Genomic DNA, 138,336 nt, shown 5'->3' on the forward strand with positions numbered 1-138,336 from the left:
GATGGGGAGTGGTCGGCTTGAATTTACGAAGGGGAAATGGTGCTTGACCGACCTCCGTGTCTTCTACGTTGAAGTGACTAGCTTTGTGGACGAGGAGAGAGCCGTGGCTGGTGTTTACCTGGACTTTTTAGTAAAGCCTTTGACGCTTTCTCCCCTTGCGTGCTCCTAGAGAAGCCGAGAAAGGACGGGGTGTGTAAGTGGCCAGTGAGGTGGACTGCAAAGTGGTGGAAGGGCTGGGCCCAGAGGCTTGTGATGAGTGTCCCAAAGCCCAGGTGGAGGCAAGCCTTAAGTGGTGTAGCCTTAAGTGGACTCGGCTCCACGGGGCCAACAGTGTTGCACATCCTCGTCAGTGAGGTGGGCAGTGGGAGGGAGTGCCCCCTCAGCAAGTTGGCAGATGCTGCAAAGCCTGGAGGAGAGTCTGAGGCACCGGCTGGTTGTGCCAGCATTCAGAGGGAGCTGGAGAGGCTGGCGAAGGGGGCAGAGAGGAGTCTCGTGAAGTTCAACAGGGGGAAATGCCAAGTCCTGCCTCTGGGCAGGAATAGCGCTGGTCCCCAGGATGCGCTGGGGGCCGAGAGGCTGGAAAGCAGCTTTGCTGAGCATGCCATTGCGGTGGGGGTGCGCTACAGGCCACCTGAGCAGGAAGACGGAGCGGATGAGGCCCTCTCTAGAGAGATAGGAGCAGCCCCACGTTCCCAAGCCCTGGTCCTCATGGGGGACTTCAACCAGCCCGATATGTGTTGGAGGGACAACACGGCAGGGCGTAAGCAGTGCGGGAGGTTCCTGGAATGCGTGGCTGATAACTTCCTTCTCCAAGTGGTAGAGGAGCCAACGAGGAGAGGTGCTATGCTGGAGCCTGTTCTCACCAACAAGGAGGGGCTGGTGGGGAATGTGAAGGTCAAGGGCAGCCTTGGCTGCAGTGACCCTGAAACGGTGGAGTTCAAGATCCCCAGGGCAGCGAGGAGGGCGCACAGCAAGCTCACTACCCTGGACTTCAGGAGAGCAGACTTTGGCCTCTTCAGGGATGTGCTTGGTGGAGTGGCACGGGATAAAGTCCTGGAGGGAAGAGGGGCCCAAGAAAGCCGGTTAATATTCAGGGATCACCTCCTCCAAGCTGAGGAGCGATGCATCTCAACAAAGAGGAAGTCAGGCAAAAACGCCGGGAGGCCTGCATGGATGAAGAAGGAGCTCCCGCACACACTCAAACAGAAAAAGGAAGCCTACAGAGGGTGGGAGCAAGGACAGGTAGCCTGGGAGGAATACAGAGGAATTGTCCGGCGGCCAGGGATCAGGTTAGGAAAGATAAAGCCCTGATGGAATTACATCTGGCCAGGGACGTCAAGGGCAACAAGAAAAGCTTCTATAGGTTCGTTGGGGATAAAAGGAAGACGAGGGAAAATGTGGGCCCACTCCGGAACGAATCGGGAGACGTGGTTACCCGGGATATGGAGAAGACTGAGGTACTCAATGACTTTTTTGTCTCGGTCTTCACCAGCAAGTGCTCGAGCCTCACCGCCTAAGCCGCAGAAGGCAAAGGCAGGGACTGGGAGAATGAAGAGCCACCCACTGTAGGAGGTGGTCAGGTTTGATATCACCTAAGGAGCCTGAAGGTGCACGAGTCCATGAGACCTGATGAGATCCATCTGCGGGTCCTGAGGGAAGTGGCGGCTGAAGCTGATAAGCCACTATCCATGGTATTTGAGAAGTCGTGGCAGTCCGGTGAAGTTCCCGCTGAGTGGAAAAGGGGAAATAGAAGCCCCATTTTTGAAAAGGGAAAAAAAGGAAGAGCCGGGGAACTACAGGTCAGTCAGTCCACCCCTGTGTGTGGGAAGATCATGGAACAGCTCCTCCTGGAAGCTCTGCTAAGGCACATGGAGGAGAGGGAGGTGATTGGAGACAGCCAGCAAGGCAAGTCCTTCAGCAAGGACTTCACCAAGGGCAAGTCCTGCCTGACCAACCTCGCGGCCTTCTCTGATGGAGTGACTACATCAGTGGACGTGGGATCCATATCGGGACCAGTACTGTTTAATATCTTCATCAGTGACATAGACAGTGGGATCGCATGCACCCTCAGCAAGTTTGCAGACACCACCAAGCTAAGTGGTGCGGTCGACACGCCTGAGGGACGGGATGCCCTCCAGAGGGACCTGGACAAGGTTGAGAAGTGGGCCCGTGTGAACCTCATGAGGTTCAACCAGGCCAAGGGCAATGTCCTGCATCTGGGTCGGGGCAACTCCCAGTCTCAATAGAGGCTGGGGGTTGAAGGGATTGAGAGCAGCCCTGCTGCTCAAGGCCTTGGGGGTACTGGTGGATGAAAAGCTGGACATGGGCCGGCAATGTGCGCTCGCAGTCCAGGAGGCCAACCGTATCCTGGGCAGCGTGGGCAGCAGGTCGAGGGAGGTGATTCTGCCCCTCTGCTCTGCTCTGGTGAGACCCCCCTGGAGCACTGCGTCCAGCTCTGGAACACTCAGCACCAGACGGACATGGACCTGTTGGAGCAGGTCCAGAGGAGGCCATGAAAATGATGAGGGGGGTGGAACGCCTCTCTCAGGAAGAAAGGCTGAGAGAGTTGGGGTTGTTCAGCCTGGAGAAGAGAAGGCTTCGGGGAGACCTTATTGCGGCCTTTCAGTACTTAAAGGGGGCTTCTAAGAAAGATGGAGACAGACTTTTTAGCAGGGCCTGTTGCGACAGGACAAGGGGGAATGGGTTTTAACTGAAAGAGGGGAGATTTAGACTAGATACGAGGAAGAAATTTTTTCCAGTGAGGGTGGTGAAACCCTGGCACAGGTTGCCCAGAGAGGTGGTAGATGCCCCATCCCTGGGAACATTCAAGGTCAGGTTGGATGGGGCTCTGAGCAACCTGATCTAGTGAAAGATGTCCTTGTCCATGTCAGGGGGGTTGGAGTAGATGACCTTTAAAGGCCCCTTCCACCTCAAACCATTCTATGATTCTCTGACTCTGTGGTGCTGGCGGAGGACAAGCTGCCTATGAGGCAGCAATGCACCCTTGAGGCAAAAGAGGCCAAGAGTCTGCAGGGCGGCATTGGGAAGAGCGTTTCCAGCAGGTCGGGGGAGGTGATGTTGCTCTCTCTTCAGCACTGGTGAGGCCCCATGTGGAGACCTGTGTCCGGTTGAGGGCTCCCCAGCGGAAGAAGGACGTGGACTTAGTGGAGCGAGTGGAGTGCAGCTTGGAGTCCCGCCAAGACACTGCCGGGACTGGAGCATCCTTCCAGTGAGGAGAAGGTGAGAGAGTTGGGAGTTTTTTCAGCCAGGAGGCAAGGCCGTGCAGGGGAGATGTCATCAGTGCGTCTAAATGCTGGATGGGAGGGAATGAGGCCAGGGGAGTGAGACGCTTCTCATGGGTGCTCACGGCCAGGGCAAGAGCGAGTGGAGAAAGCTGAAAAGAGGTGCCATTCCCTTGGAAGAGAAGGCAAGCCTTCTTCCATGTGAGGGTGGTCAAGCAGTGGAAGCGGTTGCACAGCGAGGTGTTGGAGTCTCCATCCTCGGAGATACTGAAACCCTGACTGGAGGTGGTCCTGGAGAGCCTGCTCGAGCTGGCCCTGCTTGGGTTGAAGTAGATGATCTGCAGAGGATCCTTGCGCACTCAATGATTCCGTTTGCTGTGATTGTGCTTGCTGTGATGGCCAGAGAGTCGTGCTGGGGAAGAGGGTTGGTCAAGCGCGTGCTGCCATGGGGAGCTTGTGACAGAGGCCTGAGTAGAAGTGCATTAGCATGTGCAAGCCTTTGTTGGGTCAAGTGAAGGGCTTGTGTCAGGGGCTGGAAGCCCCCCTGTGCTGCTCTGTGTTTGAGGTGGTGGTGTTGTTGCTGGGGACGTACTTCCTAAGAGAGGTCTTGTAGGCCTTCTGCACCCACCCCGATGGCCTGTAGAGCCCTGGCTTTGTGCTGGGTGAGTTTGGAGGAGCCTTGGAAGAATAAAAGGAAGAGGAGGCGTGTCAGGCTGTGATGCAGGAGAACTTTATTGAGGGGAAGAAAACAGTGAAAAGGCAGGAGCGCCAATTGGAAGGGAGCCGGTGTGAGGTGCAAGTAGGGCGACCATGAGCCGAGGTCCCTTGTGTGCAGTCGATTTATCCAGAGCACTGAGGTCTTCCTGCCCCGCGGTGGGAGTGGAACACCAGAAGGCCCTGGTGGTCTTCAGCTTGTGAGAAGGAATTTGCAGCGGAGGGTAATGAACATAGCAGAAGGGACGATGCAGAGAAGGAAGTGGGAGGAGAGGAGGAGGACCATGGGCCGTGTTTCCAGGCAGCCTGGGCTGGCCCCTTCCCTCCTTCCTTGCTTGGTGCCTTTAGAGGAGGAGCTGTGGACGGCAGGTCCACGTGCCAAGAAGGACCCAGAGGTGCGTCCTCAATCCATGCGGTGGCTTCCAGGGTGTGGGTGGTTGCTGTCAGGGGTGGTGGCGAGGGCCCTTAGCAGGGGTAGCAGCCTCTTGCGCCGCCGAAGCAGCCCAGGCCTCCGAAGCCGTAGCCGAGGCCGAATCCACCAGAGGAGACGGGCACTCCCTGGGAGCTGAGGGCGCTGCCCACGGCAGCCGATGTGGTGGATCCAACGGTGGTGTTCTGGGGGAAGGAGCTGAGGATGGGTCCTGGCAGGGTGACCTGCACGGTGGAGGGCTGGATGATGACGTGGGAGGCCTCGCACTGCCTGACACAGGGCTCGTTGCAGCTGTTAGCCAGTGGGGTGGGTCCGCAGGGGTGGCAGAGGTCGTAGCAGGCCATGTGTGTGGTGTGGAGGGGCCCTGGAAGAGAGGGCGTTGAGAAAGCGGAGGGCGTGGGGGTGCGAGGGGCGGTGTTGCAGGAGGGCGAGGGAGTGAGGAGGTCTGGTGTGGGGCTGTGGGGAGCGTGGCAGAGGGGAGGCGTGAGGGGTGCTGAGGCTGGGGACAAGGCGTGCTGGAAGAGAGGGGCCAGGCTGGGCAGGAGAAGGAGGGGAAGGGGGTTCAGGCTCACCTTGTTGACGGTGGAGGAGAAGGCGTCAGGAGAAGTGTGTGAAGGAGAGAGGCGCTGGGCCGGCTTTTATGCTGGTCCCCGAGGGGCGGGACAGCCTTTGCGCATGACGGCATTTTGCAGCAAGCAGTTGTTGCACGCCACAGCCTCGCGAGTAATGAGGTGGGGTGTGTTTTCCTTCCCGCAATTCTCCAATTTCATGTCCTCCTGGTGAGGACGTGTCCACTTGGCCCTGGCGGCAGCTTTTAAGTGAGAGTATTAGAGGCCAAGGGCTTGGTGTTGATGGTGCGTGTCAGGGCGGGCAGAAGACGTGGCCAAAGCATAGGAGAGGTGGGGTGTCACCAGTGAGGTCATCCCGTGGCACTCGTGTGGTGTGGTTTGCCGGTGCGTGGTGAAGAGGGGGCCCCATTTCCTCGCAGGCCTGGAAGGCTTGTGTGGTGTTTGGAGGTGTGCCGGGGGTGAGGCGCTGCCCCTTCCAATGCATTGGGTCCCTCCCTGCCTTGGTGCCAGCTGGCTAAGCCTGTCTTTAGGCCTGGCCTTGCAGAGTTGGCTGTGCTGGGTGGGTGTCCTGGTGCCCCTCTTGCTGGTAAGGTTGTAGGTGGGAGAAAGGCGGCTGCCTGTTTGGGCTTGTGCCCCGTTGGTGGCGTCCCTGGGGGTGGCAGTGCAAGCAGGCAGAGGAGGGCTGTTTGCGAGAGCAGGCCGTTGTCCTGGCAGCCCTGGTTCAGAGCTCGGGAGCCCTGTGATGTGGGGAGCCCTGCCACACTCCCCAAAGGCTTGTGCTGGCCCCTCCGTAGCGCTCGCCTTAGCGGGGGCTGGCACATTGGCAGCCGGGGCTCTGGCGTGACACAGTGCTTGATGTGGATCACCTCGCAAGGGCAGGTGAGTTTCTGGAGAGCCCGTGAGTGTGGCGAGAGGCAGAGGGGGAGCGGGAGCGGCAGGCAGGGGAGGCTGGTGAGACAGGGCCTTTGGGGTCTTGACTTGGGGTGAGTGCCGAGGGGTGAGGCCACATCTCTCCATGGTGTTTGAGGAGCAGAAAGAGGATTTGGTGATCGCCCAGGGGAGTTGGAGGCGAGCATGGTGCATGGGGCCGCAGAGTCGAGGCCCTGGTGGTGGTGGCTGCGTTCCGAAGGCTTGATGAGTGGCAAGGCCTGCCCCGATTGAGCCAAGGTGAGTGTTTTGCAGGCTGTTTGTCAGGCGAGCAGTGCTTGTTGCTGAGGAAGATGAAGGGAGGTAGGAAGGAGTGTGTGTGTCTGGATGGCAGGAAGTCTGTGGGGCCTTATGGGTCGTAGCCATGAACGCGTAGGGAGCTGGCTGATGCCCTTGTAAGGCCCCTCTGAATTATCTTGGAAAGGTCTTAGTGCCTGGGTGCGGTTCCTGATGGCTGGAAGAGAGCTCAGAGTTCTCCTATCTTGAAGCAGATCAGGAAGGAGGACCTGGGAAACTAGTGGCTGCCTACCCTGATCTCTTTTCCGGGAAAGGTGATGGAGGAAATGGTCCAGGAAAGCACTGCCAAGCCCAGGAAGGACAAGAATGTGATGGGGAGTGGTCGGCTTGAATTTACGAAGGGGAAATGGTGCTTGACCGACCTCCGTGTCTTCTACGTTGAAGTGACTAGCTTTGTGGACGAGGAGAGAGCCGTGGCTGGTGTTTACCTGGACTTTTTAGTAAAGCCTTTGACGCTTTCTCCCCTTGCGTGCTCCTAGAGAAGCCGAGAAAGGACGGGGTGTGTAAGTGGCCAGTGAGGTGGACTGCAAAGTGGTGGAAGGGCTGGGCCCAGAGGCTTGTGATGAGTGTCCCAAAGCCCAGGTGGAGGCAAGCCTTAAGTGGTGTAGCCTTAAGTGGACTCGGCTCCACGGGGCCAACAGTGTTGCACATCCTCGTCAGTGAGGTGGGCAGTGGGAGGGAGTGCCCCCTCAGCAAGTTGGCAGATGCTGCAAAGCCTGGAGGAGAGTCTGAGGCACCGGCTGGTTGTGCCAGCATTCAGAGGGAGCTGGAGAGGCTGGCGAAGGGGGCAGAGAGGAGTCTCGTGAAGTTCAACAGGGGGAAATGCCAAGTCCTGCCTCTGGGCAGGAATAGCGCTGGTCCCCAGGATGCGCTGGGGGCCGAGAGGCTGGAAAGCAGCTTTGCTGAGCATGCCATTGCGGTGGGGGTGCGCTACAGGCCACCTGAGCAGGAAGACGGAGCGGATGAGGCCCTCTCTAGAGAGATAGGAGCAGCCCCACGTTCCCAAGCCCTGGTCCTCATGGGGGACTTCAACCAGCCCGATATGTGTTGGAGGGACAACACGGCAGGGCGTAAGCAGTGCGGGAGGTTCCTGGAATGCGTGGCTGATAACTTCCTTCTCCAAGTGGTAGAGGAGCCAACGAGGAGAGGTGCTATGCTGGAGCCTGTTCTCACCAACAAGGAGGGGCTGGTGGGGAATGTGAAGGTCAAGGGCAGCCTTGGCTGCAGTGACCCTGAAACGGTGGAGTTCAAGATCCCCAGGGCAGCGAGGAGGGCGCACAGCAAGCTCACTACCCTGGACTTCAGGAGAGCAGACTTTGGCCTCTTCAGGGATGTGCTTGGTGGAGTGGCACGGGATAAAGTCCTGGAGGGAAGAGGGGCCCAAGAAAGCCGGTTAATATTCAGGGATCACCTCCTCCAAGCTGAGGAGCGATGCATCTCAACAAAGAGGAAGTCAGGCAAAAACGCCGGGAGGCCTGCATGGATGAAGAAGGAGCTCCCGCACACACTCAAACAGAAAAAGGAAGCCTACAGAGGGTGGGAGCAAGGACAGGTAGCCTGGGAGGAATACAGAGGAATTGTCCGGCGGCCAGGGATCAGGTTAGGAAAGATAAAGCCCTGATGGAATTACATCTGGCCAGGGACGTCAAGGGCAACAAGAAAAGCTTCTATAGGTTCGTTGGGGATAAAAGGAAGACGAGGGAAAATGTGGGCCCACTCCGGAACGAATCGGGAGACGTGGTTACCCGGGATATGGAGAAGACTGAGGTACTCAATGACTTTTTTGTCTCGGTCTTCACCAGCAAGTGCTCGAGCCTCACCGCCTAAGCCGCAGAAGGCAAAGGCAGGGACTGGGAGAATGAAGAGCCACCCACTGTAGGAGAAGGTCAGGTTTGAGATCACCTAAGGAGCCTGAAGGTGCACGAGTCCATGAGACCCGATGAGATCCATCTGCGGGTCCTGAGGGAAGTGGCGGCTGAAGCTGATAAGCCACTATCCATGGTATTTGAGAAGTCGTGGCAGTCCGGTGAAGTTCCCGCTGAGTGGAAAAGGGGAAATAGAAGCCCCATTTTTGAAAAGGGAAAAAAAGGAAGAGCCGGGGAACTACAGGCCAGTCAGTCCACCCCTGTGTGTGGGAAGATCATGGAACAGCTCCTCCTGGAAGCTCTGCTAAGGCGCATGGAGGACAGGGAGGTGATTGGAGACAGCCAGCAAGGCAAGTCCTTCAGCAAGGACTTCACCAAGGGCAAGTCCTGCCTGACCAACCTCGCGGCCTTCTCTGATGGAGTGACTACATCAGTGGACGTGGGATCCATATCGGGACCAGTACTGTTTAATATCTTCATCAATGACATAGGCAGTGGGATCGAGTGCACCCTCAGCAAGTTTGCAGACACCACCAAGCTGAGTGGTGCAGTTGACACGCCTGAGGGACGGGATGCCCTCCAGAGGGACCTGGACAAGGTTGAGAAGTGGGCCCGTGTGAACCTCATGAGGTTCAACCAGGCCAAGGGCAATGTCCTGCACCTGGGTCGGGGCAACCCCCAGTCTCAATAGAGGCTGGGGGTTGAAGGGATGGGGAGCAGCCCTGCTGCTCAAGGCCTTGGGGGTACTGGTGGATGAAAAGCTGGACATGGGCCGGCAATGTGCGCTCGCAGTCCAGGAGGCCAACCGTATCCTGGGCAGCGTGGGCAGCAGGTCGAGGGAGGGGATTCTGCCCCTCTGCTCTGCTCTGGTGAGACCCCCCTGGAGCACTGCGTCCAGCTCTGGAACACTCAGCACCAGACAGACATGGACCTGTTGGAGCAGGTCCAGAGGAGGCCATGAAAATGATGAGGGGGGTGGAACGCCTCTCTCAGGAAGAAAGGCTGAGAGAGTTGGGGTTGTTCAGCCTGGAGAAGAGAAGGCTTCGGGGAGACCTTATTGCGGCCTTTCAGTACTTAAAGGGGTTTATAAGAAGGGTGGGGACAGACTTTTTAGCAGGGCCTGTTGCGACAGGACAAGGGGAAATGGTTTTAAACTGAAAGAGGGGAGATTTAGACTAGATACGAGGAAGAAATTTTTTCCAGTGAGGGTGGTAAAACCCTGGCACAGGTTGCCCAGAGAGGTGGTGGATGCCCCATCCCTGGGAACATTCAAGGTCAGGTTGGATGGGGCTCTGAGCAACCTGATCTAGTGAAAGATGTCCTTGTCCACGTCAGGGGGGTTGGAGTAGATGACCTTTAGAGGCCCCTTCCACCCCAAACCATTCTATGATTCTCTGACTCTGTGGTGCTGGCGGAGGACAAGCTGACTATGAGGCAGCAATGCACCCTTGAGGCAAACGAGGCCAAGAGTCTGCAGGGCGGCACTGGGAAGAGCGTTTCCAGCAGGTCGGGGGAGGTGATGTTGCTCTCTCTTCAGCACTGGTGAGGCCCCATGTGGAGACCTGTGTCCGGTTGAGGGCTCCCCAGCGGAAGAAGGACGTGGACTTAGTGGAGCGAGTGGAGTGCAGCTTGGAGTCCCACCAAGACACTGCCGGGACTGGAGCATCCTTCCAGTGAGGAGAAGGTGAGAGAGTTGGGAGTTTTTTCAGCCAGGAGGACATCTCCGTGCAGGGGAGATGTCATCAGTGCGTCTAAATGCTGGATGGGAGGGAATGAGGCCAGGGGAGTGAGACGCTTCTCATGGGTGCCCACGGCCAGGGCAAGAGCGAGTGGAGAAAGCTGAAAAGAGGTGCCATTCCCTTGGAAGAGAAGGCAAGCCTTTTTCCGTGTGAGGGTGGTCAAGCAGTGGAAGCGGTTGCACAGAGAGGTGTTGGAGTCTCCATCCTTGGAGATACTGAAACCCTGACTGGAGGTGGTCCTGGAGAGCCTGCTCGAGCTGGCCCTGCTTGGGTTGAAGTAGATGATCTGCAGAGGATCCTTGCGCACTCAATGATTCCGTTTGCTGTGATTCTGCCTGCTGTGATGGCCAGAGAGTCGTGCTGGGGAAGAGGGTTGGTCAAGCGCGTGCTGCCATGGGGAGCTTGCGACAGAGGCCTGAGTAGAAGTGCATTAGCACGTGCAAGCCTTTGTTGGGTCAAGTGAAGGGCTTGTGTCAGGGGCTGGAAGCCCCCCTGTGCTGCTCTGTGTTTGTGGTGGTGGTGGTGTTGCTGGGGACGTACTTCCTATTTGTGGTGGTGGTGGTGTTGCTGGGGACGTACTTCCTAAGAGAGGTCTTGTAGCCCTTCTGCACCCACCCCGATGGCCTGTAGAGCCCTGGCTTTGTGCTGGGTGAGTTTGGAAGAGCCTTAGAAGAACAAAAGGAAGAGGAGGCGTGTCAGGCTGGGATGCAGGAGAACTTTATTGAGGGGAAGAAAACAGTGAAAAGGCAGGAGCGCCAATTGGAAGGGAGCCGGTGTGAGGTGCAAGTAGGGCGACCATGAGCCGAGGTCCCTTGTGTGCAGTCGATTTATCCAGAGCACCGAGGTCTTCCTGCCCTGCGGTGGGAGCGGCACACCAGAAGGCCCTGGTGGTCTTCAGCTTGTGAGAAGGAATTTGCAGCGGAGGGTAATGAACATAGCAGAAGGGACGATGCAGAGAAGGAAGTGGGAGGAGAGGAGGAGGTCCATGGGCCATGTTTCCAGGCAGCCCAGGCTGGCCCCTTCCCTCCTTCCTTGCTTGGTGCCTTGAGAGGAGGAGCTGTGGACGGCAGGTCCACGTGCCAAGAAGGGCCCAGAGGTGCGTCCTCAATCCATGCGGTGGCTTGCAGGGTGTGGGTGGTTGGTGTCAGGGGTGGTGGCGAGGGCCCTTAGCAGGGGTAGCAACCTCTTGCGCCGAAGCAGCCCAGGCCTCCGAAGCCGTAGCCGTAGCCGAAGCCACCAGAGGAGACGGGCACTCCCTGGGAGCTGAGGGCACTGCCCACGGCAGCCGATGTGGTGGATCCGACGGTGGTGTTCTGGGGGAAGGAGCTGAGGATGGGTCCTGGCAGGGTGACCTGCACAGTGGAAGGCTGGATGATGACGTGGGAGGCCTCGCACTGCCTGACACAGGGCTCGTTGCAGCTGTTAGCCAGCGGGGCGGGTCCGCAGGGGCGGCAGAGGTCGTAGCAGGCCATGTGTGTGGTGTGGAGGGGCCCTGGAAGAGAGGGCGTTGAGAAAGCGGAGGGCGTGGGGGTGCGAGGGGCAGTGTTGCAGGAGGGCGAGGGAGTGAGGAGGTCTGGTGTGGGGCTGTGGGGAGCGTGGCAGAGGGGAGGCGTGAGGGGTGCTGAGGCTGGGGACAAGGCGTGCTGGAAGAGAGGGGCCAGGCTGGGCAGGAGAAGGAGGGGAAGGGGGTTCAGGCTCACCTTGTTGACGGCAGAGGAGAAGGCGTCAGGAGAAGTGTGTGAAGGAGAGAGGCGCTGGGCCGGCTTTTATGCTGGTCCCCGAGGGGCGGGACAGCCTTTGCGCATGACGGCATTTTGCAGCAAGCAGTTGTTGCACGCCACAGCCTCGCGAGTAATGAGGTGGGGTGTGTTTTCCTTCCCGCAATTCTCCAATTTCATGTCCTCCTGGTGAGGACGTGTCCACTTGGCCCTGGCGGCAGCTTTTAAGTGAGAGTATTAGAGGCCAAGGGCTTGGTGTTGATGGTGCGTGTCAGGGCGGGCAGAAGACGTGGCCAAAGCATAGGAGAGGTGGGGTGTCACCAGTGAGGTCATCCCGTGGCACTCGTGTGGTGTGGTTTGCCGGTGCGTGGTGAAGAGGGGGCCCCATTTCCTCGCAGGCCTGGAAGGCTTGTGTGGTGTTTGGAGGTGTGCCGGGGGTGAGGCGCTGCCCCTTCCAATGCATTGGGTCCCTCCCTGCCTTGGTGCCAGCTGGCTAAGCCTGTCTTTAGGCCTGGCCTTGCAGAGTTGGCTGTGCTGGGTGGGTGTCCTGGTGCCCCTCTTGCTGGTAAGGTTGTAGGTGGGAGAAAGGCGGCTGCCTGTTTGGGCTTGTGCCCCGTTGGTGGCGTCCCTGGGGGTGGCAGTGCAAGCAGGCAGAGGAGGGCTGTTTGCGAGAGCAGGCCGTTGTCCTGGCAGCCCTGGTTCAGAGCTCGGGAGCCCTGTGATGTGGGGAGCCCTGCCACACTCCCCAAAGGCTTGTGCTGGCCCCTCCGTAGCGCTCGCCTTAGCGGGGGCTGGCACATTGGCAGCCGGGGCTCTGGCGTGACACAGTGCTTGATGTGGATCACCTCGCAAGGGCAGGTGAGTTTCTGGAGAGCCCGTGAGTGTGGCGAGAGGCAGAGGGGGAGCGGGAGCGGCAGGCAGGGGAGGCTGGTGAGGCAGGGCCTTTGGGGTCTTGACTTGGGGTGAGTGCCGAGGGGTGAGGCCACATCTCTCCATGGTGTTTGAGGAGCAGAAAGAGGATTTGGTGATCGCCCAGGGGAGTTGGAGGCGAGCATGGTGCATGGGGCCGCAGAGTCGAGGCCCTGGTGGTGGTGGCTGCGTTCCGAAGGCTTGATGAGTGGCAAGGCCTGCCCCGATTGAGCCAAGGTGAGTGTTTTGCAGGCTGTTTGTCAGGCGAGCAGTGCTTGTTGCTGAGGAAGATGAAGGGAGGTAGGAAGGAGTGTGTGTGTCTGGATGGCAGGAAGTCTGTGGGGCCTTATGGGTCGTAGCCATGAACGCGTAGGGAGCTGGCTGATGCCCTTGTAAGGCCCCTCTGAATTATCTTGGAAAGGTCTTAGTGCCTGGGTGCGGTTCCTGATGGCTGGAAGAGAGCTCAGAGTTCTCCTATCTTGAAGCAGATCAGGAAGGAGGACCTGGGAAACTAGTGGCTGCCTACCCTGATCTCTTTTCCGGGAAAGGTGATGGAGGAAATGGTCCAGGAAAGCACTGCCAAGCCCAGGAAGGACAAGAATGTGATGGGGAGTGGTCGGCTTGAATTTACGAAGGGGAAATGGTGCTTGACCGACCTCCGTGTCTTCTACGTTGAAGTGACTAGCTTTGTGGACGAGGAGAGAGCCGTGGCTGGTGTTTACCTGGACTTTTTAGTAAAGCCTTTGACGCTTTCTCCCCTTGCGTGCTCCTAGAGAAGCCGAGAAAGGACGGGGTGTGTAAGTGGCCAGTGAGGTGGACTGCAAAGTGGTGGAAGGGCTGGGCCCAGAGGCTTGTGATGAGTGTCCCAAAGCCCAGGTGGAGGCAAGCCTTAAGTGGTGTAGCCTTAAGTGGACTCGGCTCCACGGGGCCAACAGTGTTGCACATGCTCGTCAGTGAGGTGGGCAGTGGGAGGGAGTGCCCCCTCAGCAAGTTGGCAGATGCTGCAAAGCCTGGAGGAGTGTCTGAGGCACCGGCTGGTTGTGCCAGCATTCAGAGGGAGCTGGAGAGGCTGGCGAAGGGGGCAGAGAGGAGTCTCGTGAAGTTCAACAGGGGGAAATGCCAAGTCCTGCCTCTGGGCAGGAATAGCGCTGGTCCCCAGGATGCGCTGGGGGCCGAGAGGCTGGAAAGCAGCTTTGCTGAGCATGCCATTGCGGTGGGGGTGCGCTACAGGCCACCTGAGCAGGAAGACGGATCGGATGAGGCCCTCTCTAGAGAGATAGGAGCAGCCCCACGTTCCCAAGCCCTGGTCCTCATGGGGGACTTCAACCAGCCCGATATGTGTTGGAGGGACAACACGGCAGGGCGTAAGCAGTGCGGGAGGTTCCTGGAATGCGTGGCTGATAACTTCCTTCTCCAAGTGGTAGAGGAGCCAACGAGGAGAGGTGCTATGCTGGAGCCTGTTCTCACCAACAAGGAGGGGCTGGTGGGGAATGTGAAGGTCAAGGGCAGCCTTGGCTGCAGTGACCCTGAAACGGTGGAGTTCAAGATCCCCAGGGCAGCGAGGAGGGCGCACAGCAAGCTCACTACCCTGGACTTCAGGAGAGCAGACTTTGGCCTCTTCAGGGATGTGCTTGGTGGAGTGGCACGGGATAAAGTCCTGGAGGGAAGAGGGGCCCAAGAAAGCCTGTTAATATTCCGGGATCACCTCCTCCAAGCTGAGGAGCGATGCATCCCAACAAAGAGGAAGTCAGGCAAAAACGCCGGGAGGCCTGCATGGATGAAGAAGGAGCTCCCGCACACACTCAAACAGAAAAAGGAAGCCTACAGAGGGTGGGAGCAAGGACAGGTAGCCTGGGAGGAATACAGAGGAATTGTCCGGTGGCCAGGGATCAGGTTAGGAAAGCTAAAGCCCTGATGGAATTACATCTGGCCAGGGACGTCAAGGGCAACAAGAAAAGCTTCTATAGGTTCGTTGGGGATAAAAGGAAGACGAGGGAAAATGTGGGCCCACTCCAGAACGAATCGGGAGACGTGGTTACCCGGGATATGGAGAAGACTGAGGTACTCAATGACTTTTTTGTCTCGGTCTTCACCAGCAAGTGCTCGAGCCTCACCGCCTAAGCCGCAGAAGGCAAAGGCAGGGACTGGGAGAATGAAGAGCCACCCACTGTAGGAGAAGGTCAGGTTTGAGATGACCTAAGGAACCTGAAGGTGCACGAGTCCATGAGACCCGATGAGATCCATCTGCGGGTCCTGAGGGAAGTGGCGGATGAAGCTGATAAGCCACTCTCCATGGTATTTGAGAAGTCGTGGCAGTCCGGTGAAGTTCCCGCTGAGTGGAAAAGGGGAAATAGAAGCCCCATTTTTGAAAAGGGAAAAAAAGGAAGAGCCGGGGAACTACAGGCCAGTCAGTCCACCCCTGTGTGTGGGAAGATCATGGAACAGCTCCTCCTGGAAGCTCTGCTAAGGCGCATGGAGGACAGGGAGGTGATTGGAGACAGCCAGCAAGGCAAGTCCTTCAGCAAGGACTTCACCAAGGGTAAGTCCTGCCTGACCAACCTCGCGGCCTTCTCTGATGGAGTGACTACATCAGTGGACGTGGGATCCATATCGGGACCAGTACTGTTTAATATCTTCATCAATGACATAGGCAGTGGGATCGAGTGCACCCTCAGCAAGTTTGCAGACACCACCAAGCTGAGTGGTGCAGTTGACACGCCTGAGGGACGGGATGCCCTCCAGAGGGACCTGGACAAGCTTGAGAAGTGGGCCCGTGTGAACCTCATGAGGTTCAACCAGGCCAAGGGCAATGTCCTGCACCTGGGTCGGGGCAACCCCCAGTCTCAATAGAGGCTGGGGGTTGAAGGGATGGGGAGCAGCCCTGCTGCTCAAGGCCTTGGGGGTACTGGTGGATGAAAAGCTGGACATGAGCCGGCAATGTGCGCTCGCAGTCCAGGAGGCCAACCGTATCCTGGGCAGCGTGGGCAGCAGGTCGAGGGAGGGGATTCTGCCCCTCTGCTCTGCTCTGGTGAGACCCCCCTGGAGCACTGCGGCCCGCTCTGGAACACTCAGCACCAGACAGAAATGGACGTGCTGGAGCAGGTCCAGAGGAGGCCACAAAAATGATGAGGGGGATGGAACGCCTCTCTTAGGAAGAAAGGCTGAGAGAGTTGGGGTTGTTCAGCCTGGAGAAGAGAAGGCTTCGGGGAGACCTTATTGCGGCCTTTCAGTACTTAAAGGGGTTTATAAGAAGGGTGGGGACAGACTTTTTAGCAGGGCCTGTTGCGACAGGACAAGGGGAAATGGTTTTAAACTGAAAGAGGGGAGATTTAGACTAGATACGAGGAAGAAATTTTTTCCAGTGAGGGTGGTAAAACCCTGGCACAGGTTGCCCAGAGAGGTGGTAGATGCCCCATCCCTGGGAACATTCAAGGTCAGGTTGGATGGGGCTCTGAGCAACCTGATCTAGTGAAAGATGTCCTTGTCCACGTCAGGGGGGTTGGAGTAGATGACCTTTAAAGGCCCCTTCCACCCCAAACCATTCTATGATTCTCTGACTCTGTGGTGCTGGCGGAGGACAAGCTGACTATGAGGCAGCAATGCACCCTTGAGGCAAACGAGGCCAAGAGTCTGCAGGGCGGCACTGGGAAGAGCGTTTCCAGCAGGTCGGGGGAGGTGATGTTGCTCTCTCTTCAGCACTGGTGAGGCCCCATGTGGAGACCTGTGTCCGGTTGAGGGCTCCCCAGCGGAAGAAGGACGTGGACTTAGTGGAGCGAGTGGAGTGCAGCTTGGAGTCCCAGCAAGACACTGCCGGGACTGGAGCATCCTTCCAGTGAGGAGAAGGTGAGAGAGTTGGGAGTTTTTTCAGCCGGGAGGCAAGGCCGTGCAGGGGAGATGTCATCCGTGCGTCTAAATGCTGGATGGGAGGGAATGAGGCCAGGGGAGTGAGACGCTTCTCATGGGTGCCCACGGCCAGGGCAAGAGCGAGTGGCGAAAGCTGAAAAGAGGTGCCATTCCCTTGGAAGAGAAGGCAAGCCTTTTTCCGTGTGAGGGTGGTCAAGCAGTGGAAGTGGTTGCACAGCGAGGTGTTGGAGTCTCCATCCTCGGAGATACTGAAACCCTGACTGGAGATGGTCCTGGAGAGCCTGCTCGAGCTGGCCCTGCTTGGGTTGAAGTAGATGATCTGCAGAGGATCCTTGCGCACTCAATGATTCCGTTTGCTGTGATTCTGCTTGCTGTGATGGCCAGAGAGTCGTGCTGGGGAAGAGGGTTGGTCAAGCGCGTGCTGCCATGGGGAGCTTGCGACAGAGGCCTGAGTAGAAGTGCATTAGCATGTGCAAGCCTTTGTTGGGTCAAGTGAAGGGCTTGTGTCAGGAGCTGGAAGCCCCCCTGTGCTGCTTTGTGTTTGTGGTGGTGGTGGTGTTGCTGGGGACGTACTTCCTAAGAGAGGTCTTGTAGCCCTTCTGCACCCACCCCGACGGCCTGTAGAGCCCTGGCTTTGTGCTGGGTGAGTTTGGAAGAGCCTTAGAAGAACAAAAGGAAGAGGAGGCGTGTCAGGCTGGGATGCAGGAGAACTTTATTGAGGGAAAGAAACCAGTGAAAAGGCAGGAGCGCCAGTTGGAAGGGACCGGTGTGAGGTGCAGGTAGGGCGACCATGAGCCGAGGTCCCTTGCCTGCAGTCGATTTATTCAGAGCACTGAGGTCTTCCTGCTCTGCGGTGGGAGCGGCACACCAGAAGGCCCTGGTGGTCTTAAGCTTGTGAGAAGGAATTTGCAGGGGACAAAAATGAACATAGCAGAAGGGACGATGCAGAGAAAGAAGTGGGAGGAGAGTAGGAGGTCTATGGGCCATGTTTCCAGGCAGCCCAGGCTGGCCCCTTCCCTCCTTCCTTGCTTAGTGCCTTTAGAGGGAGGAGCTGTGGACGGCAGGTCCACGTGCCAAGAAGGGCCCAGAGGTGCATCCTTAATCCATGCGGTGGCTTGCAGGGTGTGGGTGGTTGGTGTCAGGGGTGGTGGCGAGGGCCCTTAGCAGGGGTAGCAGCCTCTTCTGCCGCCGAAGCAGCCCAGGCCTCCGAAGCCGTAGCCATAGCCGAAGGCGCCGGAGGAGACGGGCACTCCCTGGGAGCTGAGGGCGCTGCCCACGGCAGCCGATGTGGTGGATCCGACGGTAGTGTTCTGGGGGAAGGAGCTGAGGATGGGTCCTGGCAGGGTGACCTGCACGGTGGAGGGCTGGATGATGACATGGGAGTCCTCGCACTGCCTGACACAGGGCTCGTTGCAGCTGTTAGCCAGCGGGGCGGGTCCGCAGGGGCGGCAGAGGTCGTAGCAGGCCATGTGTGTGGTGTGGAGGGGCCCTGGAAGAGAGGGCGTTGAGAAAGCGGAGGGGCGTGGGGGTGCGAGGGGCGGTGTTGCAGGAGGGCGAGGGAGTGGGGAGGCCTGGTGTGGGGCTGTGGGGAGCGTGGCGAAGGGGAGGCGTGAGGGGTGCTGAGGCTGAGGACAAGGCGTGCTGGAATAGTGGGGCCAGGCTGGGCGGGAGAAGGCGGGGAAGGGGGTTCATGCTCACCTTGTTGACGGTGGAGGAGAAGGCGTCAGGAGAAGTGTGTGAGGGAGAGAGGCGCTGGGCCGGCTTTTATGCTGGTCCCCGAGGGGCGGGACAGCCTTTGCGCATGACGGCATTTTGCAGCAAGCAGCTGTTGCACGCCACAGCCTCGCGAGTAATGAGGTGGGGTGTGTTTTCCTTCCCGCAATTCTCCTTTTCATGTCCTCCTGGTGAGGACGTGTCCATCTGGTCCTGGCGGCATCTTTTAAGGGAGAGTAGGTATTTGGGAGGTTTTGCATGAAAGGTGCATGTGAGGGCATTCTGCAGCTGCAGCGAAAACTTAGTAGAGGTGGGGTGTGGCCAGTGAGGTCATCCCGTGGCAGTCGTGTGGTGCCGACATGGCACCGGGCCTGCTGGCGACGGACGGAGTTCAGCTGTCTCGCAGGGGGAAAAGGATTCTCGCGTATGAGTTGGCCGGGCTCATCGAGAGGGCTTTAAACTAGATTCGAAGGGGGACGGGGATAAAACCAGGCTCTCTAGAGAAGAGCCTAGGGTCCGCACGCCATTGTCGGGGGAGAAATCGGCAGCCCAGCTCAAGTGCATCTATACCAATGCACGCAGCATGGGCGGCAAACAGGAGGAGCTGGAGGCCATTGTGCAGCGGGGTAGCTATGACTTAGTCGCCATCACGGAAACGTGGTGGGATGAGTCGCACGATTGGAGTGCTGCAATGGACGGCTATAAGCTTTTCAGAAGGAACAGGCGAGGAAGGAGAGGCGGTGGAGTAGCCCTGTATGTTAGGGAATGCTTCGACTGTCTAGAGCTCAATGATAGTGATGGCGAGGTCGAGTGCTTGTGGGTAAGGATGAGGGGGAAGGCCAACAAGGCAGATATCCTGCTGGGGGTCTGTTATAGACCACCTGGCCAGGAAGAGGAGGCAGACGAAATATTCTACCAGAGGCTGGCAGAAGTCTCCCAGTCGCTAGCCCTTGTTCTCGTAGGGGACTTCAACTTTCCGGATGTCTGCTGGAAATACCACACGGCAGAGAGGAAACAGTCGAGGAGGTTCCTGGAGTGTGTGGAGGATAACTTCCTGACGCAGCTGGTAAGCGAGCCCACCAGGGGAGATGCCTCGCTTGACCTGCTGTTCACGAACAGAGAAGGGCTGGTGGGAGATGTGGTGGTCGGAGGCCAGCTTGGGCTTAGCGACCATGAAATGGTAGAATTTTCGATACTTGGTGAAGTAAAGAGGGGGGCCAGCAAAACCGCTACCATGGACTTCCGGCGGGCGGACTTTGGCCTGCTCAGGACACTGGTCGAGAGGATCCCTTGGGAGACGGTCCTGAAGGGCAAAGGGGTCCAGGAAGGCTGGACGTTCTTCAAGAAGGAAGTCTTAAAGGCGCAGGAGCGGGCTGTCCCCATGTGCCGCAAGAAGAACGGGCGGGGAAGGCGACCGGCCTGGCTGAACGGGGAGCTCTGGCTGGGACTCAGGGAAAAAAGGAGAGTTTATCACTTGTGGAGGAAGGGTCAGGCAACTCAGGAAGAGTACAGGGATCGCGTTAGGTCGTGCAGAGAGGAAATTAGAAAGGCAAAAGCCCGGCTAGAACTCAACCTGGCCACTGTCGTGAGAGACAACAAAAAATGCTTTTATAAGTATGTTAATGACAAAAGGAGAGCCAAGGAGAATCTCCATCCTCTATTGGATGCGGGGGGGAACGTTGCCACCAAGGATGAGGAAAAGGCTGAGGTACTCAACGCCTTCTTTGCCTCAGTCTTTAGTAGTCAGAATGGTTATCCTCAGGGTACTCAGCCCCCTGAGCTGGAAGACAGGGACGACAAGCAGGATAAACCCCCCATAATTCAAGAGGATGAAGTTCATGACCTGCTATGCCACCAGGATGTTCACAAGTCTATGGGGCCGGATGGGATCCACCCGAGGGTTCTGAGGGAGCTGGCGGAGGAGCTTGCCGAGCCGCTCTCCATCATTTACCAGCAGTCCTGGTTAACTGGGGAAGTCCCGGACGACTGGAGGCTCGCCAATGTGACTCCCATCTACAAGAAGGGCCGGAAGGAGGATCCGGGGAACTACAGGCCGGTCAGCCTGACCTCGGTGCCGGGGAAGATCATGGAGCGGTTGGTTTTGAGGGTGCTCACGAGCCATCTCCGGGACAACCAGGGGATCAGGCCCAGCCAGCACGGGTTCATGGAAGGCAGGTCCTGCTTGACCAACCTCATCTCCTTCTATGACCAGGTGACCCGCCTAGTGGATGAGGGAAAGGCAGTGGATGTGGTCTACTTGGACTTCAGTAAGGCCTTTGACACTGTCTCCCACAGCATTCTCCTAGAGAAGCTGGCGGCTCACGGCCTAGACAGGTACACTCTTCGCTGGGTAAAAAACTGGCTGGACGGCCGAGCCCAGAGGGTTGTGGTGAACGGAGTTCAATCCAGTTGGCGGCCGGTCACGAGCGGTGTTCCCCAGGGCTCAGTTTTGGGGCCGGTCCTGTTCAATATCTTCCTCAATGATCTGGACGAGGGGATCGAGTGCTCCCTCAGAAAGTTTGCAGACGACACCAAGTTGGGTGGGAGTGTTGATCTGCTGGAGGGTAGGAAGGCTCTGCAGAGGGACCTGGACAGGCTGGATCGATGGGCCGAGGCCAACTGTATGAGATTCAACAAGGCCAAGTGCCGGGTCCTGCACTTCGGCCACAACAACCCCAGGCAACGCTACAGGCTTGGGGAAGAGTGGCTGGAAAGCTGCCCAGAGGAAAAGGACCTGGGGGTACTGGTTGACAGCCGGCTGAACATGAGCCGGCAGTGTGCTCAGGTGGCCAAGAAGGCCAACGGCATCCTGGCCTGTATCAGAAATAGTGTGGCCAGCAGGAATAGGGAGGTGATCGTGCCCCTGTACTCGGCACTGGTGAGGCCGCACCTCGAATACTGTGTTCAGTTTTGGGCCCCTCACTACAAGAAGGACATGGAGGTGCTGGAGCGCGTCCAGAGGAGGGCAACGAAGCTGGTGAAGGGCCTGGAGCACAAGTCTTATGAGGAGCGGCTGAGGGAACTGGGGTTGTTTAGCCTGGAGAAGAGGAGGCTGAGGGGAGACCTCATCGCGCTCTACAACTACCTGAAAGGAGGTTGTAGTGAGGTGGGGGTTGGTCTCTTCTCCCAAGTAACTAGCGATAGGACGAGAGGAAATGGCCTCAAGTTGCGCCAAGGGAGGTTTCGATTGAACATTAGGAAAAATTTCTTTACTGAAAGAGTGGTCAGGCCTTGGAACAGGCTGCCCAGGGAAGTGGTGGAGTCACCATCCCTGGAGGTATTTAAAAGACGTGTAGATGAGGCCCTTAGGGACATGGTGTAGTGGGCATGGTGGTGTTGGGTTGACGGTTGGACACGATGATCTTAGAGGTCTTTTCCAACCTGTATGATTCTATGATTCTATGATTCTATGATTCTATGTGTGGTTTGCAGGTGCGTGGTGAAGAGGGGGCCCCATTTCCTCGCAGGCCTGGAAGGCTTGTGTGGTGTTTGGAGGTGTGCCGGGGGTGAGGCGCTGCCCCTTCCAATGCATTGGGTCCTTCCCTGCCTTGGTGCCAGCTGGCTAAGCCTGTCTTTAGGGCTGGCCTTGCAAAGTTGGCTGTGCTGGGTGGATGTCCTGGTGCCCCTCTTGCTGGTAAGGCTGTAGGTGGGAGAAAGGCGGCTGCCTGTTTGGGCTTGTGCCCCGTTGGTGGCGTCCCTGGGGGTGGCAGTGCAAGCAGGCAGAGGAGGGCTGTTTGCGAGAGCAGGCCGTTGTCCTGGCAGCCCTGGTTCAGAGCTCGGGAGCCCTGTGATGTGGGGAGCCCTGCCACGCTCCCCAAAGGCTTGTGCTGGCCCCTCCGTAGCGCTCCCCTTGGCAGGGGCTGGCACATTTGCAGCCGGGGCTCTGGCGTGTCCAAAGAAGAGCAATGAAGCTGGTGAAGGGAGTAGAGGACAAGACTCATGAGGAGCTGTTGAGGAAACTGGGGTGTTTAGTTTGCAGAAAAAGACGGCTGAGGGGAGACCTTATCGCTCCCTCCAACTACGTGAAAGGAGGTTGTAATGAGGTGGATGTCAGTCTCTTATCCCTAGTAAGAAGGGATAGGACAAGAGGAAACAACGTCAAGTTGCAGCGGGGGAGGTTTAGATTGGATCTTAGGAAAAATGTCATCACCAAAAGGGTTATCAAGCACTGGAGCAGGCTGCCCCAGGAAGTGCCCGAGTCACCATCCTAGGAGGTCTTTAAAGACGTGTAGACATGGTGCTTAGGGACGCGGGTTAGTGGTGGACTTGGTAGGGGTTAGGTTATCATTTGGACTCGATACTGTTAAGGGTCTCTTCCAACCTAAATGACTCTGTGATTGTATATGGGGCACCCTGCAAGGGTAGGTGAGTTTCTGGAGAGCCGGTGAGTGAGGCAGGGCCTTTGGGGTCTTGACTTGGGGTGAGTGCCGAGGGGTGAGGCCGCTTCTCTGCACGGTGTTGGATGAGCAGAAAGAGGATTTGGAGATTGGCAAGGGGAGTTGGAGGTGAGCATGGTGCATGGGGCCGCAGAGCCGAGGCCCTGGTGGTGGTGGATCATGCCGAAGGGTTGATGAGTGGCAAGGCCTGCCCCAGTTGAGCCAAGGTGAGTGTTTTGCAGGCTGTTTGTCGAGCAGTGCTTGTTGCTGAGGAAGATGAAGGGAGTTAATAAGGAGTGCTGTGCGACTGGGTGTACGTCAGTCCACGGGGCCTGAGGGTCTGCATCCACGAATGTGGAGAGAGCTGGCTGATGTCCTTGGGAGGCCACTCTCCATCAGCTTGGCAAGGTCATGGTGGCTGGGGGCAGTTCCTGAAGACTGGAAGAAGCTCATACCCGTTGTATCTTGAAGATGAAGAGGGAGGATCTGGGAAAGTAGAGGCTGGTGAGCCTGACCTTGTTTGTGGATGAAATGGTCCTGGAAAGCACTGCCAAGCCCAGGAGGGCCAAGAAGGTGATGGGGAGTGTTCGGCGTGGAGTAATGAAGGGGAAATCATAGAATCACAGAATCATAGAATCATGAAGGTTGGAAAAGACCTCTAAGATCATCGAGTCCAACCGTGAACCCAACCACACCATGCCCACTACACCATGTCCCTACGCGCTTCATCTACACATCTTTTCAATACTTCTAGTGATGGGGACTCAACCACTTCCCTGGGCAGCCTGTTCCAAGGCCTGAACCACTCTTTCAGTAAAGAAATTTCTCCTAATGTCCAATCTAAACCTCCCTCGACGCAACTTGAGGCCATTTACTCTTGTCTTGTTGGTTGTTACTTGGGAGAAGAGACCAACACCCACCTCGCTACAACCTCCTTTCAGGTAGTTGTAGAGCGCGATGAGGTCTCCCCTCAGCCTCCTCTTCTCCAGACTAAACAGTCCCAGTTCCCTCAGCCGCTCCTCATCAGAGTTGTGCTCCAGGCCCTTCACCAGCTTCGTTGCCCTTCTCTGGACACGCTCCAGCACCTCAATGCCCTTCTCGTAGTGAGGGGCCCAAAACTGAACACAGGATTCGAGGTGCGGCCTCTCCAGTGCCGAGTACAGGAGCAGGATCACTTCCCTACTCCTGCTGGCCACACTATTTCTGATACAGGCCAGGATGCCATTGGCCCTCTTGGCTACCTGGGCACACTGCCGGCTCATGTTCAGCCAGCTGTCAACCAGCACCCCCAGGTCCTTTTCTGCCAGGCGCCTTTACAGCCACTCTTCCCCAAGCCTGTAGCGTTGCCTGGGGTTGTTGTGGCCGAAGTGCAGGACCCGGCACTCGGCCTTCTTGAACCTCATGCAGCTGGCCTCAGCCCATCGATCCAGCCTGTCCAGATCCCTCTGCAGAGCCTTCCTACCCTCCAGCAGATCAACACTCCCGCCCAACTTGGTGTCGTCTGCAAACTTTCTGAGGGAGCACTCGATCCCCTCGTCCAGATCGTTGATAAAGATATTGAACGGGACCGGCCCCAGTACTGAGCCCTGGGGAACACCGCTCGTGACCGGCCGCCAACTGGATTGAACTCTGTTGACCACAACTCTCTGGGCTCGGCCGTCCAGCCAGTTTTTTACCCAGCGAAGAGTGTACCTGTCTAGGCCGTGAGCTGCCAGCTTCTCTAGGAGAATGCTGTGAGAGACAGTGTCAAAGGCTTTACTGAAGTCCAGGTAGACCTCATTCACAGCCTTTCCCTCATCCACTAGGCGGGTCACCTGGTCATAGAAGGAGATGAGGTTGGTCAAGCAAGACCTGCCTTCCATGAACCCATGCTGGCTGGGTCTGATCCCCTGGTAGTCCCGGACATGGCTTGTGAGCGCACTCTAAACGAACGCTCCATAATCTTCCCCGGCACCGAGGGCAGGCTGACCGGCCTGTAGTTCCCCGGATCCTCCTTCTGCCCTTCCTATTGATGGGCGTCACATTGGCAAGCCTCCAGTTATCTGGGACCTCCCCTGTTAACCAGGACTGCTGGTAAATGATGGAGAGGTGCTTGACCGACCTCTGCATCTTCCGGGTTGAAGCGACTGGGTGTTGGAGGAGGGGGGAGCAGTGGCTGTTGCTGAGCTGTACTTGAATGAAGCCTTTGTCGCTGTCTGCCATTAGCTGCTCCTAGACAAGCTGAGAAGGTATGGGCTGTGTGAGTGGCCAGTGAGGTGGACTGCAAAGTGGCTGAAGGGCTGGGCCCAGAGGCTTGTGGTCAGTGTCAGAACAAGAGGCCATGGGCACAAGTGAAAACAGATGGAATTCCATGGGCAAAGGCGGCAAGCCTTTTTCAGTGTGAGGGTGGTCAAAGAGTGGAAGAGGCGGTGGAGCCTCCATCCTTGGAGATACTGAAAACCCGACTGGCCATGGTCCCGGACAACCTGCTGTAGCTGGCCCTGCTTGAGCACGGGGTGTTGAAGCACCGGCTGTGCAGAGGTTCCTGCCAAACTAACAGATCCTGTGATTGTGTTTGGTGGGAGGGCCGGAGAGTCATGCTGGGGAAGAGAGTGAGTCAGGTGTGTGCTGGCACGGGGAGACGTCATGAGAGGCGTGCGCATGGGAGCGTTGTCATGTCGAAGCCTTTGTTTGGTCAAGTGATGGGCTTGTGTCATGTTCTGGAAGGCCCTCAGGTGCCAGTCTGTGGAGGTGTTGGTTGTGGTGGCCTCTTTGTTAGGAGAGGTCTTGTGTCTGTTTTCCACCCAGCCCGATGGCCTGTTGAGCCCTGGCTTTGTGCTGGGTGAAGTTGGAGGAGTCTTGAGAGAAGAAAGGAAGTGGAGGCGTGTCAGGTTGGGATGCAGGAGAACTTTATTGAGGGGAAGAAAACCAGTGAGGAGGCAGGAGTGCCAATTGGAAGGGAGCCGGTGTGAGGTGCAGGTAGGGTGACCATGAGCCGAGGTCCCTTGCGTGCAGTCGATTTATCCAGAGCACTGAGGTCTTCCTGCTCTGCGGTGGGAGCGGCACACCAGAAGTCCCTGGTGGTCTTCGGCTTGTGAGAAGGTGTTTGGAGCGGAGAGCACTGGTCATAGCAGAAGGGGCGATGCAAAGAAGAAGTGGGAGGAGAGGAGGAGGTCCATGGGCCATGTTTCCAGGCAGCCCTGGCTGGCCCCTTCCCTCCTTCCTTGCTTGGTGCCTTGAGAGGAGGAGCTGTGGACGGCAGGTCCACGTGCCAAGAAGGGCCCAGAGGTGCGTCCTCAATCCATGCGGTGGCTTGCAGGGTGTGGGTGGTTGGTGTCAGGGGTGGTGGCGAGGGCCCTTAGCAGGGGTAGCAGCCTCTTGCGCCGCCGAAGCAGCCCAGGCCTCCGAGGCCGTAGCCGTAGCCGAAGCCACCAGAGGAGACGGGCACTCCCTGGGAGCTGAGGGCGCTGCCCACGGCAGCCGATGTGGTGGATCCGACGGTGGTGTTCTGGGGGAAGGAGCTGAGGATGGGTCCTGGCAGGGTGACCTGCACGGGGGGAGGCTGGATGATGACGTGGGAGGCCTCGCACTGCCTGACACAGGGCTCGTTGCAGCTGTTAGCCAGCGGGGCGGGTCCGCAGGGGCGGCAGAGGTCGTAGCAGGCCATGTGTGTGGTGTGGAGGGGCCCTGGAAGAGAGGGCGTTGAGAAAACGGAGGGCCGTGGGGATGCGAGGGGCGGTATTGCAGGACGGCGAGGGAGTGGGGAGGCCTGGTGTGGGGCTGTGGGGAGCGTGGCGGTGGGGAGGCGTGAGGGCTGCTGAGGCTGGGGACAAGGCGTGCTGGAAGAGAGGGGCCAGGCTGTGCAGGAGAAGGAGGGGAAGGGGGTTCAGGCTCACCTTGTTGACGGCGGAGGAGAAGGCGTCAGGAGAAGTGTGTGAGGGAGAGAGGCGCTGGGCCGGCTTTTATGCTGGTCCCCGAGGGGCGGGACAGGCTTTGCGCATGACGGCATTTTGCAGCAAGCAGCTGTTGCACGCCACAGCCTCGCGAGTAATGAGGTGGGGTGTGTTTTCCTTCCCGCAATTCTCCAATTTCATGTCCTCCTGGTGAGGACGTGTCCACTTGGCCCTGGCGGCAGCTTTTAAGTGAGAGTATTAGAGGCTTGGTGTTGATGGCGCGTGTCAGGGCGGGCAGAAGACGTGGCCAAAGCATAGGAGAGGTGGGGTGTCACCAGTGAGGCCATCCCGTGGCACTGTTGTGGTGTGGTTTGCCGGTGCGTGGTGAAGAGGGGGCCCCATTTCCTCGCAGGCCTGGAAGGCTTGTGTGGTGTTTGGAGGTGTGCCGGGGGTGAGGCGCTGCCCCTTCCAATGCATTGGGTCCCTCCCTGCCTTGGTGCCAGCTGGCTAAGCCTGTCTTTAGGCCTGGCCTTGCAAAGTTGGCTGTGCTGGGTGGTGTCCTGGTGCCCCTCTTGCTGGTAAGGTTGTAGGTGGGAGAAAGGCGGCTGCCTGTTTGGGCTTGTGCCCGTTGGTGGCGTCCCTGGGGGTGGCAGTGCAAGCAGGCAGAGGAGGGCTGTTTGCGAGAGCAGGCCGTTGTCCTGGCAGCCCTGGTTCAGAGCTCGGGAGCCCTGTGATGTGGGGAGCCCTGCCACGCTCGACAAAGGCTTGTGCTGGCCCCTCCGTAGCGCTCCCCTTAGCGGGGGCTGGCACATTGGCAGCCGGGGCTCTGGCGTGACACAGTGCTTGATGTGGATCACCTCGCAAGGGCAGGTGAGTTTCTGGAGAGCCCGTGAGTGTGGCGAGAGGCAGAGGGGGAGCGGGAGCGGCAGGCAGGGGAGGCTGTTGAGGCAGGGCCTTTGGGGTCTTGACTTGGGATGAGTGCCGAGGTGTGAGGCCACATCTCTCCATGGTGTTTGAGGAGCAGAAAGAGGATTTGGAGATTGCCCAGGGCAGTTGGAGGTGAGCATGGTGCACGTGGCCGCAGAGTCAAGGCCCTGGTGGTGGTGGATCATGCCGAAGGGTTGATGTGGCGAGGCCTGCCCCAATTGAGCCAAGGTGAGTGTTTTGCAGGCTGTTTGTCAGGCGAGCAGTGCTTGTTGCTGAGGAAGCTGAAGGGAGGTAGGAAGGAGTGTGTGTGTCTGGAGGTAAGGAAGTCCATGGGGCCTGAGGGGCCGAGGCCACGAGTGCTGAGGTAGCTGGCTCATGTCCTTGGGAGGCCAGTGTCCATCATCTTGGAAAGGTGGTCGTGCCTGGGAGCAGTTTGTGATGGCTGGTGCGCCAGTTTTGGCTTCGACAGAGTTAATCTTCTGCATAGTAGCTGGTATGGGCCTTTGTTTTGGATTTGTGCTGAAAACAGCATTGATAATCCAGAGATGTTTTAGCTATTGCTGAGCAGTGCTTACACAGAGTCAAGGGGTTTTCTGCTGCTCGCCCCAGCCCACCAGCGAGTAGACTGGGGTTGCACAAGAAGTTGTGAGGGGACACAGCTGGGACAGCTGACCCCAACTGCCCAAAGGGATATTCCATACCATATGACATCATGCTCAGCATATAAAGCTGGTGGCAGAAGAAGTAAGGGGGGGACGTTCAGAGTTACGGCGTTTCTCTTCCCAAGTCACCGTTAGCGTGATGGAGCCCTGCTTTCCTGGAGATGGCTGAACACCTGCCTGCAGATGGGAAGTAGTGAATGAATTCCTTGTTTTGCTTTGCTTGCGTGTGCGGCTTTTGCTTTCCCTGTTAAACTGTCTTTATCCCAACCGACGAGTTTTCTCACTTTTATCCTTCCGATTCTCTCCCCCATCCCATCGGGGAGGGGGAGTGAGCGAGCGTCTGCGTGGTGCTTAGTTGTCAGCTGAGATTAAACCACGACAACTGGAAGAGAGCTCATATGCCTCCTGTCTTTGAGAAGATCTGGAAGGAAGATCTGGGAAAGTAGAGGCTGGTGAGCCTGACCTCGTCCGTGGGGAAGGTGATGGAGGAAATGGTCCCGGAAAGCACTGCCAAGCCCAGGAGGGCCAAGAAGGTGATGGGGAGTGGTTGGCGTGAATTTACAAAGGGGAAATCATGCTTGACTGACCTCCGTGTCTTCTGCATTGAAGCGACTAGCTTTGTGGACGAGGAGAGAGCCGTGGCTGGTGTGTACCTGAACGTTTTAGAAAAGCCTTTGATGCTTTCTCCCCTTGTGTACTTAGAATCATACAGGTTGGAAGAGACCTCTAAGATCATCGTGTCCAACCGTCAACCCAACACACCATGTCCACTAAACCGTGTCCCTAAGGGCCTCATCTACACGTCTTTTAAATACCTCCTGGGATGGTAACTCCACCACTTCCCTGGGCAGCCTGTTCCAAGGCCTGACCACTCTTTCAGTAAAGAAATTTCTCCTAATGTTCAATCTAAACCTCCCTTGGCGCAACTTGAGGCCATTTCCTCTCTCCTATCGCTAGTTACTTGGGAGAAGAGACCAACCCCCACCTCATTACAACCTCCTTTCAGGTAGTTGTAGAGCGCAATGAGGTCTCCCCTCAGCCTCCTCTTCTCCAGACTAAACAGTCCCAGTTCCCTCAGCTGCTCCCCATCAGACTTGTGCTCCAGGCCCTCCACCAGCTTCGTTGCCCTCCTCTGGACACGCTCCAGCACCTCCATGTCCTTCTTGTAGTGAGGGACCCAAAACTGAACACAGGATTCGAGGTGTGGCCTCACCAGTGCCGAGTACAGGGGCACGATCACCTCCCTGCTCCTGCTGGCCACACTATTTCTGATACAGACCAGGATGCCGTTGGCCTTCTTGGCCACCTGGGCACACTGCCGGCTCATGTTCAGCCGGCTGTCAATCAGCACCCCCAGGTCCTTTTCCTCTGGGCAGCTTTCCAGCCACTCTGCCCCAAGCCTGCAGCGTTGCCTGGGGTTGTTGTGACCCAAGTGCAGGACCCGGCACTTGGCCTTCTTGAACGTCATACAATTAGCCTCAGCCCATCGATCCAGCCTGTCCAGGTCCCTCTGCAGAGCCTTCCTACCCTCCAGCAGATCAACACTCCCACCCAACTTGGTGTCGTCTGCAAACTTACTGAGGGAGCACTCGATCCCCTCGTCCAGATCGTTGATAAAGATATTGAACGGGACCGGCCCCAAAACTGAGCCCTGGGGAACACGGCTCGTGACCGGCCGCCAACTGGCTTGAACTCCGTTGACCACAACTCTCTAGGCTCGGTCGTCCAGCCAGTTTTTTACCCAGCGAAGAGTGTACCTGTCTAGGCCGTGAGCCGCCAGCTTCTCTAGGAGAATGCTGTGGGAGACAGTGTCAAAGGCTTTATTGAAGTCCAGGTAGACCGCATCCACAGCCTTTCCCTCATCCACTAGGCGGGTCACCTGGTCATAGAAGGAGATGAGGTTGGTCAAGCAGGACCTGCCTTCCATGAACCTGTGCTGGCTGGGCCTGATCCCCTGGTTGTCCCGGAGATGGCTCGTGAGCACCCTCAAAACCAACCGCTCCATGATCTTCCCCGGCACCGAGGTCAGGCTGACCGGCCTGTAGTTCCCCGGATCCTCTTTCCGGCCCTTCTTATAGATCACATTGGCGAGCTTCCAGTCGTCTGGGACCTCCCCTGTTAACCAGGACTGCTGGTAAATGATGGAGAGCAGCTCGGCAAGCTCCTCCGCCAGCTCCCTCAGTACCCTCGGGTGGATCCCATCTGGCCCCATAGACTTGTGAACGTCCAGGTGGCGTAGCAGGTCATGAACTGCATCCTCTTGAATTATGGGGGGTTTATCCTGCTCGTCGTCCCTGTCTTCCAGCTCAGGGGGCTGAGTACCCTGAGGATAACCACTCTGACTACTAAAGACTGAGGCAAAGAAGGCGTTGAGTACCTCAGCCTTTTCCTCGTCCTTGGTGGCAACGTTCCCCCCCGCATCCAATAGAGGATGGAGATTCTCCTTGGGTCTCCTTTTGTCATTAATATACTTGTAAAAGCTTTTTTTGTTGTCTCTCACGACAGTGGCCAGGTTGAGTTCTAGCCGGGCTTTTGCCTTTCTAATTTCCTCTCTGCACGACCTAACGAGATCCCTGTACCCTTCCTGAGTTGCCTGCCCCTTCTTCCACAAGTGATAAACTCTCCTTTTTTTCCTGAGTCCCAGCCAGAGCTCCCCATTCAGCCAGGCCGGTCGCCTTCCCCGCCCGTTCTTCTTGCGGCACATGGGGACGGCCCGCTCCTGCGCCTTTAAGACTTCCTTCTTGAAGAACGTCCAGCCTTCCTGGACCCCTTTGCCCTTCAGGACTGTCTCCCAAGGGACCCTCTCGACCAGTGTCCTGAGCAGGCCAAAGTCCGCCCTCCGGAAGTCCATGGTAGCGGTTTTGCTGACCCCCCTCTTTACTTCACTAAGTATTGAGTATTCTACCATTTCATGGTCTCTAAGCCCAAGCTGGCCTCCGACCACCACATCTCCCACCAGCCCTTCTCTGTTCGTGAACAGCAGGTCAAGCGAGGCATCTCCCCTGGTGGGCTCGCTTACCAGCTGCGTCAGGAAGTTATCCTCCACACACTCCAGGAACCTCCTCGACTGTTTCCTCTCTGCCGTGTGGTATTTCCAGCAGACATCCGGAAAGTTGAAGTCCCCTACGAGAACAAGGGCTAGCGACTGGGAGACTTCTGCGAGCCTCTGGTAGAATATTTCGTCTGCCTCCTTGTCCTGGCTAGGTGGTCTATAACAGACCCCCAGCAGGATATCTGCCTTGTTGGCCTTCCCCCTCATCCTTACCCACAAGCATTCGACCTCGTCATCACTACCATCGAGCTCTAGACAGTCGAAGCACTCCCTAACACACAGGGCTACTCCATCGCCTCTCCTTCCTCGCCTGTCCCTTCTGAAGAGCTTATAGCCATCCATTGCAGCACTCCAGTCGTGAGACTCATCCCACCATGTTTCCGTGATGGCGACTAAGTCATAGCTACCCCGCTGCACAATGGCTTCCAGCTCCTCCTGTTTGCCGCCCATGCTGCGTGCATTGGTATAAATGCACTTGAGCTGGGCTGCCGATTTCTCCCCCGACAATGGCGTGCGGACCCTAGGCTCTTCTCTAGAGAGCCTGGTTTTATCCCCTTCCCCCTTCGAATCTAGTTTAAAGCCTTCTCGATGAGCCCGGCCAACTCACACGCGAGAATCCTTTTCCCCCTGTGAGACAGCTGAACTCCGACCGTCGCCAGCAGGCCCGGTGCCGGTACTTCTGGACAAGCAGAGAAACTATGGGGTGTGTAAGTGGCCAGTGAGGTGGACTGCAAAGTGGTGGAAGGGCTGGGCCCAGAGGCTTGTGATGAGTGTCCCAAAGCCCAGGTGGAGGCAAGCCTTAAGTGGTGTAGCCCAGGACTCGGCTCCACGGGGCCAACAGTGTTCCACATGCTCGTCAGTGAGGTGGGCAGTGGGAGGGAGTGCCCCCTCAGCAAGTTGGCAGATGCTGCAAAGCCTGGAGGAGAGTCTGAGGCACCGGCTGGTTGTGCCAGCATTCAGAGGGAGCTGGAGAGGCTGGCGAAGGGGGCAGAGAGGAGTCTTGTGAAGTTCAACAGGGGGAAATGCCAAGTCCTGCCTCTGGGGAGGAATAGCGCTGGTCCCCAGGACGTGCTGGTCCCCAGGACGCGCTGGGGGCCGAGAGGCTGGAAAGCAGCTTTGCTGAGCACGACTTTGTGGTTCTGGTGGAGGACAAGCTGACTATGAGGCAGCAATGCACCCTTGGGGCAAAAGAGGCCAAAGGTCTCCAGGGTGACATTGGGAAGAGCGTTTCCAGCAGGGCAGGAGATGTTGCTCTCTCTTCAGCGCTGGTGAGGCCCCGTGTGGAGTCCTGTGTCCAGTTGAGTAGTGCGGAGTGGAAGAAGGACATGGACTTAGTGGAGCGAGTGGAGTGCAGGGCCCCCAAGACGCTGAAGGGACTGGAACATCCTTCCTGTGAAGAGAAGGTGAGAGAGCTGGGAGTTTTTTCAGCCAGGAGGCAAGGCCGTGCAGGGGAGATGTCATCCGTGCGTCTAAATGCTGGATGGGAGGGAATGAGGCCAGGGGAGTGAGACGCTTCTCATGGGGGCCCACGGCCAGGGCAAGAGCGAGTGGAGAAAGCTGAAAAGAGGTGCCATTCCCTTGGAAGAGAAGGCAAGCCTTTTTCCGTGTGAGGGTGGTCAAGCAGTGGAAGCGGTTGCACAGCGAGGTGTTGGAGTCTCCATCCTTGGAGATACTGAAACCCTGACTGGACGTGGTGCTGGGCAGGCTGCTTGAGCAGGGCCTGCTTGAGCAGGTTGAGTTGAAGTAGATGATCTGCAGAGATTCCTTGTGCACTCAATGATTCTGTTTACTGTGGTTTTGCTTGCTGTGATGGCCAGAGAGTCGTGCTGGGGAAGAGGGTTGGTCAAGTGCGTGCTGCCGTGGGGAGCTTGCGACAGAGGCATGCGTGGAATTGCATTAGCACGTGCAAGCCTTTGTTGGGTCAAGTGAAGGTCTTGTGTCAGGGGCTGGAAGCTCCCCTGTGCTATTCTGTGGTGGTGTTCTTGATGGAGACATCCTTGCTAACAGAGGTCTTGTAGCCCTTTTCCACTCATCCCGATGGCCTGTTGAGACCAGGCTTTGTGCTGGGTGAGTTTGGAAGAGCCTTGGGAGAAGAAAGGAAGAGGAGGCGTGTCAGGCGGGAATGCAGGAGAACTTTATTGAGGGAAAAAAAACAGTGAAAAGGCAGGAGCGCCAATTGGAAGGGAGCCGGTGTGAGGTGCAGGTAGGGTGTCCATGAGCCGAGGTCCCTTGTGTGCAGTCGATTACTACAGCACCGAGGTGTTCCTGCCCTGCGGTGGGAGTGGCACACCGGAACTCCCCTGTGGTCTTTGGCTTGTGAGAAGGTGTTTGGAGCGGAGAGCACTGGTCATAGCAGAAGGGGCGATGCAGAGAAGAAAGTGGGAGGAGAGGAGGAGGTCCATGGGCCATGTTTCCAGGCAGCGCGGGCTGGCCCCTTCCCTGCTTCCTTGCTTGGTGCCTTGAGAGGAGGAGCTGTGGACGGCAGGTCCACGTGCCAAGAAGGGCCCAGAGGTGCGTCCTCAATCCATGCGGTGGCTTGCAGGGTGTGGGTGGTTGGTGTCAGGGGTGGTGGCGAGGGCCCTTAGCAGGGGTAGCAGCCTCTTGCGCGGCCGAAGCAGCCCAGGCCTCCGAAGCCGTAGCCGAGGCCGAATCCACCAGAGGAGACGGGCACTCCCTGGGAGCTGAGGGCGCTGCCCACGGCAGCCGATGTGGTGGATCCGACGGCGGTATTCTGGGGGAAGGAGCTGAGGATGGGTCCTGGCAGGGTGACCTGCACGGTGGAAGGCTGGATGATGACGTGGGAGTCCTCGCACTGCCTGACACAGGGCTCGTTGCAGCTGTTAGCCAGCGGGGTGGGTCCGCAGGGGCGGCAGAGGTCGTAGCAGGCCATGTGTGTGGTGTGGAGGGGCCCTGGAAGAGAGGGCGTTGAGAAAGCGGAGGGGCGTGGGGGTGCGAGGGGCGGTGTTGCAGGAGGGCGAGGGAGTGGGGAGGCCTGGTGTGGGGCTGTGGGGAGCGTGGCAGAGGGGAGGCGTGAGGGCTGCTGAGGCTGGGGACAAGGCGTGCTGGAAGAGAGGGGCCAGGCTGGGCAGGAGAAGGAGGGGAAGGGGGTTCAGGCTCACCTTGTTGACGGTGGAGGAGAAGGCGTCAGGAGAAGTGTGTGAGGGAGAGAGGCGCTGGACCGGCTTTTATGCCGGTCCCCGAGGGGCGGGACAGCCTTTGCGCATGACGGCATTTTGCAGGAAGCAGCGGTTGCACGCCACAGCCTCGCGAGTAATGAGGTGGGGTGTGTTTTCCTTCCCGCAATTCTCCTTTTCATGTCCTCCTGGTGAGGACGTGTCAATCTGGTCCTGGCGGCATCTTTTAAGGGAGAGTAGGTATTTGGGAGGTTTTGCATGAAAGGTGCATGTCAGGGCATTCTGCAGATGCAACGAAAACTTAGGAGAGGTGGGGTGTCACCAGTGAGGTCATCCCGTGGCACTCGTGTGGTGTGGTTTGCCGTTGGGTGGTGAAGAGGGGGCCCCATTTCCTCACAGGCCTGGAAGGCTTGTGTGGTGTTTGGAGGTGTGCCGGGGGTGAGGCGCTGCCCCTTCCAATGCACTGGGTCCCTCCCTGCCTTGGTGCCAGCTGGCTAAGCCTGTCTTTAGGCCTGGCCTTGCAAAGTTGGCTGTGCTGGGTGGGTGTCCTGGTGCCCCTGTTGCTGGTAAGGTTGTAGGTGGGAGAAAGGCGGCTGCCTGTTTGGGCTTGTGCCCCGTTGGTGGCGTCCCTGGGGGTGGCAGTGCAAGCAGGCAGAGGAGGGCTGTTTGCGAGAGCAGGCCGTTGTCCTGGCAGCCCTGGTTCAGAGCTCGGGAGCCCTGTGATGTGGGGAGCCCTGCCACGCTCCCCAAAGGCTTGTGCTGGCCCCTCCGTAGCGCTCCCCTTAGCGGGGGCTGGCACATTGGCAGCCGGGGCTCTGGCGTGACACAGTGCTTGATGTGGATCACCTCGCAAGGGCAGGTGAGTTTCTGGAGAGCCCGTGAGTGTGGCGAGAGGCAGAGGGGGAGCGGGAGCGGCAGGCAGGGGAGGCTGTTGAGGCAGAGCCTTTGGGGTCTTGACTTGGGGTGAGTGCCGAGGGGTGAGGCCACTTCTCTCCATGGTGTTTGAGGAGCAGAAAGAGGGTTTGGAGATTGCCCAGGGGAGTTGGAGGCGAGCATGGTGCATGGGGCCGCAGAGCCGATGCCCTGGTGGTGGTGCATCATGCCAAAGGCTTGATGAGTGGCAAGGCCTGCCCCGATTGAGCCAAGGTGAGTGTTTTGCAGGCTGTTTGTCAGGCGAGCAGTGCTTGTTGCTGAAGGAAGATGAAGGGAGGTAGGAAGGAGTGTGTGTGTCTGGATGGCAGGAAGTCTGTGGGGCCTTATGGGTCGTAGCCATGAACGCGTAGGGAGCTCCCTGATGTCCTCGTAAGGCCCCTCTGAATTATCTTGGAAAGGTCTTAGTGCCTGGGTGTGGTTCCTGATGGCTGGAAGAGAGCTCAGAGTTCTCCTATCTTGAAGGAGATCAGGAAGGAGGATCTGGGAAACTAGTGGCTGCCTACCCTGATCTCTTTTCCGGGAAAGATTGTCCTGGTTTTGGCTGGGATGGAGTTGATTTTCTTCCTATTAACTGGTATAGTGCTGTGTTTTGGACGTAGTGTGAGAATAATGTTGATGACACACTGATGTTTTGGTTGTTGCTAGGTATTGTTTACCCTAGTCAAGGACTTTTCATCTTCCCATGCCCTGCCAGATGTGCAGGAGGCTGGGAGGGAGTGTGGCCAGGACGGCTGGCCCAGCTGGCCAATAGGCTATTCCATAACATATGACATCATGCACAGCATATAAGGCTGGGTGAAGAAGAAGGAGGGGGGGCGTTCGGAGTGATGGCGTTTGTCTTCCCAAGTAACTGTTACGCGTGATGGAGCCCTGCTTTCCTGGCGATGGCTGAACACCTGCCTGCCGATGGGAAGTGGTGAATGAATTCCTTGTTTTGCTTTGCTTGCGTGCACGGCTTTTGCTTTCCCTATTAAACTCTCTTTATCTCAACCCACGAGTTTTCTCACTTTTACCCTTCTGATTCTCTCCCCCATCCCACCTGGCGGGGGGGGGGGGTGAGCGAGCGGCTGCGTGGTATTTGGCTGCTGCCAGGTTAAACCACGACAAAGATCGTAGAATCATAGAATCATACAGGTTGGAAAAGACCCCTAAGATCATTGTGTCCAACCGTCAACCCAACACACCATGCCCACTAAACCATGTCCCTAAGGGCCTCATCTACACGTCTTTTAAATACCTCCAGGGATGGTGACTCCACCACTTCCCTGGGCAGCCTGTTCCAAGGCCTGAACCACTCTTTCAGTAAAGAAATTTCTCCTAATGTCCAATCTAAACCTCCCTTGGCGCAACTTGAGGCCATTTCCTCTTGTCCTATCGCTAGTTACTTGGGAGAAGAGACCAACCCCCACCTCACTACAACCTCCTTTCAGGTAGTTGTAGAGCGCGATGAGGTCTCCCCTCAGCCTCCTCTTCTCCAGGCTAAACAACCCCAGTTCCCTCAGCCGCTCCTCATAAGGCTTGTGCTCCAGGCTCTTCACCAGCTTCGTTGCCCTCCTCTGGACACGCTCCAGCACCTCCATGTCCTTCTTGTAGTGAGGGGCCCAAAACGGAACACAGTGTTCGAGGTGTGGCCTCACCAGTGCCGAGTACAGGGGCACGACCACCTCCCTACTACTGCTGGCCACACTATTCCTAATACAGGCCAGGATGCCGTTGGCCTTCTTGGCCACCTGGGCACACTGCCGGCTCATGTTCAGCCGGCTGTCAGTCAGCACCCTCAGGTCCTTTTCTTCTGGGCAGCTTTCCAGCCACTCTTCCCCAAGCCTGTAGCGTTGCCTGGGGTTGTTGTGGCCAAAGTGCAGGACCCGGCACTTGGCCTTCTTGAACCTCACATGGTTGGCCTCAGCCCATTGATGCAGCCTGTCCAGGTCCCTCTGCAGAGCCTTCCTACCCTCGAGCAGATCAACACTCCCACCCAACTTGGTGTCATCTGCAAACATATTGAGGGAGCACTCGATCCCCTCATCCAGATCGTTGATAAAGATATTGAACAAGACCGGCCCCAGTACTGAGCCCTGGGGAACACGGCTCGTGACCGGCCGCCAACTGGATTTAACTCCGTTGACCACAACTCTCTGGGCTCGATGATGGAGGAAATGATCCAGGAAAGCACTGCCAAGCCCAGGAAGGACAAGAAGGTGATGAGGAGTCGTCGGCGTGAATTTCCGAAGGGGAAATGGTGCTTGACCGACCTCCGTGTCTTCTACATCGAAGTGACTAGCTTTGTGGACGAGGAGAGAGCCGTGGCTGGTGTTCACCTGGACTTTTTAGTAAAGCCTTTGACGCTTTCTCCCCTTGCGTGCTCCTAGAGAAGCCGAGAAAGGACGGGGTGTGTAAGTGGCCAGTGAGGTGGACTGCAAAGTGGTGGAAGGGCTGGGCGCAGAGGCTTGTGATGAGTGTCCCAAAGCCCAGGTGGAGGCAAGCCTTAAGTGGTGTAGCCCAGGACTCGGCTCCACGGGGCCAACAGTGTTCCACATGCTCGTCAGTGAGGTGGGCAGTGGGCGGGAGTGCCCCCTCAGCAAGTTGGCAGATGCTGCAAAGCCTGGAGGAGTGTCTGAGGCACCGGCTGGTTGTGCCAGCATTCAGAGGGAGCTGGAGAGGCTGGCGAAGGGGGCAGAGAGGAGTCTCGTGAAGTTCAACAGGGGGAAATGCCAAGTCCTGCCTCTGGGCAGGAATAGCGCTGGTCCCCAGGACGTGCTGGGGGCCGACAGGCTGGAAAGCAGCTTTGCTGAGCATGCCATTGCGGTGGGGGTACGCTACAGGCCACCTGAGCAGGAAGACGGATCGGATGAGGCCCTCTCTAGACAGATAGGAGCAGCCCCACGTTCCCAAGCCCTGGTCCTCATGGGGGACTTCAACCAGCCCGATATGTGTTGGAGGGACAACACGGCAGGGCGTAAGCAGTGCGGGAGGTTCCTGGAATGCGTGGCTGATAACTTCCGTCTCCAAGTGGTAGAGGAGCCAACGAGGAGAGGTGCTATGCTGGAGCCTGTTCTCACCAACAAGGAGGGGCTGGTGGGGAATGTGAAGGTCAAGGGCAGCCTTGGCTGCAGTGACCCTGAAACGGTGGAGTTCAAGACCCCCAGGGCAGCGAGGAGGGCGCACAGCAAGCTCACTACCCTGGACTTCAGGAGAGCGGACTTTGGCCTCTTCAGGGATGTGCTTGGTGGAGTGGCACGGGATAAAGTCCTGGAGGGAAGAGGGGCCCAAGAAAGCTGGTTAATATTCCGGGATCACCTCCTCCAAGCTGAGGAGCGATGCATCCCAACAAAGAGGAAGTCAGGCAAAAACGCCGGGAGGCCTGCATGGATGAAGAAGGATCTCCTGCACACACTCAAACAGAAAAAGGAAGCCTACAGAGGGTGGGAGCAAGGACAGGTAGCCTGGGAGGAATACAGAGGAATTGTCCGGCGGCCAGGGATCAGGTTAGGAAAGCTAAAGCCCTGATGGAATTACATCTGGCCAGGGACGTCAAGGGCAACAAGAAAAGCTTCTATAGGTTCGTTGGGGATAAAAGGAAGACGAGGGAAAATGTGGGCCCACTCCGGAACGAATCGGGAGACGTGGTTACCCGGGATATGGAGAAGACTGAGGTACTCAATGACTTTTTTGTCTCGGTCTTCACCAGCAAGTGCTCGAGCCTCACCGCCTAAGCCGCAGAAGGCAAAGGCAGGGACTGGGAGAATGAAGAGCCACCCACTGTAGGAGGTGGTCAGGTTTGATATCACCTAAGGAGCCTGAAGGTGCACGAGTCCATGAGACCTGATGAGATCCATCTGCGGGTCCTGAGGGAAGTGGCGGCTGAAGCTGATAAGCCACTCTCCATGGTATTTGAGAAGTCGTGGCAGTCCGGTGAAGTTCCCGCTGAGTGGAAAAGGGGAAATAGAAGCCCCATTTTTGAAAAGGGAAAAAAAGGAAGAGCCGGGGAACTACAGGCCAGTCAGTCCACCCCTGTGTGTGGGAAGTTCATGGAACAGCTCCTCCTGGAAGCTCTGCTAAGGCACATGGAGGAGAGGGAGGTGATTGGAGACAGCCAGCAAGGCAAGTCCTTCAGCAAGGACTTCACCAAGGGCAAGTCCTGCCTGACCAACCTCGCGGCCTTCTCTGATGGAGTGACTACATCAGTGGACGTGGGATCCATATCGGGACCAGTACTGTTTAATATCTTCATCAGTGACATAGACAGTGGGATCGCATGCACCCTCAGCAAGTTTGCAGACACCACCAAGCTAAGTGGTGCGGTCGACACGCCTGAGGGACGGGATGCCCTCCAGAGGGACCTGGACAAGGTTGAGAAGTGGGCCCGTGTGAACCTCATGAGGTTCAACCAGGCCAAGGGCAATGTCCTGCACCTGGGTCGGGGCAACCCCCAGTCTCAATAGAGGCTGGGGGTTGAAGGGATGGGGAGCAGCCCTGCTGCTCAAGGCCTTGGGGGTACTGGTGGATGAAAAGCTGGACATGAGCCGGCAATGTGCGCTCGCAGTCCAGGAGGCCAACCGTATCCTGGGCAGCGTGGGCAGCAGGTCGAGGGAGGGGATTCTGCCCCTCTGCTCTGCTCTGGTGAGACCCCCCTGGAGCACTGCGTCCAGCTCTGGAACACTCAGCACCAGACAGACATGGACCTGTTGGAGCAGGTCCAGAGGAGGCCATGAAAATGATGAGGGGGGTGGAACGCCTCTCTCAGGAAGAAAGGCTGAGAGAGTTGGGGTTGTTCAGCCTGGAGAAGAGAAGGCTTCGGGGAGACCTTATTGCGGCCTTTCAGTACTTAAAGGGGGCTTCTAAGAAAGATGGAGACAGACTTTTTAGCAGGGCCTGTTGCGACAGGACAAGGGGGAATGGTTTTAAACTGAAAGAGGGGAGATTTAGACTAGATACGAGGAAGAAATTTTTTCCAGTGAGGGTGGTGAAACCCTGGCACAGGTTGCCCAGAGAGGTGGTAGATGCCCCATCCCTGGGAACATTCAAGGTCAGGTTGGATGGGGCTCTGAGCAACCTGATCTAGTGAAAGATGTCCTTGTCCATGTCAGGGGGGTTGGAGTAGATGACCTTTAAAGGCCCCTTCCACCTCAAACCATTCTATGATTCTCTGACTCTGTGGTGCTGGCGGAGGACAAGCTGCCTATGAGGCAGCAATGCACCCTTGAGGCAAAAGAGGCCAAGAGTCTGCAGGGCGGCATTGGGAAGAGCGTTTCCAGCAGGTCGGGGGAGGTGATGTTGCTCTCTCTTCAGCACTGGTGAGGCCCCATGTGGAGACCTGTGTCCGGTTGAGGGCTCCCCAGCGGAAGAAGGACGTGGACTTAGTGGAGCGAGTGGAGTGCAGCTTGGAGTCCCGCCAAGACACTGCCGGGACTGGAGCATCCTTCCAGTGAGGAGAAGGTGAGAGAGTTGGGAGTTTTTTCAGCCAGGAGGCAAGGCCGTGCAGGGGAGATGTCATCAGTGCGTCTAAATGCTGGATGGGAGGGAATGAGGCCAGGGGAGTGAGACGCTTCTCATGGGTGCTCACGGCCAGGGCAAGAGCGAGTGGAGAAAGCTGAAAAGAGGTGCCATTCCCTTGGAAGAGAAGGCAAGCCTTTTTCCGTGTGAGGGTGGTCAAGCAGTGGAAGCGGTTGCACAGCGAGGTGTTGGAGTCTCCATCCTCGGAGATACTGAAACACTGACTGGAGGTGGTCCTGGAGAGCCTGCTCGAGCTGGCCCTGCTTGGGTTGAAGTAGATGATCTGCAGAGATTCCTTGTGCACTCAATGATTCCGTTTGCTGTGATTCTGCCTGCTGTGATGGCCAGAGAGTCGTGCTGGGGAAGAGGGTTGGTCAAGCGCGTGCTGCCATGGGGAGCTTGTGACAGAGGCCTGAGTAGAAGTGCATTAGCATGTGCAAGCCTTTGTTGGGTCAAGTGAAGGGCTTGTGTCAGGGGCTGGAAGCCCCCCTGTGCTGCTCTGTGTTTGAGGTGGTGGTGTTGTTGCTGGGGACGTACTTCCTAAGAGAGGTCTTGTAGGCCTTCTGCACCCACCCCGATGGCCTGTAGAGCCCTGGCTTTGTGCTGGGTGAGTTTGGAGGAGCCTTAGAATCATAGAATCATAGAATCATACAGGTTGGAAAAGACCTCTAAGATCATCGTGTCCAACCGTCAACCCAACACCACCATGCCTACTACACCATGTCCCTAAGGGCCTCATCTACACGTCTTTTAAATACCTCCAGGGATGGTGACTCCACCACTTCCCTGGGCAGCCTGTTCCAAGGCCTGACCACTCTTTCAGTAAAAAAATTTTTCCTAATGTTCAATCTAAACCTCCCTTGGCACAACTTGAGGCCATTTCCTCTTGTCCTATCGCTAGTTACTTGGCAGAAGAGACCAACCCCCACCTCGCTACACCCTCCTTTCAGGTAGTTGTAGAGTGCGATGAGGTCTCCCCTCAGCCTCCTCTTCTCCAGGCTAAACAACCCCAGTTCCCTCAGCCGCTCCTCATAAGACTTGTGCTCCAGGCCCTTCACCAGCTTCGTTGCCCTCCTCTGGACGCGCTCCAGCACCTCCATGTCCTTCTTGTAGTGAGGGGCCCAAAACTGAACACAGTATTCGAGGTGCGGCCTCACCAGTGCCGAGTACAGGGGCATGATCACCTCCCTATTCCTGCTGGCCACACTATTTCTGATACAGGCCAGGATGCCGTTGGCCTTCTTGGCCACCTGAGCACACTGCCGGCTCATGTTCAGCCGGCTGTCAACCAGTACCCCCAGGTCCTTTTCCTCTGGGCAGCTTTCCAGCCACTCTTCCCCAAGCCTGTAGCGTTGCCTGGGGTTGTTGTGGCCGAAGTGCAGGACCCGGCACTTGGCCTTGTTGAATCTCATACAGTTGGCCTCGGCCCATCGATCCAGCCTGTCCAGGTCCCTCTGCAGAGCCTTCCTACCCTCCAGCAGATCAACACTCCCGCCCAACTTGGTGTCGTCTGCAAACTTACTGAGGGAGCACTCGATCCCCTCGTCCAGATCATTGATGAAGATATTGAACAGGACCGGCCCCAAAACTGAGCCCTGGGGAACACGGCTCGTGACCGGCCGCCAACTGGATTTAACTCCGTTCACCACAACTCTCTGGGCTCGGCCGTCCAGCCAGTTTTTTACCCAGCGAAGAGTGTACCTGTCTAGGCCGTGAGCCGCCAGCTTCTCTAGGAGAATGCTGTGGGAGACAGTGTCAAAGGCCTTACTGAAGTCCAAGTAGACCTCATCCACAGCCTTTCCCTCATCCACTAGGCGGGTCACCTGGTCATAGAAGGAGATCAGGTTGGTCAAGCAGGACCTGCCTTCCATGAACCCATGCTGGCTGGGCCTGATCCCCTGGTTGTCCCGGACATGGCTCGTGAGCACCCTCAAAACCAACCGCTCCATGATCTTCCCCGGCACCGAGGTCAGGCTGACCGGCCTGTAGTTCCCCGGATCCTCCTTCCGGCCCTTCTTGTAGATGGGAGTCACATTGGCGAGCCTCCAGTCGTCCGGGACTTCCCCAGTTAACCAGGACTGCTGGTAAATGATGGAGAGCGGCTCGACAAGCTCCTCCGCCAGCTCCCTCAGAACCCTCGGGTGGATCCCATCCGGCCCCATAGACTTGTGAACATCCAGGTGGCATAGCAGGTCATGAACTTCATCCTCTTGAATTATGGGGGGTTTATCCTGCTTGTCGTCCCTGTCTTCCAGCTCAGGGGGCTGAGTACCCTGAGGATAACCATTCTGACTACTAAAGACTGAGGCAAAGAAGGCGTTGAGTACCTCAGCCTTTTCCTCATCCTTGGTGGCAACGTTCCCCCCCGCATCCAATAGAGGATGGAGATTCTCCTTGGCTCTCCTTTTGTCATTAACATACTTATAAAAGCATTTTTTGTTGTCTCTCACGACAGTGGCCAGGTTGAGTTCTAGCTGGGCTTTTGCCTTTCTAATTTCCTCTCTGCACGACCTAACGCGATCCCTGTACTCTTCCTGAGTTGCCTGACCCTTCCTCCACAAGTGATAAACTCTCCTTTTTTCCCTGAGTCCCAGCCAGAGCTCCCCGTTCAGCCAGGCCGGTCGCCTTCCCCGCCCGTACTTCTTGCGGCACATGGGGACAGCCCACTCCTGCGCCTTTAAGACTTCCTTCTTGAAGAACGTCCAGCCTTCCTGGACCCCTTTGCCCTTCAGGACCGTCTCCCAAGGGATCCTCTCGACCAGTGTCCTGAGCAGGCCAAAGTCCGCCCGCCGGAAGTCCATGGTAGCGGTTTTGCTGGCCCCCCTCTTTACTTCACCAAGTATCGAAAATTCTACCATTTCATGGTCGCTAAGCCCAAGCCGGCCTCCGACCACCACATCTCCCACCAGCCCTTCTCTGTTCGTGAACAGCAGGTCAAGCGAGGCATCTCCCCTGGTGGGCTCGCTTACCAGCTGCGTCAGGAAGTTATCCTCCACACACTCCAGGAACCTCCTCGACTGTTTCCTCTCTGCCGTGTGGTATTTCCAGCAGACATCCGGAAAGTTGAAGTCCCCTACGAGAACAAGGGCTAGCGACTGGGAGACTTCTGCCAGCCTCTGGTAGAATATTTCATCTGCCTCCTCTTCCTGGCCAGGTGGTCTATAACAGACCCCCAGCAGGATATCTGCCTTGTTGGCCTTCCCCCTCATCCTTACCCACAAGCACTCGACCTCGTCATCACTACCATCGAGCTCTAGACAGTCAAAGCATTCCCTAACATACAGGGCTACTCCACCGCCTCTCCTTCCTCGCCTGTTCCTTCTGAAAAGCTTATAGCCGTCCATTGCAGCACTCCAATCGTGCGACTCATCCCACCACGTTTCCGTGATGGCGACTAAGTCATATCTACCCCGCTGCACAATGGCTTCCAGCTCCTCCTGTTTGCCGCCCATGCTGCGTGCATTGGTATAGATGCACTTGAGCTGGGCTGCCGATTTCTCCCCCGACAATGGCGTGCGGACCCTAGGCTCTTCTCTAGAGAGCCTGGTTTTATCCCCGTCCCCCTTCGAATCTAGTTTAAAGCCCTCTCGATGAGCCCGGCCAACTCACACGCGAGAATCCTTTTCCCCCTGCGAGACAGCTGAACTCCGTCCGTCGCCAGCAGGCCCGGTGCCATGTAAACCTCCCCGTGGTCAAAGAAGCCAAAATTCTGTTGATGGCACCAGCCCCTGAGCCACGTGTTGATCCGATGAGTTTTCCTGTTCCTTTCGGTGTTCCGCCCCGCCACTAAAGGGATCGAGGAAAAAACTACCTGTGCTCCCGATCCTCCCACCAGTCGCCCCAGCGCCCTGAAGTCCCTTTTGATCCCTTCGGGACTTCTCCCTGCAACCTCCTCACTGCCAGCCTGTATAACCAGTAGCGGGTAGTAATCGGAGGCCTGCACGAGACTAGGGAGTTTCCTAGTAATGTCCTTCACCCGGGCCCCAGGGAGGCAGCAGACTTCCCTGTGGGATGGGTCCGGCCGACAAATTGGGCCCTCGGTCCCCCTCAGAAGGGAATCACCAATGACAATTACCCTCCTTTTTTTCTTAGCGGAGGCAGTCGTAATTTGTGGGGCTGGTTGCCTCTCCTCGGGCAACCCCCTGGATGGGCCTTCATCTTCGTCCTCGTTTGTCTGGCCCTCAAGTTCCAGAGCCCTGTATCTGTTATGTAGGGGCAGCTGGGAAGGTTGAGGCGAGGAAGGCCGGCCGGGGGTTCGCCTGGCGCCCCGAGCAGGGACCTGTGTCCATTCCCCTCCGTCGCCTGGGTCTCCTCCTTCTGCCTGGTGGCAAGAGGGCAGGGGTTCCTCCGCTTCTTGCGGAGCCTCCGTGTGCTGCCCCTGCCTCAGGGATGGCAGGGTGCGGCTCCACCAATCTCTCTCTCTCTCGCACTCCCTGATGCTCCTTAGCCTCTCCACTTCCTCCTTCAGCTCTGCCACCAGGCTGAGCAGATCATCCACCTGGTCGCAACGCACGCAGGCGTCGTCTCTGCTGCCCTCCTGTACCAGGGACAGCCTCAGGCACTCCCTGCAGCCGGAGGCCTGGACAGATGTGTGTTTGCGTAGGGGCTCCGTCTGGGTCGCCACGTTTCTTCTGGCGACAGCTTTCGGCCGAGTGGATACCATGGCCAGGTCCTCTTCTGGGAGGGCGACGACCACGAATTGAGCTCGCCTCTGGAGCCTGGAGGGGGGCTGCGCCCTGCCCTGTGCCAACTGCCGCGCAAACTGCCGCGCCACGCCCTTCTGACGCGCCACGCCCTGTTTGCCCGCCCTGTTCGCCGCGCTCCGGGTCGCTCGCGCTCCCTGGGGGCTGCTCATGTACCTGAGGGGGTTCGGCTGCCGTCCCTCCTGGCCCCGCCCACGCTGAGTCAGAGCTGCCGCTCGTCAGGAGCTCGCTCCGCCGGCTCGGGGGAGGGGGGCTGGGGCACCCTCTCGCTCCCCTGCGCTGTTGCCTTCGCGGTTTTCGCCGCGGTTTCGCCGCTTCAGGAAGGGTCCCCCGGCGCGATCCTCCGCTCCGGAGCCCTTCGCCTCGGTGGCTTCGAATGGAAGAATAAAAGGAAGAGGAGGCGTGTCAGGCTGTGATGCAGGAGAACTTTATTGAGGGGAAGAAAACAGTGAAAAGGCAGGAGCGCCAATTGGAAGGGAGCCGGTGTGAGGTGCAAGTAGGGCGACCATGAGCCGAGGTCCCTTGTGTGCAGTCGATTTATCCAGAGCACTGAGGTCTTCCTGCCCCGCGGTGGGAGTGGAACACCAGAAGGCCCTGGTGGTCTTCAGCTTGTGAGAAGGAATTTGCAGCGGAGGGTAATGAACATAGCAGAAGGGACGATGCAGAGAAGGAAGTGGGAGGAGAGGAGGAGGACCATGGGCCGTGTTTCCAGGCAGCCCAGGCTGGCCCCTTCCCTCCTTCCTTGCTTGGTGCCTTTAGAGGAGGAGCTGTGGACGGCAGGTCCACGTGCCAAGAAGGACCCAGAGGTGCGTCCTCAATCCATGCGGTGGCTTGCAGGGTGTGGGTGGTTGCTGTCAGGGGTGGTGGCGAGGGCCCTTAGCAGGGGTAGCAGCCTCTTGCGCCGCCGAAGCAGCCCAGGCCTCCGAAGCCGTAGCCGTAGCCGAAGCCACCAGAGGAGACGGGCACTCCCTGGGAGCTGAGGGCGCTGCCCACGGCAGCCGATGTGGTGGATCCAACGGTGGTGTTCTGGGGGAAGGAGCTGAGGATGGGTCCTGGCAGGGTGACCTGCACGGTGGAGGGCTGGATGATGACGTGGGAGGCCTCGCACTGCCTGACACAGGGCTCGTTGCAGCTGTTAGCCAGTGGGGTGGGTCCGCAGGGGCGGCAGAGGTCGTAGCAGGCCATGTGTGTGGTGTGGAGGGGCCCTGGAAGAGAGGGCGTTGAGAAAGCGGAGGGCGTGGGGGTGCGAGGGGCGGTGTTGCAGGAGGGCGAGGGAGTGAGGAGGTCTGGTGTGGGGCTGTGGGGAGCGTGGCAGAGGGGAGGCGTGAGGGGTGCTGAGGCTGGGGACAAGGCGTGCTGGAAGAGAGGGGCCAGGCTGGGCAGGAGAAGGAGGGGAAGGGGGTTCAGGCTCACCTTGTTGACGGTGGAGGAGAAGGCGTCAGGAGAAGTGTGTGAAGGAGAGAGGCGCTGGGCCGGCTTTTATGCTGGTCCCCGAGGGGCGGGACAGCCTTTGCGCATGACGGCATTTTGCAGCAAGCAGTTGTTGCACGCCACAGCCTCGCGAGTAATGAGGTGGGGTGTGTTTTCCTTCCCGCAATTCTCCAATTTCATGTCCTCCTGGTGAGGACGTGTCCACTTGGCCCTGGCGGCAGCTTTTAAGTGAGAGTATTAGAGGCCAAGGGCTTGGTGTTGATGGTGCGTGTCAGGGCGGGCAGAAGACGTGGCCAAAGCATAGGAGAGGTGGGGTGTCACCAGTGAGGTCATCCCGTGGCACTCGTGTGGTGTGGTTTGCCGGTGCGTGGTGAAGAGGGGGCCCCATTTCCTCGCAGGCCTGGAAGGCTTGTGTGGTGTTTGGAGGTGTGCCGGGGGTGAGGCGCTGCCCCTTCCAATGCATTGGGTCCCTCCCTGCCTTGGTGCCAGCTGGCTAAGCCTGTCTTTAGGCCTGGCCTTGCAGAGTTGGCTGTGCTGGGTGGGTGTCCTGGTGCCCCTCTTGCTGGTAAGGTTGTAGGTGGGAGAAAGGCGGCTGCCTGTTTGGGCTTGTGCCCCGTTGGTGGCGTCCCTGGGGGTGGCAGTGCAAGCAGGCAGAGGAGGGCTGTTTGCGAGAGCAGGCCGTTGTCCTGGCAGCCCTGGTTCAGAGCTCGGGAGCCCTGTGATGTGGGGAGCCCTGCCACACTCCCCAAAGGCTTGTGCTGGCCCCTCCGTAGCGCTCGCCTTAGCCGGGGCTGGCACATTGGCAGCCGGGGCTCTGGCGTGACACAGTGCTTGATGTGGATCACCTCGCAAGGGCAGGTGAGTTTCTGGAGAGCCCGTGAGTGTGGCGAGAGGCAGAGGGGGAGCGGGAGCGGCAGGCAGGGGAGGCTGGTGAGACAGGGCCTTTGGGGTCTTGACTTGGGGTGAGTGCCGAGGGGTGAGGCCACATCTCTCCATGGTGTTTGAGGAGCAGAAAGAGGATTTGGTGATCGCCCAGGGGAGTTGGAGGCGAGCATGGTGCATGGGGCCGCAGAGTCGAGGCCCTGGTGGTGGTGGCTGCGTTCCGAAGGCTTGATGAGTGGCAAGGCCTGCCCCGATTGAGCCAAGGTGAGTGTTTTGCAGGCTGTTTGTCAGGCGAGCAGTGCTTGTTGCTGAGGAAGATGAAGGGAGGTAGGAAGGAGTGTGTGTGTCTGGATGGCAGGAAGTCTGTGGGGCCTTATGGGTCGTAGCCATGAACGCGTAGGGAGCTGGCTGATGCCCTTGTAAGGCCCCTCTGAATTATCTTGGAAAGGTCTTAGTGCCTGGGTGCGGTTCCTGATGGCTGGAAGAGAGCTCAGAGTTCTCCTATCTTGAAGCAGATCAGGAAGGAGGACCTGGGAAACTAGTGGCTGCCTACCCTGATCTCTTTTCCGGGAAAGGTGATGGAGGAAATGGTCCAGGAAAGCACTGCCAAGCCCAGGAAGGACAAGAATGTGATGGGGAGTGGTCGGCTTGAATTTACGAAGGGGAAATGGTGCTTGACCGACCTCCGTGTCTTCTACGTTGAAGTGACTAGCTTTGTGGACGAGGAGAGAGCCGTGGCTGGTGTTTACCTGGACTTTTTAGTAAAGCCTTTGACGCTTTCTCCCCTTGCGTGCTCCTAGAGAAGCCGAGAAAGGACGGGGTGTGTAAGTGGCCAGTGAGGTGGACTGCAAAGTGGTGGAAGGGCTGGGCCCAGAGGCTTGTGATGAGTGTCCCAAAGCCCAGGTGGAGGCAAGCCTTAAGTGGCGTAGCCTTAAGTGGACTCGGCTCCACGGGGCCAACAGTGTTGCACATCCTCGTCAGTGAGGTGGGCAGTGGGAGGGAGTGCCCCCTCAGCAAGTTGGCAGATGCTGCAAAGCCTGGAGGAGTGTCTGAGGCACCGGCTGGTTGTGCCAGCATTCAGAGGGAGCTGGAGAGGCTGGCGAAGGGGGCAGAGAGGAGTCTCGTGAAGTTCAACAGGGGGAAATGCCAAGTCCTGCCTCTGGGCAGGACTAGCGCTGGTCCCCAGGATGCGCTGGGGGCCGAGAGGCTGGAAAGCAGCTTTGCTGAGCATGCCATTGCGGTGGGGGTGCGCTACAGGCCACCTGAGCAGGAAGACGGATCGGATGAGGCCCTCTCTAGAGAGATAGGAGCAGCCCCACGTTCCCAAGCCCTGGTCCTCATGGGGGACTTCAACCAGCCCGATATGTGTTGGAGGGACAACACGGCAGGGCGTAAGCAGTGCGGGAGGTTCCTGGAATGCGTGGCTGATAACTTCCTTCTCCAAGTGGTAGAGGAGCCAACGAGGAGAGGTGCTATGCTGGAGCCTGTTCTCACCAACAAGGAGGGGCTGGTGGGGAATGTGAAGGTCAAGGGCAGCCTTGGCTGCAGTGACCCTGAAACGGTGGAGTTCAAGATCCCCAGGGCAGCGAGGAGGGCGCACAGCAAGCTCACTACCCTGGACTTCAGGAGAGCAGACTTTGGCCTCTTCAGGGATGTGCTTGGTGGAGTGGCACGGGATAAAGTCCTGGAGGGAAGAGGGGCCCAAGAAAGCCTGTTAATATTCAGGGATCACCTCCTCCAAGCTGAGGAGCGATGCATCTCAACAAAGAGGAAGTCAGGCAAAAACGCCGGGAGGCCTGCATGGATGAAGAAGGAGCTCCCGCACACACTCAAACAGAAAAAGGAAGCCTACAGAGGGTGGGAGCAAGGACAGGTAGCCTGGGAGGAATACAGAGGAATTGTCCGGCGGCCAGGGATCAGGTTAGGAAAGCTAAAGCCCTGATGGAATTACATCTGGCCAGGGACGTCAAGGGCAACAAGAAAAGCTTCTATAGGTTCGTTGGGGATAAAAGGAAGACGAGGGAAAATGTGGGCCCACACCGGAACGAATCGGGAGACGTGGTTACCCGGGATATGGAGAAGACTGAGGTACTCAATGACTTTTTTGTCTCGGTCTTCACCAGCAAGTGCTCGAGCCTCACCGCCTAAGCCGCAGAAGGCAAAGGCAGGGACTGGGAGAATGAAGAGCCACCCACTGTAGGAGAAGGTCAGGTTTGAGATCACCTAAGGAGCCTGAAGGTGCACGAGTCCATGAGACCCGATGAGATCCATCTGCGGGTCCTGAGGGAAGTGGCGGCTGAAGCTGATAAGCCACTCTCCATGGTATTTGAGAAGTCGTGGCAGTCCGGTGAAGTTCCCGCTGAGTGGAAAAGGGGAAATAGAAGCCCCATTTTTGAAAAGGGAAAAAAAGGAAGAGCCGGGGAACTACAGGCCAGTCAGTCCACCCCTGTGTGTGGGAAGATCATGGAACAGCTCCTCCTGGAAGCTCTGCTAAGGCGCATGGAGGAGAGGGAGGTGATTGGAGACAGCCAGCAAGGCAAGTCCTTCAGCAAGGACTTCACCAAGGGCAAGTCCTGCCTGACCAACCTCGCGGCCTTCTCTGATGGAGTGACTACATCAGTGGACGTGGGATCCATATCGGGACCAGTACTGTTTAATATCTTCATCAATGACATAGGCAGTGGGATCGAGTGCACCCTCAGCAAGTTTGCAGACACCACCAAGCTGAGTGGTGCAGTTGACACGCCTGAGGGACGGGATGCCCTCCAGAGGGACCTGGACAAGCTTGAGAAGTGGGCCCGTGTGAACCTCATGAGGTTCAACCAGGCCAAGGGCAATGTCCTGCACCTGGGTCGGGGCAACCCCCAGTCTCAATAGAGGCTGGGGGTTGAAGGGATGGGGAGCAGCCCTGCTGCTCAAGGCCTTGGGGGTACTGGTGGATGAAAAGCTGGACATGGGCCGGCAATGTGCGCTCGCAGTCCAGGAGGCCAACCGTATCCTGGGCAGCGTGGGCAGCAGGTCGAGGGAGGGGATTCTGCCCCTCTGCTCTGCTCTGGTGAGACCCCCCTGGAGCACTGCGTCCAGCTCTGGAACACTCAGCACCAGACAGACATGGACCTGTTGGAGCAGGTCCAGAGGAGGCCATGAAAATGATGAGGGGGGTGGAACGCCTCTCTCAGGAAGAAAGGCTGAGAGAGTTGGGGTTGTTCAGCCTGGAGAAGAGAAGGCTTCGGGGAGACCTTATTGCGGCCTTTCAGTACTTAAAGGGGTTTATAAGAAGGTGGGGACAGACTTTTTAGCAGGGCCTGTTGCGACAGGACAAGGGGAAATGGTTTTAAACTGAAAGAGGGGAGATTTAGACTAGATACGAGGAAGAAATTTTTTCCAGTGAGGGTGGTAAAACCCTGGCACAGGTTGCCCAGAGAGGTGGTAGATGCCCCATCCCTGGGAACATTCAAGGTCAGGTTGGATGGGGCTCTGAGCAACCTGATCTAGTGAAAGATGTCCTTGTCCACGTCAGGGGGGTTGGAGTAGATGACCTTTAGAGGCCCCTTCCACCCCAAACCATTCTATGATTCTCTGACTCTGTGGTGCTGGCGGAGGACAAGCTGACTATGAGGCAGCAATGCACCCTTGAGGCAAACAAGGCCAAGAGTCTGCAGGGCGGCACTAGGAAGAGCGTTTCCAGCAGGTCGGGGGAGGTGATGTTGCTCTCTCTTCAGCACTGGTGAGGCCCCATGTGGAGACCTGTGTCCGGTTGAGGGCTCCCCAGCGGAAGAAGGACGTGGACTTAGTGGAGCGAGTGGAGTGCAGCTTGGAGTCCCACCAAGACACTGCCGGGACTGGAGCATCCTTCCAGTGAGGAGAAGGTGAGAGAGTTGGGAGTTTTTTCAGCCAGGAGGACATCTCCGTGCAGGGGAGATGTCATCAGTGCGTCTAAATGCTGGATGGGAGGGAATGAGGCCAGGGGAGTGAGACGCTTCTCATGGGTGCCCACGGCCAGGGCAAGAGCGAGTGGAGAAAGCTGAAAAGAGGTGCCATTCCCTTGGAAGAGAAGGCAAGCCTTTTTCCGTGTGAGGGTGGTCAAGCAGTGGAAGCGGTTGCACAGCGAGGTGTTGGAGTCTCCATCCTTGGAGATACTGAAACCCTGACTGGAGGTGGTCCTGGAGAGCCTGCTCGAGCTGGCCCTGCTTGGGTTGAAGTAGATGATCTGCAGAGGATCCTTGCGCACTCAATGATTCCGTTTGCTGTGATTCTGCCTGCTGTGATGGCCAGAGAGTCGTGCTGGGGAAGAGGGTTGGTCAAGCACGTGCTGCCATGGGGAGCTTGCGACAGAGGCCTGAGTAGAAGTGCATTAGCACGTGCAAGCCTTTGTTGGGTCAAGTGAAGGGCTTGTGTCAGGGGCTGGAAGCCCCCCTGTGCTGCTCTGTGTTTGTGGTGGTGGTGGTGTTGCTGGGGACGTACTTCCTATTTGTGGTGGTGGTGGTGTTGCTGGGGACGTACTTCCTAAGAGAGGTCTTGTAGCCCTTCTGCACCCACCCCGATGGCCTGTAGAGCCCTGGCTTTGTGCTGGGTGAGTTTGGAAGAGCCTTAGAAGAACAAAAGGAAGAGGAGGCGTGTCAGGCTGGGATGCAGGAGAACTTTATTGAGGGGAAGAAACCAGTGAAAAGGCAGGAGCGCCAATTGGAAGGGAGCCGGTGTGAGGTGCAAGTAGGGCGACCATGAGCCGAGGTCCCTTGTGTGCAGTCGATTTATCCAGAGCACCGAGGTCTTCCTGCCCTGCGGTGGGAGCGGCACAACAGAAGGCCCTGGTGGTCTTCAGCTTGTGAGAAGGAATTTGCAGCGGAGGGTAATGAACATAGCAGAAGGGACGATGCAGAGAAGGAAGTGGGAGGAGAGGAGGAGGTCCATGGGCCATGTTTCCAGGCAGCCCAGGCTGGCCCCTTCCCTCCTTCCTTGCTTGGTGCCTTGAGAGGAGGAGCTGTGGACGGCAGGTCCACGTGCCAAGAAGGGCCCAGAGGTGCGTCCTCAATCCATGCGGTGGCTTGCAGGGTGTGGGTGGTTGGTGTCAGGGGTGGTGGCGAGGGCCCTTAGCAGGGGTAGCAACCTCTTGCGCCGAAGCAGCCCAGGCCTCCGAAGCCGTAGCCGTAGCCGAAGCCACCAGAGGAGACGGGCACTCCCTGGGAGCTGAGGGCACTGCCCACGGCAGCCGATGTGGTGGATCCGACGGTGGTGTTCTGGGGGAAGGAGCTGAGGATGGGTCCTGGCAGGGTGACCTGCACGGTGGAAGGCTGGATGATGACGCGGGAGTCCTCGCACTGCCTGACACAGGGCTCGTTGCAGCTGTTAGCCAGCGGGGTGGGTCCGCAGGGGCGGCAGAGGTCGTAGCAGGCCATGTGTGTGGTGTGGAGGGGCCCTGGAAGAGAGGGCGTTGAGAAAGCGGAGGGCGTGGGGGTGCGAGGGGCGGTGTTGCAGGAGGGCGAGGGAGTGAGGAGGTCTGGTGTGGGGCTGTGGGGAGCGTGGCAGAGGGGAGGCGTGAGGGGTGCTGAGGCTGGGGACAAGGCGTGCTGGAAGAGAGGGGCCAGGCTGGGCAGGAGAAGGAGGGGAAGGGGGTTCAGGCTCACCTTGTTGACGGCGGAGGAGAAGGCGTCAGGAGAAGTGTGTGAAGGAGAGAGGCGCTGGGCCGGCTTTTATGCTGGTCCCCGAGGGGCGGGACAGCCTTTGCGCATGACGGCATTTTGCAGCAAGCAGTTGTTGCACGCCACAGCCTCGCGAGTAATGAGGTGGGGTGTGTTTTCCTTCCCGCAATTCTCCAATTTCATGTCCTCCTGGTGAGGACGTGTCCACTTGGCCCTGGCGGCAGCTTTTAAGTGAGAGTATTAGAGGCCAAGGGCTTGGTGTTGATGGTGCGTGTCAGGGCGGGCAGAAGACGTGGCCAAAGCATAGGAGAGGTGGGGTGTCACCAGTGAGGTCATCCCGTGGCACTCGTGTGGTGTGGTTTGCCGGTGCGTGGTGAAAAGGGGGCCCCATTTCCTCGCAGGCCTGGAAGGCTTGTGTGGTGTTTGGAGGTGTGCCGGGGGTGAGGCGCTGCCCCTTCCAATGCATTGGGTCCCTCCCTGCCTTGGTGCCAGCTGGCTAAGCCTGTCTTTAGGCCTGGCCTTGCAGAGTTGGCTGTGCTGGGTGGGTGTCCTGGTGCCCCTCTTGCTGGTAAGGTTGTAGGTGGGAGAAAGGCGGCTGCCTGTTTGGGCTTGTGCCCCGTTGGTGGCGTCCCTGGGGGTGGCAGTGCAAGCAGGCAGAGGAGGGCTGTTTGCGAGAGCAGGCCGTTGTCCTGGCAGCCCTGGTTCAGAGCTCGGGAGCCCTGTGATGTGGGGAGCCCTGCCACACTCCCCAAAGGCTTGTGCTGGCCCCTCCGTAGCGCTCGCCTTAGCGGGGGCTGGCACATTGGCAGCCGGGGCTCTGGCGTGACACAGTGCTTGATGTGGATCACCTCGCAAGGGCAGGTGAGTTTCTGGAGAGCCCGTGAGTGTGGCGAGAGGCAGAGGGGGAGCGGGAGCGGCAGGCAGGGGAGGCTGGTGAGACAGGGCCTTTGGGGTCTTGACTTGGGGTGAGTGCCGAGGGGTGAGGCCACATCTCTCCATGGTGTTTGAGGAGCAGAAAGAGGATTTGGTGATCGCCCAGGGGAGTTGGAGGCGAGCATGGTGCATGGGGCCGCAGAGTCGAGGCCCTGGTGGTGGTGGCTGCGTTCCGAAGGCTTGATGAGTGGCAAGGCCTGCCCCGATTGAGCCAAGGTGAGTGTTTTGCAGGCTGTTTGTCAGGCGAGCAGTGCTTGTTGCTGAGGAAGATGAAGGGAGGTAGGAAGGAGTGTGTGTGTCTGGATGGCAGGAAGTCTGTGGGGCCTTATGGGTCGTAGCCATGAACGCGTAGGGAGCTGGCTGATGCCCTTGTAAGGCCCCTCTGAATTATCTTGGAAAGGTCTTAGTGCCTGGGTGCGGTTCCTGATGGCTGGAAGAGAGCTCAGAGTTCTCCTATCTTGAAGCAGATCAGGAAGGAGGACCTGGGAAACTAGTGGCTGCCTACCCTGATCTCTTTTCCGGGAAAGGTGATGGAGGAAATGGTCCAGGAAAGCACTGCCAAGCCCAGGAAGGACAAGAATGTGATGGGGAGTGGTCGGCTTGAATTTACGAAGGGGAAATGGTGCTTGACCGACCTCCGTGTCTTCTACGTTGAAGTGACTAGCTTTGTGGACGAGGAGAGAGCCGTGGCTGGTGTTTACCTGGACTTTTTAGTAAAGCCTTTGACGCTTTCTCCCCTTGCGTGCTCCTAGAGAAGCCGAGAAAGGACGGGGTGTGTAAGTGGCCAGTGAGGTGGACTGCAAAGTGGTGGAAGGGCTGGGCCCAGAGGCTTGTGATGAGTGTCCCAAAGCCCAGGTGGAGGCAAGCCTTAAGTGGTGTAGCCTTAAGTGGACTCGGCTCCACGGGGCCAACAGTGTTGCACATCCTCGTCAGTGAGGTGGGCAGTGGGAGGGAGTGCCCCCTCAGCAAGTTGGCAGATGCTGCAAAGCCTGGAGGAGTGTCTGAGGCACCGGCTGGTTGTGCCAGCATTCAGAGGGAGCTGGAGAGGCTGGCGAAGGGGGCAGAGAGGAGTCTCGTGAAGTTCAACAGGGGGAAATGCCAAGTCCTGCCTCTGGGCAGGACTAGCGCTGGTCCCCAGGATGCGCTGGGGGCCGAGAGGCTGGAAAGCAGCTTTGCTGAGCATGCCATTGCGGTGGGGGTGCGCTACAGGCCACCTGAGCAGGAAGACGGATCGGATGAGGCCCTCTCTAGAGAGATAGGAGCAGCCCCACGTTCCCAAGCCCTGGTCCTCATGGGGGACTTCAACCAGCCCGATATGTGTTGGAGGGACAACACGGCAGGGCGTAAGCAGTGCGGGAGGTTCCTGGAATGCGTGGCTGATAACTTCCTTCTCCAAGTGGTAGAGGAGCCAACGAGGAGAGGTGCTATGCTGGAGCCTGTTCTCACCAACAAGGAGGGGCTGGTGGGGAATGTGAAGGTCAAGGGCAGCCTTGGCTGCAGTGACCCTGAAACGGTGGAGTTCAAGATCCCCAGGGCAGCGAGGAGGGCGCACAGCAAGCTCACTACCCTGGACTTCAGGAGAGCAGACTTTGGCCTCTTCAGGGATGTGCTTGGTGGAGTGGCACGGGATAAAGTCCTGGAGGGAAGAGGGGCCCAAGAAAGCCGGTTAATATTCAGGGATCACCTCCTCCAAGCTGAGGAGCGATGCATCTCAACAAAGAGGAAGTCAGGCAAAAACGCCGGGAGGCCTGCATGGATGAAGAAGGAGCTCCCGCACACACTCAAACAGAAAAAGGAAGCCTACAGAGGGTGGGAGCAAGGACAGGTAGCCTGGGAGGAATACAGAGGAATTGTCCGGCGGCCAGGGATCAGGTTAGGAAAGCTAAAGCCCTGATGGAATTACATCTGGCCAGGGACGTCAAGGGCAACAAGAAAAGCTTCTATAGGTTCGTTGGGGATAAAAGGAAGACGAGGGAAAATGTGGGCCCACACCGGAACGAATCGGGAGACGTGGTTACCCGGGATATGGAGAAGACTGAGGTACTCAATGACTTTTTTGTCTCGGTCTTCACCAGCAAGTGCTCGAGCCTCACCGCCTAAGCCGCAGAAGGCAAAGGCAGGGACTGGGAGAATGAAGAGCCACCCACTGTAGGAGAAGGTCAGGTTTGAGATCACCTAAGGAGCCTGAAGGTGCACGAGTCCATGAGACCCGATGAGATCCATCTGCGGGTCCTGAGGGAAGTGGCGGCTGAAGCTGATAAGCCACTCTCCATGGTATTTGAGAAGTCGTGGCAGTCCGGTGAAGTTCCCGCTGAGTGGAAAAGGGGAAATAGAAGCCCCATTTTTGAAAAGGGAAAAAAAGGAAGAGCCGGGGAACTACAGGCCAGTCAGTCCACCCCTGTGTGTGGGAAGATCATGGAACAGCTCCTCCTGGAAGCTCTGCTAAGGCGCATGGAGGACAGGGAGGTGATTGGAGACAGCCAGCAAGGCAAGTCCTTCAGCAAGGACTTCACCAAGGGCAAGTCCTGCCTGACCAACCTCGCGGCCTTCTCTGATGGAGTGACTACATCAGTGGACGTGGGATCCATATCGGGACCAGTACTGTTTAATATCTTCATCAATGACATAGGCAGTGGGATCGAGTGCACCCTCAGCAAGTTTGCAGACACCACCAAGCTGAGTGGTGCAGTTGACACGCCTGAGGGACGGGATGCCCTCCAGAGGGACCTGGACAAGCTTGAGAAGTGGGCCCGTGTGAACCTCATGAGGTTCAACCAGGCCAAGGGCAATGTCCTGCACCTGGGTCGGGGCAACCCCCAGTCTCAATAGAGGCTGGGGGTTGAAGGGATGGGGAGCAGCCCTGCTGCTCAAGGCCTTGGGGGTACTGGTGGATGAAAAGCTGGACATGGGCCGGCAATGTGCGCTCGCAGTCCAGGAGGCCAACCGTATCCTGGGCAGCGTGGGCAGCAGGTCGAGGGAGGGGATTCTGCCCCTCTGCTCTGCTCTGGTGAGACCCCCCTGGAGCACTGCGTCCAGCTCTGGAACACTCAGCACCAGACAGACATGGACCTGTTGGAGCAGGTCCAGAGGAGGCCATGAAAATGATGAGGGGGGTGGAACGCCTCTCTCAGGAAGAAAGGCTGAGAGAGTTGGGGTTGTTCAGCCTGGAGAAGAGAAGGCTTCGGGGAGACCTTATTGCGGCCTTTCAGTACTTAAAGGGGTTTATAAGAAGGGTGGGGACAGACTTTTTAGCAGGGCCTGTTGCGACAGGACAAGGGGAAATGGTTTTAAACTGAAAGAGGGGAGATTTAGACTAGATACGAGGAAGAAATTTTTTCCAGTGAGGGTGGTAAAACCCTGGCACAGGTTGCCCAGAGAGGTGGTAGATGCCCCATCCCTGGGAACATTCAAGGTCAGGTTGGATGGGGCTCTGAGCAACCTGATCTAGTGAAAGATGTCCTTGTCCACGTCAGGGGGGTTGGAGTAGATGACCTTTAGAGGCCCCTTCCACCCCAAACCATTCTATGATTCTCTGACTCTGTGGTGCTGGCGGAGGACAAGCTGACTATGAGGCAGCAATGCACCCTTGAGGCAAACGAGGCCAAGAGTCTGCAGGGCGGCACTGGGAAGAGCGTTTCCAGCAGGTCGGGGGAGGTGATGTTGCTCTCTCTTCAGCACTGGTGAGGCCCCATGTGGAGACCTGTGTCCGGTTGAGGGCTCCCCAGCGGAAGAAGGACGTGGACTTAGTGGAGCGAGTGGAGTGCAGCTTGGAGTCCCACCAAGACACTGCCGGGACTGGAGCATCCTTCCAGTGAGGAGAAGGTGAGAGAGTTGGGAGTTTTTTCAGCCAGGAGGACATCTCCGTGCAGGGGAGATGTCATCAGTGCGTCTAAATGCTGGATGGGAGGGAATGAGGCCAGGGGAGTGAGACGCTTCTCATGGGTGCCCACGGCCAGGGCAAGAGCGAGTGGAGAAAGCTGAAAAGAGGTGCCATTCCCTTGGAAGAGAAGGCAAGCCTTTTTCCGTGTGAGGGTGGTCAAGCAGTGGAAGCGGTTGCACAGCGAGGTGTTGGAGTCTCCATCCTTGGAGATACTGAAACCCTGACTGGAGGTGGTCCTGGAGAGCCTGCTCGAGCTGGCCCTGCTTGGGTTGAAGTAGATGATCTGCAGAGGATCCTTGCGCACTCAATGATTCCGTTTGCTGTGATTCTGCCTGCTGTGATGGCCAGAGAGTCGTGCTGGGGAAGAGGGTTGGTCAAGCACGTGCTGCCATGGGGAGCTTGCGACAGAGGCCTGAGTAGAAGTGCATTAGCACGTGCAAGCCTTTGTTGGGTCAAGTGAAGGGCTTGTGTCAGGGGCTGGAAGCCCCCCTGTGCTGCTCTGTGTTTGTGGTGGTGGTGGTGTTGCTGGGGACGTACTTCCTATTTGTGGTGGTGGTGGTGTTGCTGGGGACGTACTTCCTAAGAGAGGTCTTGTAGCCCTTCTGCACCCACCCCGATGGCCTGTAGAGCCCTGGCTTTGTGCTGGGTGAGTTTGGAAGAGCCTTAGAAGAACAAAAGGAAGAGGAGGCGTGTCAGGCTGGGATGCAGGAGAACTTTATTGAGGGGAAGAAACCAGTGAAAAGGCAGGAGCGCCAATTGGAAGGGAGCCGGTGTGAGGTGCAAGTAGGGCGACCATGAGCCGAGGTCCCTTGTGTGCAGTCGATTTATCCAGAGCACCGAGGTCTTCCTGCCCTGCGGTGGGAGCGGCACACCAGAAGGCCCTGGTGGTCTTCAGCTTGTGAGAAGGAATTTGCAGCGGAGGGTAATGAACATAGCAGAAGGGACGATGCAGAGAAGGAAGTGGGAGGAGAGGAGGAGGTCCATGGGCCATGTTTCCAGGCAGCCCAGGCTGGCCCCTTCCCTCCTTCCTTGCTTGGTGCCTTGAGAGGAGGAGCTGTGGACGGCAGGTCCACGTGCCAAGAAGGGCCCAGAGGTGCGTCCTCAATCCATGCGGTGGCTTGCAGGGTGTGGGTGGTTGGTGTCAGGGGTGGTGGCGAGGGCCCTTAGCAGGGGTAGCAACCTCTTGCGCCAAAGCAGCCCAGGCCTCCGAAGCCGTAGCCGTAGCCGAAGCCACCAGAGGAGACGGGCACTCCCTGGGAGCTGAGGGCACTGCCCACGGCAGCCGATGTGGTGGATCCGACGGTGGTGTTCTGGGGGAAGGAGCTGAGGATGGGTCCTGGCAGGGTGACCTGCACAGTGGAAGGCTGGATGATGACGTGGGAGGCCTCGCACTGCCTGACACAGGGCTCGTTGCAGCTGTTAGCCAGCGGGGTGGGTCCGCAGGGGCGGCAGAGGTCGTAGCAGGCCATGTGTGTGGTGTGGAGGGGCCCTGGAAGAGAGGGCGTTGAGAAAGCGGAGGGCGTGGGGGTGCGAGGGGCAGTGTTGCAGGAGGGCGAGGGAGTGAGGAGGTCTGGTGTGGGGCTGTGGGGAGCGTGGCAGAGGGGAGGCGTGAGGGGTGCTGAGGCTGGGGACAAGGCGTGCTGGAAGAGAGGGGCCAGGCTGGGCAGGAGAAGGAGGGGAAGGGGGTTCAGGCTCACCTTGTTGACGGTGGAGGAGAAGGCGTCAGGAGAAGTGTGTGAAGGAGAGAGGCGCTGGGCCGGCTTTTATGCTGGTCCCCGAGGGGCGGGACAGCCTTTGCGCATGACGGCATTTTGCAGCAAGCAGTTGTTGCACGCCACAGCCTCGCGAGTAATGAGGTGGGGTGTGTTTTCCTTCCCGCAATTCTCCAATTTCATGTCCTCCTGGTGAGGACGTGTCCACTTGGCCCTGGCGGCAGCTTTTAAGTGAGAGTATTAGAGGCCAAGGGCTTGGTGTTGATGGTGCGTGTCAGGGTGGGCAGAAGACGTGGCCAAAGCATAGGAGAGGTGGGGTGTCACCAGTGAGGTCATCCCGTGGCACTCGTGTGGTGTGGTTTGCCGGTGCGTGGTGAAGAGGGGGCCCCATTTCCTCGCAGGCCTGGAAGGCTTGTGTGGTGTTTGGAGGTGTGCCGGGGGTGAGGCGCTGCCCCTTCCAATGCATTGGGTCCCTCCCTGCCTTGGTGCCAGCTGGCTAAGCCTGTCTTTAGGCCTGGCCTTGCAGAGTTGGCTGTGCTGGGTGGGTGTCCTGGTGCCCCTCTTGCTGGTAAGGTTGTAGGTGGGAGAAAGGCGGCTGCCTGTTTGGGCTTGTGCCCCGTTGGTGGCGTCCCTGGGGGTGGCAGTGCAAGCAGGCAGAGGAGGGCTGTTTGCGAGAGCAGGCCGTTGTCCTGGCAGCCCTGGTTCAGAGCTCGGGAGCCCTGTGATGTGGGGAGCCCTGCCACACTCCCCAAAGGCTTGTGCTGGCCCCTCCGTAGCGCTCGCCTTAGCGGGGGCTGGCACATTGGCAGCCGGGGCTCTGGCGTGACACAGTGCTTGATGTGGATCACCTCGCAAGGGCAGGTGAGTTTCTGGAGAGCCCGTGAGTGTGGCGAGAGGCAGAGGGGGAGCGGGAGCGGCAGGCAGGGGAGGCTGGTGAGGCAGGGCCTTTGGGGTCTTGACTTGGGGTGAGTGCCGAGGGGTGAGGCCACATCTCTCCATGGTGTTTGAGGAGCAGAAAGAGGATTTGGTGATCGCCCAGGGGAGTTGGAGGCGAGCATGGTGCATGGGGCCGCAGAGTCGAGGCCCTGGTGGTGGTGGCTGCGTTCCGAAGGCTTGATGAGTGGCAAGGCCTGCCCCGATTGAGCCAAGGTGAGTGTTTTGCAGGCTGTTTGTCAGGCGAGCAGTGCTTGTTGCTGAGGAAGATGAAGGGAGGTAGGAAGGAGTGTGTGTGTCTGGATGGCAGGAAGTCTGTGGGGCCTTATGGGTCGTAGCCATGAACGCGTAGGGAGCTGGCTGATGCCCTTGTAAGGCCCCTCTGAATTATCTTGGAAAGGTCTTAGTGCCTGGGTGCGGTTCCTGATGGCTGGAAGAGAGCTCAGAGTTCTCCTATCTTGAAGCAGATCAGGAAGGAGGACCTGGGAAACTAGTGGCTGCCTACCCTGATCTCTTTTCCGGGAAAGGTGATGGAGGAAATGGTCCAGGAAAGCACTGCCAAGCCCAGGAAGGACAAGAATGTGATGGGGAGTGGTCGGCTTGAATTTCTGAAGGGGAAATGGTGCTTGACCGACCTCCGTGTCTTCTACGTTGAAGTGACTAGCTTTGTGGACGAGGAGAGAGCCGTGGCTGGTGTTTACCTGGACTTTTTAGTAAAGCCTTTGACGCTTTCTCCCCTTGCGTGCTCCTAGAGAAGCCGAGAAAGGACGGGGTGTGTAAGTGGCCAGTGAGGTGGACTGCAAAGTGGTGGAAGGGCTGGGCCCAGAGGCTTGTGATGAGTGTCCCAAAGCCCAGGTGGAGGCAAGCCTTAAGTGGTGTAGCCTTAAGTGGACTCGGCTCCACGGGGCCAACAGTGTTGCACATCCTCGTCAGTGAGGTGGGCAGTGGGAGGGAGTGCCCCCTCAGCAAGTTGGCAGATGCTGCAAAGCCTGGAGGAGTGTCTGAGGCACCGGCTGGTTGTGCCAGCATTCAGAGGGAGCTGGAGAGGCTGGCGAAGGGGGCAGAGAGGAGTCTCGTGAAGTTCAACAGGGGGAAATGCCAAGTCCTGCCTCTGGGCAGGACTAGCGCTGGTCCCCAGGATGCGCTGGGGGCCGAGAGGCTGGAAAGCAGCTTTGCTGAGCATGCCATTGCGGTGGGGGTGCGCTACAGGCCACCTGAGCAGGAAGACGGATCGGATGAGGCCCTCTCTAGAGAGATAGGAGCAGCCCCACGTTCCCAAGCCCTGGTCCTCATGGGGGGCTTCAACCAGCCCGATATGTGTTGGAGGGACAACACGGCAGGGCGTAAGCAGTGCGGGAGGTTCCTGGAATGCGTGGCTGATAACTTCCTTCTCCAAGTGGTAGAGGAGCCAACGAGGAGAGGTGCTATGCTGGAGCCTGTTCTCACCAACAAGGAGGGGCTGGTGGGGAATGTGAAGGTCAAGGGCAGCCTTGGCTGCAGTGACCCTGAAACGGTGGAGTTCAAGATCCCCAGGGCAGCGAGGAGGGCGCACAGCAAGCTCACTACCCTGGACTTCAGGAGAGCAGACTTTGGCCTCTTCAGGGATGTGCTTGGTGGAGTGGCACGGGATAAAGTCCTGGAGGGAAGAGGGGCCCAAGAAAGCCTGTTAATATTCCGGGATCACCTCCTCCAAGCTGAGGAGCGATGCATCCCAACAAAGAGGAAGTCAGGCAAAAACGCCGGGAGGCCTGCATGGATGAAGAAGGAGCTCCCGCACACACTCAAACAGAAAAAGGAAGCCTACAGAGGGTGGGAGCAAGGACAGGTAGCCTGGGAGGAATACAGAGGAATTGTCCGGCGGCCAGGGATCAGGTTAGGAAAGATAAAGCCCTGATGGAATTACATCTGGCCAGGGACATCAAGGGCAACAAGAAAAGCTTCTATAGGTTCGTTGGGGATAAAAGGAAGACGAGGGAAAATGTGGTCCCACTCCGGAACGAATCGGGAGACGTGGTTACCCGGGATATGGAGAAGACTGAGGTACTCAATGACTTTTTTGTCTCGGTCTTCACCAGCAAGTGCTCGAGCCTCACCGCCTAAGCCGCAGAAGGCAAAGGCAGGGACTGGGAGAATGAAGAGCCACCCACTGTAGGAGAAGGTCAGGTTTGAGATCACCTAAGGAACCTGAAGGTGCACGAGTCCATGAGACCCGATGAGATCCATCTGCGGGTCCTGAGGGAAGTGGCGGCTGAAGCTGATAAGCCACTCTCCATGGTATTTGAGAAGTCGTGGCAGTCCGGTGAAGTTCCCGCTGAGTGGAAAAGGGGAAATAGAAGCCCCATTTTTGAAAGGGGAAAAAAAGGAAGAGCCGGGGAACTACAGGCCAGTCAGTCCACCCCTGTGTGTGGGAAGATCATGGAACAGCTCCTCCTGGAAGCTCTGCTAAGGCGCATGGAGGAGAGGGAGGTGATTGGAGACAGCCAGCAAGGCAAGTCCTTCAGCAAGGACTTCACCAAGGGCAAGTCCTGCCTGACCAACCTCGCGGCCTTCTCTGATGGAGTGACTACATCAGTGGACGTGGGATCCATATCGGGACCAGTACTGTTTAATATCTTCATCAGTGACATAGGCAGTGGGATCGCGTGCACCTTCAGCAAGTTTGCAGACACCACCAAGCTGAGTGGTGCGGTCGACATGCCTGAGGGACGGGATGCCCTCCAGAGGGACCTGGACAAGCTTGAGAAGTGGGCCCGTGTGAACCTCATGAGGTTCAACCAGGCCAAGTGCAATGTCCTGCACCTGGGTCGGGGCAACCCCCAGTCTCAATAGAGGCCTGGGGTTGAAGGGATGGGGAGCAGCCCTGCTGCTCAAGGCGTTGGGGGTACTGGTGGATGAAAAGCTGGACATGAGCCGGCAATGTGCGCTCGCAGTCCAGGAGGCCAACTGTATCCTGGGCAGCGTGGGCAGCAGGTCGAGGGAGGGGATTCTGCCCCTCTGCTCTGCTCTGGTGAGACCCCCCTGGAGCACTGCGTCCAGCTCTGGAACACTCAGCACCAGACAGACATGGACGTGTTGGAGCAGGTCCAGAGGAGGCCATGAAAATGATGAGGGGGGTGGAACGCCTCTCTCAGGAAGAAAGGCTGAGAGAGTTGGGGTTGTTCAGCCTGGAGAAGAGAAGGCTTTGGGGAGACCTTATTGCGGCCTTTCAGTACTTAAAGGGGGCTTCTAAGAAAGATGGAGACAGACTTTTTAGCAGGGCCTGTTGCGACAGGACAAGGGGGAATGGGTTTTAACTGAAAGAGGGGAGATTTAGACTAGATACGAGGAAGAAATTTTTTCCAGTGAGGGTGGTGAAACCCTGGCACAGGTTGCCCAGAGAGGTGGTAGATGCCCCATCCCTGGGAACATTCAAGGTCAGGTTGGACGGGGCTCTGAGCAACCTGATCTAGTGAAAGATGTCCTTGTCCACGTCAGGGGGGTTGGAGTAGATGACCTTTAAAGGCCCCTTCCACCCCAAACCATTCTATGATTCTCTGACTCTGTGGTGCTGGCGGAGGACAAGCTGACTATGAGGCAGCAATGCACCCTTGAGGCAAAAGAGGCCAAGAGTCTGCAGGGCGGCATTGGGAAGAGCGTTTCCAGCAGGTCGGGGGAGGTGATGTTGCTCTCTCTTCAGCACTGGTGAGGCCCCATGTGGAGACCTGTGTCCGGTTGAGGGCTCCCCAGCGGAAGAAGGACGTGGACTTAGTGGAGCGAGTGGAGTGCAGCTTGGAGTCCCGCCAAGACACTGCCGGGACTGGAGCATCCTTCCAGTGAGGAGAAGGTGAGAGAGTTGGGAGTTTTTTCAGCCAGGAGGCAAGGCCGTGCAGGGGAGATGTCATCCGTGCGTCTAAATGCTGGATGGGAGGGAATGAGGCCAGGGGAGTGAGACGCTTCTCATGGGTGCTCACGGCCAGGGCAAGAGCGAGTGGAGAAAGCTGAAAAGAGGTGCCATTCCCTTGGAAGAGAAGGCAAGCCTTCTTCCATGTGAGGGTGGTCAAGCAGTGGAAGCGGTTGCACAGCGAGGTGTTGGAGTCTCCATCCTCGGAGATACTGAAACCCTGACTGGAGGTGGTCCTGGAGAGCCTGCTCGAGCTGGCCCTGCTTGGGTTGAAGTAGATGATCTGCAGAGGATCCTTGCGCACTCAATGATTCCGTTTGCTGTGATTCTGCTTGCTGTGATGGCCAGAGAGTCGTGCTGGGGAAGAGGGTTGGTCAAGCACGTGCTGCCATGGGGAGCTTGCGACAGAGGCCTGAGTAGAAGTGCATTAGCATGTGCAAGCCTTTGTTGGGTCAAGTGAAGGGCTTGTGTCAGGGGCTGGAAGCCCCCCTGTGCTGCTCTGTGTTTGTGGTGGTGGTGTTGTTGCTGGGGACGTACTTCCTAAGAGAGGTCTTGTAGGCCTTCTGCACCCACCCCGATGGCCTGTAGAGCCCTGGCTTTGTGCTGGGTGAGTTTGGAGGAGCCTTGGAAGAACAAAAGGAAGAGGAGGCGTGTCAGGCTGGGATGCAGGAGAACTTTATTGAGGGGAAGAAAACAGTGAAAAGGCAGGAGCGCCAATTGGAAGGGAGCCGGTGTGAGGTGCAAGTAGGGCGACCATGAGCCGAGGACCCTTGCGTGCAGTCGATTTATCCACAGCACCGAGGTCTTCCTGCCCTGCGGTGGGAGCAGCACACCAGAAGGCCCTGGTGGTCTTCAGCTTGTGAGAAGGAATTTGCAGTGGAGGGTAATGAACATAGCAGAAGGGACGATGCAGAGAAGGAAGTGGGAGGAGAGGAGGAGGTCCATGGGCCATGTTTTCAGGCAGCCCAGGCTGGCCCCTTCCCTCCTTCCTTGCTTGGTGCCTTTAGAGGGAGGAGCTGTGGACAGCAGGTCCACGTGCCAAGAAGGGCCCAGAGGTGCATCCTCAATCCATGCGGTGGCTTGCAGGGTGTGGGTGGTTGGTGTCAGGGGTGGTGGCGAGGGCCCTTAGCAGGGGTAGCAGCCTCTTGCGCCGCCGAAGCAGCCCAGGCCTCCGAAGCCGTAGCCGTAGCCGAAGCCACCAGAGGAGACGGGCACTCCCTGGGAGCTGAGGGCACTGCCCACGGCAGCCGATGTGGTGGATCCGACGGTGGTGTTCTGGGGGAAGGAGCTGAGGATGGGTCCTGGCAGGGTGACCAGCACAGTGGAGGGCTGGATGATGACGCGGGAGTCCTCGCACTGCCTGACACAGGGCTCGTTGCAGCTGTTAGCCAGCGGGGTGGGTCCGCAGGGGCGGCAGAGGTCGTAGCAGGCCATGTGTGTGGTGTGGAGGGGCCCTGGAAGAGAAGGCGTTGAGAAAGCGGAGGGGCGTGGGGGTGCGAGGGGCGGTGTTGCAGGAGGGCGAGGGAGTGGGGAGGCCTGGTGTGGGACTGTGGGGAGCGTGGCGTAGGGGAGGCGTGAGGGCTGCTGAGGCTGGGGACAAGGCGTGCTGGAAGAGAGGGGCCAGGCTGGGCAGGAGAAGGAGGGGAAGGGGGTTCAGGCTCACCTTGTTGACGGCAGAGGAGAAGGCGTCAGGAGAAGTGTGTGAAGGAGAGAGGCGCTGGGCAGGCTTTTATGCTGGTCCCCGAGGGGCGGGACAGCCTTTGCGCATGACGGCATTTTGCAGCAAGCAGCTGTTGCACGCCACAGCCTCGCGAGTAATGAGGTGGGGTGTGTTTTCCTTCCCACAATTCTCCTTTTCATGTCCTCCTGGTGAGGACGTGTCCGTCTGGCCTTGGCGGCAGCTTTTAAGGCAGAGTAGGTATTTGGGAGGTTTTGCATGAAAGGTGCATGTCAGGGCATTCTGCAGACGCAGCGAAAACTTAGGAGAGGTGGAGTGTCGCCAGTGAGGTCATCCCGTGGCACTGGTGTGGTGTGGTTTGCCGGTGCGTGGTGAAGAGGGGGCCCCATTTCCTTGCAGGCCTGGAAGGCTTGTGTGGTGTTTGGAGGTGTGCCGGGGGTGAGGCGCTGCCCCTTCCAATGCATTGGGTCCCTCCCTGCCTTGGTGCCAGCTGGCTAAGCCTGTCTTTAGGCCTGGCCTTGCAGAGTTGGCTGTGCTGGGTGGTGTCCTGGTGCCCCTCTTGCTGGTAAGGTTGTAGGTGGGAGAAAGGCGGCTGCCTGTCTGGGCTTGTGCCCCGTTGGTGGCGTCCCTGGGGGTGGCAGTGCAAGCAGGCAGAGGAGGGCTGTTTGCGAGAGCAGGCCGTTGTCCTGGCAGCCCTGGTTCAGAGCTCGGGAGCCCTGTGATGTGGGGAGCCCTGCCACGCTCCCCAAAGGCTTGTGCTGGCCCCTCCGTAGCGCTCCCCTTAGCGGGGGCTGGCACATTGGCAGCCGGGGCTCTGGCGTGACACAGTGCTTGATGTGGATCACCTCGCAAGGGCAGGTGAGTTTCTGGAGAGCCCGTGAGTGTGGCGAGAGGCAGAGGGGGAGCGGGAGCGGCAGGCAGGGGAGGCTGGTGAGGCAGGGCCTTTGGGGTCTTGACTTGGGGTGAGTGCCAAGGGGTGAGGCCACTTCTCTCCATGGTGTTGGATGGGTAGAAAGAGGATTTGGTGATTGCCAAGGGGAGTTGGAGGTGAGCATGGTGCATGGGGCCACAGAGCCGAGGCCCTGGTGGTGGTGGATCATGCTGAAGGGTTGATGAGTGGCAAGGCCTGCCCCAATTGAGCCAAGGTGAGTGTTTTGCAGGCTGTTTGTCGAGCAGTGCTTGTTGCTGAGGAAGGTGAAGGGAGGTAGGAAGGAGTGTGTGTGTCTGGAGGTAAGGAAGTCCGTGGGGCCTGAGGGGCCGAGGCCACGAGTGCTGAGGGAGCTGGCTGATGTCCTTGGGAGGCCAGTGTCCATCATCTTGGAAAGGTGGTCGTGCCTGGGAGCAGTTTGTGATGGCTGGTGCGCCAGTTTTGGCTTCGACAGAGTTAATCTTCTGCATAGTAGCTGGTATGGGCCTTTGTTTTGGATTTGTGCTGAAAACAGCGTTGATAATCCAGAGATGTTTTAGCTATTGCTGAGCAGTGCTTACGCAGAGTCAAGGGGTTTTCTGCTTCTCGCCCCAGCCCACCAGCGAGTAGACTGGGGTTGCACAAGAAGTTGTGAGGGGACACAGCTGGGACAGCTGACCCCAACTGCCCAAAGGGATATTCCATACCATATGACATCATGCTCAGCATATAAAGCTGGTGGCAGAAGAAGTAAGGGGGGGACGTTCAGAGTTATGGCGTTTCTCTTCCCAAGTCACCGTTAGCGTGATGGAGCCCTGCTTTTCTGGAGATGGCTGAACACCTGCCTGCAGATGGGAAGTAGTGAATGAATTCCTTGTTTTGCTTTGCTTGCGTGCGCGGCTTTTGCTTTCCCTATTAAACTGTCTTTATCCCAACCGACGAGTTTTCTCACTTTTATCCTTCCGATTCTCTCCCCCATCCCATCGGGGAGGGGGAGTGAGCGAGCGTCTGCGTGGTGCTTAGTTGTCAGCTGAGATTAAACCACGACAACTGGAAGAGAGCTCATATGCCTCCTGTCTTTGAGAAGATCTGGAAGGAAGATCCGGGAAAGTAGAGGCTGGTGAGCCTGACCTCATCCGTGGGGAAGGTGATGGAGGAAATGGTCCCGGAAAGCACTGCCAAGCCCAGGAAGGACAAGAAGGTGATGGGGAGTGGTCGGCGTGAATTTACGAAGGGGAAATGGTGCTTGACCGACCTCCGTGTCTTCTACGTTGAAGTGACTAGCTTTGTGGACGAGGAGAGAGCCGTGGCTGGTGTTTACCTGGACTTTTTAGTAAAGCCTTTGACGCTTTCTCCCCTTGCGTGCTCCTAGAGAAGCCGAGAAAGGACGGGGTGTGTAAGTGGCCAGTGAGGTGGACTGCAAAGTGGTGGAAGGGCTGGGCGCAGAGGCTTGTGATGAGTGTCCCAAAGCCCAGGTGGAGGCAAGCCTTAAGTGGTGTAGCCCAGGACTCGGCTCCACGGGGCCAACAGTGTTGCACATCCTCGTCAGTGAGGTGGGCAGTGGGAGGGAGTGCCCCCTCAGCAAGTTGGCAGATGCTGCAAAGCCTGGAGGAGTGTCTGAGGCACCGGCTGGTTGTGCCAGCATTCAGAGGGAGCTGGAGAGGCTGGCGAAGGGGGCAGAGAGGAGTCTCGTGAAGTTCAACAGGGGGAAATGCCAAGTCCTGCCTCTGGGCAGGACTAGCGCTGGTCCCCAGGACGCGCTGGGGGCCGAGAGGCTGGAAAGCAGCTTTGCTGAGCATGCCATTGCGGTGGGGGTGCGCTACAGGCCACCTGAGCAGGAAGACGGATCGGATGAGGCCCTCTCTAGAGAGATAGGAGCAGCCCCACGTTCCCAAGCCCTGGTCCTCATGGGGGACTTCAACCAGCCCGATATGTGTTGGAGGGACAACACGGCAGGGCGTAAGCAGTGCGGGAGGTTCCTGGAACGCGTGGCTGATAACTTCCTTCTCCAAGTGGTAGAGGAGCCAACGAGGAGAGGTGCTATGCTGGAGCCTGTTCTCACCAACAAGGAGGGGCTGGTGGGGAATGTGAAGGTCAAGGGCAGCCTTGGCTGCAGTGACCCTGAAACGGTGGAGTTCAAGATCCCCAGGGCAGCGAGGAGGGCGCACAGCAAGCTCACTACCCTGGACTTCAGGAGAGCAGACTTTGGCCTCTTCAGGGATGTGCTTGGTGGAGTGGCACGGGATAAAGTCCTGGAGGGAAGAGGGGCCCAAGAAAGCCTGTTAATATTCCGGGATCACCTCCTCCAAGCTGAGGAGCGATGCATCCCAACAAAGAGGAAGTCAGGCAAAAATGCCGGGAGGCCTGCATGGATGAAGAAGGAGCTCCCGCACACACTCAAACAGAAAAAGGAAGCCTACAGAGGGTGGGAGCAAGGACAGGTAGCCTGGGAGGAATACAGAGGAATTGTCCGGTGGCCAGGGATCAGGTTAGGAAAGCTAAAGCCCTGATGGAATTACATCTGGCCAGGGACATCAAGGGCAACAAGAAAAGCTTCTATAGGTTCGTTGGGGATAAAAGGAAGACGAGGGAAAATGTGGTCCCACTCCGGAACGAATCGGGAGACGTGGTTACCCGGGATATGGAGAAGACTGAGGTACTCAATGACTTTTTTGTCTCGGTCTTCACCAGCAAGTGCTCGAGCCTCACCGCCTAAGCCGCAGAAGGCAAAGGCAGGGACTGGGAGAATGAAGAGCCACCCACTGTAGGAGAAGGTCAGGTTTGAGATCACCTAAGGAACCTGAAGGTGCACGAGTCCATGAGACCCGATGAGATCCATCTGCGGGTCCTGAGGGAAGTGGCGGCTGAAGCTGATAAGCCACTCTCCATGGTATTTGAGAAGTCGTGGCAGTCCGGTGAAGTTCCCGCTGAGTGGAAAAGGGGAAATAGAAGCCCCATTTTTGAAAAGGGAAAAAAAGGAAGAGCCGGGGAACTACAGGCCAGTCAGTCCACCCCTGTGTGTGGGAAGATCATGGAACAGCTCCTCCTGGAAGCTCTGCTAAGGCGCATGGAGGACAGGGAGGTGATTGGAGACAGCCAGCAAGGCAAGTCCTTCAGCAAGGACTTCACCAAGGGCAAGTCCTGCCTGACCAACCTCGCGGCCTTCTCTGATGGAGTGACTACATCAGTGGACGTGGGATCCATATTGGGACCAGTACTGTTTAATATCTTCATCAATGACATAGGCAGTGGGATCGAGTGCACCCTCAGCAAGTTTGCAGACACCACCAAGCTGAGTGGTGCAGTTGACACGCCTGAGGGACGGGATGCCCTCCAGAGGGACCTGGACAAGCTTGAGAAGTGGGCCCGTGTGAACCTCATGAGGTTCAACCAGGCCAAGGGCAATGTCCTGCACCTGGGTCGGGGCAACCCCCAGTCTCAATAGAGGCTGGGGGTTGAAGGGATGGGGAGCAGCCCTGCTGCTCAAGGCGTTGGGGGTACTGGTGGATGAAAAGCTGGACATGGGCCGGCAATGTGCGCTCGCAGTCCAGGAGGCCAACCGTATCTTGGGCAGCGTGGGCAGCAGGTCGAGGGAGGGGATTCTGCCCCTCTGCTCTGCTCTGGTGAGACCCCCCTGGAGCACTGCGTCCAGCTCTGGAACACTCAGCACCAGACAGACATGGACCTGTTGGAGCAGGTCCAGAGGAGGCCACGAAAATGATGAGGGGGATGGAACGCCTCTCTCAGGAAGAAAGGCTGAGAGAGTTGGGGTTGTTCAGCCTGGAGAAGAGAAGGCTTCGGGGAGACCTTATTGCGGCCTTTCAGTACTTAAAGGGGTTTATAAGAAGGGTGGGGACAGACTTTTTAGCAGGGCCTGTTGCGACAGGACAAGGGGAAATGGTTTTAAACTGAAAGAGGGGAGATTTAGACTAGATACGAGGAAGAAATTTTTCCCAGTGAGGGTGGTAAAACCCTGGCACAGGTTGCCCAGTGAGGTGGTAGATGCCCCATCCCTGGGAACATTCAAGGTCAGGTTGGATGGGGCTCTGAGCAACCTGATCTAGTGAAAGATGTCCTTGTCCACGTCAGGGGGGTTGGAGTAGATGACCTTTAAAGGCCCCTTCCACCCCAAACCATTCTATGATTCTCTGACTCTGTGGTGCTGGCGGAGGACAAGCTGACTATGAGGCAGCAATGCACCCTTGAGGCAAACGAGGCCAAGAGTCTGCAGGGCGGCACTGGGAAGAGCGTTTCCAGCAGGTCGGGGGAGGTGATGTTGCTCTCTCTTCAGCACTGGTGAGGCCCCATGTGGAGACCTGTGTCCGGTTGAGGGCTCCCCAGCGGAAGAAGGACGTGGACTTAGTGGAGCGAGTGGAGTGCAGCTTGGAGTCCCACCAAGACACTGCCGGGACTGGAGCATCCTTCCAGTGAGGAGAAGGTGAGAGAGTTGGGAGTTTTTTCAGCCAGGAGGCAAGGCCGTGCAGGGGAGATGTCATCCGTGCGTCTAAATGCTGGATGGGAGGGAATGAGGCCAGGGGAGTGAGACGCTTCTCATGGGTGCCCACGGCCAGGGGAAGAGCGAGTGGAGAAAGCTGAAAAGAGGTGCCATTCCCTTGGAAGAGAAGGCAAGCCTTTTTCCGTGTGAGGGTGGTCAAGCAGTGGAAGCGGTTGCACAGCGAGGTGTTGGAGTCTCCATCCTCGGAGATACTGAAACCCTGACTGGAGGTGGTCCTGGAGAGCCTGCTCGAGCTGGCCCTGCTTGGGTTGAAGTAGATGATCTGCAGAGGATCCTTGCGCACTCAATGATTCCGTTTGCTGTGATTGTGCTTGCTGTGATGGCCAGAGAGTCGTGCTGGGGAAGAGGGTTGGTCAAGCGCGTGCTGCCATGGGGAGCTTGCGACAGAGAATCATAGAATCATAGAATCATACAGGTTGGAAAAGACCTCTAAGATCATCGTGTCCAACCGTCAACCCAACACCACCATGCCCACTACACCATATCCCTAAGGGCCTCATCTACACGTCTTTTAAATACCTCCAGGGATGGTGATTCCACCTCTTCCCTGGGCAGCCTGTTCCAAGGCCTGACCACTCTTTCAGTAAAGAAATTTTTTCTAATGTCCAATCTAACCTCCCTTGGCGCAACTTGAGGCCATTTCCTCTTGTCCTATCGCTAGTTACTTGGGAGAAGAGACCAACCCCCACCTCAATACAACCTCCTTTCAGGTAGTTGTAGAGCGCGATGAGGTCTCCCCTCAGCCTCCTCTTCTCCAGACTAAACAGTCCCAGTTCCTTCAGCCGCTCCTCATAAGGCTTGTGCTCCAGGCCCTTCACCAGCTTCGTTGCCCTCCTCTGGACACGCTCCAGCACCTCCATGTCCTTCTTGTCGTGAGGGGCCCAAAACTGAACACAGGATTCGAGGTGCGGCCTCACCAGTGCCGAGTACAGGGGCACGATCACCTCCCTGCTCCTGCTGGCCACACTATTTCTGATACAGGCCAGGATGCCATTGGCCTTCTTGGCCACCTGGGCACGCTGCCGGCTCATGTTCAGCCGGCTGTCGACCAGCACCCCCAGGTCCTTTTCCTCTGTGCAGCTTTCCAGCCACTCTTCCCCAAGCCTGTAGCGTTGCCTGGGGTTGTTGTGGCCGAAGTGCAGGACCAGACACTTGGCCTTGTTGAATCTCATACAGTTGGCCTCAGCCCATCGATGAGGCCGAGTAGAGTGCATTAGCATGTGCAAGCCTTTGTTGGGTCAAGTGAAGGGCTTGTGTCAGGGGCTGGAAGCCCCCCTGTGCTGCTCTGTGTTTGTGGTGGTGGTGTTGTTGCTGGGGACGTACTTCCTAAGAGAGGTCTTGTAGCCCTTCTGCACCCACCCAACCCGATGGCCTGTAGAGCCCTGGCTTTGTGCTGTTGAGTTTGGAAGAGCCTTGGAAGAACAAAAGGAAGAGGAGGCGTGTCAGGCTGGGATGCAGGAGAACTTTATTGAGGGGAAGAAACCAGTGAAAAGGCAGGAGCGCCAACTGGAAGGGAGCCGGTGTGAGGTGCAAGTAGGGCGACCATGAGCCGAGGTCCCTTGCATGCAGTCGATTTATCCAGAGCACCGAGGTCTTCCTGCCCCGCGGTGGGAGCGGCACACCAGAAGGCCCTGGTGGTCTTCAGCTTGTGAGAAGGAATTTGCAGCGGAGGGTAATGAACATAGCAGAAGGGACGATGCAGAGAAAGAAGTGGGAGGAGAGCAGGAGGTCCATGGGCCATGTTTCCAGGCAGCCCAGGCTGGCCCCTTCCCTCCTTCCTTGCTTGGTGCCTTTAGAGGGAGGAGCTGTGGACGGCAGGTCCACATGCCAAGAAGGGCCCAGAGGTGCATCCTCAATCCATGCGGTGGCTTGCAGGGTGTGGGTGGTTGGTGTCAGGGGTAGTGGCGAGGGCCCTTAGCAGGGGTAGCAGCCTCTTGCGCCGCCGAAGCAGCCCAGGCCTCCGAAGCCGTAGCCATAGCCGAAGGCGCCGGAGGAGACGGGCACTCCCTGGGAGCTGAGGGCGCTGCCCACGGCAGCCGATGTGGTGGATCCGACGGTGGTGTTCTGGGGGAAGGAGCTGAGGATGGGTCCTGGCAGGGTGACCTGCACGGTGGAAGGCTGGATGATGACGTGGGAGTCCTCGCACTGCCTGACACAGGGCTCGTTGCAGCTGTTAGCCAGCGGGGCGGGTCCGCAGGGGCGGCAGAGGTCGTAGCAGGCCATGTGTGTGGTGTGGAGGGGCGCTGGAAGAGAGGGCGTTGAGAAAGCGGAGGGCGTGGGGGTGCGAGGGGCGGTGTTGCAGGAGGGCGAGGGAGTGGGGAGGCCTGGTGTGGGGCTGTGGGGAGCGTGGCAGAGGGGAGGCGTGAGGGGTGCTGAGGCTGGGGACAAGGCGTGCTGGAAGAGAGGGGACAGGCTGGGCAGGAGAAGGAGGGGAAGGGGGTTCAGGCTCACCTTGTTGACGGCAGAGGAGAAGGCGTCAGGAGAAGTGTGTGAGGGGAGAGAGGGACTGGACCGGCTTTTATGCTGGTCCGCGAGGGGCGGGACAGCCTTTGCGCATGACGGCATTTTGCAGCAAGCAGCTGTTGCACGACACAGCCTCGCGAGTAATGAGGTGGGGTGTGTTTTCCTTCCCTTTTCAATTCTCCAATTTCATGTCCTCGTGGTGAGGACGTGTCCATCTGGTCCTGGCGGCAGCTTTTAAGGGAGAGTAGCTATTTGGGAGGTTTTGCATGAAAGGTGCATGTGAGGGCATTCTGCAGACGCAGCGAAAACTTAGGAGAGGTGGGGTGTGGCCAGTGAGGTCATCCCGTGGCACTGGTGTGGTGTGGTTTGCAGGTGCGTGGTGAAGAGGGGGCCCCATTTCCTCGCAGGCCTGGAAGGCTTGTGTGGTGTTTGGAGGTGTGCCGGGGGTGAGGCGCTGCCCCTTCCAATGCATTGGGTCCCTCCCTGCCTTGGTGCCAGCTGGCTAAGCCTGTCTTTAGGCCTGGCCTTGAACGTTGGCTGTGGGTTTCTTGCTGCTCCTATGGCTTGTAAGATTTTAGCTGGGTGGATTGGGTTTGCGTGGCAAGGTTTTTGTAGTGGGGAAGCTGCAGGAGTGAATTCTGTGAGAAGGTACGAGACACTTCCACCATGTCTGATAGAGCCAGTTCCAGCTGGGTCCAGGATGGACCCGCTGCTTGCCAATGCTGAGCTAATCAGCAACGATGCAGGGGGGAATGTTGCCACCAAGGATGAGGAAAAGGTACTTAATGCCTTCTTTGCCTCAGTCTTTAAGAGTCAGAGCAGTTATCCTCAGGATATTCAGCCCCCTGAGCTGGAGACAGGGACGGCAAGCAGAATAAACCCCCCATAATCCAAGAGGAAGCAGTTAACACCACCTGGACACTCATGAATCTATGTGGCCGAATGAGAAGATTACGGAGCGGTTCATCTTCAGGGCGCTCACAAGCCATGTCCGGGATAACCAGGGGATCAGGCCCAGCCAGCACAGGTTCATGAAAGGCAGGTCCTGCTTGACCAACCTGATCTCCTTCTATGACCAGGTGACCTGCCTAGTGGATGAGGGAAAGGCTGTGGATGAGGTCTACCTGGACTTCAGTAAAGCCTTTGACACTGTCTCTCACAGCATTCTCCTAGAGAAGCTGGCGGCTCACGGCTTAGACAGGTACACTCTTCGCTGGGTAAAAAACTGGCTGGACGGCCGAGCCCAGAGCGTTGTGTTGAACGGAGTTAAATCCAGTTGGCGGCCGGTCACGAGCGGTGTTCCCCAGGGCTCAGTACTGGGGCCGGTCCCGTTCAATATCTTTATCAACGATCTGGACGAGGGGATCGAGTGCTCCCTCAGTAAGTTTGCAGACGACACCAAGTTGGGCGGGAGTGTTGATCTGCTCGAGGGTAGGAAGACTCGGCAGAGGGACCTGGACAGGTTGGATCGATGGGCCAAGGTCAATTAACAAGGCCAAGTGCCGGGTCCTGCACTTCGGCCACAACCACCCCATGCAACGCTACAGGCTTGGGGAAGAGTGGCTGTAAAGGCGCCTGGCAGAAAAGGACCTGGGGGTGCTGGTTGACAGCTGGCTGAACATGAGCCGGCAGTGTGCCCAGGTAGCCAAGAGGGCCAATGGCATCCTGGCCTGTATCAGAAATAGTGTGGCCAGCAGGAGTAGGGAAGTGATCCTGCTCCTGTACTCGGCACTGGAGAGGCCACACCTCGAATCCTGTGTTCAGTTTTGGGCCCCTCACTACGAGAAGGGCATTGAGGTGCTGGAGCGTGTCCAGAGAAGGGCAACGAAGCTGGTGAAGGGCCTGGAGCACAAGTCTGATGAGGAGGGGCTGAGGGAACTGGGACAGTTTAGCCTGGAGAAGAGGAGGCTGAGGGGAGACCTCATCGCGCTCTACAACTCCCTGAAAGGAGGTTGTAGTGAGGTGGGTGTTGGTCTCTTCTGCCAAGTAACAGCAATAGGATGAGAGGAAATGGCCTCAAGTTGCACCAAGGGAGGTTTAGATTGGATATTAGGAGAAATTTCTTTACTGAAAGAGTGGTCAGGCCTTGGAACAGGCTGCCCATGGAAGTGGTGGAGTCCCCATCCCTATAAGTATTTAACAGACGTGTAGATGAGGCACTTAGGGACATGGTGGTGTTGGGTTAACAGTTGGATTCGATGATCTTAGAGGTCTTTTCCAACCTTAATGATTCGATGATTCTCTGGCGGTAGTGCCACTGTCGCAACATATTGAAGGAGTGGAAAAAACTGCTGTGCAAGAGCAGCCAGAAGAGAGGAGGGAGAATATGTGAGAAGCAGCTCTGCAGTGTTGTGTGCAACACTGACACCACGGTGAGCAAAGAAAGAGGGGGAGGAGGTGGTCCAGGCACCGGAGCAGAGACTCCCCTGCAGTCCTTCGTGAAGTCCATGGTGAAGCAGGTTGTCCCCCTGCAGCCCATGGCAGTCCATGGTGGAGCAGATATCCACCTGCAGCCCATGGAGGACCTCACGCGGGAGCAGATGGATGTGCCCGAAGGAGGCTGTAACCCCGTGGGGAGCCCGTGCTGGAGCAGGCTCCTTGCAGGACCTGGTTCCCTGTGGAGACGAGCCCATGCTGGAGCAGGTCTTCTCGCAGGAGCTGTGACCCCGTGGGGGACCCACGCTGGAGCAGTCTATTTGTGAAGGACTACACCCCATGGGAAGGACCCATGTTGGAGCAGTTCATGAAGAACTGCAGCCTGTGGGAAGGATCCCACTGGAGGAATTTGTGGAGGACCCCATGCTGGAGCAGGGGGAGAGTGTGAAGAGGCAGGAGCGGCAGAGAGATGTGATGAACTGACCGCAACCCCCATTCCCCATCCCCCTGTGCCGCTTAGGGGCAGGAGGTAGAGAATTTGGGGGTGAAGTTGAGCCCGGAAGAAGGGAGGGGTGTGGGGAAGGTGTTTGAGGATGTGTTTTTATTTCTCATTATTCTACTCTGACTTTTGATTGGCAATAAACTAATAAACTCCCGAGTCAAGTCTGTTTTGCCCGTGATGGTAATCGGTGAGTGATCTCCCTGTCCTTATCTCGACTCAGGAGCCTTTTGTCGTATTCTTCTCCCCCTATCCGGTTGAGGAAAGGGAGCGATAGCGATAGTGGCGGGGACCTAGCGTCCAGCCAAGGGCAACCCACCACAGAAGCCCATCTTCACAGCAGAGCAGGGTCATGGGCTTGTTCCTGCACCTGGTCCTCAGTGCCCCATGCTGTGCCTCAGGGACCCCACACTGAGGAGGATGGTGACTTCATACAGGTGGCTTTCTGTGTGACCTCAGAGCAGAGGCATGGTGGCTTGGGGTCCCCTACACAAGTGGTCCAGGACCCTGCAGCAGGTAGGATGGTGGTCCGGAGACCCCCTCCATGGGCCACTGTGGGACCCTGCAGTGAAGAGGGTATGGTGGCCTGGGGATCCCATAGCGAGGTGAGCCCATGGCGTGGGGACTCCCACGGTGGTAGAGCCAGGCGGACAGTGCAACACGGACCTGCCCTTGGGTCAGCTGAGGACGCCACAGCAAGGTGAGTGGTGCCATGGGCACCAAGCATGGGTTGCATGGGTTGCCCAGGGTCCTTGAATCAGGGGGGACTGGGACACGGGACCCTGTGTGGGTGGCCCCAGGACCCCACCGTGAGGGAAGATGGTGTCATGGGGACTGCCAGGCAGCTGGGCTGGGGACCACAGCAAGGGGGGGCCATGACAGGGGACCCCGCACGGGTGTCCCTAGCACCTTGCAGCATGGGCAAGAAGTGCAGGGTCTGTTGACGTATTTATTGATTGTGGCATTTTTTGGGGGGTGTTATTTAATCAGGGCATTTTCCCTCCATCTCACCCCTCTGAGTCCCCCAACTGGTTTCGGGTGGGGCACTTGGTTTGGTTTTCAGCAGCATTTCTACTCATTCAGTGCCTCGTTCACCCCCCGCCCCTCCCAGCAGTTGTTTTGGGGGCCTTATTATCTATTTATTATCTAAAAGCTTATCTCTTTATTGAACCAGAGGTGTTGATTTTGGGGTCCTGACAGGGGCCTTCTGGAAACTTCTGGGATCTTCTGCAGCAGCTGGTCCCTCTCAGGTGCCTCCTGATTGGCAGGTTGTCAGGTGCCTCCTGATTGGCAGGTTGTCAGGTGCCTCCTGATTGGCAGGTTGCTGAGGGTGTGCCTGGCTGTGGTGAGGGAAGGCTGCGGCTGCGGGGCTGAGGCTGGTGAGCTCTGGGAGAGTTGGTGAGGCCCGTGAGAGACCCAGGGGGAGCGGGAGCGGGAGCGGCAGGCGGGGGAGGCTGGTGAGTGACTGCCTTTGGGGTCTTTCTTTGGGGTGAGGGCCGAGGGGTGAGGCCACTTCTCTGTGCAGTGTTTGTGGGGCCAGAGTGGGATTGGACATTGTGGAGGGGAAATGGGAGGTGTCGATGCTGGGCTGTGCAGCTGAGAACCTCGAGGTGCTGTTTGCGTGCCGGAGGGTTGATGAAGCAGACTAGGCTAGCCTAGACCAGTGCGGTTGGAAGGGACCTACAACGATCACGTAGTCCAGCTGCCTGACCGCTTCAGGGCTGACCAAAAGTTAAAGCAGGTTGTTAAGGGCATTTTCCAAATGCCTCTTAAACACTGACAGGCGTGGGGCATCGACCACCTCTCTAGGAAGCCGGTTCCAGGATTTGACCACCCTCTCAGTAATGTTTCCTTATGTCAGTTCTGAACCTCCCTGATGCAGCTTTGAACCATTCCCATGACTCCTGTTACTGGATCCCAGGGAGAAGAGCTCAGCACCTCTCTCCATTTTCCCTCCTCAGGAGGCTGCAGACAGCAATGAGGTCCCCCCGCAGCCTCCTTTTCTCCAAACCAGACAAACCCAAAGCCCTTAGCGACTCCTCACAGGACATGCCTTCCAGGCCTTTCACCAGCTTTGTTGCCCTCCTCTGGACGCATTCAAGGACCTTCACATCCTTCTTAAATTGTGGGCCCCAGAACTGCACACAGTGCTCAAGGTGAGGCCGCACCAACGCTAAATCTAGTCCAACGCTAGTTGGCAGTTGGACTAGGTGATCGTTGTAGGTCCATTCCACCTGGAACTCCTCCCCCCTCCTCCCCCCTCCTCCCCCCTCCTCCCCCCTCCTCCCCCCTCCTCCCCCCTCCTCCCCCCTCCTCCCCCCTCCTCCCCCCTCCTCCCCCCTCCTCCCCCCTCCTCCCCCCTCCTCCCCCCTCCTCCCCCCTCCTCCCCCCTCCTCCCCCCTCCTCCCCCCTCCTCCCCCCTCCTCCCCCCTCCTCCCCCCTCCTCCCCCCTCCTCCCCCCTCCTCCCCCCTCCTCCCCCCTCCTCCCCCCTCCTCCCCCCTCCTCCCCCTTCCTCCCCCTTCCTCCCCCTTCCTCCCCCTTCCTCCCCCTTCCTCCCCCTTCCTCCCCCTTCCTCCCCCTTCCTCCCCCTTCCTCCCCCTTCCTCCCCCTTCCTCCCCCTTCCTCCCCCTTCCTCCCCCTTCCTCCCCCTTCCTCCCCCTTCCTCCCCCTTCCTCCCCCTTCCTCCTCCATACAGCAGGATAATCCCCTGTTTTGACCGGCTGGTTGTCCTGTGTGTGATGCACCCCAGGATGTGGTTTACCCTCTTGGCTGGCAGGGCACCCTGCTGACTCCTGTTGAGGCTGCTGTCAGCCAGCCCCCCCAGATCCCTTTCTGCAGGGCTGCTCTCCAGCCACTCCTCTCCCAGTCTGTGCTTGTGTTCCCTGTTACTCCGTCCTAGGTGCAGAATCCGGCATTTGTTCGTGTTAAATTCATGCCATTGATGATTGCCCAGTGCTCCAGTCTGTGCAGATCCCTCTGCAAGGTCTCTTGTCCCTCAGGAGTGTCAAGAGCACCTCCCAGTTTGGTATCATCAGCAAATTTGCTAATGGTGCATTCAACTCCTGCATCCAGAGCATTGATAAAAACTCCTTCGCAGAACTGGCCCTAGAACGGAGCCCTGAGGTGCACCGCTGGTGACCGGTCGCCAGCCAGATGTGGCCCCATTCACTACAACCCTTTGAGCCCTGCTGTTCAGCCGGTTCTTCACCCAGCGCAGCGTGTACCTGCTCATCTCACAGTTGGCCAACTTGTCCAGAAGGATGCTGAGAGGGGGAGGATCAAAAGCCTTACTAAAATCCAGAAAAACTACATCCGCGGCCTCCCCTTTACCCACGAGGCGGGTTACCTTATCGTAGAAGGATATCCAATTAGCCTGGCAGGACTTGCCCTTGGTGAACCCATGTTGTCTGTGCCTGATGATTGCATTGTCCTTGAAATTCCTTTCAACAGCACCCAGTAGGACCTTCTCCATAATTTTTCCAGGTACTGAGGTTGGAGTAAGAGGTCTGCAGTTTCCTGGCTCTTCACTCACGCCCTTTTAAGAAATTGGAATAATGTTTGCTAGCTTCCGCTCAGTGAGGACCTCTCCAGACTCCCAAGACCTGCCCACATTCAGCGAAGGTGAGTGTCTTGAGGGTTATTCACTGTGCGAGCAGTGCTTGTTGGTGAGGAAGAGGAGGTGAGGTAGGAAGGGTATCTGTGCTTCTGTGTTGATGGGTGCTGGAGTGCGTGGCTGGCAAGAGGCGTACTGGGCTGTGCTGGGAATGCTAGTGGACTCACGGCTGCCCCCCAGAAAGGGGGGTTGTGTAACTGGATGTACATAAGTCCATGGGGAAAGATGGTTTGAACCCAGGAATGCTGAGGGAGCTACCTGATTTCCTTGCACTGGACATAGTGGAGTGGACAGAGTGGACAGCTCATGGAGTTGAACGAGGGGAGATGCAGCGTCCTGCTTCTGGGGAGGAGTCACCCCAGGTAGCAGGAATGGCTGGGGGCCAATGAGGCAGAGAGCAGCTTAGCAGAGAAGGACCTTGTGGTTCTGATGGAGAACAACTGGACCACGAGGTGGCAATGAACCCGTGTGGCACGGGGAGACGTCATGAGAGGCGTGCGCATGGGAGCGTTGTCATGTCGAAGCCTTTGTTTGGGGAAGTGATGGGCTTGTGTCATGTTCTGGAAGCCCCTCAGGTGCCAGTCTGTGGAGGTGTTGGTTGTGGTGGCCTCTTTGCTAGGAGAGGTCTTGTGTCCGTTTTGCACCCACCCCGATGGCCTGTTGAGCCCTGGCTTTGAGCTGGGTGAAGTTGGAAGAGCCTTGGGAGAAGAAAGGAAGTGGAGGCGTGTCAGGCTGGGATGCAGGAGAACTTTATTGAGGGGAAAAAAAACAGTGAAAAGACAGGAGTGCCAATTGGAAGGGAGCCGGTGTGAGGTGCAGGTAGGGCGACCATGAGCCGAGGTCCCTTGTGTGCAGACAATTTATCCAGAGCACCGAGGTCTTCCTGCCCTGCAGTGGGAGTGGCACACCAGAAGTCCCCCGTGGTCTTTGGCTTGTGAGAAGGTGGTCATAGCACTGGTCATAGCAGAAGGGGCGATACAAAAAAGAAGTGGGAGGAGAGGAGGAGGTCCATGGGCCATGTTTCCAGGCAGCCCAGGCTGGCCCCTTCCCTCCTTCCTTGTTTGATCCTTGAGAGGAGGAGCTGTGGACGGCAGGTCCACGTGCCAAGAAGGGCCCAGAGGTGCGTCCTCAATCCATGCGGTGGCTTGCAGGGTGTGGGTGGTTGGTGTCAGGGGTGGTGGCGAGGGCCCTTAGCAGGGGTAGCAGCCTCTTGCGCCGCCGAAGCAGCCCAGGCCTCCGAAGCCGTAGCCGTAGCCGAAGGCACCAGAGGAGACGGGCACTCCCTGGGAGCTGAGGGCACTGCCCACGGCAGCCGATGTGGTGGATCCGACGGTGGTGTTCTGGGGGAAGGAGCTGAGGATGGGTCCTGGCAGGGTGACCTGCACAGTGGAAGGCTGGATGATGACGTGGGAGGCCTCGCACTGCCTGACACAGGGCTCGTTGCAGCTGTTAGCCAGCGGGGCGGGTCCGCAGGGGCGGCAGAGGTCGTAGCAGGCCATGTGTGTGGTGTGGAGGGGCCCTGGAAGAGAGGGCATTGAGAAAGTGGAGGGCGTGGGGGTGCGAGGGGCAGTGTTGCAGGAGGGCGAGGGAGTGGGGAGTCCTGGTGTGGGGCTGTGGGGAGCGTGGCAGAGGGGAAGCGTGAGGGGTGCTGAGGCTGGGGACAAGGCGTGCTGGAAGAGAGGGGCCAGGCTGGGCAGGAGAAGGAGGGGAAGGGGGTTCAGGCTCACCTTGTTGATGGCAGAGGAGAAGGCGTCAGGAGAAGTGTGTGAGGGAGAGAGGCGCTGGGCCGGCTTTTATGCTGGTCCCCGAGGGGCGGGACAGCCTTTGCGCATGACGGCATTTTGCAGCAAGCAGTTGTTGCACGCCACAGCCTCGCGAGTAATGAGGTGGGGTGTGTTTTCCTTCCCGCAATTCTCCAATTTCATGTCCTCCTGGTGAGGACGTGTCCACTTGGCCCTGGCGGCAGCTTTTAAGGGAGAGTATTAGAGGCCAAGGGCTTGGTGTTGATGGTGCGTGTCAGGGCGGGCAGAAGACGTGGCCAAAGCATAGGAGAGGTGGGGTGTCACCAGTGAGGTCATCCCGTGGCACTCGTGTGGTGTGGTTTGCCGGTGCGTGGTGAAGAGGGGGCCCCATTTCCTCGCAGGCCTGGAAGGCTTGTGTGGTGTTTGGAGGTGTGCCGGGGGTGAGGCGCTGCCCCTTCCAATGCATTGGGTCCCTCCCTGCCTTGGTGCCAGCTGGCTAAGCCTGTCTTTAGGCCTGGCCTTGCAAAGTTGTCCGTGCTGGGTGGGTGTCCTGGTGCCCCTGTTGCTGGTAAGGTTGTAGGTGGGAGAAAGGCGGCTGCCTGTTTGGGCTTGTGCCCCGTTGGTGGCGTCCCTGGGGGTGGCAGTGCAAGCAGGCAGAGGAGGGCTGTTTGCGAGAGCAGGCCGTTGTCCTGGCAGCCCTGGTTCAGAGCTCGGGAGCCCTGTGATGTGGGGAGCCCTGCCACGCTCCCCAAAGGCTTGTGCTGGCCCCTCCGTAGCGCTCCCCTTAGCGGGGGCTGGCACATTGGCAGCCGGGGCTCTGGCGTGACACAGTGCTTGATGTGGATCACCTCGCAAGGGCAGGTGAGTTTCTGGAGAGCCCGTGAGTGTGGCGAGAGGCAGAGGGGGAGCGGGAGCGGCAGGCAGGGGAGGCTGGTGAGGCAGGGCCTTTGGGGTCTTGACTTGGGGTGAGTGCCGAGGGGTGAGGCCACATCTCTCCATGGTGTTTGAGGAGCAGAAAGAGGATTTGGTGATCGCCCAGGGGAGTTGGAGGCGAGCATGGTGCATGGGGCCGCAGAGTCGAGGCCCTGGTGGTGGTGGCTGCGTTCCGAAGGCTTGATGAGTGGCAAGGCCTGCCCCGATTGAGCCAAGGTGAGTGTTTTGCAGGCTGTTTGTCAGGCGAGCAGTGCTTGTTGCTGAGGAAGATGAAGGGAGGTAGGAAGGAGTGTGTGTGTCTGGATGGCAGGAAGTCTGTGGGGCCTTATGGGTCGTAGCCATGAACGCGTAGGGAGCTGGCTGATGCCCTTGTAAGGCCCCTCTGAATTATCTTGGAAAGGTCTTAGTGCCTGGGTGCGGTTCCTGATGGCTGGAAGAGAGCTCAGAGTTCTCCTATCTTGAAGCAGATCAGGAAGGAGGACCTGGGAAACTAGTGGCTGCCTACCCTGATCTCTTTTCCGGGAAAGGTGATGGAGGAAATGGTCCAGGAAAGCACTGCCAAGCCCAGGAAGGACAAGAATGTGATGGGGAGTGGTCGGCGTGAATTTACGAAGGGGAAATGGTGCTTGACCGACCTCCGTGTCTTCTACGTTGAAGTGACTAGCTTTGTGGATGAGGAGAGAGCCGTGGCTGGTGTTTACCTGGACTTTTTAGTAAAGCCTTTGACGCTTTCTCCCCTTGCGTGCTCCTAGAGAAGCCGAGAAAGGACGGGGTGTGTAAGTGGCCAGTGAGGTGGACTGCAAAGTGGTGGAAGGGCTGGGCCCAGAGGCTTGTGATGAGTGTCCCAAAGCCCAGGTGGAGGCAAGCCTTAAGTGGTGTAGCCTTAAGTGGACTCGGCTCCACGGGGCCAACAGTGTTGCACATCCTCGTCAGTGAGGTGGGCAGTGGGAGGGAGTGCCCCCTCAGCAAGTTGGCAGATGCTGCAAAGCCTGGAGGAGTGTCTGAGGCACCGGCTGGTTGTACCAGCATTCAGAGGGAGCTGGAGAGGCTGGCGAAGGGGGCAGAGAGGAGTCTCGTGAAGTTCAACAGGGGGAAATGCCAAGTCCTGCCTCTGGGCAGGACTAGCGCTGGTCCCCAGGATGCGCTGGGGGCCGAGAGGCTGGAAAGCAGCTTTGCTGAGCATGCCATTGCGGTGGGGGTGCGCTACAGGCCACCTGAGCAGGAAGACGGATCGGATGAGGCCCTCTCTAGAGAGATAGGAGCAGCCCCACGTTCCCAAGCCCTGGTCCTCATGGGGGACTTCAACCAGCCCGATATGTGTTGGAGGGACAACACGGCAGGGCGTAAGCAGTGCGGGAGGTTCCTGGAATGCGTGGCTGATAACTTCCTTCTCCAAGTGGTAGAGGAGCCAACGAGGAGAGGTGCTATGCTGGAGCCTGTTCTCACCAACAAGGAGGGGCTGGTGGGGAATGTGAAGGTCAAGGGCAGCCTTGGCTGCAGTGACCCTGAAACGGTGGAGTTCAAGATCCCCAGGGCAGCGAGGAGGGCGCACAGCAAGCTCACTACCCTGGACTTCAGGAGAGCAGACTTTGGCCTCTTCAGGGATGTGCTTGGTGGAGTGGCACGGGATAAAGTCCTGGAGGGAAGAGGGGCCCAAGAAAGCCGGTTAATATTCAGGGATCACCTCCTCCAAGCTGAGGAGCGATGCATCTCAACAAAGAGGAAGTCAGGCAAAAACGCCGGGAGGCCTGCATGGATGAAGAAGGAGCTCCCGCACACACTCAAACAGAAAAAGGAAGCCTACAGAGGGTGGGAGCAAGGACAGGTAGCCTGGGAGGAATACAGAGGAATTGTCCGGCGGCCAGGGATCAGGTTAGGAAAGATAAAGCCCTGATGGAATTACATCTGGCCAGGGACGTCAAGGGCAACAAGAAAAGCTTCTATAGGTTCGTTGGGGATAAAAGGAAGACGAGGGAAAATGTGGGCCCACACCGGAACGAATCGGGAGACGTGGTTACCCGGGATATGGAGAAGACTGAGGTACTCAATGACTTTTTTGTCTCGGTCTTCACCAGCAAGTGCTCGAGCCTCACCGCCTAAGCCGCAGAAGGCAAAGGCAGGGACTGGGAGAATGAAGAGCCACCCACTGTAGGAGAAGGTCAGGTTTGAGATCACCTAAGGAGCCTGAAGGTGCACGAGTCCATGAGACCCGATGAGATCCATCTGCGGGTCCTGAGGGAAGTGGCGGCTGAAGCTGATAAGCCACTCTCCATGGTATTTGAGAAGTCGTGGCAGTCCGGTGAAGTTCCCGCTGAGTGGAAAAGGGGAAATAGAAGCCCCATTTTTGAAAAGGGAAAAAAAGGAAGAGCCGGGGAACTACAGGCCAGTCAGTCCACCCCTGTGTGTGGGAAGATCATGGAACAGCTCCTCCTGGAAGCTCTGCTAAGGCGCATGGAGGACAGGGAGGTGATTGGAGACAGCCAGCAAGGCAAGTCCTTCAGCAAGGACTTCACCAAGGGCAAGTCCTGCCTGACCAACCTCGCGGCCTTCTCTGATGGAGTGACTACATCAGTGGACGTGGGATCCATATCGGGACCAGTACTGTTTAATATCTTCATCAATGACATAGGCAGTGGGATCGAGTGCACCCTCAGCAAGTTTGCAGACACCACCAAGCTGAGTGGTGCAGTTGACACGCCTGAGGGACGGGATGCCCTCCAGAGGGACCTGGACAAGCTTGAGAAGTGGGCCCGTGTGAACCTCATGAGGTTCAACCAGGCCAAGGGCAATGTCCTGCACCTGGGTCGGGGCAACCCCCAGTCTCAATAGAGGCTGGGGGTTGAAGGGATGGGGAGCAGCCCTGCTGCTCAAGGCCTTGGGGGTACTGGTGGATGAAAAGCTGGACATGGGCCGGCAATGTGCGCTCGCAGTCCAGGAGGCCAACCGTATCCTGGGCAGCGTGGGCAGCAGGTCGAGGGAGGTGATTCTGCCCCTCTGCTCTGCTCTGGTGAGACCCCCCTGGAGCACTGCGTCCAGCTCTGGAACACTCAGCACCAGACAGACATGGACCTGTTGGAGCAGGTCCAGAGGAGGCCATGAAAATGATGAGGGGGGTGGAACGCCTCTCTCAGGAAGAAAGGCTGAGAGAGTTGGGGTTGTTCAGCCTGGAGAAGAGAAGGCTTCGGGGAGACCTTATTGCGGCCTTTCAGTACTTAAAGGGGTTTATAAGAAGGGTGGGGACAGACTTTTTAGCAGGGCCTGTTGCGACAGGACAAGGGGAAATGGTTTTAAACTGAAAGAGGGGAGATTTAGACTAGATACGAGGAAGAAATTTTTTCCAGTGAGGGTGGTAAAACCCTGGCACAGGTTGCCCAGAGAGGTGGTGGATGCCCCATCCCTGGGAACATTCAAGGTCAGGTTGGATGGGGCTCTGAGCAACCTGATCTAGTGAAAGATGTCCTTGTCCACGTCAGGGGGGTTGGAGTAGATGACCTTTAGAGGCCCCTTCCACCCCAAACCATTCTATGATTCTCTGACTCTGTGGTGCTGGCGGAGGACAAGCTGACTATGAGGCAGCAATGCACCCTTGAGGCAAACGAGGCCAAGAGTCTGCAGGGCGGCACTGGGAAGAGCGTTTCCAGCAGGTCGGGGGAGGTGATGTTGCTCTCTCTTCAGCACTGGTGAGGCCCCATGTGGAGACCTGTGTCCGGTTGAGGGCTCCCCAGCGGAAGAAGGACGTGGACTTAGTGGAGCGAGTGGAGTGCAGCTTGGAGTCCCAGCAAGACACTGCCGGGACTGGAGCATCCTTCCAGTGAGGAGAAGGTGAGAGAGTTGGGAGTTTTTTCAGCCAGGAGGACATCTCCGTGCAGGGGAGATGTCATCCGTGCGTCTAAATGCTGGATGGGAGGGAATGAGGCCAGGGGAGTGAGACGCTTCTCATGGGTGCCCACGGCCAGGGCAAGAGCGAGTGGAGAAAGCTGAAAAGAGGTGCCATTCCCTTGGAAGAGAAGGCAAGCCTTTTTCCGTGTGAGGGTGGTCAAGCAGTGGAAGCGGTTGCACAGAGAGGTGTTGGAGTCTCCATCCTCGGAGATACTGAAACCCTGACTGGAGGTGGTCCTGGAGAGCCTGCTCGAGCTGGCCCTGCTTGGGTTGAAGTAGATGATCTGCAGAGGATCCTTGCGCACTCAATGATTCCGTTTGCTGTGATTCTGCCTGCTGTGATGGCCAGAGAGTCGTGCTGGGGAAGAGGGTTGGTCAAGCACGTGCTGCCATGGGGAGCTTGCGACAGAGGCCTGAGTAGAAGTGCATTAGCACGTGCAAGCCTTTGTTGGGTCAAGTGAAGGGCTTGTGTCAGGGGCTGGAAGCCCCCCTGTGCTGCTCTGTGTTTGTGGTGGTGGTGGTGTTGCTGGGGACGTACTTCCTATTTGTGGTGGTGGTGGTGTTGCTGGGGACGTACTTCCTAAGAGAGGTCTTGTAGCCCTTCTGCACCCACCCCGATGGCCTGTAGAGCCCTGGCTTTGTGCTGGGTGAGTTTGGAAGAGCCTTAGAAGAACAAAAGGAAGAGGAGGCGTGTCAGGCTGCGATGCAGGAGAACTTTATTGAGGGGAAGAAAACAGTGAAAAGGCAGGAGCGCCAATTGGAAGGGAGCCGGTGTGAGGTGCAAGTAGGGCGACCATGAGCCGAGGTCCCTTGTGTGCAGTCGATTTATCCAGAGCACCGAGGTCTTCCTGCCCCGCGGTGGGAGCGGCACACCAGAAGGCCCTGGTGGTCTTCAGCTTGTGAGAAGGAATTTGCAGCGGAGGGTAATGAACATAGCAGAAGGGACGATGCAGAGAAGGAAGTGGGAGGAGAGGAGGAGGTCCATGGGCCATGTTTCCAGGCAGCCCAGGCTGGCCCCTTCCCTGCTTGCTTGCTTGGTGCCTTGAGAGGAGGAGCTGTGGACGGCAGGTCCACGTGCCAAGAAGGGCCCAGAGGTGCGTCCTCAATCCATGCGGTGGCTTGCAGGGTGTGGGTGGTTGGTGTCAGGGGTGGTGGCGAGGGCCCTTAGCAGGGGTAGCAACCTCTTGCGCCGAAGCAGCCCAGGCCTCCGAAGCCGTAGCCGTAGCCGAAGCCACCAGAGGAGACGGGCACTCCCTGGGAGCTGAGGGCACTGCCCACGGCAGCCGATGTGGTGGATCCGACGGTGGTGTTCTGGGGGAAGGAGCTGAGGATGGGTCCTGGCAGGGTGACCTGCACAGTGGAAGGCTGGATGATGACGTGGGAGGCCTCGCACTGCCTGACACAGGGCTCGTTGCAGCTGTTAGCCAGCGGGGCGGGTCCGCAGGGGCGGCAGAGGTCGTAGCAGGCCATGTGTGTGGTGTGGACGGGCCCTGGAAGAGAGGGCGTTGAGAAAGCGGAGGGCGTGGGGGTGCGAGGGGCGGTGTTGCAGGAGGGCGAGGGAGTGAGGAGGTCTGGTGTGGGGCTGTGGGGAGCGTGGCAGAGGGGAGGCGTGAGGGGTGCTGAGGCTGGGGACAAGGCGTGCTGGAAGAGAGGGGCCAGGCTGGGCAGGAGAAGGAGGGGAAGGGGGTTCAGGCTCACCTTGTTGACGGTGGAGGAGAAGGCGTCAGGAGAAGTGTGTGAAGGAGAGAGGCGCTGGGCCGGCTTTTATGCTGGTCCCCGAGGGGCGGGACAGCCTTTGCGCATGACGGCATTTTGCAGCAAGCAGTTGTTGCACGCCACAGCCTCGCGAGTAATGAGGTGGGGTGTGTTTTCCTTCCCGCAATTCTCCAATTTCATGTCCTCCTGGTGAGGACGTGTCCACTTGGCCCTGGCGGCAGCTTTTAAGTGAGAGTATTAGAGGCCAAGGGCTTGGTGTTGATGGTGCGTGTCAGGGCGGGCAGAAGACGTGGCCAAAGCATAGGAGAGGTGGGGTGTCACCAGTGAGGTCATCCCGTGGCACTCGTGTGGTGTGGTTTGCCGGTGCGTGGTGAAAAGGGGGCCCCATTTCCTCGCAGGCCTGGAAGGCTTGTGTGGTGTTTGGAGGTGTGCCGGGGGTGAGGCGCTGCCCCTTCCAATGCATTGGGTCCCTCCCTGCCTTGGTGCCAGCTGGCTAAGCCTGTCTTTAGGCCTGGCCTTGCAGAGTTGTCTGTGCTGGGTGGGTGTCCTGGTGCCCCTCTTGCTGGTAAGGTTGTAGGTGGGAGAAAGGCGGCTGCCTGTTTGGGCTTGTGCCCCGTTGGTGGCGTCCCTGGGGCTGGCAGTGCAAGCAGGCAGAGGAGGGCTGTTTGCGAGAGCAGGCCGTTGTCCTGGCAGCCCTGGTTCAGAGCTCGGGAGCCCTGTCATGTGGGGAGCCCTGCCACGCTCGCCAAAGGCTTGTGCTGGCCCCTCCGTAGCGCTCCCCTTAGCGGGGGCTGGCACATTGGCAGCCGGGGCTCTGGCGTGACACAGTGCTTGATGTGGATCACCTCGCAACGGCAGGTGAGTTTCTGGAGAGCCCGTGAGTGTGGCGAGAGGCAGAGGGGGAGCGGGAGCGGCAGGCAGGGGAGGCTGGTGAGGCAGGGCCTTTGGGGTCTTGACTTGGGGTGAGTGCCGAGGGGTGAGGCCACATCTCTCCATGGTGTTTGAGGAGCAGAAAGAGGATTTGGTGATCGCCCAGGGGAGTTGGAGGCGAGCATGGTGCATGGGGCCGCAGAGTCGAGGCCCTGGTGGTGGTGGCTGCGTTCCGAAGGCTTGATGAGTGGCAAGGCCTGCCCCGATTGAGCCAAGGTGAGTGTTTTGCAGGCTGTTTGTCAGGCGAGCAGTGCTTGTTGCTGAGGAAGATGAAGGGAGGTAGGAAGGAGTGTGTGTGTCTGGATGGCAGGAAGTCTGTGGGGCCTTATGGGTCGTAGCCATGAACGCGTAGGGAGCTGGCTGATGCCCTTGTAAGGCCCCTCTGAATTATCTTGGAAAGGTCTTAGTGCCTGGGTGCGGTTCCTGATGGCTGGAAGAGAGCTCAGAGTTCTCCTATCTTGAAGCAGATCAGGAAGGAGGACCTGGGAAACTAGTGGCTGCCTACCCTGATCTCTTTTCCGGGAAAGGTGATGGAGGAAATGGTCCAGGAAAGCACTGCCAAGCCCAGGAAGGACAAGAATGTGATGGGGAGTGGTCGGCGTGAATTTACGAAGGGGAAATGGTGCTTGACCGACCTCCGTGTCTTCTACGTTGAAGTGACTAGCTTTGTGGATGAGGAGAGAGCCGTGGCTGGTGTTTACCTGGACTTTTTAGTAAAGCCTTTGACGCTTTCTCCCCTTGCGTGCTCCTAGAGAAGCCGAGAAAGGACGGGGTGTGTAAGTGGCCAGTGAGGTGGACTGCAAAGTGGTGGAAGGGCTGGGCCCAGAGGCTTGTGATGAGTGTCCCAAAGCCCAGGTGGAGGCAAGCCTTAAGTGGTGTAGCCTTAAGTGGACTCGGCTCCACGGGGCCAACAGTGTTGCACATGCTCGTCAGTGAGGTGGGCAGTGGGAGGGAGTGCCCCCTCAGCAAGTTGGCAGATGCTGCAAAGCCTGGAGGAGTGTCTGAGGCACCGGCTGGTTGTGCCAGCATTCAGAGGGAGCTGGAGAGGCTGGCGAAGGGGGCAGAGAGGAGTCTCGTGAAGTTCAACAGGGGGAAATGCCAAGTCCTGCCTCTGGGCAGGAATAGCGCTGGTCCCCAGGACGCGCTGGGGGCCGACAGGCTGGAAAGCAGCTTTGCTGAGCATGCCATTGCGGTGGGGGTGCGCTACAGGCCACCTGAGCAGGAAGACGGAGCGGATGAGGCCCTCTCTAGAGAGATAGGAGCAGCCCCACGTTCCCAAGCCCTGGTCCTCATGGGGGACTTCAACCAGCCCGATATGTGTTGGAGGGACAACACGGCAGGGCGTAAGCAGTGCGGGAGGTTCCTGGAATGCGTGGCTGATAACTTCCTTCTCCAAGTGGTAGAGGAGCCAACGAGGAGAGGTGCTATGCTGGAGCCTGTTCTCACCAACAAGGAGGGGCTGGTGGGGAATGTGAAGGTCAAGGGCAGCCTTGGCTGCAGTGACCCTGAAACGGTGGAGTTCAAGATCCCCAGGGCAGCGAGGAGGGCGCACAGCAAGCTCACTACCCTGGACTTCAGGAGAGCAGACTTTGGCCTCTTCAGGGATGTGCTTGGTGGAGTGGCACGGGATAAAGTCCTGGAGGGAAGAGGGGCCCAAGAAAGCCGGTTAATATTCAGGGATCACCTCCTCCAAGCTGAGGAGCGATGCATCTCAACAAAGAGGAAGTCAGGCAAAAATGCCGGGAGGCCTGCATGGATGAAGAAGGAGCTCCCGCACACACTCAAACAGAAAAAGGAAGCCTACAGAGGGTGGGAGCAAGGACAGGTAGCCTGGGAGGAATACAGAGGAATTGTCCGGCGGCCAGGGATCAGGTTAGGAAAGATAAAGCCCTGATGGAATTACATCTGGCCAGGGACGTCAAGGGCAACAAGAAAAGCTTCTATAGGTTCGTTGGGGATAAAAGGAAGACGAGGGAAAATGTGGTCCCACTCCGGAACGAATCGGGAGACGTGGTTACCCGGGATATGGAGAAGACTGAGGTACTCAATGACTTTTTTGTCTCGGTCTTCACCAGCAAGTGCTCGAGCCTCACCGCCTAAGCCGCAGAAGGCAAAGGCAGGGACTGGGAGAATGAAGAGCCACCCACTGTAGGAGAAGGTCAGGTTTGAGATCACCTAAGGAGCCTGAAGGTGCACGAGTCCATGAGACCCGATGAGATCCATCTGCGGGTCCTGAGGGAAGTGGCGGATGAAGCTGATAAGCCACTCTCCATGGTATTTGAGAAGTCGTGGCAGTCCGGTGAAGTTCCCGCTGAGTGGAAAAGGGGAAATAGAAGCCCCATTTTTGAAAAGGGAAAAAAAGGAAGAGCCGGGGAACTACAGGCCAGTCAGTCCACCCCTGTGTGTGGGAAGATCATGGAACAGCTCCTCCTGGAAGCTCTGCTAAGGCGCATGGAGGACAGGGAGGTGATTGGAGACAGCCAGCAAGGCAAGTCCTTCAGCAAGGACTTCACCAAGGGCAAGTCCTGCCTGACCAACCTCGCGGCCTTCTCTGATGGAGTGACTACATCAGTGGACGTGGGATCCATATCGGGACCAGTACTGTTTAATATCTTCATCAATGACATAGGCAGTGGGATCGAGTGCACCCTCAGCAAGTTTGCAGACACCACCAAGCTGAGTGGTGCAGTTGACACGCCTGAGGGACGGGATGCCCTCCAGAGGGACCTGGACAAGGTTGAGAAGTGGGCCCGTGTGAACCTCATGAGGTTCAACCAGGCCAAGGGCAATGTCCTGCACCTGGGTCGGGGCAACCCCCAGTCTCAATAGAGGCTGGGGGTTGAAGGGATGGGGAGCAGCCCTGCTGCTCAAGGCCTTGGGGGTACTGGTGGATGAAAAGCTGGACATGGGCCGGCAATGTGCGCTCGCAGTCCAGGAGGCCAACCGTATCCTGGGCAGCGTGGGCAGCAGGTCGAGGGAGGGGATTCTGCCCCTCTGCTCTGCTCTGCTCTGGTGAGACCCCCCTGGAGCACTGCGTCCAGCTCTGGAACACTCAGCACCAGACAGACATGGACCTGTTGGAGCAGGTCCAGAGGAGGCCATGAAAATGATGAGGGGGGTGGAACGCCTCTCTCAGGAAGAAAGGCTGAGAGAGTTGGGGCTGTTCAGCCTGGAGAAGAGAAGGCTTCGGGGAGACCTTATTGCGGCCTTTCAGTACTTAAAGGGGTTTATAAGAAGGGTGGGGACAGACTTTTTAGCAGGGCCTGTTGCGACAGGACAAGGGGAAATGGTTTTAAACTGAAAGAGGGGAGATTTAGACTAGATACGAGGAAGAAATTTTTTCCAGTGAGGGTGGTAAAACCCTGGCACAGGTTGCCCAGAGAGGTGGTGGATGCCCCATCCCTGGGAACATTCAAGGTCAGGTTGGACGGGGCTCTGAGCAACCTGATCTAGTGAAAGATGTCCTTGTCCACGTCAGGGGGGTTGGAGTAGATGACCTTTAGAGGCCCCTTCCACCCCAAACCATTCTATGATTCTCTGACTCTGTGGTGCTGGCGGAGGACAAGCTGACTATGAGGCAGCAATGCACCCTTGAGGCAAACGAGGCCAAGAGTCTGCAGGGCGGCACTGGGAAGAGCGTTTCCAGCAGGTCGGGGGAGGTGATGTTGCTCTCTCTTCAGCACTGGTGAGGCCCCATGTGGAGACCTGTGTCCGGTTGAGGGCTCCCCAGCGGAAGAAGGACGTGGACTTAGTGGAGCGAGTGGAGTGCAGCTTGGAGTCCCAGCAAGACACTGCCGGGACTGGAGCATCCTTCCAGTGAGGAGAAGGTGAGAGAGCTGGGAGTTTTTTCAGCCAGGAGGACATCTCCGTGCAGGGGAGATGTCATCAGTGCGTCTAAATGCTGGATGGGAGGGAATGAGGCCAGGGGAGTGAGACGCTTCTCATGGGTGCCCACGGCCAGGGCAAGAGCGAGTGGAGAAAGCTGAAAAGAGGTGCCATTCCCTTGGAAGAGAAGGCAAGCCTTTTTCCGTGTGAGGGTGGTCAAGCAGTGGAAGCGGTTGCACAGAGAGGTGTTGGAGTCTCCATCCTCGGAGATACTGAAACCCTGACTGGAGGTGGTCCTGGAGAGCCTGCTCGAGCTGGCCCTGCTTGGGTTGAAGTAGATGATCTGCAGAGGATCCTTGCGCACTCAATGATTCCGTTTGCTGTGATTCTGCCTGCTGTGATGGCCAGAGAGTCGTGCTGGGGAAGAGGGTTGGTCAAGCACGTGCTGCCATGGGGAGCTTGCGACAGAGGCCTGAGTAGAAGTGCATTAGCATGTGCAAGCCTTTGTTGGGTCAAGTGAAGGGCTTGTGTCAGGGGCTGGAAGCCCCCCTGTGCTGCTCTGTGTTTGTGGTGGTGGTGGTGTTGCTGGGGACGTACTTCCTATTTGTGGTGGTGGTGGTGTTGCTGGGGACGTACTTCCTAAGAGAGGTCTTGTAGCCCTTCTGCACCCACCCCGATGGCCTGTAGAGCCCTGGCTTTGTGCTGGGTGAGTTTGGAAGAGCCTTGGAAGAACAAAAGGAAGAGGAGGCGTGTCAGGCTGGGATGCAGGAGAACTTTATTGAGGGGAAGAAAACAGTGAAAAGGCAGGAGCGCCAATTGGAAGGGAGCCGGTGTGAGGTGCAAGTAGGGCGACCATGAGCCGAGGTCCCTTGTGTGCAGTCGATTTATCCAGAGCACCGAGGTCTTCCTGCCCCGCGGTGGGAGCGGCACACCAGAAGGCCCTGGTGGTCTTCAGCTTGTGAGAAGGAATTTGCAGCGGAGGGTAATGAACATAGCAGAAGGGACGATGCAGAGAAGGAAGTGGGAGGAGAGGAGGAGGTCCATGGGCCATGTTTCCAGGCAGCCCAGGCTGGCCCCTTCCCTGCTTGCTTGCTTGGTGCCTTGAGAGGAGGAGCTGTGGACGGCAGGTCCACGTGCCAAGAAGGGCCCAGAGGTGCGTCCTCAATCCATGCGGTGGCTTGCAGGGTGTGGGTGGTTGGTGTCAGGGGTGGTGGCGAGGGCCCTTAGCAGGGGTAGCAACCTCTTGCGCCGAAGCAGCCCAGGCCTCCGAAGCCGTAGCCGTAGCCGAAGCCACCAGAGGAGACGGGCACTCCCTGGGAGCTGAGGGCACTGCCCACGGCAGCCGATGTGGTGGATCCGACGGTGGTGTTCTGGGGGAAGGAGCTGAGGATGGGTCCTGGCAGGGTGACCTGCACAGTGGAAGGCTGGATGATGACGTGGGAGGCCTCGCACTGCCTGACACAGGGCTCGTTGCAGCTGTTAGCCAGCGGGGTGGGTCCGCAGGGGCGGCAGAGGTCGTAGCAGGCCATGTGTGTGGTGTGGAGGGGCCCTGGAAGAGAGGGCGTTGAGAAAGCGGAGGGCGTGGGGGTGCGAGGGGCGGTGTTGCAGGAGGGCGAGGGAGTGAGGAGGTCTGGTGTGGGGCTGTGGGGAGCGTGGCAGAGGGGAGGCGTGAGGGGTGCTGAGGCTGGGGACAAGGCGTGCTGGAAGAGAGGGGCCAGGCTGGGCAGGAGAAGGAGGGGAAGGGGGTTCAGGCTCACCTTGTTGACGGTGGAGGAGAAGGCGTCAGGAGAAGTGTGTGAAGGAGAGAGGCGCTGGGCCGGCTTTTATGCTGGTCCCCGAGGGGCGGGACAGCCTTTGCGCATGACGGCATTTTGCAGCAAGCAGTTGTTGCACGCCACAGCCTCGCGAGTAATGAGGTGGGGTGTGTTTTCCTTCCCGCAATTCTCCAATTTCATGTCCTCCTGGTGAGGACGTGTCCACTTGGCCCTGGCGGCAGCTTTTAAGTGAGAGTATTAGAGGCCAAGGGCTTGGTGTTGATGGTGCGTGTCAGGGCGGGCAGAAGACGTGGCCAAAGCATAGGAGAGGTGGGGTGTCACCAGTGAGGTCATCCCGTGGCACTCGTGTGGTGTGGTTTGCCGGTGCGTGGTGAAAAGGGGGCCCCATTTCCTCGCAGGCCTGGAAGGCTTGTGTGGTGTTTGGAGGTGTGCCGGGGGTGAGGCGCTGCCCCTTCCAATGCATTGGGTCCCTCCCTGCCTTGGTGCCAGCTGGCTAAGCCTGTCTTTAGGCCTGGCCTTGCAGAGTTGTCTGTGCTGGGTGGGTGTCCTGGTGCCCCTCTTGCTGGTAAGGTTGTAGGTGGGAGAAAGGCGGCTGCCTGTTTGGGCTTGTGCCCCGTTGGTGGCGTCCCTGGGGGTGGCAGTGCAAGCAGGCAGAGGAGGGCTGTTTGCGAGAGCAGGCCGTTGTCCTGGCAGCCCTGGTTCAGAGCTCGGGAGCCCTGTGATGTGGGGAGCCCTGCCACGCTCGCCAAAGGCTTGTGCTGGCCCCTCCGTAGCGCTCCCCTTAGCGGGGGCTGGCACATTGGCAGCCGGGGCTCTGGCGTGACACAGTGCTTGATGTGGATCACCTCGCAACGGCAGGTGAGTTTCTGGAGAGCCCGTGAGTGTGGCGAGAGGCAGAGGGGGAGCGGGAGCGGCAGGCAGGGGAGGCTGGTGAGGCAGGGCCTTTGGGGTCTTGACTTGGGGTGAGTGCCGAGGGGTGAGGCCACATCTCTCCATGGTGTTTGAGGAGCAGAAAGAGGATTTGGTGATCGCCCAGGGGAGTTGGAGGCGAGCATGGTGCATGGGGCCGCAGAGTCGAGGCCCTGGTGGTGGTGGCTGCGTTCCGAAGGCTTGATGAGTGGCAAGGCCTGCCCCGATTGAGCCAAGGTGAGTGTTTTGCAGGCTGTTTGTCAGGCGAGCAGTGCTTGTTGCTGAGGAAGATGAAGGGAGGTAGGAAGGAGTGTGTGTGTCTGGATGGCAGGAAGTCTGTGGGGCCTTATGGGTCGTAGCCATGAACGCGTAGGGAGCTGGCTGATGCCCTTGTAAGGCCCCTCTGAATTATCTTGGAAAGGTCTTAGTGCCTGGGTGCGGTTCCTGATGGCTGGAAGAGAGCTCAGAGTTCTCCTATCTTGAAGCAGATCAGGAAGGAGGACCTGGGAAACTAGTGGCTGCCTACCCTGATCTCTTTTCCGGGAAAGGTGATGGAGGAAATGGTCCAGGAAAGCACTGCCAAGCCCAGGAAGGACAAGAATGTGATGGGGAGTGGTCGGCGTGAATTTACGAAGGGGAAATGGTGCTTGACCGACCTCCGTGTCTTCTACGTTGAAGTGACTAGCTTTGTGGATGAGGAGAGAGCCGTGGCTGGTGTTTACCTGGACTTTTTAGTAAAGCCTTTGACGCTTTCTCCCCTTGCGTGCTCCTAGAGAAGCCGAGAAAGGACGGGGTGTGTAAGTGGCCAGTGAGGTGGACTGCAAAGTGGTGGAAGGGCTGGGCCCAGAGGCTTGTGATGAGTGTCCCAAAGCCCAGGTGGAGGCAAGCCTTAAGTGGTGTAGCCTTAAGTGGACTCGGCTCCACGGGGCCAACAGTGTTGCACATGCTCGTCAGTGAGGTGGGCAGTGGGAGGGAGTGCCCCCTCAGCAAGTTGGCAGATGCTGCAAAGCCTGGAGGAGTGTCTGAGGCACCGGCTGGTTGTGCCAGCATTCAGAGGGAGCTGGAGAGGCTGGCGAAGGGGGCAGAGAGGAGTCTCGTGAAGTTCAACAGGGGGAAATGCCAAGTCCTGCCTCTGGGCAGGAATAGCGCTGGTCCCCAGGACGCGCTGGGGGCCGACAGGCTGGAAAGCAGCTTTGCTGAGCATGCCATTGCGGTGGGGGTGCGCTACAGGCCACCTGAGCAGGAAGACGGAGCGGATGAGGCCCTCTCTAGAGAGATAGGAGCAGCCCCACGTTCCCAAGCCCTGGTCCTCATGGGGGACTTCAACCAGCCCGATATGTGTTGGAGGGACAACACGGCAGGGCGTAAGCAGTGCGGGAGGTTCCTGGAATGCGTGGCTGATAACTTCCTTCTCCAAGTGGTAGAGGAGCCAACGAGGAGAGGTGCTATGCTGGAGCCTGTTCTCACCAACAAGGAGGGGCTGGTGGGGAATGTGAAGGTCAAGGGCAGCCTTGGCTGCAGTGACCCTGAAACGGTGGAGTTCAAGATCCCCAGGGCAGCGAGGAGGGCGCACAGCAAGCTCACTACCCTGGACTTCAGGAGAGCAGACTTTGGCCTCTTCAGGGATGTGCTTGGTGGAGTGGCACGGGATAAAGTCCTGGAGGGAAGAGGGGCCCAAGAAAGCCGGTTAATATTCAGGGATCACCTCCTCCAAGCTGAGGAGCGATGCATCTCAACAAAGAGGAAGTCAGGCAAAAATGCCGGGAGGCCTGCATGGATGAAGAAGGAGCTCCCGCACACACTCAAACAGAAAAAGGAAGCCTACAGAGGGTGGGAGCAAGGACAGGTAGCCTGGGAGGAATACAGAGGAATTGTCCGGCGGCCAGGGATCAGGTTAGGAAAGATAAAGCCCTGATGGAATTACATCTGGCCAGGGACGTCAAGGGCAACAAGAAAAGCTTCTATAGGTTCGTTGGGGATAAAAGGAAGACGAGGGAAAATGTGGTCCCACTCCGGAACGAATCGGGAGACGTGGTTACCCGGGATATGGAGAAGACTGAGGTACTCAATGACTTTTTTGTCTCGGTCTTCACCAGCAAGTGCTCGAGCCTCACCGCCTAAGCCGCAGAAGGCAAAGGCAGGGACTGGGAGAATGAAGAGCCACCCACTGTAGGAGAAGGTCAGGTTTGAGATCACCTAAGGAGCCTGAAGGTGCACGAGTCCATGAGACCCGATGAGATCCATCTGCGGGTCCTGAGGGAAGTGGCGGATGAAGCTGATAAGCCACTCTCCATGGTATTTGAGAAGTCGTGGCAGTCCGGTGAAGTTCCCGCTGAGTGGAAAAGGGGAAATAGAAGCCCCATTTTTGAAAAGGGAAAAAAAGGAAGAGCCGGGGAACTACAGGCCAGTCAGTCCACCCCTGTGTGTGGGAAGATCATGGAACAGCTCCTCCTGGAAGCTCTGCTAAGGCGCATGGAGGACAGGGAGGTGATTGGAGACAGCCAGCAAGGCAAGTCCTTCAGCAAGGACTTCACCAAGGGCAAGTCCTGCCTGACCAACCTCGCGGCCTTCTCTGATGGAGTGACTACATCAGTGGACGTGGGATCCATATCGGGACCAGTACTGTTTAATATCTTCATCAATGACATAGGCAGTGGGATCGAGTGCACCCTCAGCAAGTTTGCAGACACCACCAAGCTGAGTGGTGCAGTTGACACGCCTGAGGGACGGGATGCCCTCCAGAGGGACCTGGACAAGGTTGAGAAGTGGGCCCGTGTGAACCTCATGAGGTTCAACCAGGCCAAGGGCAATGTCCTGCACCTGGGTCGGGGCAACCCCCAGTCTCAATAGAGGCTGGGGGTTGAAGGGATGGGGAGCAGCCCTGCTGCTCAAGGCCTTGGGGGTACTGGTGGATGAAAAGCTGGACATGGGCCGGCAATGTGCGCTCGCAGTCCAGGAGGCCAACCGTATCCTGGGCAGCGTGGGCAGCAGGTCGAGGGAGGGGATTCTGCCCCTCTGCTCTGCTCTGCTCTGGTGAGACCCCCCTGGAGCACTGCGTCCAGCTCTGGAACACTCAGCACCAGACAGACATGGACCTGTTGGAGCAGGTCCAGAGGAGGCCATGAAAATGATGAGGGGGGTGGAACGCCTCTCTCAGGAAGAAAGGCTGAGAGAGTTGGGGCTGTTCAGCCTGGAGAAGAGAAGGCTTCGGGGAGACCTTATTGCGGCCTTTCAGTACTTAAAGGGGTTTATAAGAAGGGTGGGGACAGACTTTTTAGCAGGGCCTGTTGCGACAGGACAAGGGGAAATGGTTTTAAACTGAAAGAGGGGAGATTTAGACTAGATACGAGGAAGAAATTTTTTCCAGTGAGGGTGGTAAAACCCTGGCACAGGTTGCCCAGAGAGGTGGTGGATGCCCCATCCCTGGGAACATTCAAGGTCAGGTTGGACGGGGCTCTGAGCAACCTGATCTAGTGAAAGATGTCCTTGTCCACGTCAGGGGGGTTGGAGTAGATGACCTTTAGAGGCCCCTTCCACCCCAAACCATTCTATGATTCTCTGACTCTGTGGTGCTGGCGGAGGACAAGCTGACTATGAGGCAGCAATGCACCCTTGAGGCAAACGAGGCCAAGAGTCTGCAGGGCGGCACTGGGAAGAGCGTTTCCAGCAGGTCGGGGGAGGTGATGTTGCTCTCTCTTCAGCACTGGTGAGGCCCCATGTGGAGACCTGTGTCCGGTTGAGGGCTCCCCAGCGGAAGAAGGACGTGGACTTAGTGGAGCGAGTGGAGTGCAGCTTGGAGTCCCAGCAAGACACTGCCGGGACTGGAGCATCCTTCCAGTGAGGAGAAGGTGAGAGAGCTGGGAGTTTTTTCAGCCAGGAGGACATCTCCGTGCAGGGGAGATGTCATCAGTGCGTCTAAATGCTGGATGGGAGGGAATGAGGCCAGGGGAGTGAGACGCTTCTCATGGGTGCCCACGGCCAGGGCAAGAGCGAGTGGAGAAAGCTGAAAAGAGGTGCCATTCCCTTGGAAGAGAAGGCAAGCCTTTTTCCGTGTGAGGGTGGTCAAGCAGTGGAAGCGGTTGCACAGAGAGGTGTTGGAGTCTCCATCCTCGGAGATACTGAAACCCTGACTGGAGGTGGTCCTGGAGAGCCTGCTCGAGCTGGCCCTGCTTGGGTTGAAGTAGATGATCTGCAGAGGATCCTTGCGCACTCAATGATTCCGTTTGCTGTGATTCTGCCTGCTGTGATGGCCAGAGAGTCGTGCTGGGGAAGAGGGTTGGTCAAGCACGTGCTGCCATGGGGAGCTTGCGACAGAGGCCTGAGTAGAAGTGCATTAGCATGTGCAAGCCTTTGTTGGGTCAAGTGAAGGGCTTGTGTCAGGGGCTGGAAGCCCCCCTGTGCTGCTCTGTGTTTGTGGTGGTGGTGGTGTTGCTGGGGACGTACTTCCTATTTGTGGTGGTGGTGGTGTTGCTGGGGACGTACTTCCTAAGAGAGGTCTTGTAGCCCTTCTGCACCCACCCCGATGGCCTGTAGAGCCCTGGCTTTGTGCTGGGTGAGTTTGGAAGAGCCTTGGAAGAACAAAAGGAAGAGGAGGCGTGTCAGGCTGGGATGCAGGAGAACTTTATTGAGGGGAAGAAAACAGTGAAAAGGCAGGAGCGCCAATTGGAAGGGAGCCGGTGTGAGGTGCAAGTAGGGCGACCATGAGCCGAGGTCCCTTGTGTGCAGTCGATTTATCCAGAGCACCGAGGTCTTCCTGCCCCGCGGTGGGAGCGGCACACCAGAAGGCCCTGGTGGTCTTCAGCTTGTGAGAAGGAATTTGCAGCGGAGGGTAATGAACATAGCAGAAGGGACGATGCAGAGAAGGAAGTGGGAGGAGAGGAGGAGGTCCATGGGCCATGTTTCCAGGCAGCCCAGGCTGGCCCCTTCCCTCCTTCCTTGCTTGGTGCCTTGAGAGGAGGAGCTGTGGACGGCAGGTCCACGTGCCAAGAAGGGCCCAGAGGTGCGTCCTCAATCCATGCGGTGGCTTGCAGGGTGTGGGTGGTTGGTGTCAGGGGTGGTGGCGAGGGCCCTTAGCAGGGGTAGCAACCTCTTGCGCCGAAGCAGCCCAGGCCTCCGAAGCCGTAGCCGTAGCCGAAGCCACCAGAGGAGACGGGCACTCCCTGGGAGCTGAGGGCACTGCCCACGGCAGCCGATGTGGTGGATCCGACGGTGGTGTTCTGGGGGAAGGAGCTGAGGATGGGTCCTGGCAGGGTGACCTGCACAGTGGAAGGCTGGATGATGACGTGGGAGGCCTCGCACTGCCTGACACAGGGCTCGTTGCAGCTGTTAGCCAGCGGGGTGGGTCCGCAGGGGCGGCAGAGGTCGTAGCAGGCCATGTGTGTGGTGTGGAGGGGCCCTGGAAGAGAGGGCGTTGAGAAAGCGGAGGGCGTGGGGGTGCGAGGGGCGGTGTTGCAGGAGGGCGAGGGAGTGAGGAGGTCTGGTGTGGGGCTGTGGGGAGCGTGGCAGAGGGGAGGCGTGAGGGGTGCTGAGGCTGGGGACAAGGCGTGCTGGAAGAGAGGGGCCAGGCTGGGCAGGAGAAGGAGGGGAAGGGGGTTCAGGCTCACCTTGTTGACGGTGGAGGAGAAGGCGTCAGGAGAAGTGTGTGAAGGAGAGAGGCGCTGGGCCGGCTTTTATGCTGGTCCCCGAGGGGCGGGACAGCCTTTGCGCATGACGGCATTTTGCAGCAAGCAGTTGTTGCACGCCACAGCCTCGCGAGTAATGAGGTGGGGTGTGTTTTCCTTCCCGCAATTCTCCAATTTCATGTCCTCCTGGTGAGGACGTGTCCACTTGGCCCTGGCGGCAGCTTTTAAGTGAGAGTATTAGAGGCCAAGGGCTTGGTGTTGATGGTGCGTGTCAGGGCGGGCAGAAGACGTGGCCAAAGCATAGGAGAGGTGGGGTGTCACCAGTGAGGTCATCCCGTGGCACTCGTGTGGTGTGGTTTGCCGGTGCGTGGTGAAAAGGGGGCCCCATTTCCTCGCAGGCCTGGAAGGCTTGTGTGGTGTTTGGAGGTGTGCCGGGGGTGAGGCGCTGCCCCTTCCAATGCATTGGGTCCCTCCCTGCCTTGGTGCCAGCTGGCTAAGCCTGTCTTTAGGCCTGGCCTTGCAGAGTTGTCTGTGCTGGGTGGGTGTCCTGGTGCCCCTCTTGCTGGTAAGGTTGTAGGTGGGAGAAAGGCGGCTGCCTGTTTGGGCTTGTGCCCCGTTGGTGGCGTCCCTGGGGGTGGCAGTGCAAGCAGGCAGAGGAGGGCTGTTTGCGAGAGCAGGCCGTTGTCCTGGCAGCCCTGGTTCAGAGCTCGGGAGCCCTGTGATGTGGGGAGCCCTGCCACGCTCCCCAAAGGCTTGTGCTGGCCCCTCCGTAGCGCTCCCCTTAGCGGGGGCTGGCACATTGGCAGCCGGGGCTCTGGCGTGACACAGTGCTTGATGTGGATCACCTCGCAACGGCAGGTGAGTTTCTGGAGAGCCCGTGAGTGTGGCGAGAGGCAGAGGGGGAGCGGGAGCGGCAGGCAGGGGAGGCTGGTGAGGCAGGGCCTTTGGGGTCTTGACTTGGGGTGAGTGCCGAGGGGTGAGGCCACATCTCTCCATGGTGTTTGAGGAGCAGAAAGAGGATTTGGTGATCGCCCAGGGGAGTTGGAGGCGAGCATGGTGCATGGGGCCGCAGAGTCGAGGCCCTGGTGGTGGTGGCTGCGTTCCGAAGGCTTGATGAGTGGCAAGGCCTGCCCCGATTGAGCCAAGGTGAGTGTTTTGCAGGCTGTTTGTCAGGCGAGCAGTGCTTGTTGCTGAGGAAGATGAAGGGAGGTAGGAAGGAGTGTGTGTGTCTGGATGGCAGGAAGTCTGTGGGGCCTTATGGGTCGTAGCCATGAACGCGTAGGGAGCTGGCTGATGCCCTTGTAAGGCCCCTCTGAATTATCTTGGAAAGGTCTTAGTGCCTGGGTGCGGTTCCTGATGGCTGGAAGAGAGCTCAGAGTTCTCCTATCTTGAAGCAGATCAGGAAGGAGGACCTGGGAAACTAGTGGCTGCCTACCCTGATCTCTTTTCCGGGAAAGGTGATGGAGGAAATGGTCCAGGAAAGCACTGCCAAGCCCAGGAAGGACAAGAATGTGATGGGGAGTGGTCGGCGTGAATTTACGAAGGGGAAATGGTGCTTGACCGACCTCCGTGTCTTCTACGTTGAAGTGACTAGCTTTGTGGATGAGGAGAGAGCCGTGGCTGGTGTTTACCTGGACTTTTTAGTAAAGCCTTTGACGCTTTCTCCCCTTGCGTGCTCCTAGAGAAGCCGAGAAAGGACGGGGTGTGTAAGTGGCCAGTGAGGTGGACTGCAAAGTGGTGGAAGGGCTGGGCCCAGAGGCTTCTGATGAGTGTCCCAAAGCCCAGGTGGAGGCAAGCCTTAAGTGGTGTAGCCTTAAGTGGACTCGGCTCCACGGGGCCAACAGTGTTGCACATCCTCGTCAGTGAGGTGGGCAGTGGGAGGGAGTGCCCCCTCAGCAAGTTGGCAGATGCTGCAAAGCCTGGAGGAGTGTCTGAGGCACCGGCTGGTTGTGCCAGCATTCAGAGGGAGCTGGAGAGGCTGGCGAAGGGGGCAGAGAGGAGTCTCGTGAAGTTCAACAGGGGGAAATGCCAAGTCCTGCCTCTGGGCAGGAATAGCGCTGGTCCCCAGGACGCGCTGGGGGCCGACAGGCTGGAAAGCAGCTTTGCTGAGCATGCCATTGCGGTGGGGGTGCGCTACAGGCCACCTGAGCAGGAAGACGGAGCGGATGAGGCCCTCTCTAGAGAGATAGGAGCAGCCCCACGTTCCCAAGCCCTGGTCCTCATGGGGGACTTCAACCAGCCCGATATGTGTTGGAGGGACAACACGGCAGGGCGTAAGCAGTGCGGGAGGTTCCTGGAATGCGTGGCTGATAACTTCCTTCTCCAAGTGGTAGAGGAGCCAACGAGGAGAGGTGCTATGCTGGAGCCTGTTCTCACCAACAAGGAGGGGCTGGTGGGGAATGTGAAGGTCAAGGGCAGCCTTGGCTGCAGTGACCCTGAAACGGTGGAGTTCAAGATCCCCAGGGCAGCGAGGAGGGCGCACAGCAAGCTCACTACCCTGGACTTCAGGAGAGCAGACTTTGGCCTCTTCAGGGATGTGCTTGGTGGAGTGGCACGGGATAAAGTCCTGGAGGGAAGAGGGGCCCAAGAAAGCCGGTTAATATTCAGGGATCACCTCCTCCAAGCTGAGGAGCGATGCATCTCAACAAAGAGGAAGTCGGGCAAAAACGCCGGGAGGCCTGCATGGATGAAGAAGGAGCTCCCGCACACACTCAAACAGAAAAAGGAAGCCTACAGAGGGTGGGAGCAAGGACAGGTAGCCTGGGAGGAATACAGAGGAATTGTCCGGCGGCCAGGGATCAGGTTAGGAAAGATAAAGCCCTGATGGAATTACATCTGGCCAGGGACGTCAAGGGCAACAAGAAAAGCTTCTATAGGTTCGTTGGGGATAAAAGGAAGACGAGGGAAAATGTGGGCCCACACCGGAACGAATCGGGAGACGTGGTTACCCGGGATATGGAGAAGACTGAGGTACTCAATGACTTTTTTGTCTCGGTCTTCACCAGCAAGTGCTCGAGCCTCACCGCCTAAGCCGCAGAAGGCAAAGGCAGGGACTGGGAGAATGAAGAGCCACCCACTGTAGGAGAAGGTCAGGTTTGAGATCACCTAAGGAGCCTGAAGGTGCACGAGTCCATGAGACCCGATGAGATCCATCTGCGGGTCCTGAGGGAAGTGGCGGCTGAAGCTGATAAGCCACTATCCATGGTATTTGAGAAGTCGTGGCAGTCCGGTGAAGTTCCCGCTGAGTGGAAAAGGGGAAATAGAAGCCCCATTTTTGAAAAGGGAAAAAAAGGAAGAGCCGGGGAACTACAGGCCAGTCAGTCCACCCCTGTGTGTGGGAAGATCATGGAACAGCTCCTCCTGGAAGCTCTGCTAAGGCGCATGGAGGAGAGGGAGGTGATTGGAGACAGCCAGCAAGGCAAGTCCTTCAGCAAGGACTTCACCAAGGGCAAGTCCTGCCTGACCAACCTCGCGGCCTTCTCTGATGGAGTGACTACATCAGTGGACGTGGGATCCATATCGGGACCAGTACTGTTTAATATCTTCATCAATGACATAGGCAGTGGGATCGAGTGCACCCTCAGCAAGTTTGCAGACACCACCAAGCTGAGTGGTGCGGTCGACACGCCTGAGGGACGGGATGCCCTCCAGAGGGACCTGGACAAGGTTGAGAAGTGGGCCCGTGTGAACCTCATGAGGTTCAACCAGGCCAAGGGCAATGTCCTGCACCTGGGTCGGGGCAACCCCCAGTCTCAATAGAGGCTGGGGGTTGAAGGGATGGGGAGCAGCCCTGCTGCTCAAGGCCTTGGGGGTACTGGTGGATGAAAAGCTGGACATGAGCCGGCAATGTGCGCTCGCAGTCCAGGAGGCCAACCGTATCTTGGGCAGCGTGGGCAGCAGGTCGAGGGAGGGGATTCTGCCCCTCTGCTCTGGTGAGACCCCCCTGGAGCACTGCATCCAGCTCTGGAACACTCAGCACCAGACAGACATGGACCTGTTGGAGCAGGTCCAGAGGAGGCCATGAAAATGATGAGGGGGGTGGAACGCCTCTCTCAGGAAGAAAGGCTGAGAGAGTTGGGGCTGTTCAGCCTGGAGAAGAGAAGGCTTCGGGGAGACCTTATTGCGGCCTTTCAGTACTTAAAGGGGTTAATAAGAAGGGTGGGGACAGACTTTTTAGCAGGGCCTGTTGCGACAGGACAAGGGGAAATGGTTTTAAACTGAAAGAGGGGAGATTTAGACTAGATACGAGGAAGAAATTTTTTCCAGTGAGGGTGGTGAAACCCTGGCACAGGTTGCCCAGAGAGGTGGTGGATGCCCCATCCCTGGGAACATTCAAGGTCAGGTTGGATGGGGCTCTGAGCAACCTGATCTAGTGAAAGATGTCCTTGTCCACGTCAGGGGGGTTGGAGTAGATGACCTTTAGAGGCCCCTTCCACCCCAAACCATTCTATGATTCTCTGACTCTGTGGTGCTGGCGGAGGACAAGCTGACTATGAGGCAGCAATGCACCCTTGAGGCAAACGAGGCCAAGAGTCTGCAGGGCGGCACTGGGAAGAGCGTTTCCAGCAGGTCGGGGGAGGTGATGTTGCTCTCTCTTCAGCACTGGTGAGGCCCCATGTGGAGACCTGTGTCCGGTTGAGGGCTCCCCAGCGGAAGAAGGACGTGGACTTAGTGGAGCGAGTGGAGTGCAGCTTGGAGTCCCAGCAAGACACTGCCGGGACTGGAGCATCCTTCCAGTGAGGAGAAGGTGAGAGAGTTGGGAGTTTTTTCAGCCAGGAGGACATCTCCGTGCAGGGGAGATGTCATCCGTGCGTCTAAATGCTGGATGGGAGGGAATGAGGCCAGGGGAGTGAGACGCTTCTCATGGGTGCCCACGGCCAGGGCAAGAGCGAGTGGAGAAAGCTGAAAAGAGGTGCCATTCCCTTGGAAGAGAAGGCAAGCCTTTTTCCGTGTGAGGGTGGTCAAGCAGTGGAAGCGGTTGCACAGCGAGGTGTTGGAGTCTCCATCCTCGGAGATACTGAAACCCTGACTGGAGGTGGTCCTGGAGAGCCTGCTCGAGCTGGCCCTGCTTGGGTTGAAGTAGATGATCTGCAGAGGATCCTTGCGCACTCAATGATTCCGTTTGCTGTGATTCTGCCTGCTGTGATGGCCAGAGAGTCGTGCTGGGGAAGAGGGTTGGTCAAGCACGTGCTGCCATGGGGAGCTTGCGACAGAGGCCTGAGTAGAAGTGCATTAGCATGTGCAAGCCTTTGTTGGGTCAAGTGAAGGGCTTGTGTCAGGGGCTGGAAGCCCCCCTGTGCTGCTCTGTGTTTGTGGTGGTGGTGGTGTTGCTGGGGACGTACTTCCTATTTGTGGTGGTGGTGGTGTTGCTGGGGACGTACTTCCTAAGAGAGGTCTTGTAGCCCTTCTGCACCCACCCCGATGGCCTGTAGAGCCCTGGCTTTGTGCTGGGTGAGTTTGGAAGAGCCTTGGAAGAACAAAAGGAAGAGGAGGCGTGTCAGGCTGCGATGCAGGAGAACTTTATTGAGGGGAAGAAAACAGTGAAAAGGCAGGAGCGCCAATTGGAAGGGAGCCGGTGTGAGGTGCAAGTAGGGCGACCATGAGCCGAGGTCCCTTGTGTGCAGTCGATTTATCCAGAGCACCGAGGTCTTCCTGCCCCGCGGTGGGAGCGGCACACCAGAAGGCCCTGGTGGTCTTCAGCTTGTGAGAAGGAATTTGCAGCGGAGGGTAATGAACATAGCAGAAGGGACGATGCAGAGAAGGAAGTGGGAGGAGAGGAGGAGGTCCATGGGCCATGTTTCCAGGCAGCCCAGGCTGGCCCCTTCCCTCCTTCCTTGCTTGGTGCCTTGAGAGGAGGAGCTGTGGACGGCAGGTCCACGTGCCAAGAAGGGCCCAGAGGTGCGTCCTCAATCCATGCGGTGGCTTGCAGGGTGTGGGTGGTTGGTGTCAGGGGTGGTGGCGAGGGCCCTTAGCAGGGGTAGCAACCTCTTGCGCCGAAGCAGCCCAGGCCTCCGAAGCCGTAGCCGTAGCCGAAGCCACCAGAGGAGACGGGCACTCCCTGGGAGCTGAGGGCACTGCCCACGGCAGCCGATGTGGTGGATCCGACGGTGGTGTTCTGGGGGAAGGAGCTGAGGATGGGTCCTGGCAGGGTGACCTGCACAGTGGAAGGCTGGATGATGACGTGGGAGGCCTCGCACTGCCTGACACAGGGCTCGTTGCAGCTGTTAGCCAGCGGGGTGGGTCCGCAGGGGCGGCAGAGGTCGTAGCAGGCCATGTGTGTGGTGTGGAGGGGCCCTGGAAGAGAGGGCGTTGAGAAAGCGGAGGGCGTGGGGGTGCGAGGGGCGGTGTTGCAGGAGGGCGAGGGAGTGAGGAGGTCTGGTGTGGGGCTGTGGGGAGCGTGGCAGAGGGGAGGCGTGAGGGGTGCTGAGGCTGGGGACAAGGCGTGCTGGAAGAGAGGGGCCAGGCTGGGCAGGAGAAGGAGGGGAAGGGGGTTCAGGCTCACCTTGTTGACGGTGGAGGAGAAGGCGTCAGGAGAAGTGTGTGAAGGAGAGAGGCGCTGGGCCGGCTTTTATGCTGGTCCCCGAGGGGCGGGACAGCCTTTGCGCATGACGGCATTTTGCAGCAAGCAGTTGTTGCACGCCACAGCCTCGCGAGTAATGAGGTGGGGTGTGTTTTCCTTCCCGCAATTCTCCAATTTCATGTCCTCCTGGTGAGGACGTGTCCACTTGGCCCTGGCGGCAGCTTTTAAGTGAGAGTATTAGAGGCCAAGGGCTTGGTGTTGATGGTGCGTGTCAGGGCGGGCAGAAGACGTGGCCAAAGCATAGGAGAGGTGGGGTGTCACCAGTGAGGTCATCCCGTGGCACTCGTGTGGTGTGGTTTGCCGGTGCGTGGTGAAAAGGGGGCCCCATTTCCTCGCAGGCCTGGAAGGCTTGTGTGGTGTTTGGAGGTGTGCCGGGGGTGAGGCGCTGCCCCTTCCAATGCATTGGGTCCCTCCCTGCCTTGGTGCCAGCTGGCTAAGCCTGTCTTTAGGCCTGGCCTTGCAGAGTTGTCTGTGCTGGGTGGGTGTCCTGGTGCCCCTGTTGCTGGTAAGGTTGTAGGTGGGAGAAAGGCGGCTGCCTGTTTGGGCTTGTGCCCCGTTGGTGGCGTCCCTGGGGGTGGCAGTGCAAGCAGGCAGAGGAGGGCTGTTTGCGAGAGCAGGCCGTTGTCCTGGCAGCCCTGGTTCAGAGCTCGGGAGCCCTGTGATGTGGGGAGCCCTGCCACGCTCGCCAAAGGCTTGTGCTGGCCCCTCCGTAGCGCTCCCCTTAGCGGGGGCTGGCACATTGGCAGCCGGGGCTCTGGCGTGACACAGTGCTTGATGTGGATCACCTCGCAACGGCAGGTGAGTTTCTGGAGAGCCCGTGAGTGTGGCGAGAGGCAGAGGGGGAGCGGGAGCGGCAGGCAGGGGAGGCTGGTGAGGCAGGGCCTTTGGGGTCTTGACTTGGGGTGAGTGCCGAGGGGTGAGGCCACATCTCTCCATGGTGTTTGAGGAGCAGAAAGAGGATTTGGTGATCGCCCAGGGGAGTTGGAGGCGAGCATGGTGCATGGGGCCGCAGAGTCGAGGCCCTGGTGGTGGTGGCTGCGTTCCGAAGGCTTGATGAGTGGCAAGGCCTGCCCCGATTGAGCCAAGGTGAGTGTTTTGCAGGCTGTTTGTCAGGCGAGCAGTGCTTGTTGCTGAGGAAGATGAAGGGAGGTAGGAAGGAGTGTGTGTGTCTGGATGGCAGGAAGTCTGTGGGGCCTTATGGGTCGTAGCCATGAACGCGTAGGGAGCTGGCTGATGCCCTTGTAAGGCCCCTCTGAATTATCTTGGAAAGGTCTTAGTGCCTGGGTGCGGTTCCTGATGGCTGGAAGAGAGCTCAGAGTTCTCCTATCTTGAAGCAGATCAGGAAGGAGGACCTGGGAAACTAGTGGCTGCCTACCCTGATCTCTTTTCCGGGAAAGGTGATGGAGGAAATGGTCCAGGAAAGCACTGCCAAGCCCAGGAAGGACAAGAATGTGATGGGGAGTGGTCGGCTTGAATTTCTGAAGGGGAAATGGTGCTTGACCGACCTCCGTGTCTTCTACGTTGAAGTGACTAGCTTTGTGGACGAGGAGAGAGCCGTGGCTGGTGTTTACCTGGACTTTTTAGTAAAGCCTTTGACGCTTTCTCCCCTTGCGTGCTCCTAGAGAAGCCGAGAAAGGACGGGGTGTGTAAGTGGCCAGTGAGGTGGACTGCAAAGTGGTGGAAGGGCTGGGCCCAGAGGCTTCTGATGAGTGTCCCAAAGCCCAGGTGGAGGCAAGCCTTAAGTGGTGTAGCCTTAAGTGGACTCGGCTCCACGGGGCCAACAGTGTTGCACATCCTCGTCAGTGAGGTGGGCAGTGGGAGGGAGTGCCCCCTCAGCAAGTTGGCAGATGCTGCAAAGCCTGGAGGAGTGTCTGAGGCACCGGCTGGTTGTGCCAGCATTCAGAGGGAGCTGGAGAGGCTGGCGAAGGGGGCAGAGAGGAGTCTCGTGAAGTTCAACAGGGGGAAATGCCAAGTCCTGCCTCTGGGCAGGAATAGCGCTGGTCCCCAGGACGCGCTGGGGGCCGACAGGCTGGAAAGCAGCTTTGCTGAGCATGCCATTGCGGTGGGGGTGCGCTACAGGCCACCTGAGCAGGAAGACGGAGCGGATGAGGCCCTCTCTAGAGAGATAGGAGCAGCCCCACGTTCCCAAGCCCTGGTCCTCATGGGGGACTTCAACCAGCCCGATATGTGTTGGAGGGACAACACGGCAGGGCGTAAGCAGTGCGGGAGGTTCCTGGAATGCGTGGCTGATAACTTCCTTCTCCAAGTGGTAGAGGAGCCAACGAGGAGAGGTGCTATGCTGGAGCCTGTTCTCACCAACAAGGAGGGGCTGGTGGGGAATGTGAAGGTCAAGGGCAGCCTTGGCTGCAGTGACCCTGAAACGGTGGAGTTCAAGATCCCCAGGGCAGCGAGGAGGGCGCACAGCAAGCTCACTACCCTGGACTTCAGGAGAGCAGACTTTGGCCTCTTCAGGGATGTGCTTGGTGGAGTGGCACGGGATAAAGTCCTGGAGGGAAGAGGGGCCCAAGAAAGCCGGTTAATATTCAGGGATCACCTCCTCCAAGCTGAGGAGCGATGCATCTCAACAAAGAGGAAGTCAGGCAAAAACGCCGGGAGGCCTGCATGGATGAAGAAGGAGCTCCCGCACACACTCAAACAGAAAAAGGAAGCCTACAGAGGGTGGGAGCAAGGACAGGTAGCCTGGGAGGAATACAGAGGAATTGTCCGGCGGCCAGGGATCAGGTTAGGAAAGCTAAAGCCCTGATGGAATTACATCTGGCCAGGGACGTCAAGGGCAACAAGAAAAGCTTCTATAGGTTCGTTGGGGATAAAAGGAAGACGAGGGAAAATGTGGGCCCACACCGGAACGAATCGGGAGACGTGGTTACCCGGGATATGGAGAAGACTGAGGTACTCAATGACTTTTTTGTCTCGGTCTTCACCAGCAAGTGCTCGAGCCTCACCGCCTAAGCCGCAGAAGGCAAAGGCAGGGACTGGGAGAATGAAGAGCCACCCACTGTAGGAGAAGGTCAGGTTTGAGATCACCTAAGGAGCCTGAAGGTGCACGAGTCCATGAGACCCGATGAGATCCATCTGCGGGTCCTGAGGGAAGTGGCGGATGAAGCTGATAAGCCACTATCCATGGTATTTGAGAAGTCGTGGCAGTCCGGTGAAGTTCCCGCTGAGTGGAAAAGGGGAAATAGAAGCCCCATTTTTGAAAAGGGAAAAAAAGGAAGAGCCGGGGAACTACAGGCCAGTCAGTCCACCCCTGTGTGTGGGAAGATCATGGAACAGCTCCTCCTGGAAGCTCTGCTAAGGCGCATGGAGGAGAGGGAGGTGATTGGAGACAGCCAGCAAGGCAAGTCCTTCAGCAAGGACTTCACCAAGGGCAAGTCCTGCCTGACCAACCTCGCGGCCTTCTCTGATGGAGTGACTACATCAGTGGACGTGGGATCCATATCGGGACCAGTACTGTTTAATATCTTCATCAATGACATAGGCAGTGGGATCGAGTGCACCCTCAGCAAGTTTGCAGACACCACCAAGCTGAGTGGTGCGGTCGACACGCCTGAGGGACGGGATGCCCTCCAGAGGGACCTGGACAAGCTTGAGAAGTGGGCCCGTGTGAACCTCATGAGGTTCAACCAGGCCAAGGGCAATGTCCTGCACCTGGGTCGGGGCAACCCCCAGTCTCAATAGAGGCTGGGGGTTGAAGGGATGGGGAGCAGCCCTGCTGCTCAAGGCCTTGGGGGTACTGGTGGATGAAAAGCTGGACATGAGCCGGCAATGTGCGCTCGCAGTCCAGGAGGCCAACCGTATCTTGGGCAGCGTGGGCAGCAGGTCGAGGGAGGGGATTCTGCCCCTCTGCTCTGGTGAGACCCCCCTGGAGCACTGCGTCCAGCTCTGGAACACTCAGCACCAGACAGACATGGACCTGTTGGAGCAGGTCCAGAGGAGGCCACGAAAATGATGAGGGGGGTGGAACGCCTCTCTCAGGAAGAAAGGCTGAGAGAGTTGGGGTTGTTCAGCCTGGAGAAGAGAAGGCTTCGGGGAGACCTTATTGCGGCCTTTCAGTACTTAAAGGGGTTAATAAGAAGGGTGGGGACAGACTTTTTAGCAGGGCCTGTTGCGACAGGACAAGGGGAAATGGTTTTAAACTGAAAGAGGGGAGATTTAGACTAGATACGAGGAAGAAATTTTTTCCAGTGAGGGTGGTGAAACCCTGGCACAGGTTGCCCAGAGAGGTGGTGGATGCCCCATCCCTGGGAACATTCAAGGTCAGGTTGGATGGGGCTCTGAGCAACCTGATCTAGTGAAAGATGTCCTTGTCCACGTCAGGGGGGTTGGAGTAGATGACCTTTAGAGGCCCCTTCCACCCCAAACCATTCTATGATTCTCTGACTCTGTGGTGCTGGCGGAGGACAAGCTGACTATGAGGCAGCAATGCACCCTTGAGGCAAACGAGGCCAAGAGTCTGCAGGGCGGCACTGGGAAGAGCGTTTCCAGCAGGTCGGGGGAGGTGATGTTGCTCTCTCTTCAGCACTGGTGAGGCCCCATGTGGAGACCTGTGTCCGGTTGAGGGCTCCCCAGCGGAAGAAGGACGTGGACTTAGTGGAGCGAGTGGAGTGCAGCTTGGAGTCCCGCCAAGACACTGCCGGGACTGGAGCATCCTTCCAGTGAGGAGAAGGTGAGAGAGTTGGGAGTTTTTTCAGCCAGGAGGACATCTCCGTGCAGGGGAGATGTCATCAGTGCGTCTAAATGCTGGATGGGAGGGAATGAGGCCAGGGGAGTGAGACGCTTCTCATGGGTGCCCACGGCCAGGGCAAGAGCGAGTGGAGAAAGCTGAAAAGAGGTGCCATTCCCTTGGAAGAGAAGGCAAGCCTTTTTCCGTGTGAGGGTGGTCAAGCAGTGGAAGCGGTTGCACAGCGAGGTGTTGGAGTCTCCATCCTCGGAGATACTGAAACCCTGACTGGAGGTGGTCCTGGAGAGCCTGCTCGAGCTGGCCCTGCTTGGGTTGAAGTAGATGATCTGCAGAGGATCCTTGCGCACTCAATGATTCCGTTTGCTGTGATTCTGCCTGCTGTGATGGCCAGAGAGTCTTGCTGGGGAAGAGGGTTGGTCAAGCGCGTGCTGCCATGGGGAGCTTGCGACAGAGAATCATAGAATCATAGAATCATACAGGTTGGAAAAGACCTCTAAGATCATCGTGTCCAACCGTCAACCCAACACCACCATGCCCACTACACCATGTCCCTAAGCGCCTCATCTACACGTCTTTTAAATACCTCCAGGGATGGTGACTCCACCACTTCCCTGGGCAGCCTGTTCCAAGGCCTGACCACTCTTTCAGTAAAGAATTTTTTCCTAATGTCCAATCTAATCTCCCTTGGCACAACTTGAGGCCATTTCCTCTTGTCCTATCGCTAGTTACTTGAGAGAAGAGACCAACACCCACCTCGCTACAACCTCCTTTCAGGTAGTTGTAGAGCGCGATGAGGTCTCCCCTCAGCCTCCTCTTCTCCAGACTAAACAGTCCCAGTTCCCTCAGCCGCTCCACATAAGGCTTGTGCTCCAGGCCCTTCACCAGCTTCGTTGCCCTCCTCTGGACACGCTCCAGCACCTCCATGTCCTTCTTGTAGTGAGGGGCCCAAAACTGAACACAGTATTCGAGGTGCGGCCTCACCAGTGCCGAGTACAGGGGCACGATCACCTCCCTACTCCTGCTGGCCACACTATTTCTGATACAGGCCAGGATGCCGTTGGCCTTCCTGGCCACCTGAGCACACTGCCGGCTCATGTTCAGCCGGCTGTCGACCAGCACCCCCAGGTCCTTTTCCTCTGTGCAGCTTTCCAGCCACTCTTCCCCAAGCCTATAGCGTTGCCTGGGGTTGTTGTGGCCGAAGTGCAGGACCCGACACTTGGCCTTGTTGAATCTCATACAGTTGGCCTCGGCCCATCAATGAGGCCAAGTAGAAGTGCATTAGCATGTGCAAGCCTTTGTTGGGTCAAGTGAAGGGCTTGTGTCAGGGGCTGGAAGCCGCCCTGTGCTGCTCTGTGTTTGTTGGTGGTGGTGGTGTTGCTGGGGAAGTACTTCCTAAGAGAGGTCTTGTAGCCCTTCTGCACCCACCCAATCCGATGGCCTGTAGATCCCTGGCTTTGTGCTGGGTGAGTTTGGAAGAGCCTTGGAAGAACAAAAGGAAGAGGAGGCGTGTCAGGCTGCGATGCAGGAGAACTTTATTGAGGGGAAGAAAACAGTGAAAAGGCAGGAGCGCCAATTGGAAGGGAGCCGGTGTGAGGTGCAAGTAGGGCGACCATGAGCCGAGGTCCCTTGTGTGCAGTCGATTTATCCAGAGCACCGAGGTCTTCCTGCCCCGCGGTGGGAGCGGCACACCAGAAGGCCCTGGTGGTCTTCAGCTTGTGAGAAGGAATTTGCAGCGGAGGGTAATGAACATAGCAGAAGGGACGATGCAGAGAAGGAAGTGGGAGGAGAGTAGGAGGTCTATGGGCCATGTTTCCAGGCAGTCCAGGCTGGCCCCTTCCCTCCTTCCTTGCTTGGTGCCTTTAGAGGGAGGAGCTGTGGACGGCAGGTCCACGTGCCAAGAAGGGCCCAGAGGTGCGTCCTCAATCCATGCGGTGGCTTGCAGGGTGTGGGTGGTTGGTGTCAGGGGTGGTGGCGAGGGCCTTTAGCAGGGGTAGCAGCCTCTTCTGCCGCCGAAGCAGCCCAGGCCTCCGAAGCCGTAGCCATAGCCGAAGGCGCCGGAGGAGACGGGCACTCCCTGGGAGCTGAGGGCACTGCCCACGGCAGCCGATGTGGTGGATCCGACGGTGGTGTTCTGGGGGAAGGAGCTGAGGATGGGTCCTGGCAGGGTGACCTGCACAGTGGAAGGCTGGATGATGACGTGGGAGGCCTCGCACTGCCTGACACAGGGCTCGTTGCAGCTGTTAGCCAGCGGGGCGGGTCCGCAGGGGCGGCAGAGGTCGTAGCAGGCCATGTGTGTGGTGTGGAGGGGCCCTGGAAGAGAGGGCGTTGAGAAAGCGGAGGGGCATGGGGGTGCGAGGGTTCGAGGGGCGGTGTTGCAGGAGGGCGAGGGAGTGGGGAGGCCTGGTGTGGGGCTGTGGGGAGCGTGGCGAAGGGGAGGCGTGAGGGGTGCTGAGGCTGAGGACAAGGCGTGCTGGAAGAGAGGGGCCAGGCTGGGCAGGAGAAGGAGGGGAAGGGGGTTCAGGCTCACCTTGTTGACGGTGGAGGAGAAGGCGTCAGGAGAAGTGTGTGAGGGAGAGAGGCGCTGGGCCGGCTTTTATGCTGGTCCCCGAGGGGCGGGACAACCTTTGCGCATGACGGCATTTTGCAGCAAGCAGCTGTTGCACGCCACAGCCTCGCGAGTAATGAGGTGGGGTGTGTTTTCCTTCCCGCAATTCTCCAATTTCATGTCCTCCTGGTGAGGACGTGTCCACTTGGCCCTGGCGGCAGCTTTTAAGGGAGAGTATTAGAGGCCAAGGGCTTGGTGTTGATGGCGCGTGTCACGGCGGGCAGAAGACGTGGCCAAAGCATAGGAGAGGTGGGGTGTCACCAGTGAGGTCATCCCGTGGCACTCGTGTGGTGTGGTTTGCCGGTGCATGTTGAAAAGGGGGCCTCATTTCCTCGCAGGCCTGGAAGGCTTGTGTGGTGTTTGGAGGTGTGCCGGGGGTGAGGCGCTGCCCCTTCCGATGCATTGGGTCCCTCCCTGCCTTGGTGCCAGCTGGCTAAGCCTGTCTTTAGGCCTGGCCTTGCAAAGTTGGCTGTGCTGGGTGGGTGTCCTGGTGCCCCTCTTGCTGGTAAGGCTGTAGGTGGGAGAAAGGCGGCTGCCTGTTTGGGCTTGTGCCCCGTTGGTGGCGTCCCTGGGGGTGGCAGTGCAAGCAGGCAGAGGAGGGCTGTTTGCGAGAGCAGGCCGTTGTCCTGGCAGCCCTGGTTCAGAGCTCGGGAGCCCTGTGATGTGGGGAGCCCTGCCACACTCCCCAAAGGCTTGTGCTGGCCCCTCCGTAGCGCTCCCCTTAGCGGGGGCTGGCACATTGGCAGCCGGGGCTCTGGCGTGTCCAAAGAAGAGCAACGATGCTGGTGAAGAGTGTAGAGAACAAGACTCATGAGGAGATGTTGAGGAAACTGGGGTGTTTAGTTTGCAGAAAAAGAAGGCTGAGGGGAGACCTTATCGCTCCCTCCAACTACGTCAAAGGAGGTTGTAATGAGGTGGATGTCAGTCTCTTATCCCTAGTAAGAAGGGATAGGACAAGAGGAAAGAACCTCAAGTTGCAGCGGGGGAGGTTTAGATTGGATCTTAGGAGAAATGTCATCACCAAAAGGGTTATCAAGCACTGGAGCATGCTGCCCCAGGAAGTGCTCGAGTCACCATCCTAGGAGGTCTTTAAAGACGTGTAGGCATGGTGCTTAGGGACGCGGGTTAGTGGTGGACTTGGTAGCGGTTAGGTTATCATTTGGACTCGATACCGTTAAGGGTCTTTTCCAACCTAAATGACTCTGTGATTGTATATGGGGCACCCTGCAAGGGCAGGTGAGTTTCTGGAGAGCCGGTGAGTGAGGCAGGGCCTTTGGGGTCTTGACTTGGGGTGAGTGCCATGGGGTGAGGCCACTTCTTTGCACGGTGTTGGATGGGCAGAAAGAGGATTTGGAGATTGGCAAGGGGAGTTGGAGGTGAGCATGGTGCATGGGGCCGCAGAGCCGAGGCCCTGGTTGTGGTGGATCATGCCGAAGGGTTGATGAGTGGCAAGGCCTGCCCCAATTGAGCCAAGGTGAGTGTTTTGCAGGCTGTTTGTCAGGCGAGCAGTGCTTGTTGCTGAGGAAGATGAAGGGAGTTAATAAGGAGTGCTGTGCGACTGGGTGTACGTCAGTCTACGGGGCCTGAGGGGCTGCATCCTCGAATGCGGAGAGAGCTGGCTGATGTCCTTGGGAGGCCACTCTCCATCAGCTTGGCAAGGTCATGATGGCTGAGGACAGTTCCTGAAGATTGGAAGACGCTCATACCCATTGTATCTTGAAGAAGATGAAGAGGGAGGATGTGGGAAAGTAGAGGCTGGTGAGCCTGACCTCGTTTGTGGGGAAGGCGGTGGAGGAAATGGTCCCGGAAAGCACTGCCAAGCCCAGGAGGGCCAAGAAGGTGATGGGGAGTGTTCGGCGTGGATTAACGAAGGGGAAATCACAGAATCACAGAATCATGAAGGTTGGAAAAGACCTCTAAGATCATCGAGTCCAACCGTCCACCCAACCCCACCATGCCCACTACACCATGTCCCTAAGCGCCTCATCTACACGTCTTTTCAATACTTCCAGGGATGGTGAGTCAACCACTTCCCTGGGCAGCCTGTTCCAAGGCCTGAACCACTCTTTCAGTAAAGAAATTTCTCCTAATGTCCAATCTAAACCTCCCTTGGCGCAACTTGAGGCCATTTCCTCTCGTCCTGTTGCTTGTTACTTGGGAGAAGAGACCAACACCCACCTCACTACAACCTCCTTTCAGGGAGTTGTAGAGCGCGATGAGGTCTCCTCTCAGCCTCCTCTTCTCCAGACTAAACAGTCCCAGTTCCCTCAGCCGCTCCTCATAAGGCTTGTGCTCCAGGCCCTTCACCAGCTTCGTTGCCATTCTCTGGACACGCTCCAGCACCTCAATGTCCTTCTTGGAGTGAGAGGCCCAAAACTGAACATAGTATTCGAGGTGCGGCCTCACCAGTGCCGAGTACAGGGGCACGGTCACCTCCCTGCTCCTGCTGGCCACACTATTTCTGATACAGGCCAGGATGCCGTTGTCCTTTTTGGCCACCTGGGCACACTGCCGGCTCATGTTCAGCCGGCTGTCGACCAGCACCCCCAGGTCCTTTTCCTCTGGGCAGCTTTCCAGCCGCTCTTCCCCAAGCCTGTAGTGTTGCCTGGGGTTGTTGTGACCCAAGTGCAGGACCCGGCACTTGGCCTTCTTGAACCTCATACAATTGGCCTCAACCCATCGATGCATCCTGTCCAGACCCCTCTGCAAAGCCTTCCTACCCTCGAGCAGATCAACACTCCCGCCCACCTTGGTGTCGTCTGCAAACTTACTGAGGGAGCACTCGATCCCCTCGTCCAGATCGTTGATAAAGATATTGAACGGGACCGGCCCCAAAACTGAGCCCTGGGGAACACCGCTCGTGACCAGCCACCAACTGGATTGAACTCTGTTCACCACAACTCTCTGGGCTCGGTCGTCCAGCCAGTTTTTTACCCAGCGCAGAGTGTACCTGTCTAGGCCGTGAGCCGCCAGCTTCTCTAGGAGAATGCTGTGGGAGGCAGTGTCAAAGGCTTTACTGAAGTCCAGGTAGACCTCATCCACAGCCTTTCCCTCATCCACTAGGCGGGTCACCTGGTCATAGAAGGAGATCAGGTTGGTCAAGCAGGACCTGCCTTCCATGAACCTGTGCTGGCTGGGCCTGATCCCCTGGTAGTCCTGGACATGGCTTGTGAGCGCACTCTAAACGAACGCTCCATAATCTTCCCCGGCACCGAGGTCAGGCTGACCGGCCTGTAGTTCCCCGGATCCTCCTTCCGGCCCTCCTTGTAGATGGGCGTCACATTGGCAAGCCTCCAGTCATCTGGGACCTCCCCAGTTAACCAGGACTGCTGGTAAACGATGGAGAGGTGCTTGACCGACCTCCGCATCTTCTGGGTTGAAGCGACTGGGTGTTGGAGGAGGGGGGAGCAGTGGCTGTTGCTGAGCTGTACTTGAATGAAGCCTTTGTCGCTGTCTGCCATTAGCTGCTCCTAGACAAGCTGAGAAGGTATGGGCTGTGTGAGTGGCCAGTGAGGTGGACTGCAAAGTGGCTGAAGGGCTGGGCCCAGAGGCTTGTGATCAGTGTCAGGACAAGAGGCCATGGGCACAAGGGGAAACAGATGGAATTCCATGGGCAAAGGCGGCAAGCCTTTCTCAGTGTGAGGGTGGTCAAAGAGTGGAAGAGGCGGTGGAGCCTCCATCCTTGGAGATACTGAAAACCGGACTGGCCATGGTCCCGGACAACCTGCTGTAGCTGGCCCTGCTTGACCATGGCCGCTGCTTGACCGTTGAAGCACCGGCTGTGCAGAGGTTCCTGCCAAACTAACGGATTCTGTGATTGTGTTTGGTGGGAGGGCCGGAGAGTCATGCTGGGGAAGAGAGTTAGTCAGGTGTGTGCTGGCACAGGGAGACGTCATGAGAGGCGTGCGCATGGGAGCTTTGTCATGTCGAAGCCTTTGTTTGAGCAAGTGATGGGCTTGTGTCATGTTCTAGAAGCCCTTCAGGTGCCAGTCTGTGGAGGTGTTGGTTGTGGTGGCCTCTTTGCTAGGAGAGGTCTTGTGTCTGTTTTCCACCCACCCCGATGGCCTGTTGAGCCCTGGCTTTGTGTTGGGTGAAGTTGGAAGAGCCTTGGGAGAAGAAAGGGAGTGGAGGCGTGTCAGGCTGGGATGCAGGAGAACTTTATTGAGGGGAAAAATAAAAGTGAAAAGGTAGGACTGCCATTTGGAAGGGAGCCGGTGTGAGGTGCAGGTAGGGCGACCATGAGCCGAGGTCCCTTGCGTGCAGTTGATTTATCCAGAGCACCGAGGTCTTCCTGCCCTGCGGTGGGAGCGGCACACTAGAAGTTCCCCGGGTCTTTGGCTTGTGAGATGTTTGGAGCGGAGAGCACTGGTCATAGCAGAAGGGGCAATGCAAAGAAGAAGTGGGAGGAGAGGAGGAGGTCCATGGGCCATGTTTCCAGGCAGCCCGGGCTGGCCCCTTCCCTGCTTGCTTGCTTGGTGCCTTGAGAGGTGGAGCTGTGGACAGCAGGTCCACGTGCCAAGAAGGGCCCAGAGGTGCGTCCTCAATCCATGCGGTGGCTTGCAGGGTGTGGGTGGTTGGTGTCAGGGGTGGTGGCAAGGGCCCTTAGCAGGGGTAGCAGCCTCTTCTGCCGCCGAAGCAGCCCAGGCCTCCGAGGCCGTAGCCGTAGCCGAAACCACCAGAGGAGATGGGCACTCCCTGGGAGCTGAGGGCACTGCCCACGGCAGCCGATGTGGTGGATCCGACGGTGGTGTTCTGGGGGAAGGAGCTGAGGATGGGTCCTGGCAGGGTGACCTGCACGGGGGGAGGCTGGATGATGACGCGGGAGTCCTCGCACTGCCTGACACAGGGCTCGTTGCAGCTGTTAGCCAGCGGGGCGGGTCCGCAGGGGCGGCAGAGGTCGTAGCAGGCCATGTGTGTGGTGTGGAGGGGCCCTGGAAGAGAGGGCGTTGAGAAAGCGGAGGGGCGTGGGGGTGCGAGGGGCGATGTTGCAGGAGGGCGAGGGAGTGGGGAGGCCTGGGGTGGGGCTGTGGGGAGCGTGGTGTAGGGGAGGCGTGAGGGGTGCTGAGGCTGGGGACAAGGCGTGCTGGAAGAGAGGGGCCAGGCTGGGCAGGTGAAGGAGGGGAAGGGGGTTCAGGCTCACCTTGTTGACGGTGGAGGAGAAGGAGTCAGGAGAAGTGTGTGAGGGAGAGAGGGACGGGGCCGGCTTTTATGCTGGTCCCCGAGGGGCGGGACAGCCTTTGCGCATGACGGCATTTTGCAGCAAGCAGCTGTTGCACGCCACAGCCTCGCGAATAATGAGGTGGGGTGTGTTTTCCTTCCCGCAATTCTCCTTTTCATGTCCTCCTGGTGAGGACGTGTCCATCTGGTCCTGGCGGCATCTTTTAAGGGAGAATAGGTATTTGGGAGGTTTTGCATGAAAGGTGCTTGTCAGGGCATTCTGCAGACGCAGCGAAAACTTCGGAGAGGTGGAGTGTCGCCAGTGAGGTCATCCCGTGGCACTGGTGTGGTGTGGTTTGCAGGTGCGTGGTGAAGAGGGGGCCCCATTTCCTCACAGGCCTGGAAGGCTTGTGTGGTGTTTGGAGGTGTGCCGGGGGTGAGGCGCTGCCCCTTCTAATGCATTGAGTCCCTCCCTGCCTTGGTGCCAGCTGGCTAAGCCTGTCTTTAGGCCTGGCCTTGAACGTTGGCTGTGGGTTTCTTGCTGCTCCTATGGCTTGTAAGATTTTAGCTGGGTGGATTGGGTTTGCGTGGCAAGGTTTTTGTAGTGGGGAAGCTGCAGGAGTAAATTCTGTGAGAAGGTACGAGACACTTCCCCCATGTCTGATAGAGCCAGTTCCAGCTGGGTCCAGGATGGACCCGCTGCTTGCCAATGCTGAGCTAATCAGCAACGATGCAGGGGGGAACGTTGCCACCAAGGATGAGGAAAAGGTACTTAATGCCTTCTTTGCCTCAGTCTTTAAGAGTCAGAGCAGTTATCCTCAGGATATTCAGCCCCCTGAGCTGGAGACAGGGACGGCAAGCAGAATAAACCCCCCATAATCCAAGAGGAAGCTGTTAACACCACCTGGACACTCATGAATCTATGTGGCTGAATGAGAAGATTATGGAGCGGTTCATCTTCAGGGCGCTCACAAGCCATGTCCGGGATAACCAGGGGATCAGGCCCAGCCAGCATGGGTTCATGAAAGGCAGGTCCTGCTTGACCAACCTGATCTCCTTCTATGACCAGGTGACCCGCCTAGTGGATGAGGGAAAGGCTGTGGATGAGGTCTACCTGGACTTCAGTAAAGCCTTTGACACTGTCTCTCACAGCATTCTCCTAGAGAAGCTGGCGGCTCACGGCTTAGGCAGGTACACTCTTCGCTGGGTAAAAAACTGGCTGGATGGCCGAGCCCAGAGCGTTGTGGTGAACGGAGTTCAATCCAGTTGGCGGCCGGTCACGAGCGGTGTTCCCCAGGGCTCAGTTTTGGGGCCGGTCCTGTTCAATATCTTTATCAACGATCTGGACGAGGGGATCGCGTGCTCCCTCAGTAAGTTTGCAGACGACACCAAGGTGGGCGGGAGTGTTGATCTGCTCGAGGGTAGGAAGACTCGGCAGAGGGACCTGGACAGGTTGGATCGATGGGCCAAGGTCAATTAACAAGGCCAAGTGCCGGGTCCTGCACTTCGGCCACAACAACCCCAGGCAACGCTACAGGCTTGGGGAAGAGCGGCTGGAAAGGTGCCCGGAGGAAAAGGACCTGGGGCTGCTGGTTGACAGCCGGCTGAACATGAGCCGGCCGTGTGCCCAGGTGGCCAAGAAGGCCAATGGCATCCTGGCCTATATCAGAAATAGTGTGGCCAGCAGGAGCAGGGAGGTGATCGTGCCCCTGTACTGGGCACTGGTGAGGCCGCACCTTGAATCCTGTGTTCAGTTTTGGGCCTCTCACTACAAGAAGGACATTGAGGTGCTGGAACGTGTCCAGAGAAGGGCAACGAAGCTGGTGGAGGGCCTGGAGCACAAGTCTGATGAGGAGGGGCTGAGGGAACTGGGACAGTTTAGCCTGGAGAAGAGGAGGCTGAGGGGAGACCTCATCGCGCTCTACAACTCCCTGAAAGGAGGTTGTAGTGAGGTGGGGGTTGGTCTCTTCTCCCAAGTAACAGCAATAGGATGAGAGGAAATGGCCTCAAGTTGCACCAAGGGAGGTTTAGATTGGATATTAGGAAAAATTTCTTTACTGAAAGAGTGGTCAGGCCTTGGAACAGGCTGGCCATGGAAGTGGTGGAGTCCCCATCCCTATAAGTATTTAACAGACATGTAGATGAGGCGCTTAGGGACATGGTGGTGTTGCGTTAACAGTTGGATTCGATGATCTTAGAGGTCTTTTCCAACCTTAATGATTCGATGATTCTATGGTGGTAGTGCCACTGTCGCAACATATTGAAGGGGTGGAAAAAACTGCTGTGCAAGAGCAGCCAGAAGAGAGGAGGGAGAATATGTGAGAAGCAGCTCTGCAGTGTTGTGTGCAACACTGACACCACGGTGAGCAAAGAAAGAGGGGGAGGAGGTGGTCCAGGCACCGGAGCAGAGACTCCCCTGCAGTCCTTCGTGAAGTCCATGGTGAAGCAGGTTGTCCCCCTGCAGCCCATGGAAGTCCATGGTGGAGCAGATATCCACCTGCAGCCCATGGAGGACCTCACGTGGGAGCAGATGGATGTGCCCGAAGGAGGCTGTAACCCCGTGAAGAGCCCGTGCTGGAGCAGGCTCCTTGCAGGACCTGGTTCCCTGTGGAGACGAGCCCATGCTGGAGCAGGTCTTCTCGCAGGAGCTGTGACCCCGTGGGGGACCCACGCTGGAGCAGTCTATTTGTGAAGGACTACACCCCATGGGAAGGACCCATGTTGGAGCAGTTCATGAAGAACTGCAGCCTGTGGGAAGGATCCCACTGGAGGAATTTGTGGAGGACCCCATGCTGGAGCAGGGGGAGAGTGTGAAGAGGCAGGAGCGGCAGAGAGATGTGATGAACTGACCGCAACCCCCATTCCCCATCCCCCTGTGCCGCTTAGGGGCAGGAGGTAGAGAATTTGGGGGTGAAGTTGAGCCCGGAAGAAGGGAGGGGTGTGGGGAAGGTGTTTGAGGATGTGTTTTTATTTCTCATTATTCTACTCTGACTTTTGATTGGCAATAAACTAATAAACTCCCGAGTCAAGTCTGTTTTGCCCGTGATGGTAATCGGTGAGTGATCTCCCTGTCCTTATCTCGACTCAGGAGCCTTTTGTTGTATTCTTCTCCCCCTATCCGGTTGAGGAAAGGGAGCGATAGCGATAGTGGCGGGGACCTAGCGTCCAGCCAAGGGCAACCCACCACAGAAGCCCATCTTCACAGCAGAGCAGGGTCATGGGCTTGTTCCTGCACCTGGTCCTCAGTGCCCCATGCTGTGCCTCAGGGACCCCACACCGAGGAGGATGGTGACTTCATACAGGTGGCTTTCTGTGTGACCTCAGAGCAGAGGCATGGTGGCTTGGGGTCCCCTACACAAGTGGTCCAGGACCCTGCAGCAGGGAGGATGGTGGTCCGGAGACCCCCTCCATGGGCCACTGTGGGACCCTGCATTGAAGAGGGTATGGTGGCCTGGGGATCCCATAGCGAGGTGAGCCCATGGCGTGGGGACTCCCACGGTGGTAGAGCCAGGCTGACAGTGCAACACGGACCTGCCCTTGGGTCAGCTGAGGACGCCACAGCAAGGTGAGTGGTGCCATGGGCACCAAGCATGGGTTGCATGGGTTGCCCAGGGTCCTTGAATCAAGGGGGGACTGGGACACGGGACCCTGTGTAGGTGGCCCAGGACTCCACCGTGAGGGAAGATGGTGTCATGGGGACTGCCAGGCAGCTGGGCTGGGGACCACAGCAAGGGGGGGCCATGACAGAGGACCCCGCACGGGTGTCCCTAGCACCTTGCAGCATGGGCAAGAAGTGCAGGGTCTGTTGACGTATTTATTGATTGTGGCATTTTTTGGGGGGTGTTATTTAATCAGGGCATTTTCCCTCCATCTCACCCCTCTGAGTCCCCCAACTGGTTTCGGGTGGGGCGCTTGGTTTGGTTTTCAGCAGCATTTCTACTCATTCAGTGCCTCGTTCACCCCCCGCCCCTCCCAGCAGTTGTTTTGGGGGCCTTATTATCTATTTATTATCTAAAAGCTTATCTCTTTATTGAACCAGAGGTGTTGATTTTGGGGTCCTGACAGGGGCCTTCTGGAAACTTCTGGGATCTTCTGCAGCAGCTGGTGCCTCTCAGGTGCCTCCTGATTGGCAGGTTGTCAGGTGCCTCCTAATTGGCAGGTTGTCAGGTGCCTCCTGATTGGCAGGTTGCTGAGGGTGCTGAGGGAGTGCCTGGCTGTGGTGAGGGAAGGCTGTGGCTGCGGGGCTGAGGCTGGTGAGCTCTGGGAGAGCTGGTGAGGCCCGTGAGAGGCCCAGGGGGAGCGGGAGCGGCAGGCGGGGGAGGCTGGTGAGTGACTGCCTTTGGGGTCTTTCTTTGGGGTGAGGGCCGAGGGGTGAGGCCACTTCTCTGTGCAGTGTTTGTGGGGCCAGAGTGGGATTGGACATTGTGGAGGGGAAATGGGAGGTGTCCATGCTGGGCTGTGCAGCTGAGAACCTCGAGGTGCTGTTTGCGTGCCGGAGGGTTGATGAAGCAGACTAGGCTAGCCTAGACCAGTGCGGTTGGAAGGGACCTACAACGATCACGTAGTCCAGCTGCCTGACCGCTTCAGGGCTGACCAAAAGTTAAAGCAGGTTGTTAAGGGCATTTTCCAAATGCCTCTTAAACACTGACAGGCGTGGGGCATCGACCACCTCTCTAGGAAGCCGGTTCCAGGATTTGACCACCCTCTCAGTAATGTTTCCTTATGTCAGTTCTGAACCTCCCTGATGCAGCTTTGAACCATTCCCATGACTCCTGTTACTGGATCCCAGGGAGAAGAGCTCAGCACCTCTCTCCATTTTCCCTCCTCAGGAGGCTGCAGAGAGCAATGAGGTCCCCCCGCAGCCTCCTTTTCTCCAAACCAGACAAACCGAAAACCCTTAGCGACTCCTCACAGGACATGCCTTCCAGGCCTTTCACCAGCTTTGTTGCCCTCCTCTGGATGCATTCAAGGACCTTCACATCCTTCTTAAATTGTGGGCCCCAGAACTGCACACAGTGCTCAAGGTGAGGCCGCACCAACGCTAAATCTAGTCCAACGCTAGTTGGCAGTTGGACTAGGTGATTGTTGTAGGTCCATTCCACCTGGAACTCCCCCTTCCTCCCCCTTCCTCCCCCTTCCTCCCCCTTCCTCCCCCTTCCTCCCCCTTCCTCCCCCTTCCTCCCCCTTCCTCCCCCTTCCTCCCCCTTCCTCCTCCTTCCTCCTCCATACAGCAGGATAATCCCCTGTTTTGACCGGCTGGTTGTCCTGTGTGTGATTGTCCTGGTTTCGGCTGGGATAGGGTTAAATTTCTTCCTAGTGCTGTGTTTTGGATTTAGTACGAGGAGAATGTTGATAACACACTGATGTTTTCAGTTGTTGCTAAGTGCCCTCCTAGTCCAAGGACAGCTCCCGTGCCTACTGACTGAGCTAGGTACACAAGATGGGAGGGAACATAATCAGGACAGCCAGCCCAGCTGGCTAATGGGGTATTCCATACCATGTGACGTCATGCTCAGTATATGAAGGGTAGGCGTGATCCAGGAAGTACCGATCGCTACTTGGTTATCGGTCAGCGCGGGTGGTGAGCAATTGCATTGTGCATCACTCATTTTGTATATTTTATCATTATCATTATTATTTTCTTTTTTTTCCCTGTTCTATTAAACTGTCTTTATCTCAACCCACGAGTTTTTTCTCACTCTTACCCTTCCGATTCTCTCCCCGTCCCGCTGGGGGTGGGGGGAGTGAGTGAGCGGCTGCGTGGTATTTGGCTGCCTGCCAGGTTAAACCGCGACAGTCCTTTTTGGCGCCCAACGTGGGGCACGAAGGGTTGAGATAACGACACATCCTACCCGAACGGGTTAAAACAAATTTGTTATAAGCATTCATTATATCAATTTAGTACTCGATGTTCACAATGTTGATTTATTTGCTCTCAGAGTTTTTGGATCTGTTCTTGCAGTTGTGGTATATAGCACCTTACTGGCTGTCTATACTGCTGATTATCAGTTTTTATGTGGGGTTGGTCATCTCTGGGAAATGGATTAAGGTCATTGCTTTGCTATACTGTGTGACCTGGCTTTATGTTATGATAAAATTATTGGTCACGAGCCTGTACTCAGCACTGCCATCATTCCTGTTCTTCAGGAGCTATCTTTTGGAAACTATTAATAATTACACTTTTTACGTCTTCACCTCAGAGGATGAATTTAGGGGGGAGACAGGATGGGACACTTTCTCCCACTTGTTCACCTTCCCCTCCATATCTTCAGAAACTCCTTTTTCTTCTATCCTCTTCATGAAGACGTCTACAATATTCCCTGAGAATTTTGAATATCCTTGGGATGTTCAAACGAGCATGTTCATATTGCTATGTCTTCTGAATGTGGTTCAGGCCTTGTTTAGAGTTAAACAACTATTCAGGAATACTGTCCAGAGATCAACCCCAGCAACAGATACAGTGACTACTCAAACCCCCACGACAGGCACTGTAGCTCCTTCAACCCGCACGGCAACCACTGTGGCTACTCAAACCCCTGCAACAGGCACCGTGGCTACTTCAACCCCCACAACAACCACTATGGCTACTCAGACCCCGGCAACAATCACTACAGTTACCCCAACCCCTGCAACAGGCACTGCAGCTACCCAAACCCTCGCGACGGGTACTACAGCTGAACCAGAGGACCAACCGTCGCTGGTATCCGTCGCCCCTGTACAGAATAAGAAATCTTTGAAGCGGAAGTCAGGTCATGTAGAAAAGGATGATGGAAAACCAGGGCCATCACGAGGAGGGGAGGAGGAAGAGGAAGAACTCATAAACGAGACGGAAACCACCCGATCCTTATCCCTGAATGAGTTGCGAGATATGCGGAAAGATTTCGGCCGTCGTCCAGGCGAGCATATTGTTACCTGGCTGCTCCGATGCTGGGATAATGGGACCAGTAGCCTGGAATTAGAGAGGAAGGAAGCCAAACAACTGGGATCCCTTGCTAGGGAAGCAGGTATTGACAAAGCAATTGGAAAAGGGACACAGGTCCTCAGCCTCTGGAGGCGACTGCTGTCAGGTGTAAAGGAAAGGTATCCCTTCAAGGAAGATGTTATATATCGCCTAGGCAAACGGACCACTATGGAGAGAGGTATCCAGTACCTGAGAGAACTAGGCGTGCTGGAGGTGGTTTATAGTGACCTGGATGACCCCCTAACACCCAAAGATCCAGATGACGTCCAGTGCACGCGACCCATGTGGCGGAAGTTGGTACGGAGCGCACCAGCATCGTATGCCAGTTCGTTGGCAGTACTGTGCTGGAAAGAGGAAGAAGCACCAACGGTGGATGAGGTGGTTAGCAGACTTCGGGATTTTGAAGAAACTATCTCCTCCTCCCTTGTCTCGGCTGTAGAGAAACTATCCCGAGAGGTCCAGCAACTCAAAGAGGATATGTCTTATTCTCCACCTGTACGGACCAGTATCTCAGCCATTAGGAGTCAGCGTTTTTCTCCTCAAGAGAGAGGATATAGAAAGTACACACCACGGGGCACCCTGTGGTTTTACCTGCGTGACCACGGAGAGGACATGAGGCAGTGGGATGGAAAACCTACCTTCATCCTAGAGGCACGTGTACGTGAGTTGCAAGGAAAAACAATCACACAAGGGGGTTCTCCCAGGAAAAATGCTGCTCCAGTTGTCAGGAAAAACCTGTCTCACGACGGTCCAGTTTCCAGTGAACAGTTCCCCAGACAGAGTAGAAGGGCTGATCTTACTTTGGATTGTAATTGCAATGAAGAAATTCTTGACTCACGTTTGCAAGAAGTGAGAGATGGATACTATGACCAGAACTAGAGGGGCCCTGCCTCCAGCCAGGTGGAGGAAAGGGACAACCGGGTTTACTGGACTGTGTGGATTCGATGGCCTGGCACATCAGACCCACAGGAGTATAAGGCTCTCGTAGACACCGGTGCACAGTGTACCCTGATGCCATCAGGCTATAAAGGGGCAGAACCCATTTGTATTTCTGGAGTGACAGGGGGATCCCAAGAGTTAACTGTATTGGAGGCCGAAGTGAGCCTGACCGGGAATGAGTGGCAGAAGCACCCCATTGTGACTGGCCCAGAGGCTCCGTGCATCCTTGGCATAGACTACCTCAGGAGAGGGTATTTTAAGGACCCAAAAGGGTACCAGTGGGCTTTTGGTATAGCTGCCCTGGAGACGGAGGAAATTAAACAGCTGTCCACCTTGCCCGGTCTCTCACAGGATCCTTCTGTTGTGGGGTTGCTGAGGGTTGAAGAACAACAGGTACCAATCGCTACCACAACAGTGCACCGGCGGCAATACCGCACCAACCGAGACTCTCTGATCCCCATCCTTGAGCTGATTCGTCGACTGGAGAGCCAAGGAGTGATCAGCAAGACTCGCTCACCCTTCAACAGTCCCATATGGCCAGTGCGAAAGCCTAATGGAGAGTGGAGACTAACAGTAGACTACCGTGGCCTGAACGAAGTCACGCCGCCACTGAGTGCTGCCGTGCCGGACATGCTAGAACTTCAATACGAACTGGAGTCAAAGGCAGCCAAGTGGTACGCCACAATTGACATTGCTAATGCCTTCTTCTCCATCCCTTTGGCGGCAGAGTGCAAGCCACAGTTTGCTTTCACTTGGAGGGGCGTCCAGTACACCTGGAACCGACTGCCCCAGGGGTGGAAACACAGCCCTACCATTTGCCATGGACTGATCCACACCGCACTGGAACAGGGTGAGGCTCCAGAACACCTGCAGTACATTGACGACATCATCGTATGGGGCAACACAGCAGAAGAAGTTTTTGAGAAAGGGAAGAAAATAATTCAAATCCTTCTGAAATCTGGTTTTGCCATAAAACAAAGTAAGGTCAAGGGACCTGCACAGGAGATCCAGTTTTTAGGAATAAAATGGCAAGATGGACGTCGTCAGATCCCAACAGATGTGATCAATAAAATAACAGCCATGTCTCCACCAACTAACAAAAAGGAAACGCAAGCTTTCTTAGGCGTTGTGGGTTTTTGGAGAATGCATATTCCAAATTACAGTCAGATCGTAAGCCCTCTCTATCAAGTGACCAGGAAGAAGAACGACTTCAGATGGGGCCCTGAGCAACGACAAGCCTTTGAACAAATTAAACAGGAGATAGTTCATGCAGTAGCGCTTGGGCCAGTCCGGGCAGGACAAGATGTGAAGAATGTGCTCTACACCGCAGCCGGGGAGAATGGCCCTACCTGGAGCCTCTGGCAGAAAGCACCAGGGGAGACTTGAGGTCGACCCTTAGGGTTCTGGAGTCGGGGATACAGAGGATCCGAGGCCCGCTACACTCCAACTGAGAAGGAGATATTGGCAGCATATGAAGGGATTCGAGCTGCTTCGGAAGTGGTTGGTACTGAAGCACAGCTCCTCCTGGCACCCCGACTGCCGGTGCTGGGCTGGATGTTCAAAGGGAGGGTCCCCTCCACACATCATGCAACCGATGCTACGTGGAGTAAGTGGGTCGCACTGATCACACAACGGGCCCGAATAGGAAACCCCAGTCGCCCAGGAATCTTGGAGGTGATCACGAACTGGCCAGAAGGCAAAGATTTTGGCATAACCACAGAGGAGGAGGTGATACGTGCTGAAGAAGCCCCACTGTATAATAAACTACCAGAAAATGAGAAGCAATATGCCCTGTTCACTGATGGGTCCTGTCGCCTTGTGGGAAAGCATCGGAGGTGGAAAGCTGCTGTATGGAGTCCTATACGCCAAGTTGCAGAAACTGCTGAAGGAGAAGGTGAATCGAGCCAGTTTGCAGAGGTAAAAGCCATCCAGCTGGCCTTGGACATTGCTGAACGAGAAAAATGGCCAGTACTTTATCTCTATACTGACTCATGGATGGTGGCAAATGCCCTGTGGGGGTGGTTGCAGCAGTGGAAGCAGAACAATTGGCAGCGCAGAGGTAAACCCATCTGGGCTGCCGCATTGTGGCAAGATATTGCTGCCCGAGTAGAGAACCTGGTTGTAAAAGTACGTCACGTAGATGCTCACGTACCCAAGAGTCGGGCCACTGAAGAACATCAAAACAACCAGCAGGTGGATCAGGCTGCTAAGATTGAAGTGGCTCAGGTGGATCTGGACTGGCAACATAAGGGTGAATTATTTATAGCTCGGTGGGCCCATGATGCCTCAGGCCATCAAGGAAGAGATGCAACATATAGATGGGCTCGTGATCGAGGGGTGGACTTAACCATGGACGCTATTGCACAGGTTATCCATGAATGTGAAACGTGTGCTGCAATCAAACAAGCCAAGCGAGTAAAGCCTCTTTGGTATGGGGGACGATGGTTGAAATACAAATATGGGGAGGCCTGGCAGATTGATTATATCACACTCCCACAAACCCGGCACGGCAAGCGCTATGTGCTCACCATGGTGGAAGCAACCACCGGCTGGCTAGAAACATACCCTGTGCCTCATGCCACTGCCCGGAACACCATCCTGGGTCTTGAAAAGCAAGTCCTATGGCGACATGGCACCCCAGAAAGAATTGAGTCAGACAACAGGACTCATTTCCGAAACACCCTCATAGACACCTGGGCCAAAGAGCACGGCATTGAGTGGGTCTATCACATCCCCTACCACGCACCAGCCTCCGGGAAAATCGAACGATACAACGGGCTGCTAAAGACAACACTGAGGGCAATGGGTGGTGGGACATTCAAGCATTGGGACACACATTTAGCAAAAGCCACCTGGTTAGTCAACACTAGGGGGTCTGTTAATCAAGCTGGCCCTGCCCAATCAAGACTTTTACGTACTGTAGATGGAGATAAAGTCCCTGTCGTGCACATAAGAAATATGCTGGGGAAGACAGTCTGGGTTACTCCTGCCTCTGGCAAGGGAAAACCCATCCATGGGATTGCTTTTGCTCAAGGACCTGGGTACACTTGGTGGGTGATGCGAAAGGATGGGCAAGTCCGGTGTGTACCTCAAGGGGATTTGATTTTGGGTGAAAAATAGCCAATGAACTGAATTTTATGATGTCAATTGTTATATGATATTGTATATCATTATTTCTATGGTTGCTATCAATGGTATAGCAGTGAAAATCACCCAGATTAATGAAGAATGAACTAACTCCGATGAAACCGAGCAAAGTGCAACGATGATAGAACTGAACGAGTGCAGCAGTACCGAAATGAGAACTGGCTTCAGGATGCAACAGCCCAACACCACACACCATCCTTCTGGCCCTGAAAAGACTGTTATGACAGATGGAGCCCAAAGTTGTGGACTAAAAGAACTCAATGGACATTTATATATATATTTATGTGTATATATGTATGTATATGTATTATATGTATATATGTATGTATATGTATTATATATGTATATATATAAAAAAGATAGTGATGATTAATTGAAAGGTATCGAAAAATGTGAGACCTAAGCATAACGTAAATGGTATGGAATAAGGGGTGGATACTGTCCTGGTTTCGGCTGGGATAGGGTTAAATTTCTTCCTAGTGCTGTGTTTTGGATTTAGTACGAGGAGAATGTTGATAACACACTGATGTTTTCAGTTGTTGCTAAGTGCCCTCCTAGTCCAAGGACAGCTCCTGTGCCTACTGACTGAGCTAGGTACACAAGGTGGGAGGGAACATAATCAGGACAGCCAGCCCAGCTGGCCAATGGGGTATTCCATACCATGTGACGTCATGCTCAGTATATGAAGGGTAGGCGTGATCCAGGAAGTACCGATCGCTACTTGGTTATCGGTCAGCGCGGGTGGTGAGCAATTGCATTGTGCATCACTCATTTTGTATATTCTATCATTATTTATTATCATTATTCTCCCTTTTCTGTTCTATTAAACTCTCTTTATCTCAACCCACGAGTTTTTCTCACTCTTACCCTTCCGATTCTCTCCCCGTCCCATTGGGGGGCGGGGGGAGTGAGTGAGCGGCTGCGTGGTATTTGGCTGCCTGCCAGGTTAAACCACGACAATGAGGGGCGTGCGCATGGGAGCGTTGTCATGTCGAAGGCTTTGTTTGGGCAAGTGATGGGCTTGTGTCATGTTCTGGAAGCCCCTCAGGTGCCAGTCTGTGGAGGTGTTGGTTGTGGTGGCCTCTTTGCTAGGAGAGGTCTTGTGTCTGTTTTCCACCCAGCCCGATGGCCTGTTGAGCCCTGGCTTTGTGCTGGGTGAAGTTGGAGGAGCCTTGAGAGAACAAAGGAAGTGGAGGCATGTCAGGTTGGGATGCAGGAGAACTTTATTGAGGGGAAGAAAACCAGTGAGGAGGCAGGAGTGCCAATTGGAAGGGAGCCGGTGTGAGGTGCAGGTAGGGCGACCATGAGCCGAGGTCCCTTGTGTGCAGTCGATTTATCCAGGGCACTGAGGTCTTCCTGCTCTGCGGTGCGAGCGGCACACCAGAAGTCCCTGGTGGTCTTCGGCTTGTGAGAAGCTGTTTGGAGTGGAGAGCACTGGTCATAGCAGAAGGGGCGATACAAAATAGAAGTGGGAGGAGATGAGGAGGTCTATGGGCCATGTTTCCAGGCAGCCCGGGCTGGCCCCTTCCCTGCTTGCTTGCTTGGTGCCTTGAGAGGAGGAGCTGTGGACGGCAGGTCCACGTGCCAAGAAGGGCCCAGAGGTGCATCCTCAATCCATGCGGTGGCTTGCAGGGTGTGGGTGGTTGGTGTCAGGGGTGGTGGCGAGGGCCCTTAGCAGGGGTAGCAGCCTCTTCTGCCACCGAAGCAGCCCAGGCCTCCGAAGCCGTAGCCGTAGCCGAAGGCACCAGAGGAGACGGGCACTCCCTGGGAGCTGAGGGCGCTGCCCACGGCAGCCGATGTGGTGGATCCGACGGCGGTGTTCTGGGGGAAGGAGCTGAGGATGGGTCCTGGCAGGGTGACCTGCACGGTGGAAGGCTGGATGATGACGCGGGAGTCCTCGCACTGCCTGACACAGGGCTCGTTGCAGCTGTTAGCCAGCGGGGTGGGTCCGCAGGGGCGGCAGAGGTCGTAGCAGGCCATGTGTGTGGTGTGGAGGGGCGCTGGAAGAGAGGGCGTTGAGAAAGCGGAGGGGCGTGGGGGTGCGAGGGGCGGTGTTGCAGGAGGGCGAGGGAGTGGGGAGGCCTGGTGTGGGGCTGTGGGGAGCGTGGCGTAGGGGAGGCGTGAGGGCTGCTGAGGCTGGGGACAAGGCGTGCTGGAAGAGAGGGGCCAGGCTGGGCAGGAGAAGGAGGGGAAGGGGGTTCAGGCTCACCTTGTTGACGGTGGAGGAGAAGGCGTCAGGAGAAGTGTGTGAAGGAGAGAGGCGCTGGGCCGGCTTTTATGCTGGTCCCCGAGGGGCGGGACAGCCTTTGCGCATGACGGCATTTTGCAGCAAGCAGTTGTTGCACGCCACAGCCTCGCGAGTAATGAGGTGGGGTGTGTTTTCCTTCCCGCAATTCTCCAATTTCATGTCCTCCTGGTGAGGACGTGTCCGCTTGGCCCTGGCGGCAGCTTTTAGGTGAGAGTATTAGAGGCCAAGGGCTTGGTGTCGATGGCGCGTGTCAGGGCGGTCAGTAGACGTGGCCAAAGCATAGGAGAGGTGGGGTGTCACCAGTGAGGCCATCCCGTGGCACTGGTGTGGTGTGGTTTGCCGGTGCGTGGTGAAGAGGGGGCCCCATTTCCTCGCAGGCCTGGAAGGCTTGTGTGGTGTTTGGAGGTGTGCCGGGGGTGAGGCGCTGCCCCTTCCAATGCATTGTGTCCCTCCCTGCCTTGGTGCCATCTGGCTAAGCCTGTCTTTAGGCCTGGCCTTGCAAAGTTGTCTGTGCTGGGTGGGTCCTGGTGCCCCTCTTGCTGGTAAGGTTGTAGGTGGGAGAAAGGCGGCTGCCTGTTTGGGCTTGTGCCCCGTTGGTGGCGTCCCTGGGGGTGGCAGTGCAAGCAGGCAGAGGAGGGCTGTTTGCGAGAGCAGGCCGTTGTCCTGGCAGCCCTGGTTCAGAGCTCGGGAGCCCTGTGATGTGGGGAGCCCTGCCACGCTCGCCAAAGGCTTGTGCTGGCCCCTCCGTAGCGCTCCCCTTAGCGGGGGCTGGCACATTGGCAGCCGGGGCTCTGGCGTGACACAGTGCTTGATGTGGATCACCTCGCAAGGGCAGGTGAGTTTCTGGAGAGCCCGTGAGTGTGGCGAGAGGCAGAGGGGGAGCGGGAGCGCCAGGCAGGGGAGGCTGGTGAGGCAGGGCCTTTGGGGTCTTGACTTGGGGTGAGTGCCGAGGGGTGAGGCCACATCTCTCCATGGTGTTTGAGGAGCAGAAAGAGGATTTGGAGATGGCCCAGGGTAGTTGGAGGTGAGCATGGTGCATGGGGCCGCAGAGTCAAGGCCCTGGTGGTGGTGTCTGCGTGCCGAAGGTTTGATGAGTGGCAAGGCCTGCCCTGATTGAGCCAAGGTGAGTGTTTTGCAGGCTGTTTGTCAGGCGAGCAGTGCTTGTTGCTGAGGAAGATGAAGGGAGGTAGGAAGGAGTGTGTGTGTCTGGATGGCAGGAAGTCTGTGGGGCCTTATGGGTCGTAGCCATGAACGCGTAGGGAGCTGGCTGATGCCCTTGTAAGGCCCCTCTGAATTATCTTGGAAAGGTCTTAGTGCCTGGGTGCGGTTCCTGATGGCTGGAAGAGAGCTCAGAGTTCTCCTATCTTGAAGCAGATCAGGAAGGAGGACCTGGGAAACAAGTGGCTGCCTACCCTGATCTCTTTTCCGGGAAAGGTGATGGAGGAAATGGTGCAGGAAAGCACTGCCAAGCCCAGGAAGGACAAGCATGTGATGGGGAGTGGTCGGCGTGAATTTCTGAAGGGGAAATGGTGCTTGACCGACCTCCGTGTCTTCTACGTTGAAGTGACTAGCTTTGTGGATGAGGAGAGAGCCGTGGCTGGTGTTCACCTGGACTTTTTAGTAAAGCCTTTGACGCTTTCTCCCCTTGCGTGCTCCTAGAGAAGCCGAGAAAGGACGGGGTGTGTGAGTGGCCAGTGAGGTGGACTGCAAAGTGGTGGAAGGGCTGGGCCCAGAGGCTTGTGATGAGTGTCCCAAAGCCCAGGTGGAGGCAAGCCTTAAGTGGTGTAGCCTTAAGTGGACTCGGCTCCACGGGGCCAACAGTGTTCCACATGCTCGTCAGTGAGGTGGGCAGTGGGAGGGAGTGCCCCCTCAGCAAGTTGGCAGATGCTGCAAAGCCTGGAGGAGTGTCTGAGGCACCGGCTGGTTGTGCCAGCATTCAGAGGGAGCTGGAGAGGCTGGCGAAGGGGGCAGAGAGGAGTCTCGTGAAGTTCAACAGGGGGAAATGCCAAGTCCTGCCTCTGGGCAGGAATAGCGCTGGTCCCCAGGATGCGCTGGGGGCCGAGAGGCTGGAAAGCAGCTTTGCTGAGCATGCCATTGCGGTGGGGGTGCGCTACAGGCCACCTGAGCAGGAAGACGGATCGGATGAGGCCCTCTCTAGAGAGATAGGAGCAGCCCCACGTTCCCAAGCCCTGGTCCTCATGGGGGACTTCAACCAGCCCGATATGTGTTGGAGGGACAACACGGCAGGGCGTAAGCAGTGCGGGAGGTTCCTGGAATGCGTGGCTGATAACTTCCTTCTCCAAGTGGTAGAGGAGCCAACGAGGAGAGGTGCTATGCTGGAGCCTGTTCTCACCAACAAGGAGGGGCTGGTGGGGAATGTGAAGGTCAAGGGCAGCCTTGGCTGCAGTGACCCTGAAACAGTGGAGTTCTAGATCCCCAGGGCAGCGAGGAGGGCGCACAGCAAGCTCACTACCCTGGACTTCAGGAGAGCAGACTTTGGCCTCTTCAGGGATGTGCTTGGTGGAGTGGCACGGGATAAAGTCCTGGAGGGAAGAGGGGCCCAAGAAAGCCGGTTAATATTCAGGGATCACCTCCTCCAAGCTGAGGAGCGATGCATCTCAACAAAGAGGAAGTCAGGCAAAAACGCCGGGAGGCCTGCATGGATGAAGAAGGAGCTCCCGCACACACTCAAACAGAAAAAGGAAGCCTACAGAGGGTGGGAGCAAGGACAGGTAGCCTGGGAGGAATACAGAGGAATTGTCCGGCGGCCAGGGATCAGGTTAGGAAAGATAAAGCCCTGATGGAATTACATCTGGCCAGGGACGTCAAGGGCAACAAGAAAAGCTTCTATAGGTTCGTTGGGGATAAAAGGAAGACGAGGGAAAATGTGGGCCCACACCGGAACGAATCGGGAGACGTGGTTACCCGGGATATGGAGAAGACTGAGGTACTCAATGACTTTTTTGTCTCGGTCTTCACCAGCAAGTGCTCGAGCCTCACCGCCTAAGCCGCAGAAGGCAAAGGCAGGGACTGGGAGAATGAAGAGCCACCCACTGTAGGAGAAGGTCAGGTTTGAGATCACCTAAGGAGCCTGAAGGTGCACGAGTCCATGAGACCCGATGAGATCCATCTGCGGGTCCTGAGGGAAGTGGCGGATGAAGCTGATAAGCCACTCTTCATGGTAGTTGAGAAGTCGTGGCAGTCCGGTGAAGTTCCCGCTGAGTGGAAAAGGGGAAATAGAAGCCCCATTTTTGAAAAGGGAAAAAAAGGAAGAGCCGGGGAACTACAGGCCAGTCAGTCCACCCCTGTGTGTGGGAAGATCATGGAACAGCTCCTCCTGGAAGCTCTGCTAAGGCGCATGGAGGAGAGGGAGGTGATTGGAGACAGCCAGCAAGGCAAGTCCTTCAGCAAGGACTTCACCAAGGGCAAGTCCTGCCTGACCAACCTCGCGGCCTTCTCTGATGGAGTGACTACATCAGTGGACGTGGGATCCATATCGGGACCAGTACTGTTTAATATCTTCATCAATGACATAGGCAGTGGGATCGCGTGCACCCTCAGCAAGTTTGCAGACACCACCAAGCTGAGTGGTGCAGTTGACACGCCTGAGGGACGGGATGCCCTCCAGAGGGACCTGGACAAGGTTGAGAAGTGGGCCCGTGTGAACCTCATGAGGTTCAACCAGGCCAAGGGCAATGTCCTGCACCTGGGTCGGGGCAACCCCCAGTCTCAATAGAGGCTGGGGGTTGAAGGGATGGGGAGCAGCCCTGCTGCTCAAGGCCTTGGGGGTACTGGTGGATGAAAAGCTGGACATGGGCCGGCAATGTGCGCTCGCAGTCCAGGAGGCCAACCGTATCCTGGGCAGCGTGGGCAGCAGGTCGAGGGAGGTGATTCTGCCCCTCTGCTCTGCTCTGGTGAGACCCCCCTGGAGCACTGCGTCCAGCTCTGGAACACTCAGCACCAGACAGACATGGACCTGTTGGAGCAGGTCCAGAGGAGGCCATGAAAATGATGAGGGGGGTGGAACGCCTCTCTCAGGAAGAAAGGCTGAGAGAGTTGGGGCTGTTCAGCCTGGAGAAGAGAAGGCTTCGGGGAGACCTTATTGCGGCCTTTCAGTACTTAAAGGGGTTTATAAGAAGGGTGGGGACAGACTTTTTAGCAGGGCCTGTTGCGACAGGACAAGGG

General features: G+C 57.5%; 1 protein-coding gene across 1 annotated transcript; it reads right to left on the bottom strand.

The window, feature by feature from the left end:
• Positions 1–28,396: 28,396 nt before the first annotated feature.
• LOC142079777 (uncharacterized) lies at positions 28,397–80,271 on the bottom strand. Its single transcript, XM_075144524.1, is given in 4 exon segments — positions 28,397–28,477; positions 29,038–30,376; positions 41,445–42,938; positions 80,216–80,271. Coding segments are annotated over 4 exon segments (2,970 nt in total).
• Positions 80,272–138,336: the final 58,065 nt, after the last annotated feature.

The sequence above is a fragment of the Calonectris borealis genome, chromosome 2 (assembly GCF_964195595.1).
Source record: "Calonectris borealis chromosome 2, bCalBor7.hap1.2, whole genome shotgun sequence".
Classification (NCBI taxonomy): domain Eukaryota; kingdom Metazoa; phylum Chordata; class Aves; order Procellariiformes; family Procellariidae; genus Calonectris; species Calonectris borealis.